Source organism: Vigna umbellata, chromosome 5 (genome assembly GCF_029865625.1).
Source record: "Vigna umbellata cultivar VRB3 chromosome 5, Vumbellata_1.0, whole genome shotgun sequence".
Lineage (NCBI taxonomy): Eukaryota > Viridiplantae > Streptophyta > Magnoliopsida > Fabales > Fabaceae > Vigna > Vigna umbellata.
Window position 1 is genome coordinate 31,180,842 of NC_142169.1, and position 121,434 is coordinate 31,302,275.

At 31.8% G+C, this 121,434-nt stretch overlaps 13 protein-coding genes and 1 pseudogene across 27 annotated transcripts; 8 read left to right on the forward strand and 6 right to left on the reverse strand.

Annotated features, from left to right (window-relative positions):
• The first annotated feature begins 533 nt into the window (after positions 1-533).
• Positions 534-1,401, forward strand: LOC124824323 (RING-H2 finger protein ATL5-like). The gene has a single exon (XM_047296745.2). It carries the CDS (start codon positions 706-708, stop codon positions 1,240-1,242), a length of 537 nt encoding a protein of 178 aa, XP_047152701.2. The 5' UTR covers positions 534-705; the 3' UTR covers positions 1,243-1,401.
• Positions 1,402-2,380: 979 nt separating this feature from the next.
• Positions 2,381-11,654, forward strand: LOC124824330 (histone-lysine N-methyltransferase ATX3-like). Of its 3 annotated transcripts, none has more exons than XM_088091870.1 (23): positions 2,381-3,289; positions 3,643-3,698; positions 3,768-3,936; positions 4,866-4,973; positions 5,068-5,136; positions 5,248-5,316; positions 5,409-5,500; positions 5,606-5,698; positions 5,896-6,031; positions 6,293-6,365; positions 6,515-6,614; positions 6,716-6,840; positions 7,265-7,410; positions 7,915-8,019; positions 8,197-8,261; positions 8,351-8,564; positions 9,604-9,687; positions 9,815-9,868; positions 9,986-10,072; positions 10,166-10,252; positions 10,793-10,867; positions 11,039-11,139; positions 11,306-11,654. In XM_088091870.1, the coding sequence occupies exons 1-23, from the start codon at positions 2,573-2,575 to the stop codon at positions 11,394-11,396; spliced, it is 2,916 nt and encodes a 971-aa protein (XP_087947996.1). In that variant the 5' UTR covers positions 2,381-2,572; the 3' UTR covers positions 11,397-11,654. The 3 variants fall into 3 exon arrangements, with proteins under 3 accessions (XP_087947996.1, XP_047152709.2, XP_047152708.2); XM_047296753.2 differs by having other exon boundaries at positions 2,384-3,289; positions 9,607-9,687; positions 9,983-10,072; XM_047296752.2 differs by having other exon boundaries at positions 2,385-3,289; positions 9,983-10,072.
• Positions 11,655-12,583: 929 nt separating this feature from the next.
• On the forward strand, positions 12,584-13,482 carry LOC124824320 (uncharacterized). The gene has a single exon (XM_047296741.2). The coding sequence runs from the start codon at positions 12,644-12,646 to the stop codon at positions 13,223-13,225; it is 582 nt and encodes a 193-aa protein (XP_047152697.1). The 5' UTR covers positions 12,584-12,643; the 3' UTR covers positions 13,226-13,482.
• Positions 13,483-18,438: 4,956 nt separating this feature from the next.
• LOC124824324 (uncharacterized) lies at positions 18,439-19,410 on the forward strand. Its single transcript, XM_047296746.2, has one exon. The coding sequence runs from the start codon at positions 18,512-18,514 to the stop codon at positions 19,097-19,099; it is 588 nt and encodes a 195-aa protein (XP_047152702.2). The 5' UTR covers positions 18,439-18,511; the 3' UTR covers positions 19,100-19,410.
• Positions 19,411-25,507: 6,097 nt separating this feature from the next.
• Positions 25,508-27,621, reverse strand: LOC124824332 (putative pectinesterase/pectinesterase inhibitor 41). Its single transcript, XM_047296756.2, has 2 exons — positions 26,600-27,621; positions 25,508-26,428 (listed from the first exon to the last, which is right to left on the reverse strand). The coding sequence occupies exons 1-2, from the start codon at positions 27,594-27,596 to the stop codon at positions 25,740-25,742; spliced, it is 1,686 nt and encodes a 561-aa protein (XP_047152712.1). The 5' UTR covers positions 27,597-27,621; the 3' UTR covers positions 25,508-25,739.
• Positions 27,622-31,530: 3,909 nt separating this feature from the next.
• LOC124824322 (pectinesterase-like) lies at positions 31,531-33,514 on the reverse strand (annotated as a pseudogene). The gene is made up of 2 exons (XR_015786930.1): positions 32,480-33,514; positions 31,531-32,332 (listed from the first exon to the last, which is right to left on the reverse strand). The product of XR_015786930.1 is annotated as a pectinesterase-like (transcript).
• Positions 33,515-36,352: 2,838 nt separating this feature from the next.
• Positions 36,353-38,366, reverse strand: LOC124824333 (pectinesterase-like). The gene is made up of 2 exons (XM_047296757.2): positions 37,326-38,366; positions 36,353-37,163 (listed from the first exon to the last, which is right to left on the reverse strand). Exons 1-2 carry the CDS (start codon positions 38,320-38,322, stop codon positions 36,472-36,474), a joined length of 1,689 nt encoding a protein of 562 aa, XP_047152713.1. The 5' UTR covers positions 38,323-38,366; the 3' UTR covers positions 36,353-36,471.
• Positions 38,367-49,275: 10,909 nt separating this feature from the next.
• On the forward strand, positions 49,276-52,909 carry LOC148198129 (pectinesterase-like). Its single transcript, XM_088092143.1, has 3 exons — positions 49,276-50,253; positions 50,631-50,791; positions 51,874-52,909. The coding sequence occupies exons 1-3, from the start codon at positions 49,337-49,339 to the stop codon at positions 52,566-52,568; spliced, it is 1,773 nt and encodes a 590-aa protein (XP_087948269.1). The 5' UTR covers positions 49,276-49,336; the 3' UTR covers positions 52,569-52,909.
• Positions 52,910-62,058: 9,149 nt separating this feature from the next.
• LOC124842311 (endoglucanase 17-like) lies at positions 62,059-64,402 on the forward strand. The gene is made up of 8 exons (XM_088116069.1): positions 62,059-62,361; positions 62,468-62,674; positions 62,805-63,005; positions 63,103-63,195; positions 63,268-63,429; positions 63,518-63,623; positions 63,702-63,865; positions 63,946-64,402. The coding sequence occupies exons 1-8, from the start codon at positions 62,128-62,130 to the stop codon at positions 64,276-64,278; spliced, it is 1,500 nt and encodes a 499-aa protein (XP_087972195.1). The 5' UTR covers positions 62,059-62,127; the 3' UTR covers positions 64,279-64,402.
• A 4,393-nt stretch (positions 64,403-68,795) lies between these two features.
• Positions 68,796-77,483, reverse strand: LOC124842292 (sucrose synthase 2). Of its 10 annotated transcripts, XM_088116304.1 has the most exons (19): positions 77,256-77,483; positions 77,019-77,151; positions 76,194-76,345; positions 75,908-76,100; positions 75,583-75,701; positions 75,257-75,473; positions 75,048-75,143; positions 74,773-74,946; positions 74,542-74,658; positions 74,265-74,431; positions 73,843-74,067; positions 73,219-73,540; positions 72,753-73,136; positions 72,306-72,500; positions 70,786-71,192; positions 69,648-69,808; positions 69,375-69,480; positions 69,162-69,270; positions 68,796-69,028 (listed from the first exon to the last, which is right to left on the reverse strand). In XM_088116304.1, the coding sequence occupies exons 1-14, from the start codon at positions 77,360-77,362 to the stop codon at positions 72,462-72,464; spliced, it is 2,445 nt and encodes an 814-aa protein (XP_087972430.1). In that variant the 5' UTR covers positions 77,363-77,483; the 3' UTR covers positions 68,796-69,028; positions 69,162-69,270; positions 69,375-69,480; positions 69,648-69,808; positions 70,786-71,192; positions 72,306-72,461. The 10 variants fall into 10 exon arrangements, with proteins under 10 accessions (XP_087972430.1, XP_087972426.1, XP_087972422.1 ...); XM_088116300.1 differs by lacking the exons at positions 75,048-75,143; positions 75,257-75,473; positions 75,583-75,701; ... (2 more) ...; positions 77,019-77,151; positions 77,256-77,483 and having other exon boundaries at positions 69,648-69,777; positions 70,786-70,908; positions 71,074-71,192; positions 74,773-74,955; XM_088116296.1 differs by lacking the exons at positions 75,048-75,143; positions 75,257-75,473; positions 75,583-75,701; ... (2 more) ...; positions 77,019-77,151; positions 77,256-77,483 and having other exon boundaries at positions 70,786-70,908; positions 71,074-71,192; positions 74,773-74,955.
• Positions 77,484-92,586: 15,103 nt separating this feature from the next.
• RSH1 (RELA/SPOT homolog 1) lies at positions 92,587-100,580 on the forward strand. 2 transcript variants are annotated; one of them, XR_015786893.1, is made up of 24 exons: positions 92,587-92,808; positions 93,016-93,209; positions 93,417-93,596; positions 93,709-93,774; positions 93,900-93,992; positions 94,085-94,216; positions 94,345-94,446; positions 94,529-94,606; positions 95,630-95,701; positions 95,892-95,999; positions 96,159-96,256; positions 96,451-96,511; positions 96,610-96,672; positions 96,758-96,814; positions 96,921-97,022; positions 97,174-97,332; positions 97,522-97,653; positions 97,789-97,875; positions 97,970-98,041; positions 98,632-98,718; positions 98,789-99,233; positions 99,465-99,554; positions 99,635-99,696; positions 99,816-99,884. XR_015786893.1 is itself a non-coding variant. In XM_047318722.2 (24 exons), the coding sequence occupies exons 1-24, from the start codon at positions 92,784-92,786 to the stop codon at positions 100,093-100,095; spliced, it is 2,649 nt and encodes an 882-aa protein (XP_047174678.1). In that variant the 5' UTR covers positions 92,592-92,783; the 3' UTR covers positions 100,096-100,580. The 2 variants fall into 2 exon arrangements, 1 of the variants encoding a protein (XP_047174678.1); XM_047318722.2 differs by lacking the exon at positions 99,465-99,554 and adding an exon at positions 99,991-100,580 and having other exon boundaries at positions 92,592-92,808.
• Positions 100,581-101,171: 591 nt separating this feature from the next.
• On the reverse strand, positions 101,172-102,561 carry LOC124842107 (uncharacterized). Its single transcript, XM_047318527.2, has 3 exons — positions 102,148-102,561; positions 101,988-102,018; positions 101,172-101,911 (listed from the first exon to the last, which is right to left on the reverse strand). The coding sequence occupies exons 1-3, from the start codon at positions 102,543-102,545 to the stop codon at positions 101,255-101,257; spliced, it is 1,086 nt and encodes a 361-aa protein (XP_047174483.2). The 5' UTR covers positions 102,546-102,561; the 3' UTR covers positions 101,172-101,254.
• A 5,417-nt stretch (positions 102,562-107,978) lies between these two features.
• LOC124842262 (large ribosomal subunit protein eL19y-like) lies at positions 107,979-110,194 on the forward strand. Its single transcript, XM_047318712.2, has 5 exons — positions 107,979-108,137; positions 108,412-108,534; positions 109,320-109,633; positions 109,775-109,839; positions 109,922-110,194. Exons 1-5 carry the CDS (start codon positions 108,026-108,028, stop codon positions 109,944-109,946), a joined length of 639 nt encoding a protein of 212 aa, XP_047174668.1. The 5' UTR covers positions 107,979-108,025; the 3' UTR covers positions 109,947-110,194.
• A 1,746-nt stretch (positions 110,195-111,940) lies between these two features.
• On the reverse strand, positions 111,941-116,496 carry LOC124842242 (ethylene response sensor 1-like). 2 transcript variants are annotated; one of them, XM_047318688.2, is made up of 6 exons: positions 116,173-116,496; positions 114,861-115,789; positions 113,324-113,692; positions 112,943-113,209; positions 112,518-112,645; positions 111,941-112,381 (listed from the first exon to the last, which is right to left on the reverse strand). In XM_047318688.2, the coding sequence occupies exons 2-6, from the start codon at positions 115,767-115,769 to the stop codon at positions 112,144-112,146; spliced, it is 1,911 nt and encodes a 636-aa protein (XP_047174644.1). In that variant the 5' UTR covers positions 115,770-115,789; positions 116,173-116,496; the 3' UTR covers positions 111,941-112,143. The 2 variants fall into 2 exon arrangements, with proteins under 2 accessions (XP_047174644.1, XP_047174652.1); XM_047318696.2 differs by lacking the exon at positions 116,173-116,496 and adding an exon at positions 116,049-116,138.
• Between the last annotated feature and the right edge of the window lie 4,938 nt (positions 116,497-121,434).

Sequence of the window (121,434 nt, forward strand, 5' to 3'; positions counted from 1 at the left end):
TTTTGGGTCTAAGATTTACATTAAAGAAACATTTTGCTCTTGTATGTAACTTAAGATTTTGAATGTAGCTCTAAAAAATAACAATGAACAATTGGGTTGATAATTGTAAAGATATTTTAATTTTAGGGTCCAATTTAAAAAAAATTAAATAGTAAGTTCTCAATTTTTTTCACACTTGTGATACAAAGCACCATAAAAATGATGAGAGAAAAGGAGATAATTTCTAACAAATTGTTTTGAATGTTGTAAATTGTTGATAAAATCATGAAACATTTTTTTTTAGGTTTTGAATTTTAATTATTAATTTTAATCCAGTAATATTAATTTGATTTTGATAAAAATAAAATAGGAATTAATACTTTTAATTTTTCATTATTAAATTAGAATGTAGTATTATTTTATTATTGATATAAATAAAGATATATTAAGTAATATTCTTTAGATTAATCAGTTAATATATTATCTTTTATTTTCATTTTTTAATCAACGTCCTGTATATACATGTTTAAGTCATGGAAAATCATCATCCTGAACCATCTGTTTAGTTTGTGTGTGTCACTGATTTTTTTTCTTCTACAATATTGACCAATGAAGAGTGGTTGCAGGCAGTCGAAGATATCGATCTGATCCAAATATAAAATAAAAATCCTTCTTTTTACAGACACAGTTTCAGACATATCAGAGACTTCACTCTTCTTCTCAATCATGACTATGGAGCCAGACATTGAATCCGAACACGCATATAACTGCAAGGTTATGGTGGGCACTGCCATTCTCGTCTTCCTTCTCATAATCCTCATCATTCTCCTCAACGCCTACATCCGCTTCTGCCGCCGTCGCCGCCGTGTTCTCTTGTTCCGTTCCCTTCCCACTTTTTCCTTCTCCGCCTCCGTGCACCGCTCTCTCCAGGAATGTGCCGTGTGCCTGTCGGAGTTCGCCGAGGGTGATAAAGTTCGCACACTTCCCAACTGTAAGCATGGTTTCCACACCCACTGCATCGACGCGTGGTTTGCCTCTCACTCCACGTGTCCTCTGTGCCGAACACCGGCCCAACCGGCCAAGGGTTGCTCCGATAATGAACCCGGTTTGGTTCCAGTTTCCGGAGCAGAAGAGGGTTGTTCTTCGTCTTTGGGTCCCCCAATTGCGTGTCCGAGAAAGACGTTGGATGTAGTGATAGAGGTGGGAGATGTGGAAAGAGGTTTGAATCCTGCAAGGAAGATGATGGATTCAGATGTTCATTGAAGTGGTTTTTGTAACGCATTAAGCTAGTCAATGCTATGGTTTATCATAATCTAATCCCTCAAATTGGTTTTAACATGTGAATCTAAAATCACTGAAATTCCAAATCTCAGTTGAATTTGGTTAGTAATGCACATTTAGACCATAGTAATTTTCTATTATTTTACCTTTGCGTGTAGTTTATTAAAAGCAAAAAGAAAAAATGTATTAATTTTTGTGAGTCAAGTAAGTAATCTATAATAGATTTTGATAGAAAGTATTTTGTAAACTAAAAGTTGTTCGTTTTTTTTTTTAACATGTTATATAAGTTATGAAACCTTTAAAATAATATGTATTTTTTAATAACATTCAAAATATATTCGAAAATGTGTTCTTGATGTTTCTCTGTTGAAAAGCCATTGAAAATAATTCAATAAAGAAACTTTCAAAGCAATTCTTCTGTACATGCATTATAAATCTGTAATTTTTAGATAATATGTTTTAATAATAATTATAATAAGGTTTAATAATATTTTCTTTCTTTATTTTCATTCATTTTTGTTCAATATACAATTTATTTTCTTAAATATTTAATATGATCTTAATTTTTATAATTTATATTTAATTTATTCCTTTTATCAAATAGTAATCATATAATTAATAATTAGATATAATTAGTAATTAGATGAGAAATTTTTAGTTTTTTTAATTCTTTTTAATTCTCATAAACTACACAGTGGATATGATTAAGTAAAACTAGTAATACTTTGAAACTACGTACCAATTATCTTAACAAATAATTTTGCAGTTTTCATTTGTATAAGGTATGCTATACTTATTTTGAATTCAAAGTTGTAACATTATTTATCAATTAGTTTTAGTTTTAACCTGATTGTAAATTTTAAGTCCTTTATAATACTAACTATATTTTAATAAAACTCATTTTCCCGTAGTTAATATTTTAAAAAATAGTTAATTTCTGATTATTCACTGCCGAGGAATCTTTTGTATACAACTGAAAAAACTATAGCATCTGTAACCCTCAAATGTTGGCGCCATCACGCAATCAAGAAATTTAAGAATTCGCGCCTTTTCTCAATTTTGCAAATTTCTGTGTTCAAATGTCACAAAACCACCGCCAGCCATGATCTCTGCATCTAAATTTCTTCATAGAATCAAATCAAATAAATATGAATATATTTTAACAGAAACCTTTTTGTAGCAATACATGAATAATCTTTGCTGCTTTATTAGGTTTCTTTCTACACAGATCTATATTTTGGGTGTGTTATAGACAATCACAGCCAGAGCTTCCCCTTTCTTATTCAAAGGCGTGCATTTTAGGATTCTTAAGATGATCATTAAGCGGAGCATGAAAACTGAAATTCCAAAACGATTCAAGTCAGAAAAACGAGGGGATTCCGAGATTCATAAGGAGAGGAGAACAAATGGGTTTTTTTCTGCTGAAGGAGTCTCTGGATCCAGTGAGGCGCCGTCCAATTCAAATTCCGTGGACTCCAATGGCACAATTGGAGACCTGCCCCCGCAACCAGAAGAAGGGATTCGTGCCATTCAAGCCCAGTCTTCCAGAGGTCGCACCAAGAAGCTTCCTTGCAGGTTCAGTGATTCTGTTCTTTACGAACGATTAGGGTCTGATAACGGGAATGGGAATGTTTTACAAGACGTTGCTGCCATGAGTAGTGAGCGGGATTCTCCTTGTTTTCCATGTTCTGCTGTGCTAAGAGATTCCGAGTACTCCGTCAAGACTGTTAGAAAGACGGTTATTGGAGGTCGTTCTGTGTTTGTTAAAGAGAAGATTGATGCTGTGCCTGGACTAAGTACCCACGTTGAACGTGTGAATGGAAGTGTCAAAAGGAAGAGGGATGCTTGCAGATTGGATGATTTTTGTTTGGGTGATATAGTTTGGGCAAAGTGTGGGAAGACCCATCCTGCTTGGCCTGCTGTAGTCATTGATCCTTTCTTTCGAGCTCCCAAATCCGTCATAAACTGCTGTGTCCCTTCTGCACTTTGTGTTATGTTTTTTGGTTACTCCAAAAACGGGAATCGGAGGGTAAGGGTTTGATTTCTATTTAGAAAAAAAAAACTTTTTTTGTTTTGAAAGGAAACTGAACAGGTTGCTTAGACAATTCAAGGAAATATTGAATAAGATGAAAAAAATATTATCTTGGAGTTTTTCTTATTTTTGGATTTTAAAACGTATATTCTGGAATTTGTTTTAAGAACATGTTTTGGTTGAGAAATTGAATGTTGAGTTATGTAGAATTGTTTTAGGTTTTTATTACAACTTAAAAATGAGAAAGGAATCAAATATGCACTAATTTAGTAGTTGCGTATGTTCATAGACTTGAGTTTTTGGTTGTGTTTTTAGTGTTTAAATATTTCTAAGAGAATTATGATGGGCAGGACTATGCCTGGGTGAAGCAGGGGATGATATTCCCCTTCTGGGAATTCATGGACAGGTGCGTATCTGCTGCAGTTGTTTCCGCAATAATGTTTTGTATTTACTTACTAAAATTGCCTTTGTTCAGGTTCCAGGGGCAGATCAAACTGTACAAAAATAAAGCAAGTGATTTTCACAAGGCAATGGAAGAGGCAATGTTGGCCGAAGATGGCATTTTGGACTTACACTTGGAAGCTGATCAAAATTTGGTGGCTGCGGATTCCCCGGTTGACCACCGTCATTCCTATAAAGATCAGGTAGTTTTATCTCACTTTGTTTTTGCGTATGATCATGCTTAGACTAATGACGAGAGCATCTGTAAGCTTCATTTAGCTTAAGAACGAGGTCTAGTGATGTCGTGAACTTGCAATATAGATTACAAAAGCTGCACTGTATAGCTGATTTTCGTCTTACTTGGAAGGACTAAGGAGTGCGTAATGATATTCACGCTATAGCCTCTAATGTAGTCACTCCCTACTTCAAGAGTTCAAATTAACATCCTAGAATTTGAATGAGTATTGTTTCAGTGGCCCAAAATGTAAAAGCAAATGGGACTGATAGTATTATGAATTTTCAATGGTATCGGTTACACCAAAGTTAAAAGATTTTTAGCCCAGCATGTGAAGTGAAAGCAATCGTGCAGTTTTCTTGAAATGTTTTCTTGTTGTCTTTTCATAGGATATAGCATAGGCATAGCCGTATAGGCGTGGCTGACTGAGTTTTAGTTTGTTCAAATCTCTCACGTAGACTTCAGAAACATGCCTTTGATATAATGACATATGCATAATGTTGTAGAATTATGTCACAAACGATATTTCGTATACATTCCTGGTTACAAAATCAAAAAATGGAAAGTTTAACATTTAAGGTTATCTCATTATAGTTTTCAATAAAACCTTTTTCTATTTTTTGATTCATTTACCTATCGCCCTATAGCTAAATCGTATACATTATCATGGTTTTGGAAACTGATCCATATAATTAAATATATTTGTGTAAACTCGGGATCAGTTGGCCGGTTTAGGTAAATTTGTTTCCTTCCTTATTTGCCGAAAACCTTTTTTAAGCCTTTGATCTCTTTTCATATATCCGTACGTGAGTGAGTGTGGATAATTTAGTCAATTAATCTTTTAAATCTTAGAGTCTGGTTAATTCTAGATTTTTTTCCGGTGAATAAATTATGTAGGGTACACTATCTTGTGCTGGCTGTGGTTTGGTGTTGCCATGCAAAAACATAAAGAAGATTAAGGATTCAAGTTGTGCTCCTCAGCACTATTGCAAGCCCTGTGTAAAGGTTCTGCGATGACTCTGCGTATATGTCTTTCATTTCTTGACAGGATAAATTTGTTGCTGACATTTGATTACTCCATTGGATTCTGTTATCGCAGTTAATAAAATCGAAACAATATTGTGGGATTTGCAAAAAGATTTGGCATCATTCAGACGGTGGAAATTGGGTAAGATTGTCTACTTACTTAATGTATCTATTATTAGATTTTATTTATTTATTTCAACAAAAAAAATTAATATTTTGAGATGTGGTGGTCTGGGGGGCTAATTTCTGACAGGTATGTTGTGATGGTTGTAATGTTTGGGTGCATGCTGAGTGTGACAAAATTTCCAGTAAACTTTTCAAGGTATCGTGTGGTGACAGTTTTCATTTTTGTCCTGCTTGTTTTATTTCATTTGATAAAAAAAGTATAAGAGACTGATTAGTTTCTTAATGCAGGATCTGGAAAATATGGATTATTATTGCCCCGATTGCAAGGGAAAATTTAATTGTAAATTATCAACATCTCATGCACAGAAGTCAAAAAAGATGTACGTAGAAATTATTTATTCCTTCCTCTACTCATTCTTTTAAGGACATCGGACATATTGATTTTGATTTTATCTGTGAATCTTATGTGATATTTTTCGACGTAGATCAATGGAGGATAGCCAAAAACTTGTATTACCTGAAAATATTGCTGTGGTATGCAATGGCCTGGAAGGAATCTATATTCCAAAGCTTCATTTGTAAGTCTCCAACACTTTATCTTTAATTTTTGTATTAGGAAGATGAAACTGTGTTCTAGATTTATTAGCCTACCTGAATAGGTTCACAAGCAAACCTATGTCCGATCTGGGAACAAGTGAACACTTGTGGTGATTAAACCTATTATGTCATTCAAGTAGAAATTGATATAGTTTCTTTTTATTACATTTTCTTGCAGGGTTATGTGCAATTGCGGCTTGTGTAGTTCTAGGAAGTATACACTTACTGAATGGGAAAGACATGCAGGTTGCAAAGCCAAAAAATGGAAACATAGCGTGAAAGTAGAAAGCACAATGCAACCGCTAATAAAATGGGTTTGTGCCAGTTCTTGTCATACTAGATTCATGGCAATACTCTCTGGTGAATTATGTGTTGTTGTTATTTATTTATTAATTTTTTTGTATTCACGTTTATGAAAAATATTACTCAGATTACTTCACTGCTGTCTAGTGTCTACATCTTTCTATTTCAAACATCTCCCAATTTTCACTTACGCAGCTATTGTTATGTAATATGTGTATATCATGCCTTCATTTTTCCATATAATGTGTTTATACCAATAATATTTACTTCAGATCAGTAACCACAAGGCCCCAACGGGAATTCCCCCGCAGTTAGATCAGCAGCAAATTCTGTCCTTTTTACAAGGTGAATTTCTATTTCATATAAACCTTTACATATTGAAGCCTCAATTTCTCTTATGCGATCATGTGCTATGACACGTGGAAGTCATATATCTTGTTGAATATATCTTGGAAAGGGAGAGATTAATTTTCCTTTTACCTTATTTTTTTCAGAGAAGTACGAGCCAGTTTATGCAAAATGGACAACAGAAAGATGTGCCATTTGCAGATGGGTCGAAGATTGGGAATATAACAAAATTATCATCTGTAACAGGTGTTGTCATCATTGTTCATGTTATGATGGATCTGAAAAAGTTTCATTTCTAACTTACTGGATGAACCGTCAATTATGTTATGTGCATGTTTATTGTGCAGGTGCCAAATGGCTGTCCACCAAGAATGCTACGGGGCAAATAATGTTCAAGACTTTACTTCCTGGGTTTGTAGAGTTTGTGAAACTCCTGATGTTGAGAGAGAGTGTTGCCTCTGCCCAGTAAAAGGTACGTTATTCACACCGAGTATTTTTTGTTGTCTGACATTGTTGCATATGCTGATGATCCTATTACTTCACTCTACGACAGTAGCAACTGATGGATCGAATGCACTATTTTCACCAAGAAATGGACTAGTTTTCACGTATACCAAGAATGGCTTGATTTTGTTTGATATTTAATCTCTACACCAATTTATGAATGCTATTAATTATTCCCTTTTTTACAAATTTTAGGAGAATTCTCTTTGGGAAAATCTGATAAAATTTGAACGATAAGGAGAATCCTCCTATAAGCTTCATGCAGTAGATATGATTACATCTAAAGTCTTAGAACTGTCCACTTTCCATTTGAATGATTGTTTTTCCCTCATTATTTTTGGCCACGATCAATTGCTAATCTGCTTTTACTATACGGGGAAAATGATTTGCAGGTGGGGCTCTGAAACCAACTGATGTTGAGATGTTGTGGGTTCATGTCACATGCGCTTGGTTTCAGCCTGAAGTTCTTTTCCAAAATCATGAGGCAATGGAACCGGCCACTGGAATCCTCAAGATTCCTCGTAATTCCTTTTCGAAGGTATGGCATTGGACTGAAATGTCTATGTTCATTCTAAAGTGGTTTCAGCTAGAAGCCTACAATATTCTTTCTAGCAGCACCTTCAAAACTTTGTGATTCTTTTGATATCCATGCAGATAATACAAAAAAAATTACAATCGTACACATTTTTTATTTTGATGATGTCTTACTGAACATAAATGTTCTTTAAAATTGTTCTTTACAATCGTACAATCTCACCAAAGAAATCGTTCTTTAAAATATTACTTTTACAAACACTTCCTACTCAACATAAATATACACTAATAATACATAAATAGCCTGATCATACATCGTCTAATCTTCTACCTTCAATTCAATGCAAATACAAGCACTCCTCCCCATGATTTTATTCATATTGATTGGTAACATAGTGGTTGGGTTGTTATTTAACATTTTGTTTCTCCCTTTTCTTGTTGGGTTTGGGCGTCCTATACTTACAGATTAGTTTCATTGTTTCACGTTTCCTGTCTATTTTGATGGCAGACTTGCGTGATCTGTAAACAAAGCCACGGTTCCTGTATAAGTTGTTGCAAATGTGCTACACATTTTCATGTGACGTGCGCGTCAAGAATGGGATATATCATGGAAGTAAGTTTAATGGTCCCTCTGAATATGAACAAACCAAAGTTCTAAAATTGTTTGTGGTTTTCTTCTTAACTTGCTTCATCAATCTTTCCGTAATAAATAAGGTTCCAGGGATGTTAGCATTTAATTGTATGATGATTGCCACTGCTGGGGAAATATTGATATTGTTTGAATTTACAGTTGCATTCGACAGAAAAGAATGGGACAACAACAACGAAGATGCTAATATACTGTGCAAATCACAGGTTTGAGCTCTGGTCACTAAAGTACAATGGCTTGTTTTCCGTGATTTTTTTTTTGAGAATGTTCATATATAAGAAAAATATCATTTTAGGGTCCCAAACCCAGATTCAGGACTGGTTGTACATACACCCATGGAGGTATTCTCACCGACAGTTTCGCTTCAAAATCACCCGAGGTGCTTCAGGGGATCAAGTCTGGCTTCGACAAAGAATGTAGAACTTCTTGAACCTTCAAACTCTGAAATTCATGAGATTGATCCACTCTCCGCTGCCCGAATTCGTGTGTACGAAAGGTCTTCCAATAAGGTAATTTAGAACATTTTATTGTGGCCGTAAAATTATGAGATTTTATAGCCTTTTGTTTTATGGTCATAGTCTCTTACTGTATTTCAGCTGCATCCAAAACTAAAATACTAAAATCTGGATTTGGGGTAAAGGATGTTATTTGGGATTTTTACATTTAATAACTTGGGTTAAATATGTTTTTAGTCCCTAAACTATTGACAGTTTCTGGTTTTCGTCCCTCTTCCAAAGTAAGGTACAATTTAGTCCTCAATCTTTAAAAAACGTTCGTTTTAGTCGAAAAAACGAACGTTTTGAGGACTAAAACGAGGACTAAAAACAAAATTTTGAGGACTAAAACGAACGTTTTTCTAAAGAATGAGGACCAAATTGTACCTTACTTTGGAAGAGGGACGAAAACCAGAAATGGTCAATAGTTTAGGGACTAAAAACATATTTAACCCTAATAACTTTATAAGAAAAAACACATGCATTATGTATATTTGTATTTTTTTTATGATAATAAAAAATAATAAAATATTTAGTATTATTATTATAATTATAAAATTAAATATAAATAATTATAATTTTATTTATTTTGTAGGTAATTTTTTAATTAAATTAATTAAAAAATGGTTAAATTTAAAAAATATTGAAAAAAAAGTTAAATTTAAATAAATTATCACTTAAAAAGTAATATTAATAAAATAATTATTTTATTTTAAAAAATATTTGAAAGATAAAATTGAATACGAAAAGGAAGAATTTCATTAAACATAGGTATAAAAGTAAGTTATATTTTAAATTGCAATTTCTAATTAAAGGAAATCGTATTTGAGAACACAAATTTTAATTAAAAAATTGAGATTTTATGATAATTTTTTTTAAATAATAAACATATTTTTTGAAATATTTATTCTTACAAAAGTATTTTAAAATTCAACCTATATATATACCCTTTAATATTTTTGAAATCTATCCGTTAAAAAATATATATATTTTTTTAAATTATTCCGTACATTATCTAATCTCTTTTGTTTCGTCTCATTCAATTTATTGCCAGAAGAATGCTGCGCCTGCAATTCACTTGCTTGGGGGGCCAAAGCTTCACTCTTTAGGTGAAATAACTCAATTGAATGGTATTAAGGTAATACTTTTTTTGGTGTTTGACCTCTGCTTTTGAAATGGGTAACAAGTCTTTTTGAGTTGTGACTGCGATTCTTTTCCCGTTTGGTAGATTTTTTTTCCTGAGTTATATCTTTGTTCTGTGACAGGATGATCAAGCTCTTGAATTTTCTTCTCTTAAGGAACGTCTTCATCATTTACGGGTTAGTTAGTCTCTCCATTTGGTCAAATTAAAACTTAACTTTTATTTTCAAATTAGCGATCTGTTTGGTTTTCTTGCCTGGTTATATTCAACCTTTAATGTTTTGGGGTTCCAGAAGACAGAAAGCCAAAGAGTTTGCTTAGGAAAATCAGGAATTCATGGATGGGGCCTCTTTGCTCGTAGAGATTTACAAGAAGGAGAAATGGTAACTATGTTAATTTAAGATGAATTGTAGGATAAGTATTACCCTAGTTTCCTTGAAGCACAAAATGGACTTGTTTTTTATGCGTGTCTGCAGGTTGTTGAATATCGTGGTGAGCAGGTACGACGTAGTATTGCAGACCTAAGGGAAGCAAAGTATCGTTCAGAAGGCAAAGATTGTTACGTGAGTATCTTGTTTTTTTATTTCGGTATTGCACATTACACCCAACACTTTCAGTATGCTACCTTATTCTGATAAAATAATGAGATTTCATTGATTGGTAACTCAAATTTTATGTGCTTTTGGCTTGCTGTTTGCTTCACAGTGAAAAATGATAAATTAATTGTTTTTTTCCCAACTTTTTATTGAGTTTTTATACAGAAGTTCTATAAATATTGAGATTTATCAAAATTTGATTTTAGATAAATAGTCCTTTTTATTCTCATTAATTCTACTTGGGTCTTAAATATTAAGGTTAGGCAGTTCCATTTTTCATGTCTGCGAATTGCTCCACCCTCCCTTTCCAAGATAGTCAATCTGCCAAAGCTAAACTTTTTAGTTGGGGACATGGGGAATTGTGACTTGAACTTTGGTGCTCTACCTATTCTATCATGTTCCATTTGTACCTCTAGTTCATGTTCAGATTTCTACAGCAGATGTTTAGTGTTAACGTTGGGATTCATTGTACTGCGATCTAAATGCCAAATGATATAAACTATGCAGTTGTTCAAGATTAGTGATGAAGTGATGATTGACGCAACGGATAAGGGCAATATTGCACGTATAATAAACCATTCTGTAAGTCATTCTGACGAATCTTGTCTTTGGACTCTGGTTTTGCGCCGAAGGTAGAACTGATTTCATGTACTTTGGTTGCTCTATGGCGCTAAAAAAATGTGGGAGATGTTGGTGTTCAATGATGAATTATTTGTTAATGATTTTTTTTTGAATCAACCTGTTCTGTTACAGTGCATGCCAAACTGCTTTGCTAGGATTATGTGCTTGAGTGATGAGGAGAATCGGATTGTGCTTATTGCGAAGACCAATGTTTCGGCTGGTGAAGAACTAACGTACGGTTTGTTGTGTTTGTATATTTTTAACGTTTGTGCATTTAAGGAATCATGCATATTGAACTGAACGTGACAAACATCATATATAATAATATAATAATGTCTTACTTTTAGGAATGAAGATGCTATTTAGCTTAACATTTTTTGTCTTTAAATGTTGCAACAGGTATAATTACTTGTTCGATGTAGATGAGCCAGATGAACTGAAGGTTCCCTGTCTCTGTAAAGCCCCTAATTGTAGGGAATTTATGAACTAGGTTCCCTGTCTCTGTTCTACATTGTTTCCAGGCCTACAAGTTTTCCAACCATGTGGAAATATTTGTTGATTCTTCAACTTTTAGGCTTTTTCATAAGTTAATTAATTTGTATACCATTGGATTTCAATTTATAGAATAAAGGAAAATTTGCTTACAATGAATTTACTGTAATGACATATGTTCCATAATATTTTTCGCCTGTACTTTTTTCGGTACTACAGGTATTTTTTTATTCACATCTATTGTTCAAACACTTAATTTTAAGAGCTTAACTATATGATGACTTACTATGTAAACTCTTATAATCAATTGAAAATCACCTTAGATTAATGGTATCTAATTTGAATTGGCCATCTCAGTTATTGTATTGACTGGTTTGAATGGGAGGGAGTGAATTTTTGAATGGTATAAATTGGTACAGAACAATTATAAAGTATTATATGATGAAGAAAATTATCCATAACACCCGTAAAAAGAAATTGCTAAATGTATATCTCGATGCCAAACACCTAAAAAACAATAAACATGTCCAGCAATTTAGTCCGAAAGAGAAATTTATGTTTCAGAATATAGTTTTCAAAAGAAGATACTTTTTTAACAATTTTTTTGACAACTTATTAACTTATTTGTTATTGGTTTGTTTTAAATATTTTTTTAAAACTAAATTCAAATGAATTAATAGAATAATGAGATGTTACCGTTTTTAAAAAATTGTTATGAAAAAATTATTAAAATAGTTTTCTTTTTAATATCCACCGTTAGCAGTAGAAAGATAAAATGTCATAATTAATAGAAGTAACTTGATTCAAATATACTAATATTATTATTATTTTGTTTATATGCATTAAGGTTATATTAGAAACTTGGAAGGAGGAGGAATTTGTTCCTACTTTGACCAAACCAATTATGGCGAGAGATAGAATTTGCAAGCGGTGTAAATGCAGTTTCAGAAATGGATTGAAGCCAAAAAGAGAGAAAAAACAGGAACAAAATAAATCAGAAACACAAAAACACGTACCTAGGTTTGGCTGTTAGTACTTTGGGTAGACCTATGATGTTGTGGTAAAATTAGCATTGAAAATGAAAAACCCTAATTAAGTGTGAAAAATTGGATGGACAGGAGTGTTACTCTCCCACTATATAAATTCTCTCCTAGGTCCAGTGATAACTCGTCTTGGTGTAAAAGCATAAAACACCAAGCCGAGAATAAAAGAAAAAAAACCTCTGACCGTGATTTCTGAATAAAAATGGATCACTCTGCAAAACTCCTGTGGGTGTTGGGTCTATGCGTGGCTGTAATGGCACAGCAGGCAACTGCACTGGACCTATTGAAAGTAAACCTTATTGGCGGAAAGGAAACACCAACAGGAAAGACTCTGATCAACAAGGTATGTTCAGCGTCCCCAACCAAAGACCTCTGCGTTCAGGTCCTCTCTTCTGATGCACTAAGCACCACCGCAAACCTCAAAGAATTGGCAATCATTTCCCTCAGGGTTGCTGCCAGAAACGCTTCTGGCATCCTCGCCGACACCAAAGTTCTCATCGATGACGACGAACTTGACCCTGATGTCCAACAAGGTTTGGCTGATTGCAAGGAGAACATCTTGGACGCAGAAAGCCAGCTGGAGGACACCATTGCTGCCTTGATGATCAATTCTGATGGTGACGCTCAGCTTTGGCTCAAGGCTGCCTTGGCTGCCATCGACACCTGTGATGCTTCCATCCCCGGAGACGACGACATTCTCTCCGTTGAGAGCGCCGTCTTCCGCAAGCTCTGCAACATCGCCAACCTCGTCATCAAGCAACTCGCTAATCCAACCAAATCTTAAAAACCTTCGGCTTTGTGAACCCATACATGTATCATTTTGTGTATTACTCTTTTCCTCATCCGGTGTTTGTCATTTTTAAACTCAGCAACTGCTCTCCAAGTCTTTTTCTTTCTGTCTTTTGTAATGTGAGAAAATGAAGGTTGCTGTGTTTCAGAAGTTACACAAACAACGCGATGATATGTGGTGCATGCAGGCTGATTTTCCGTGTGAATCTTTCATTTGGTTATTTTAAAAATTTTGGTTGAGAATTATTAAGATATATGGATTTATATAATTTCCTCGTTCTTATTTTTTCAATTTTGTGAAGAATGGCACACTATGATATCATTCTATTAGTAGTTGGCCTTAGGATGACACCTACGTTAATTTGACATGATTTTTATAATAAGAAAGTAAAAAATAATGAGAACGGTAGAAGTGTGTAAAAATATAATCTATTTTTCAATAATAAAGATGTTCGTACTAAATGACAGAAAGAAGGATAAGAGGAATCATATGCAATTTTTCAATAAAGATAAAAAGGAGGCTCTCAAGGATATCGCTATACACTGTTTTAGCTCTTAATAGAATAAGTAATATATTATATATTTTTATGAATTTGTCTATAAGAACCTATTGGAGAAGAAATAAATATTCACGAGCAGTTAAAACAAGACGCATGTTATGAATTGTTTGGATGAGTTTCTTCCTCTCTTTAAGAAAAAAATAGAATCAATTTTTTCACAAACTAAAATTAGTACACACACATATATAATTTACATTTTTTTTATATTTTGAAGCTCATGTATAAACTAATACTTAATAGAGAAGTTAGTTTTTTTTTTAATTTTTTTGTAAAAATATCAAACATTTCACAATTAATGAGAATGACATAATATAGTCTGTATAATAAATAATCACAAATTATTATTTTGAATTCACTTTTAATCTTTTCATTTCATAATTAAATTATTTTCACTATAAAATAGAAATATTTATTTAGAAGAAGACACAAAATTATAATGTATAAACAATAACAAACTGTTCAGTATGATAGTATAGCTAGAGCTGTCAAAACGGGTAACCCGGCTCATCACGGATTGGTCACTTAGTGAGTCAACCCAACCCGACTCACTTATTAGCGAGCTGAAAAAATTCGAACCCGGTCCAACTCATGGACTCATTTAATTATAAGTTTTTTTTAAAATAAAAAAACTACAATTTTTTTAATCCAAATCTAAATAAACGACGTTACACTAAAATATGTTAAACTCCAAAGACAATTCAAAATAAATAAAAAAGTATCATACAATCCAAACGTAATCCAAAAACATGGTGAACAAATAAGTTGTTAATATTGATAATTTTTTGTATCATTTTTTCATTTATAATATTAGAGTCTTAAATAGATAAATTTATAATATTTTTCTCTTGAAACATCTTCTTTTTTTATCACCATCTACAATACAATAAAAAAATATTAACTAATAATATTGAAACACAAAATAATAAATAATTAAATTAAATTAGGTGGGTTGGTGAACCAACTCAGCTCACTACTGGTTCAACCCGGTGAGCCGGGTTCTAAGTAAGCCGGGTTGAAAACTAGCCCACATAAAAAAATTACATTTTTTTCAAACCCAACCCGGCTCAAATCCGTTGTGAGATGAGTTGGCTCGCGGGTTATAACTCAGTTTGACAGCACTAGCTTAAAAGATATATTACTGTCATATTGAGAGTCCTCATAAAGTTTTAAATCCAACTTTAAATAATAATGGTGGTAACATCATTTGGGAAATACTAAAATCTAGAACTTTAAAATGATTATTTTCTTATTAGACAGATTTATCATAAATACTTTTGATGAATAATAAAAACAAAAAAAAACTATGAAAAAAAATTGTGAATTAATTTCTTGTAGTAGTTGACCCGTTGCCAATGGATTTAGAAATGCTTAAATTGACATTTTTTTTACAGCATGTGTCAAATGTTTTTGAGATTGGAATTGACCTATGGTTATTTTACTTAGATGATGTAGTTACAAAATTTACCGTAAATCGTGTAATTAAAAAAGATATTTTTTTCTGAATAATATATATCTAATATCATTTAGGTTTAACACATCATTTAGTCTCTATTTTTAGGGGTTTGGTTCTCATGTTGGGTGGTGGCACGAGAACGAAGGTGAGATGCGAAGGTGATGGAGGTGCAACAGAAGGGAGAAGACACTTTGGTGGTAGCGTGTGATGCATTGGAGAGGACGGCTGCCAGCAAGGATGACGGTATTGGATGGTGCGACGGCTAGGGTTTCTTGGAGAGAAATTAGGGTTTGTCTGGAGATGGTGATGATGACGTGGCATAATTTTTTTTTAATTAAAAAATCATTTAAGTCTACCTATTAAAGTGTGCCACGTGCTTATGAGATGTCACGCCGTTATGTTTTTAAACAAAATATGAGTCTTACTGAAATTTTTTAAAAGGTATAATTACTTTGAACCAAACCTCTAAAAGTAGAGACCAAATGATATATTAAACCTATCGTTTACTAATACAAAAATTCTATATACCTCCTCACTTTGATGTTGCATTATATCATTCATCAAGTTAGATATACAATTTTTAAGTTGTTCTACATATAATATTAATCATTCTTATTGTTGAAATGTAAAATAAAAAGTTGACTCATAATACTCTTTTGGATAGAATGGTAAACAAAATTTATCTACAATTTTTCTAAATTATTTATATGTCTTCAAAAACTTAATTCTTTTACCAATTTCAAGTTTCACTCATGAATTCCATGAAAACTAAGAATACATTTGAATTTTTTTAATAGGATACACCCACGATATCCTGATATTTTGACTTTTGAGAAATAATACTAATGATTCTTATAAATCATAATCCATTTTATGTTGACTTTAGGTATTCATTAGAAAATATTAACAAAAGTTAAATATATAATATATTTTTGGCTTATATAATTAAGTTTTGAGTCTTAATAAATTTTAAAAATTTCAAATTAGTTTTTAATAAATTTTTATGATTTATTATGTCAATCAAATCTGTCTCATTAAATTTTTCTGTTAACTAATTAACTAAGTGGCTTTTTATGTTAACTATAGGTAATAATCCTAGAGATGTGACACTTTATAGAATCGTCTTTTTGTAATTTTATAGTTTTATAGTTTTATAGTTTTATAGTTTTATAGTTTTATAGTTTTATAGTTTTATAGTTTTATAGTTTTATAGTTTTATAGTTTTATAGTTTTATAGTTTTATAGTTTTATAGTTTTATAGTTTTATAGTTTTATAGTTTTATAGTTTTATAGTTTTATAGTTTTATAGTTTTATAGTTTTATAGTTTTATAGTTTTATAGTTTTATAGTTTTATAGTTTTATAGTTTTATAGTTTTATAGTTTTATAGTTTTATAGTTTTATAGTTTTATAGTTTTATAGTTTTATAGTTTTATAGTTTTATAGTTTTATAGTTTTATAGTTTTATAGTTTTATAGTTTTATAGTTTTATAGTTTTATAGTTTTATAGTTTTATAGTTTTATAGTTTTATAGTTTTATAGTTTTATAGTTTATAGTTTTATAGTTTTATAGTTTTATAGTTTTATAGTTTTATAGTTTTATAGTTTATAGTTTTATAGTTTTATAGTTTTATAGTTTTATAGTTTTATAGTTTTATAGTTTTATAGTTTTATAGTTTTATAGTTTTATAGTTTTATAGTTTTATAGTTTTATAGTTTTATAGTTTTATAGTTTTATAGTTTTATAGTTTTATAGTTTTATAGTTTTATAGTTTTATAGTTTTATAGTTTTATAGTTTTATAGTTTTATAGTTTTATAGTTTTATAGTTTTATAGTTTTATAGTTTTATAGTTTTATAGTTTTATAGTTTTATAGTTTTATAGTTTTATAGTTTTATAGTTTTATAGTTTTATAGTTTTATAGTTTTATAGTTTTATAGTTTTATAGTTTTATAGTTTTATAGTTTTATAGTTTTATAGTTTTATAGTTTTATAGTTTTATAGTTTTATAGTTTTATAGTTTTATAGTTTTATAGTTTTATAGTTTTATAGTTTTATAGTTTTATAGTTTTATAGTTTTATAGTTTTATAGTTTTATAGTTTTATAGTTTTATAGTTTTATAGTTTTATAGTTTTATAGTTTTATAGTTTTATAGTTTTATAGTTTTATAGTTTTATAGTTTTATAGTTTTATAGTTTTATAGTTTTATAGTTTTATAGTTTTATAGTTTTATAGTTTTATAGTTTTATAGTTTTATAGTTTTATAGTTTTATAGTTTTATAGTTTTATAGTTTTATAGTTTTATAGTTTTATAGTTTTATAGTTTTATAGTTTTATAATTTTATAATTTTATAATTTATAATTTCATACTTTTTTAATTTTATATTTGTATTTTATAATTTTATAGTTTTATAATTTTATAATTTTAGTTTTTCAAGTTTTTAATTTTATAAATTTATAGTTTTATAATTTTGTAATTTTATAATTTTATAACTTTGTAATTTGTAATTTTATAATTTATAATTTATAATTTTATTTTTCTAATTTTATTAAGTTGTAACTTTATAATTTTATAATTTTATAATTTTATAATTTAGTATTATATAATTTTATAGTTTTTTCATTTTATAATTTTATAAAGTTAGATAAAATACTTTATTTATGTTAAAGAAGAAAAATGCCTTATGACATAAGAATGAAAGACAACCGGACATTTATATTGTTGAGAAGAATTAAGTAAAATATATTTTAATTGTTTTTTTTTCAATACAAAGTTATGAGAGTTTCAATATAAAATTAAGAAAAAAAATGAGTATGCCACATCCTGAAAATAAGAGAATTTAAATTTCATTGTAAGAGAGAAAAATATAATATTATATATATCTTGAATAATGTGTTCTGTTAATGTGAAGAAAGTAATCTCATTCCAAGTTTGTTTTAAGTTTAGAAAATGTTGAACGAATAAAACCAATAATGAGACATAGAATTTAGATTTAACCGGTGTTAAATGTCATTGATTAAAGCAAGAGAAAAAAATTTAACTCAAAAATACTAAATATGTATGATACTATGCTAAACTTAAGCATTGAAAACAATAATCCTTAATTAGGTGTGAAAATTCAATGGACAGGAGTGCTACTCTCCAACTATAAATCCCTCCCCTAGGGCTCAAGGATTCCTCATCCTGGCGTGCAACATAGTACAACGAACATAGTACAAGGAACCGAGAAGAGAAGATAAGCTTTGTCTTTGGTTTCAAATACAAAAGATGGAACTTTTTGCAAAACTCTTCTCGACGTTGGTTCTGTGCGTAGTTGTAATGGCACACCAGGTAGTTGCACTAAACTTATTGAATGAAAATCTAATTATCGGCAAGCAAACAGTACCCACAGGAAAGATTCTAATCAATAAGGTATGCACAAAGTCCCAAACCAGAGACCTCTGCATTGAGGTCCTCTCATCGGATCCAGTAATTAGCCCTACTGCTAATCTCAAAGACTTGGCAATCCTTTCCCTTAGGGTTGCTGCTACAAACGCTTCCGGCATTCTCAGCGATGCCAAAATTCTCATTGATGACGTCAACCTAGACCCTGATGTCCAACAAGGTTTGGCTGATTGCAAGGAGAACATTTTGGATGCAGAGAGCCAGCTAGAGGACACCATTGCCTCCTTGATGATTGGTTTGGAATCTGAAGCACAACGTTGGCTCAAAGCTGCCTTGGCTGCCATCGACACTTGCGATGCCTCTATCCCCGGAGATGATGACATTCTCTCTGTTGAGAGCACAGTCTTCCGCAAGCTCTGCAACATTGCCATCACCGTCACCAAGCTCTTCGTTAATTCAAATAGGTTATAAAATCCTTCGGCATTGTGGATCCATCCATATTTTGCTGTGTGTATCTTTTCTTCATCGTGTCCTTGTCGATCTCAATTCCATCATTATATGATTATATTCCTACTGCACTGTTGTCCGAGGTTTTTATTTATCTTGTTTTCTGTTAAGTCAGAAAATAAGGACTCGGACAAATATAAGTAGTGGTTTAGAAATTACATAAATTATGTAATAAATTATGTAATGATAGGTCCTTCATTCAATTTTTCTTTGGAAGATCTTGATTGACAATTAATTAGATAAGGGTACAACCCTCTTCTTTTATATTATATAATCATCTTTCTATCAATTTTTGCTTCAAAAATTTAAATTATATTTTTGTTAATTGTTTTATTGTAATAATTTGATATCTTTCTCATTCCTTTTATGTATCAGTAAAGAGATTATGCTATTGGAAAAATACCCATATACTATATTAATTCACTCTAAAAAAATTATTCACCTAAGCAAATTATATATTAGTTCTTATAATAACTAATATGGCATATTTTTTAGGTGGGGATATTACATCAATTATTATAATAATGGATATTATATATTTCATTAAAACTACAGATAACATCAATTCTTGTAATAATTAATGTAGTATGTCTTTCATGTGAAAGATACCATATCAGTTTTTTCAAAAATTGATATTATATGTGAGTTTTTTTGTAATGAAACTTCAATTTTTAGACAAATTCAATTTGTAATTAATCAAAAAAATCTAGCCAGACAGGAAAACAATATATAATGATATACCAACACATATTAAAAAATAAATAAACTAACACTTCAATAAATTAAAACATAATAGTATTCATTTATTAATTCAAACCACATCACTATTAAAAAAAATATATTTAGATACAAACAATTTTTTATTATAACAAGCTACAAATAATTCATCATAACAAGTTTCATGATAACTTGTTATGACGAAAAATTGTTTATAATACATATATATATATATATATATATATATATATATATATATATATATATATATATATATATATATTTTGGTGTGATTTGAATTAATACATGTACATCATTATGTTTTAATTCATTGAAGTATTAGTTGATCTTACTTTTAAACAAGTTTTAGTATGTATCGTTATATATATTGTTTTAGCCCACTTTTTTCAGTTCTTTTTTTAATTATGTCAATGTCTAATGAATTTTTGTCTCCTAATATTTAAAATATAACAGAATAACATATGAAACCTTCGTAAGTAATTTGTATAATTGATTTAATACATTTTTCCAATAGAATATACCAACAAAGATTATGATCCACATGTTATGCATGATATAATAACTATATTTGTAACTTCTGCTTTATCTTAATTTATTTGAAAACTACAACAAGAAGATTTTAATAGTTTTCACGAAGTATTAAAAAAAATTATTATATATTCACAATACATATATACTTTTATTTTTCCTCTTATTTATATGAAAATTTATTATGTGCTTCCTTTATAAGATATTATTTCCTATATCATCAATTAGCTAAGTTGGTTATAATAATTACATTTATTTTTAATTTTCCGTTTTGATATATTAATTGATTTTGACGTTGTCTCATAATCCCAAACCTTAAAAAATTAGACTAAAAGTAACTACTATGAATACAGTTTAACTTTAATAATTATCGCTTTGACTAAATTCATATATTTATTAAAATAGTGAATTTAATATATTACATAATTGAGAAATTTTCGAAGATATAAATTTTAATATGCAATAATTTTGAAGTTAACAAAAAATTATTTAATCCATGAATTTATGTAAATATTTTGATAAATTTAAAATTTAGTTATTAATTTTTGAAAATTTCCGTAGTACAGTAAAGTTACCTTCGAATTTAAAGTTACCAGAAAAGTGACCAGCGTTTTTCTAATTTGCAGGAAAAGTTACATGCGAATTTTAACTTTAAAATAAAATATTTGTGAAAATTTTATGCGAATATTGAAACTCAAATAAACTCGATTTAGAAGATGACATTTTTAAAAGTGACGGTGGTTTAAATTCAGATACTCAATTATTTTAATATTAAAAGTTTTAATATAAATAATTTTGTTATGAATTTTTTTTTATTTTAAAACAGATAATCTTTCTATAAATCACTTTTTTATAGTTTTTTTATTCTTTTTAGAAATTCTCTGCTCATCTAATTGAAGTATTGAGACTATAGGGTTAATCCTTATGACGAGCTTTTCAATTTTGACCTATCAGTTTCTCTATTTAAGTAAGTTGAGTTTTAACCCATTTGTTTAGTGCTTTTATATATATATATATGTTACATGTGAGTCGTGCTCAAGTTTATGTCTTTTGAGTCATCAGTTTGAGTTTTTGCTGATTAGTGGTTCTAACATGTATGGAATAATTATTGAAATCTATGATAGTGGATGGTGTGCCATGTTGAAATTGGTGATTTGGTTTTGTGAATTCTTGTTATAAACAACTTGTTGAGTTATAATTGGCTTTTGATGATATGTGGATGATAGACTTTTTGTTTTAGATTGGTCATTTGGCTGATGAACTTTAGTTCAGTAATAGGTTTTAGAGCTAGTTGGAAATTTGTTTAGAATTAGTGGGTTGACAGGTGAGCTTTAGAGGGGATTGCTTATTGAGTGAGCTTGATGTTAGGAGTTTATATTTGTTTCATCTAAGACTTACTTAGCTTCTTATTTTGTTGAATTTGGCCTTTGATATGCTAAGTTGTTGTTTAGGGCTGTGGTGGTTGTTGGTTTGATCTGATGGACTGAGTCATAGGTCAATTGAGCAAATTGGTATTCAATCTGATGTTTAAACATGTTTTCAAATCAATTTTAGTGTTAAGAATACCAATTTGGTCATTTGGATAGGTCTTAAGTGCAACCAAATCAAGATTCAAAGTTGTTGGTTTTTGGTGTGGTGTTAAGAGCAAAAAAGTTAGAGATCATTAGACTCCCAGGCGCTGAGTGACACTTTTGGTAGCTGAGCGCTACCCAAGCGAGTGAATATTTTCTGGGTGCTGAGTGACGTTTGGTGGCATTGAGCGCTACTATTTTCCTACAGGTATGGACCTTTCTTTCTTTAATTCTCTAGGCAGATGACAAGAAGTCTTATTCATAGTCTGATTCATTGACCATAGATGGTAGACAGATTAACCTTGTGTGATAGCTTAGACAAGTTGGTTCATCACTACAAGTGCAGAACTCGCCAGACATCAATACATGTATCTAGATGAATAAGTCTAGAATGAATGATTGTATATCTTAAAATTGATTGAATTTCTTATATTATGTGCTTACTTCTATAAAAATGTTATATGATTTTTTTGATACATTAGTTTATCCTTGTTTCTTGTCTATTTTGTGTGTATTCTCTTTTGCAATAATTACTTGGTATGAACCGAAGATATTGTCTCTATAGGTTAGGTACTAAACGGTGATACCACGAAAGTTTTAAATAAGATAATCATATCTTTTGTAAAACTCTAATATTATACTTTTTAGTTTCAATGTGATAAAACTTATAAAAATATAAAATCTTTATATATATATATATATATATATATATATATATATATATATATATATATATATCACATAATATCAATAATATATAATTATTAAAAGAGACAATAAAAAAATAAAAAAATAACATATAACTGTAATAATATTATATATTATCTTTGAATTATTTATTTTTTTATTGTCTCTTTTAATAATTATATATTATTGATATTATGTGATATATATATATATATATATATATATATATATATATATATATATATATATATATATATATAAAGGGAGGAATGAATTATTTACGTATTTATGTTTAATGAAAAAATTGAGATGAAATGTGTTATTTGTGATTTTGTACGTCGGATCCTAGAAAATTGTCTGTAATAGAAAAAAAAAAATCTACATATTAGTGTGATATCATTGCACAACAGGTATATACAACTTTAATCACCGCCGGATAGTGTAAGTTATTTCCAAGACGTAGTTTTCTATAACTTTTTTATTTAAAGAAAATGTAAAAGCAAGGCGTCAGCGTTGTTTGGTCAAAAGAAATCGTCCACACGGCAACCAAAGAAGGATATCTTCTATTTCCTCTTCTCTGTAGTACGAAAAGCTTCCTTTAGGTAACGAGTGACAGTGATATATAATTAAAATTATTTAGGCTTTTTATTTAGTGATATGGGGAAGATGATTTGAATGGATTTGAGTAGATTTGAAGGTAATTTTTTTGTTATTTTTTTGAGTGGGTTTGTGGACAATTGAGAGTGAATTTGAAAGTAAAGTTTGTGAGAATTAGTGTAGGATTTGATTGATGTGACAGATTTAAAAAATTAGTTTAATTGATAGAAATTAAAGATTACCAAAATGCCCTTAATTATTAAAGTAATATAAAATGATAATTGTTAATGTTATATTTAATTGTAAAAATGTTTATATAGAGTAAAAAATTAAAAATAATGATTAAAATTAATTTTTAAAAAGTAAAAAAATTATAATTTAGTAAAATAAATTTATTTTTAAACGTATTATTTGTTTGTAATAATCACATTATAAAGTTATATATATATATATATATATATATATATATATATATGTATATATATATATTTATTTAATGGATGTAATTTTATTTATTTATAAATTTTGATAATTATGAGATAATTTGAATTTGAATTATACTTTATTAATTAATATGTTTATAAGAATCCATTTATTTATTATTATACAACGTTAGATGTGAATTTATTTTAGTGATTAGGCTGAGGCACATGAATATATTTCAATTACATTTGATGGCTATTAACTTGGGACTCTTGGCCTTTCGAAAATCTTCAACTATGTAGAAGACTTTATCATTCGCACGTTTCCCCTCCCTACGTCCTTCAGATCCTCCGCGACGACACTGTTAGACGAGGTAGAGAAAGTTGGGCTCGGGCGAGACGAAGCATGCCACAACGTGGTTTTCATGGCGTGCTTCAACTCCTACGACGGCTTGAAGAACCAGTTCCCGATGCTGGTGAAGTGGGTGGGATTGTGAGGTGAGAAGCTTCACACGGATCTCAGGAGCGAGATAAGGCGGGTGGTGAAGGAGGATGGTGGGGTCACTATGGGGACATTGGAGAAGATGAGTCAGGTAAAATCGGTGGTTTACGAGATATGAGAATAGAGCCTCTGGTACCCTATCAATACGGGAGAGCGAGAGAGGACTTGGTGATGCAGAGCCACGACGCCTGAAATCAGATACAAGTTTAATGTAACCGAATACAGCTCCGCGTTCTTCTTCTTCATGCGCTGTAACCGAAAACAGGTGAAGATGTAACCGAATAAGCTTCCCTGTTCATCGTCTTCTCCAACTTCAAACACTCCAAAAATCTTCATCAATGACTTCCTTCTTCATCTTCCAGCAACCTCATCTTCTTCATCTACCACTGACCCTGCAACCTAGCCTGAGCTTTCTCTTCTTTCTCCTCTTCCAATGCGAGCTTTCTTCAACTCGTGAATGCACAATGAAAGTTGTGTATTTTAAAAATATGCAGTGCAATTGGATAGTTATTTTAAACGTATATTCATCTGGAATTAGTTTTAACCACAGGGGGCATTTCAGACAAAATGTATTTCATCCCTCCAAATCGCTTTACATTTGCGGGTGACTGAACAGTAGAACAATCCCACAATTTTCTTCAATTTGATCCATGCAATTCACTTCAAGTAAACACATAAAATTTTAAAATCATCGCTCGCTAATCTACGTCAACAATAAATTAGCGTAAGAGAACACAACATTATTATTTGTTTGTTTTTCTCTTCGCACCATATCATATTTATTTTTCTGAATATTAGCTAGAAATATGACATATCCTATTTTGATACGACTTAATTATAAAGAAATTATGTCAAATTTAACATAATTTTGACTTATTAAAATAAAGTGGTATTAAATGATACGACTTTAATTTAAATTACAATATAATTAAATATATCAAACTAACATCATTTTAATTATATATATATATATATATATATATATATATATATATATATATATAACGCATACTATTTTATTTTATATTACAATATACCAAAGTTACACTAAGTTATTACGATTTTAATTAAAATTAAAAAAAATACAACACACGAAAATGATATCAAATTAGGACTACTTATAATTTTTGTAAATTTTTTAAAATTTACACTATTTTAATAAATTTGAAAAAGAATTATACCTGTTTGGTGCTTTTGCCTGTTTACCAATCTTTATCTATTTTTGAAGGAATTTTTATATTAATCTTTATTGAACAAATGTCATGCATAAAGTACATTCTATTTTTTTTGGTAAGCATCGCAGAAGTCAAAATCAGCGGTTGATGGGTGCAGGAAAGAGTCACAATCTGATTAAGTACTAAATAATTGAGAATGAGACAGAATACAATATTTGGTTTATAATTCTAAATCACAGTAACTTTCAATGAAACAATATGCTTTGAACACTTGGAAGGGGTATTAGTAGATTAGAGTACAGGCAGTGGCCAGCTTATTTTTTTAAGGATACAACAAATACCAAAAGAAAAAGAACAAAGTGAATGTGTGAGTCAGTAGATGTTCTATATCAGGTTATCGGTGTACGACACTCCTGTCTGGGGTAACCAATCATCACCAAGCAAAAAATTCGACACTGTAAAATTAGCTGCATCAGTGGCATTAATCACGTGATAACCAGACCACGTCACTCTATTGCTGGTGTTAGACCCTGGTCCACTGTTGCTGTACTCTGCGTAATACAAAGTGCTTAATGCAAAATCACCGTCCCATGCACGCCAGCCTGCACCGTTGATCAAATCATCCATAAAAGTTTGCATATAAACAGTTCTAGAATATTCCTTCCATGGCCTTCCCAAATACGTTGAAACACCCCTGCTAGCAGCTAAATCGTCAGCTGCTCTAATGCTACAGTTGTGGATAGAAATTCCAGTGTCTTGGTTTGGATCTGTTCTTCCTTGTGCAGTGATGGCGTTGAATTGACCCTGCATGGGGAGACGAGGATACATGTTGCAACTTTGCAATACCACCTTAGCGTTTCCGAATATGAAATCTACGGTGCCGTAGATGTCGCATTCCCTGTAGAATTGCCTCAGCGAATGAACGTACAACGTGTCTTGGTATCCCTCGAAGCTGCAGCTGTAAAACGTAGACAAATCTGCTCCGTTTCGAAGGGCCACCGCTTGGTGCTTCACGGCTCCGGCGGTGTTGCGAATGGTCATATTCACACCCACGAATCCTTGCCCTACCACAGCTGCATCATTGGTGAAAAAATTATCAGATTCAGGTTCTTTGGAAAATTATTCTCTTTGGATAATTTTTAGAAGCATATTAAAATGAGTTTTGTTTGTGGGGATTAATTATAATATCCAATTTCTCACATCATAACTAAAGTAAGTAATTGAAGATTTATTATTATTATTACCTAATGTCGCGGAGCTGAAGGTTGTCCAGCCATCAACTACACTACGATTGCCGGTGATGATTGTCTTGTTGATACCATCGCCGACCATCATCAAGTAGGTCTTCTTCTTATCAATGGACACAATTTCGTCATACACACCAGCGGTGACATAGATAAGGAAGTATCCATCGGTAGAGGCAGATTTGTTAGGAGCGGCAGCAATGGCATCACTGATGGTGGTGAAGTTCCCGCTTCCATCTTGGCTAACCGTGACGATATCTCTCACCACAACATCCTGACCCACCGAGGCCTGAAGTAGCTTCCTCCTACTCACAGACTCAAAGATCGCACGGGTTGTGCTGGACATCTTAAGCGGCAAACGCCCGTTTCGGAACCCTTGTTGTTTCTTGGTAGGGTGCATCGTGTTGACTTTGGATCTGGGAACCCAACCCTTATTGAAGAGGGCAAGCGAGACACTGTAGAGTTTGGTGTCGTTGGAAAGAGGGAGTATGAGACCGTTTCTGACGCTCCAAGCGGAAGCAGTGTCTTTGAGACCGTCCAAGCATGTTTGCTGGTTGGTCAGAATGGCGCTGAGTAAGGTTTGGATGTCGTCGGCTTGAAAACTAGGGAGAAATCTCGTTGTCTTGTTGACGGTTTGGAAGGAACTGGAAAGGAAATCGAAGTTGAGTTCCCCGAGAGTACGACAATCTTGAAGCGCACGGATTGCGGTGGCGGAAAGAGAAGAACGACGGTGGAGGTATTTATCGACGAGGCTCAAGAACTTTCGAGCCTGCGATAGTGATTTTTTGACGGAGAAGCGGCCATAGTCGTAAACGTTGCCGTTTTGGGGAGGGAGAACGGATTTGCAGTAAGATGGGTCTGGGGTGGATTGGCATGCGGTTCCAGGGGAGACAGGAGTTGCAGGATTTGAAACGGTGTCGGCGGAAACTATTACGGTGTGAAATAAAGGTAAGAGAAAGAGAAAGAATGAGAGAGAATAAGAAAGCTTGGAAGCCATATTGAGTAGTAGTAGTAGTAAGATATTGTTTTGGTACTTGGAAACTCCGTTTGGCTCAATGAATTTATAGGTGGAGAGGAGCAACTTTTTTAACGAGACAGAGACCTCTGATTATGGGTTTAATTGTTTACTTTAATTTTTATTTTTTTGCATGTTTTTACTGCAGCCGAAGGTTGACCTATCAACTAAAGAGATATATTAATGGCATAGTCACAAGTCAACAATTGAAGACTTTGTCAATTGCATCAAATTACATTGGACACGCATCTTGGAAATTGTAACTATTGGATTTGCCACTAGGATTTGCTTAATAAATTTATGTATTTATGAAGTGTGCAGTAGGTGGTGATTAATTAATTAGGGACACTACCGAATCATTTGTCCTGTTCTACTTAGACGGATATAAATGTTACAGTACTTGTAACACATGCAACTCACTGGGATGAATAAAGATTTCTACATGATGGAGTAATTCATAAATAATTAAGGAAGCACTTTTTTATAATATATTTTTTATTAAATATCGTGTTTTATATCTGTCGTTGAATAATTTAATCTGTTCTCTGTTTCATAAATCTTATGCAAAATCTTACCGCATTAAGGAGAATATGTTAACCAAAACACTATTACCTCCAACCGCGAAAAATGTGTTATGATAACAATATTCACTACAAAAATTAATTTAAATACACTAAAAATACTTTTATAATAATTATCACTACCACACCTAAGATAATTTTTAATTGATTCACAATATAGTAAAGTTATATCGCACATTAAGGATAGATATTAATTAAACTCATACTAAGTATATAATTCTGTAAAGAATGGCATTTGAGAATGAATATTAAAATACAAAATATAACAATGGACATTTGCCAAACCATTAGCGCTTAAACAATCTAAACAAGAATGGGGGTAAAGGTTTCATTTCAAAAAAGAATGTTTACATTCTTCTTAATGTCAGCTGTCTTCTAGAATTCATAGGGTATAATTACCCAGTGAGGATAATACATTCAATGTTAAACTATACAAGAATTTAACGTGATTCGTTACACAATGTGTTTACATCCAAAACTATACTAAATATTTATAGTATGTTTCAAAATTTACAAAAGATTATTGATAAAAACTCACAAGTTGTATTTGCAGATTCTCAAATATGTATATGTGTGGCACCGGATGGTTTGATTTCGAAGAAACTTCAGTTTGCCTCAGAATTTTGCAGAGCTTCGCAAGCAACATTTATTTGTTAGCGTAAATTTTTCCTTTTATGTGTTTGTAAATGTAACACAAAAGACATTACGAGGAGAATCAAAAGTAAGAAGTGTTAGGAATCAAACATGAGTCAAGTCTACCTTAGATAGAAATGAGAAAATTATATAAAAATAAAAGACTCATTGGCATGAAAAACACCACAGTATTTTTGTGTGTTGAAAAGTGGAAGCCAGCGGATACTGAGAACGAAAAGCAATTAAGGGCTGAAAGCCCAAAGAAAAGGTTTGGTAAAAGAGATGCCTAACTGTTTGAAATTAAAAGATGGCAGACAGGAAAAAAGAATAATGGAAACATGAAAAAGGCAAATTTGACTTTGATTGAACACAGAGACAGAAAGTCATAACTGCTGATTCTGCAAACTAATGAACTGGAATAATTTTTAACAAATACGCATCAAACATGAATCATGGTTAAGTAAATGTGTATAGAAATTAAGACGATCGATACATGTTGGAGTAAACATTAGAGATAATGGAGAGCTAAAATGTAGCGTACGTCGTAGACTTGGTTGATTTTGTTTTTGTATTTTTTATAGGGTGATTGAATGGTGACAATAGTTGGAATATGGAAAGTTAGGAAGTTTGACCTTGATTGTTAACGCGGAAACTCTGGTCTTGACATTTTTATATAGATATGCTACATGTTTATGGCGGTGAAGGGCCCACACGTTGCAGAAATTATTCAGTAAACAATATCTGCCAAATTGGGCAAGCTGGGATCAATAGAGAAGAAGAGTCCAAAGTCGAACGGTTAAGGATTCACTACACTATAGACTATTCTATATATATATATATACTACAAAACTCCTTTGAAAAAATAGACACACCCTGCCCCTGCTCCCACCTTTTCCTTTTCAAAAATAATGCAACGCGGAATCTCAATAATTAAACTCCTCTGTTACTTCCTCTGCAAAACCATAGTAGTGCTAACACTTCTAACAATCCACATGACAATTAATAATTAAATAATTATATTATACCGTATGAGTGCTATGTCAGAGACAGACTCAACGGTCAATTATATGCAGATGAAATAAATTAAGCTGATCACTATCGAATGACTGAGAAGTCGGACTAAATATGTAATGGAAGAATTATTTTTGAATATAATTAGACTATAATTAGATTATCATGAAGTCAAATTTTATAAATTTAATTATAACGTAAGAAGACTTATGATTTTATATTTATTGTGCTATTAATACTTGAAATGTCAAATTTTTACTGACATCAAAATATCTTCTATAATTCATCAACATAGTATATAAATGACAAAAAATGAACAATAGTGTGTAAATGAACATTTAAATTCTTTTGTAAGCCATACAACAATAACTAATTGACCTCGACTCCACGTCTATGATACTTATTAGTTATTTAATTACTTGAAAATATTATGTTGTATAATCTTTAATATAATCTTATATTTCATTCTAATATAAAATAATTTATATTTATATTAATGAGTAGATGTTGCTTCAACTAGATCGAAAATTCTCAAAATGTTAATTATTCTGATTTATGATAAGTTTGGTGTTTTTTATAAATTGTGAGCTTGCCAAAGTCAAAATCAGTCACTACAAAACTATTCTTATGTACAGTAGTTGAAAAACTCGAGCAAGTTGTTTGTATCAAAATCGAATCCAAGTCAAAGGAAGCACGTTATATTTACATGGAAGCTACTAATTATATAAATTAGTTTTAAAAATATATATTATATTTTAAAAATGACACACTGTATAACAATTTGTAATAAACTATCAAGAGTATAAAAGATATACATTTAAAAAACACAAATGTAACTTGAGTAGAATGATAATACATTAAACATTAGATAGTTTAATTATAAGTTTCATTTTAGTTCGTCTCTTTTTATGGGATACACCGTCTTTTTAAAACGTGGAAGATCTACGTTTTATGGTAGAAAGCTATGGGATGTGAAAGAAGCCCCCAACACTATTCTCACACGAACCCAATTCGTAAGGCCCAATAGCGGAAACACGGTCTACAATGGGTTCAATACGGAAGCTGCTTTCTGCACCCTCTTACTTTCCTTTTGCTGCAATCTGACATTCTTTTATTATTTTGGACTGGTGAATCAAAAGCATATTCCATATTAACCATTCCGTTGGATAAAATGTGTGATTTTTTAAACACAAGAAGCAACTGTTCTTCAATTTGCACCATGCAAAAATGAGTTCCTTATTTTCAATCTTTTTTTTTTCTTTTGCAATGTCATGCCAACCATTAAGCTTTTGTCTTTTGACAAAAATATTCTTTCTGAAAAACTAAATTTTGAAGCAAATATTTATAAAAAGTCTAACGTAAGACTGCTAAAAATTTAATGTTGATATGTTGAAATACATTATAGAAACTGCTTTTTTCAGTGAGCTTAATTTAGTTAGTTTTCATTTTTTTTATTTAAATAGTTTAGTATCCTTTATTATGATTAAGTAACTCGATAATGAAAACCTACATATTTAATGTAACATTTTGGTTATTTCTTATGTTTATTGTTTTTAAATAATAATAGCTTTTAATAAATGGAAGAATTTAATGAATAAGTTATGATGTGAAAATATCCAACAAATAAAATAAGTTGATATACACCAATAAAAACAAGACAACCCAAATTAAAGTTAAAGATGAGACTTGTATAATTCATTGATTCATTCATTACCACATTAATGTGGCTAAATCGAAAAGGAACAGAACATTCAACATGATCTATGACAAGTATATGAATCCAAGTAAAGTTTGCAACTACAATTACAAAGATGTCTGGTACGGAATGCTGGTTCGAGGCACCCAATCATCTCCATCCAAGAAGCTAGAGACAGTAAAATTGACTGCATCAGTGGCATCGATAACATGAAACCCAGACCAGTTTACTCGGTTTGCAGTGTTTGAACCAGGACCCGTGTTATCATATTCAGCGTAGTACAATGTGCTGAGAGCGAAATTCCCATTCCATTCATGCCAACCAGCAGGAGCTATCAAACTATCCATGAAAGACTGTATATAAACAGTTCTTGAGTACTCCTTCCATGGCCTTCCAAGGTATGTTTCCACAGTACCAACCGTTGGAGCCAAATCCTGTGCTGCTTTTATAGTGGCATTTTGTATGGAAATGCCGGTGTTTTGATTTGGATCAGTTCGACCTTGTGCAGTGATGGCATTGAATTGTCCACTCAACGGAAGGCGGGGATACATATTGCAGTTTTGCAAAACAACAGCTGCGTTTCCAAATATGAAGTCAACTGTGCCATATATGTCACATTCTCGATAAAACTGTCTCAGGGAATGGGTGTATAAAGTGTCTTGATACCCATTCAAAACTACAGCTATAGAAGGAGGACATATCTGCTCCATTTCTTACTGCAACTGCTTGGTGCTTGCTTGGCCCCGCAGTGTTGCGGAATGTTATGTTCACACCTACGAATCCTTGTCCTACCACAGCTGAAAAAGGTCACCAACAAATTATCATGTTAGAGGGTGATTTCAATGACTAATTAACAAGAATATTTGAAGTTCAGATATATATTCACGTTCATGAAAAAAGATCGCGCGTTAGTTATCTTTATTTAGGATGTTAATTATGCTTACCAAATGTGGCTGAGTTGAATGTTGTAAAGCCATCAACAACATTGTGATCGCCAGTTATAATTGTTCGGTTGATTCCATCTCCAATTAACATCAAGAACTTCTTGTTTTTTGCTATAGATACATACTCTTGATATATACCCTCACTGATGATAATAATGAAGTAGCCATCCGTAACAGCTGTGTTATTTGGTGCAGCAGCTATGGCATCGTTTATGGTGGTAAAGTTTCCACTTCCATCTTTACTAACCACCACAATATCACTCACCAGAACGCTTTCGCTGTCATCCGATGTTTGTAGCAGTTTTCTCCCTTGACCTTTCGCAGAATCATAAATCGCACGAACTTTGTTTGACATCTTCAAGGGTAAACGATCATTCTGGATGGCTCCATGGGGTTTCCATATTCTGTTCTCAGGAACCCAAGCCTTGGTGAACAAATAAAGTGAGACACTGTTAAGCTTCATATCATCCAAGAGTTGGGAAAAAAGATCATTCTTCACTCTTGGATCTGAAGCTGAGGTTTGAAGACCATCTAAACAAGTTTGGTGATTTGTCAAAACAGCACTAAGCAATGTGTGAACATCGTCTGCTTGAGAGGTGGGAAGAACATCCTTAGCTTTATCGACAGTGTCAATTGTCGTTGATAAGTATTCAAAGTTTAGTTCAGAAAGTGATTGGCAATCTTGAAGAGCAAGGATTGTTGGTTGGGAGAGAGAGGAGGGATTTTGAAGATATGAGTACATCGCGTTCAAGAACTTACGAGACTGGGACAGGGATTTTCGAACAGAAAATTGACAATAGTCATATATGCTACCATTTTGATTAGCAAGAACAAATTTGCAGTAAGAAGGGTCCAAGGTTGAGTGGCATAGGGTTTCTGGTGGAACAACTGCATGGCTATTATCAGCTATGGAAATCGACGTGAAGAAGGATAGCAGAAGGGACACAAAGAGTGTGAGAGCGTACAAGCTGTTAAAAGCCATAGCCATTGGTATTTTTGGATGGAAGAATAACATAAGATTTTTTTGTAGCTTGAAGATTGTTTAGAAGATGTGATCAAAGCATACATAGTTGGGTTCTTATATAGGACTGGGTGACGAATTTGTGTCCTTAAAATTATCAGGGATATTAATGTGGTGATCAATGCAGGGAATAAGGGAAGTCAACTTTAAGGAATTTTCGTTTTCCTACTTTGTGCTGATGTCGTGGCGACCATTAACATAGTCAACAACTCTAAATCAAACTGCAATGTATATCAGAAATGTTTTGATTAAGAATTTAGGACGAACATTCATTAGGTTTAAAGCATCATGCATGTATGCAAATATTGATAGGAATATTAGGTGTATTTCTTTAAATTGGTCGGAAGATTTGTTTGGTAATGGACTTATCAGATAACGAATTGGATATGATTTTAAGGTTGTGAATGGTGGGGTTGGTTCCCAGCAATCACAAGACACGGGAACGCAAAACATAAGAATAACTAAACTAAAGTGGATTGTTTGACGAATATCAGACAAGATTGTGTTGTGCTGCCGTTATATCCCACGGAAAGTCAATTTCTGGTGATGCTCCTAAAATGTTGAAAATAGAATAATGTTTGAGAGATTCTCAGGAATGTATATGGTCAGATAATTTCCGCATGCGACAGAGCCATGTATATGCTTAATATATAACGTGATAATCACATCTCTTTGTGCGTGTGTGTGTGTGTATATATATATATATATATATATATATATATATATATATATATATATATATATATATATATATATATATATATATATATATATATATATATATATATATATATATATATATATATATATATATATATATATTTTTTTTTTATTTATTTATTTATTTATTTATTTTCTCATTTGTGTCCACCAACCAACCCCTGGACCTAATTATTTTACTTTTAGAAGATGACTCAAGGAAGAGTAATAAATAGATAAATTTGAGGAGATAAAGAGAAAAAAAAAATGCGAGGAAGCAAATACCTAGTTATCCAGCAAATCTGCTCCCTGGAATAATCTAAAATCACCTGAAGCAAACACATATCCATGTGTTTAAACAGTAAATAAGCGGAAGTAATCAGTGTTAGTAGTAACTCGTGAATTTATCTCATGGTGAACGATAATGTATCATCGATCAAAATTCGATTCTAAGAAAAAAAATTGAGCTAAATAGTGAACCCCGTCACATATATATGCATAAAAAAGTTTAAAGAATTTAAATTACATATAAGCGTAGCTGTCAAAATGAGTCAATCCACCGATCAATCTGGTCCACCACGGATTCGAGCTGAGTTATGTTTGAAAAAATTGTATTTTCTTTTATGCGGAATAGATTTTAACTCGGCTTATTTAAACCTAGCTCATACGAGTTGAATTCATGGTGGGCTAGGTTGGCCCACCAACCCACCTACCTAATTTTATTTTATTAAAATTTAATTTTCATTTTATAAAAAAATATTTATTATTATTTTTTTCTTGAAAAAAATTATTTAAGTTCCTTTTGAATTATAGAAAGTTTGTAATTTTTTTTTATTTAAAAAAAATTGTAATTAAGTGAGCCACGGAGCCAATCTGTTTATCCACCAACAACCCGTGATGGGTTGGATCGAGTTAGAATTTTTTTAGTTCACTAATAAATGAGTCGGGTTGGGTTGACTCACTAAGTGACCAACCTATGGTGGGCCGGGTCAGGTCGGGCCGAGTGGTCCGTTTTGACAGTATAAGCTTTTGAATAAGAGTCATTAGCGTTTACGTTAAATTATACTGAGTTTAGATTATTTAAAATAATTTAGCTAGTTCGTATGCTAATGACTTTGGTTTAATCGAAATACATAAATCTATAAAACCATGTTTAATATAAGGTTGTTTACTTAAATGTTTCTCTTGTTACCGAAAAAGAAAAGTAAAGAAAGAACATATTGATAAATGATGTATTTAGAGAATTCCAAATCACATATAGATTTTTTTAGAAAAAAATATCTATAAAAAAAATAAGCATAAAATTACATCCAAAAGAGTTAGTATAAACCAACCCCAAAATATCTACCCTGAACTTATTAATATTTCAAAATATTCCTTCAAATATATATCTTTGAGATTGATGGATTTTCAAAAGTGTCTTCACAACAATCAATAATCATATAAACTTTTCTTTTAAGTGATTAAGATATCAGTCATATTGTCACTCTAAGTAAGTACCGTCATATATGATACTTAATGGTCGCTTAAACAAGGTTCAAGACACTTCATTTGAATATACCTTCTTAAAACTGACAATACATTTCTCTAACATTAAAAATTATAAAATGATAGAGGATTATCGTTGTTCCCAGCAGTTACATATAATACTTAATTAAGTGTTACTAATATTTTCTTTACTCTATTTAAAAAATATTCAATTTATTTTTTTTGTTATTTTTTTATACTATTAGTGATATTAAAAATATTGTATAACTTTTAGGACAGGTTTTTAAATTCTAGTTGAGTTTTGGGTTATATTGAAAACATCTATAAACAAGTGACTCTTGGACACGATTCATGAATTGAAAGCAAAACATCTATAAGCAAGTTAATATGCATCTGTAAATGGAAAGCAAAACCTCTGTAAACAAATTAATAATAAAATTTGTATTCATTTATATATTATAAATTTATCTTATCTAAATATTATTAATTTATCTTATCAATCTCACAAAAGCTTTTGTAAAATAAAATTTACGTCATTCTATATACTATAAAATCGTTTTATTTTTAGTCTGACTATAAAATAATTTTTTTTTTAAAATAATTAATATATAAGTCACTTAAAATGTATGTTAATTTGCGTAAATAACAACGAATGAATCCACAACTTTACAATGGAGTACATTTTACTTATTTATAAATACAACAGAGAAACGAATATTGCATCAGACATACAAAGCAACTTTGCTCTTATTACACGTAACTAGCTCGCAACTTGAATGTTTGATTATATCAATCCACTCCTATATGGAACGCCAGTTATAGGAAGCCAACTATCCCCGTCCAAGAAGTTAGCCACAGTAAAGTTAACCGCATCGGTAACATTGATAACATGGTAACCAGACCACGTTACACGGTTTTGGGTGCTTGAACCAGGTCCTGTGTTATTGTACTCTGCATAGTATAAGGTGGTTAGGGCAAAATCTCCACTCCATTCATGCCATCCAGCAGGATTTATCAAACTATCCATGAAAGACTGCATATAAACTGTTCTTGAGTACTCTTTCCATGGTCTCCCAAGATATGTTTTCACGCTCCCAACTACAGGAGCCAAATCAGCAGCAGCTTTTATAGTAGCGTTCTGAATGGAAGTGCCTGTATTTTGATTTGGGTCTGTTCTGCCTTGGGCAGTGATGGCATTGAATTGTCCACTCAAGGGAAGGCGTGGATACATGTTACATGTTTGGAAAACAACAGCAGCATTTCCAAATATGAAGTCAACGGTACCGTAGATGTCACATTCCCGGTAAAACTGTCTAAGGGAATGCGTGTACAAGGTGTCTTGATACCCCTCAAAGCTGCAGCTGTAAAAAGTTGACAAATCAGCTCCGTTTCTCACTGCAACCGCTTGGTGCTTGCTTGGCCCAGCAGTGTTTCGGAATGTCATGTTAACAGCTACAAACCCTTGTGCTACCACAGCTACAATTGCGCACGAAATTTCAAGTTATATGTCAAAAGAGAGATAAATTTGCTATATTGCTATATTAGCATGTTTGGTTAGATAGTTTTCTTTTCAAAAAGTTCTATTAAAAAATTAAAACGACAACGTTAGGAAGATATGTGTATATTTAATTTGCTAACCAAATGTTGCTGAGTTGAATGTTGTGAAGTTATCGACAACGTTGTGATCACCGGTGATAATCGTTTGGTTGATCCCTTCTCCAACCATCATCAAGTACTTTTTGTTTTTGGCTATGGATACATACTCTTGGTACACACCTCCGGTGACTAAAATTAAAAAGTAACCATCACTAGCAGCAGAGTTATTTGGCGCAGCCGCTATAGCACCGTTGATGGTAGTGAAGTTCCCGCTTCCGTCCTGACTAACAACCACAATATCACTGACCAGTACACTGTCGCTGCTATCTTGAAGCAGTTTTCTGCCGTGACCTCTAGCAGAATCATAGATGGCACGTACACGGTTAGACATCCTCAATGGTAAACGACCGTTGCGGAAACCCAAGTGTCTTCCATTGGGTTGCCATGATGTTGAGATTTTCTTCTCAGGCACCCAACCCTTGATGAACAAATCAAGGGAAACACTGTGAAGCTTCTTGTCATCAGAGAGTGATGAGAGAAGTTCACTCTTCACTCTTTCATCGGAAGCTGTGGTCTGTAAACCTTCTAAACAAGTTTCTTGGTTTGTCAAAGCAGCACTAAGCATGGTTTGCTGGTCTTCAGCTTGAGTGGTGGGAAGATCATCGCTGGCTTTATCAACATGGTCGAGTGCGTTTGATAAGTATTCAAAGTTTTGTTCAGCGAGGAATTGACAGTCTTCAAGGGCGCGAGTTGTGGGAAGAGACAAAGAGGATCTGTCTCGGAGGAATGAGTTTACTAGGTTTAAGAATTTGCGGGACTGGGACAAGGACTTTCGGACAGAAATTCGACCATAGTCAAAGATTGTGCCGTTTTGATTAGCAAGCAGGGTTTTGCAGTAGGAAGCATATACGGTGGATTTGCATATGGTTTCTGGTGGAACAACATCACGTTTATTATTAGAAGCTATGGAAATCGGTGACAAGGAGGATAACACAAGAGAAACACAGAGCGTAAGGAGGGACAAGTTCTTAAAAGCCATTGGGCTTTTGAAAGAAGGAAACTTGAGGAGAGCTTGTAGGTATAAGAATGTGTCGGAATGAAATTCATGCTGTTGGGGGCTCTTATATGTAGGCCAAGACGAAGATCAACTTGATCTTATAAAATTGTTGGTCCTAAATCGGAATCTTAGATTAGAATGAAAGCACCACACGAATAAAAAATGTCATCAATTGAGGACTTTTCGTTTTCGTAGCTACTTGATGTTGATGTGGCTGCCATAAACTCAATGAACTCGCTACCAACTCGGGATCATGAAATATTTTCCAAATTGTTGAGTAGAAATTCATTGAACTAGCTATAATCGTACATGAATGCAATAAAAATGGTGGTTTTATTCGTATATATCCTAAAATGAAAAGAAGAACTTATAATTTAGTTCTTGAAGTCAATACCATTAATCAATTGATATGATTCTTAACATCACAAAACAAAAATATTTAGTTATTAAAATTAGTATTATCTGGTACTAAAGAAGAAAAAATGGTAAGAAAAAAGAATAGTATTATCAATTTTTTCATCCTAATCCAACGTCTCATTCTTTTCAATGGTCTAATTTTTAAAAATAGATAGTTTTACTCGACAAGTAATATTTGATATAATATGGTATTATATTTATAATATTATTATAAATATTATACCAAATTAAAATTATAATTTTAATATATAATATTCTTTTTAAATATTAAAATCAAATTAAGTTATCATGATAGTTTTGGTTAGCTCACGCAGATCAATCCAGTAAAAAAAAAAGAGTTAAGAGAGCGTTTTTAATTTAAAAGTCCAAACTAATCGATAATTCGATTTACAACTTGATCAAAGTTTATACAATTCGACAAGATTTAAAATAGTCAAGCAAGAGAGTTTTAGTTTTTTTTTTCAATCTAGAATTAATCTGACAAACTATCATTAATGCATTTTCATATTAGACTTTCGATTAGAGAAGAAAAAAATAAATAAAGAGGCAAACCAATCTGAATAGGCCAAATTGAAATATAAAGTTCATTTTGTTTTCAATTGATAAGCTAGGCTCATCTAACCTATTTTTAAGGAATCAATGTCAAACAAGCTTAAACATGCCAAAATAACCCCTTTAAGACACCTACTTATAACATCGAATATTATTTTATTTTATCAACTTTGAGGGTGGTTCCGAACTATATGACACGTAAACACGAAAAACAAGTCACGTACAAACATCGCTTGTTTGACCAACATCAGTGTATTGACAAAATTAACAAGGTAGGATGTTAATTAGCAACAACAAAATAACTAAAAAAATAGTGATGAATAATGTTGATGATAATAATAAAATAATAAAAATATTTTATATGATATTCTGATTGATGTATTATTTTAGTTTACAATTATTAGTGTTTTTGAAAAGAGCTTATTAACAATTTCTTAAATTATACCTTTACATAAAATTAAGAAAATAGCATTATCATTAAAATATTTATGTTTTCAAGATTACTATTAATGAGGTATTCAAATCATAATAATCTTCAGAGAACTGCTAACGTCTGTATAGCTCGTGATCAACGTCTGATATGGAAAACCCTAAATAAATATACTTTACGTTCTAATTACCTTTTCCTCTTTTTCGTAGTATCTTCCATCAACAGCCAAATCTAATTCTTTCAAGACATTGAAATTGTGGATGTCTATATCTAAGTTCAAATAAAAATAAAGTTAAACAATTTCATTTTAAACTATTGATGTAAATATATAGTTGAGTACATGAATTAATCAAACAATTCGGATAGAGTTACTTCATCCAAATTCAAAACATTATAGAAATAAACATAATTAATTCATAAGCAATCTTTTCCAGCAAACCTCTTTCATGTACTTGACCAATTAAACCTTAACTATAACAGATATTTAAGAAATCAAGCTATTTATTGACTTTATTGGACAATTACTTTTATTTGCTGGAAATTATATTGGACATATCTAGTTAATGTTTATATTTATTTATTTATTTATAAATCACATACTTGACAAAACTATGCATGCAACATCTTATATTGTGGAGAGAATTAGAACAAGAGCACGATGAATTAGATATGCAACTTTTATTTATAAAAGTTTTGTTGATTTATGTATGCATATTATCGTCTTGTTAAAATCAAGTGGTTATCTGATTGTTTGAATGGTACAGTTTGACAACATGATTTGTTAGAATAATTCATGTGAGATAGGTGGAATAGAAAAATGATGTACTGACCATTTTCTTGTCACGAAAACAAGATGATAATGTAGAAAGAGCAAGTTGATAAAAAATAAAAAATCTAAAACTTAAAATGCGTTATAATTATCTTACTTGCTCCTAGCTTAAATATTTCTTCGAAAGGGATAAAGCTTTAAAAATTGCGTATTCCTCTCAAAAGACTCTACACGTGCAGCTGTCATTTCAGACTTAATTTGCCATTGCAAATTACAGAAAGTCCATGCTGCATTGTTCCATCCATGGAAAAAAACTTTTGCTTCCAGACTTAGATCTAACATTTTCGCAAGCTGTTAAATTTAAAGTATTAAAATCAATAGTGTAAATGTAGTTAAGCAATTAATATGCCCAAAAGAAAAAGTAGGTCTGAGCAAACAAAAGTCGCCCAATCTGAAAATATTCAAAGTAAATTTGGAAATATGACTTCATTGGGTTAGGACAATACTGGATAAATAAAGTTGATAGAATAGAAAATAACAGTTGGAGGAATGTTTGGTATTCTCGTAGTGATTGAGTGGTTGAGCGAGAAGATTTTGATAAACAACTTCTAATCTTAATTTTTTTATAAAAAAAAAGAAGAACTATATCTACCTTAAAAAAGAAAACATAAAAATCCATGAGAATAAAACATATATCGAAGACAAACAATAAATTATAGGTTTAATTGCTTCTTTTGTCCCCAGTTTGGTTGAATTGTGTCAAATTCATCCTCATTTTTAAAAAAGTTTCATTGTCATCCTCACGTGGTGTAAAAGTTTCATTGTCGTCCTCACGTGGTGTAAAAGTGTCAATTGAATCCAAACATAGAAAAAATTTGTGTCAAAGTAGTCATTTTTCCTATATATCTGTGTCTTCCTTTCATACAATCAAGTACAGATATTCATTTTACCTTATCCAATTTAAGGCTTTTCATAACTCCAGAGAAGTGACATATGAAAGGAAGACACAGAGATATAGGAAAAATGACTACTTTGACACAAATTTTTTCTATGTTTGGATTCAATTGACACTTTTATACCACGTGAGGACGACAATGAAACTTTTTTAAAAATGAGGATGAATTTGACACAATTCAACCAAACTGGGGACAAAGGAAGCAATTAAACCTAAATTATAATAAACATATATAATAAGTATTTATGACACTTATTATATATCTCTCTTTCATGTCTTTACCTCCATGTTCTCGTTTGATTTTTTGGATCTTCAATGCTTCAACAGCTACTATTTATTTTTCAAAAGAAAGTAAGAGTTGAACTTATTACAACTTTTGCATTCTTTAAGAGATAAATTCTGCCTTGACCCTTTATTTTCGTGTTAATGGCTTAAAAAATAAACTTGACTTTGTGTGAAAGTACGAGGAAGTTGTGCTGAGCAACTTGAGATTAAACACCTCTTCACAAGTTGAAAGCTAAGGTCGTTTTGTAATAAATATAGTGTTATATACCCAAGGCGTTGAAGAGAATTAAAGTGTACCTATCTAGAGTTTACCTTAAAATCAAAATAAGCAGAAAGAGGTTACAGCGCACAGTTCACTGATCTGCCTCTCAACTCAATTTACATATATATACGTACTCTTCATGTGCACGTATATTATTCATGCATTAGCTAACTTTCACGAACACTGCCACTTGGGTTTAACTATTGCCTGTAGCTAACAGCCAAGATAAACTCGGTTTTAGTGTTAATATAATGTGAACTTCTTATATTATTAATTACTTTTATAGTTTACACCTGGGACAATGACGCGTTTATTCTTTTAAGGGCTGCTAATAATATATTTTGAATAAACATAACTTAACAAAGGGATTTGGCTGAATAATATCCAGCCTGTAGCACGCTGAAAATTTTCTAAGCCGGTGCTTTTTTAAAACATTCTAACACATCTCTACCACGATATATCCTCTCTACGTGCAATAAATATATATATAATCAGAATTCAAAAACTTAATTATCGACCGTTCGTCTCCATCATACTTATTATCATTCGGTCTTATTTGTGTTTTTGCCTTCCACCACTCGGTTCCATTTTCTATCGCTCAATTTCATTTTTCACCACTCGGTTTCATCTTCCACCACTCGGTTCTTCATTACCATTCGATTCCATCTTCCACCACTCGGTTCTTCATTCTATTGCTCGGTTTTCGAACCTTCATCCTAATTACCATTGCTTCTCTGATCAATTACTTATTGTTATGTGTAACTGTTTATTGTTTTTTGTTATTCTCTTTTCCTCTGTATAAATAGGCACTAGCGTCTATCTCTTTGTAACGTTTTGTTTCACATTAATCAGAAATACATTTCTTCTCAAGGCGCTTTCTTTGTTCTCTTTCTCTTTTGATCTCAGTTTGTAAGTTTGCTTTCTTTTTTCTGCCATAATACACAACAACTTTGTTTGCAATTTTTCTCGTGAATATATATATATATATATATATATATATATATATATATATATAGGTTTAATATCTAATTTGGTCTCTCGGTTTGTAGGGTCTGTTCAAAGTTGTCCTTCCTTTTTTTAAAAGTTCATTAACATCATACTTTTCGCAAAAACGGTGCACGTTAGTCCTTCCTTTTTGCTTACGGCGTTAAAAAGACTAACGGCAGACCTGGCCCCTGGCAAAAAGTTGATGACTTGTACATTTGTTGATGTCGTGGCACGATGAGGTCATTTGATGAATTAATTTTTTAGAATAAAAGTAAATGATGTGGAAATTTTGTAACAGAGGGTTAAAAGAAATTGTTGATTCGTTCGATGAGCAAAGTTGTTGTTCCCAAATTTAAAAACAAAGGATTAGGGTTGTTGATGATTTGTGCTGCAATGAGCAAAGTTGTTGTTCCCAAATTTAAAAGCAAAGGGTTAGGGTTGTTAGTGATTCGTGCTGCAGTGAGCAAAGTTGTTGTTCCCAAATTTAAAAGCGAAGGGTTAGGGTTAAGAATGACTTCTTCACAAAGTTGTTATTCTTCTTCGAAGACATGGGGCAAAGGATTTTTGGATTCCTTACATGGTGTTGGTTCAAGGGGAGTGGGATAATCCTATTTGCCATTGTGGTGATATTGTTGTAACGAAATTTGCTAGAACTACAAGGAATGTTGGGAGGCAATTTTGGGATTTTATGTGTTGTTTTTGTAAAGGATGATTATCAGTTTCTGCTATAATTAAAATGAACAATCTGGGTTCATGTATAAAAGTTCGTTTTGGTCCCCCCAATGGTTTAAAAATGTTAAATGTGATCTTCCTTTTATTTAAAAATTGTGCAATGTGCTCCCTAACGTATATGATTATCATACATATTAAGGATAATTGGCAGAATATACTATCAGATATATGTTTATGTTGAACAGATACAGAAGATGATAGTTTATGCCATTGAGGAAGCTGTCATAGACCTAAAAGTTTTACTAAAGTTTTCATGACTAGTTGAAGGCTGCTTTCGTACTTTTTCCTTGTTTGTTGATACTCTAGATGATACATGCGAGATTCTTTGTTTAATGGATGTCTTTATTCTTAAATAGTAAAATCCTCTTAGGATGCTTGCAGCAGCATAAAAAGGAGGAGAATTCCTTTTTCCTCACGATTTGCAAGTACGAGAAAAACCTTCATTCAATCTCAATTTCCTTTTTCCTCAACCTCAATTACACAACCTGTAAAGAAAACCCTAAAATCCCAAATCAGAAAACTCCTAATTTGCAAAAACCTAAATCGCAACATCACTCCACCATATTCGTTTTCTACACCTCGAGACAACCTTGTAATTCATCATGAGAAGCACCTATAAATAGGGATTATCCCACCTCCCCTCGAAGCACACCACCATGTGAGGAAGAATAAGTTTTCTCACTTCAAGGACGAATCAACAACAACCCTAACCTTTTGCTTTTAACCAATTAATTTAATAACATTTCTACACACCTTGCCAAGTCATTCCAACTCAGCATGCCACGTAAACAATAATTGTACAAGTCATCAACTTTTTGCCAAGAGAGCAAGTCTGCCGTTAGCCTTTTTTAACGTCGTAAGTAAAAAGGACTAACGTGCATCGTTTTTACAAAATATAGGATATTAGTGAACACTCAATTTATATTATGTTACTAATAGATGAGAACACTCAGTTTATATATATTATGTTACTAATAGATGAGAACACTCAGTTTATAATCCAGAGGGTAGCCCAAAAATCTGACTCTCAAAACACATTATATATAGATAAGATGCGTTGCATCTCCCATATAAGATACATAGCACGTTTCTCCTATGCAAATTTTAATTGATTTATATTATTCTAAGATTTTAGCATCCTCTTCTACTGAAAAATTATATATTATTTAATCCCAGAGTATGGTTCAAATATAAATTATCTTGCTCACAACTTAATAATGATTTGTTATATACTTTTAACATTTAAAACTATTACTGCAAAAAGATTCACCTGTCAAGAAAATATTGGATAAAAACTAACCTCATGATCCTGAATTAAATAGTAGTTTCTCATTGTAACCTTTTACATAATTCAGTCAATAGTCAACAACAAGAAGTCAGTTATCAGAAATGTAAAGGTTAATTTGTTTTTTTATCAGCTACCGTAAAGGTTAATTTATTAGGCAGGAGGGGAGTTTCTTAACACACACACATATCATAGATCTTTTAATAAATAAATAAAAAGTCTTAGGTGTCTCCAACATTTACGATTTGAACGTTTATAAGGGATCCAGCATTAAAATCGAAAAACTCTAATATTAAAAAAAATTATATTGAGTCGCTCGTTTAAGAGATTAATAGTTGTGTGATATTTTAGGTTTTTAGGCACTTTTGTTCTCTCTTTTTTTTTCAGCAAAAAAAAAAAACATAGTTTGGACAGGATACGAAGAATAGCCCAACTCATACATTAAATTCTCAAACAATGTATATTTAATGGATGCAAAGTGTGTGGCACCTTACCATGTCCTTCATAGAGGGACAAGAGAAGTTAGAACAGCATAAACAAATGTCTGAATATAGAAGAACTTCAGAGGAAGATTGAATATCTCACAATAATTGTAGCATCATAATTTAGATCGTGGGCACCGAAATTTTTAATGTGGAAAACTTAATAATCTGATTGTTTAGACAAAAACACAAGCATAATCAAATAATCTGAAGTGGAATTTCGAAATTTAATTTCACCATTTATATTTGTATTGTTAAAGGTAAGATTATTTCATAAATAAAGCATGAAATGTATAAAAAAGCCACTCAAAATCCATTTCCTTTTTCATTTCAGTTTTTTTTTTATTGGACAATAATCTCCTAGTTTCACAGTGTATTATATTTGATATTGTGCACAGCAAAGTACACTGGCAATAAATCCATAAAAAATATTTAATATCTAACTTCTTACATTTAAAAAATTCCGTTTAATACTGGACTTATTATAAATAATACGAAATGTGTATATTGTCTTAGGTTTTTTTCACATATAAGATCATTGGAACATTCTTTTAATAATGTTTTTTGTCACAATACGAAAATGAGACTTTTCGAATTAAGGACGAATTGATAAATTTAAGTAACAATTTATAATAAATTTGATTGATAGACTGATTTATTATTTTACAATATTATATTTATTATTTATTCTATTATCACAAATAAATTCTTAAATATTAATAAAAACTGACAACATAATTAATTATATTTTCTGCTGAAAAATATAATCGATTATGTTGAAGAATAACCTACTGTGTTTCCGTTTATGCGTAATTCTTTACTATTATGCAAAAAGAATTACTATATATTTGTTTTTGCGATGATTATAAATTTTGATTTTATGTGTTTTTTCCTCTTTATCTTTTCATTCATTAATTCCTTTTATCACATTTGTTGGAAGAAGAATCATATTTATTTTCTTATGTTTTTTTTCTATATCGTTTGAAAATTAACATAGAAAATATGGATTAAAAAAAGCCTAATATGAAGATTTTGTATATAAATAAAATAACCGATACTGAAAATTTACTGTCCAACCAATGAAGGGAATCAAGTAATCTTATTTTATTAATTAAGTGTTATATATTTTACAAAGCATACTTCTAAATTATTTTAAATTTATTAAAAACTATAAAATATGAAAATAAATAATTAAATAGAAAGGTTGATTGACTATAATTTTTAATGAAATTTAATGAATGATAAGTAAATTACAATTTTTATTTTTTTAATAAGTTATAATTCAAAATAATGTCTATATAAGTCTTTTAACAAAATGAAACGTTAAATACATTATTACAAGCATAATTTTATAATAATTAATTATTATTAAGTGGAAACGGATATTATTAAACTTGTCTCCCCTATTAATCACATTTAAAAGTTTCCTGTTACTGTTAGCTGAGGATAATTATGTCCTGTCGCTGTGCCCTGCAAGGTTGGTAATTAGTTGTACCAAATGGGTTGAAGCATAAACATAACTTGGGAACACATTTTGTGGGTTGTTTAACCAATCTAAGTTAATTTGCTTTTAAAATTATGTTTTTTTTAAAAAAAAATTGTGAATATGAAAGACAATTTTCATCAGAATTAAATATAATTAGTTACACACTTAATTTCAAAACAAAACACGACTTAATCTTGAAGGTATTTTTAAAAAAAAATTGATTCAAAAACGTAATTTCAAAAACCAATGAACCATATTAGTAAAAAATCCCTTTTGTGTGTAGTTTTAGGAAATGTAAATCTCGTCTATTTATAATAAAATTAATTTAAATATCTCATCAAACGAAAATTCTTAAAATTTTATGTTTATTTTAATGGTTAAGAAAATAGTTATTATTCGTCATATGAATTAATTTAGAAACAAATATATTAAAATTAAATTTGTTTTGTTACAAGATAATTTAAAATCCATGATTTATTTATGACAATGAGAAAACATTGATTTTTCTATTTTAGTCTAACTTGATATACTCCATAATAGTTCTGAAATAGAATGCTTAAAATGATTTGATAAATTTAGTTTGCAAAGATTTTAAAGTAATGTAAGACGAATTTATCCTAACGTGTATAATTTTTTCATTGAAACTGTTTATTAGTTTAAAATAATTAATGAACTTATTTAATTTTGATTTTCGTGTAATACGTAACAAAGAAGTTTTTAGTAAAACATTACTATATGATATGTGATACGTCGAAAAGTATATGTCAATATTGTAGATTCTTGAAATTGATTATATAAGACTTCGAATTTTGGAAGAAAAAACATTTACGATTTAAAATATGTTATTATAAGGTGACGGAGAAGGGTTGTGGATTTGGAAATGGAGAAACTCATAGTGGCGACGCCAATTTGTCGGCAACGATGACTTTAATCACGTTAGTGTGACACAAATAACATTGGCACGACAAGAGTGATATAAAAGAAGAAGGAAAATGTTATTTGGACAACAAAAGTTTGACACAATTTTGACAACGGCGACGTGGCAGCTGTGCATTGGCTCAGTGAATTGAAAACAAACCAGAAAAAACCCAAAATACCCCTCACCCCGGTTCACTGAGCCAATGCACAGCTGCCACGTCGCCGTTGTCAAAATTGTGTCAAACTTTTGTTGTCCAAATAACATTTTCCAAAGAAGAAACGACCCTCAGAAAAGAAGAAAGTGAGAGCGAAAAGCCTATTGATGTGGTTTAAAACCTATATCAATTATTATACTACCCACTTACAAAGCATCGTTCAATATGGCTATGTTATCATCCAAGTTCAATGATATTTTTTTTTATATTATAACTAAATAATAACAGATATAAAAATTTAATAATTATAAATTAACTTTGGTGTTTCTTTCTTTATCGATTATTACATAATCAATAGAAAATGACGTGGTCGAGAGCTTTTTTTTTTAAGTATCGAACAAAAACATAACATATATATTGATTAAATTTAGGGAACAAATTGAAACAGACGAAGAAATGAAAATTAATAAAAGTGAATTTTTTTACCAAAATGGTGTAGTACAAAATTTACCTTAATGGGCAATTTTTAAAAAAGCTTAATTATCGTAAAATGCATATAACATAATCATTTAATATATTACGATTTTCTTCAATTACAAAAATCTAATTTATATGTGTTCTACCACGATAATCAATTACAAAAATGTCTGTAAGGATTAAAACAATATGATAATCGATTACTTGTAATCCATTATAATTGTGCGTTTAAGAAAAAATATTCTGGTAATCAATTACGTTTATATTGTAGTTGATTACAGTCATGATTATGAAAATTAGAAATCGTTTTATCCTTATACAACTTTCAATTAAAATTAATATCGTTAACACCTTTCGTTATTTCAACTTCAAAGTCGTCCAAAGTCCCATGACTTTTATATTGACCATTTGATTGAACTAAAACCATATGTAAGAGACACGATTTCTTCGTTCCCTCGACGACTTGAGTAGTTTTAGTTGTATAAACTTTTTAAAATTTGACAATTTTTAGTTTTGTAAATTTGTACGATTTCTATAAAATAAAAGTTGAAGTTGTAGGATTTTTATTTACCCTGAAATTTATTTTAAACATACTCGTTTTAGTAATTTGTGTATAAAAGTGCATCATTTTGGTAGAAAAACCAACAAAAATAAATTTCAAAAGAGAAAGTAATTTGCATGAACTGAAACATGCTCGAGCAAACTAAGGTAAACAACAATTTGAATGTGGCTGTGTGAGTAAGAGAAATTAAATTACAAACAGTGAGTGAGATCTAAAGAGAAGCAAGTCCCACTAATTCATTAATGCCAGCAACCACCCACCCTATTTATCCACAGAATTTCTACCACCCCACTTCACACATGCCAGAGATCCACTGCTATCACTTTCTTTCTTTCGTGTTCTTCTTTATCAGTAGAAAAATGATACCTCACATACCCTGCATTCTCTCTGCGGTTCATGTTATACTCCTTTTTTCATCAACCCAATTCAGCATCACCGCAGAAGCAACGAGAGCCCTGGAACAAACCCAACTCCATTTCCAGGTAGCAAACTCCACATGCGAGGGAACACTCTACCCGGACCTCTGCGTCTCAACCCTTACCTCTTTCCCAGATCTCACCTCAAAAACTGTACCACAAATGATATGTTCTGTCGTGAACCACACCATATACGAGGTCACATTGTCCTCCTCCAACTGCAGCGGTCTCCGAAAGAAGCTCCCGAGTCTCAACAAACTCGAACAGCGAGCTCTCGACGACTGCCTCGACCTCTTCGACGAAACCGTGGAGGAGCTCAAAACCACCGTGGCGGATCTCTCCCAAAGCACAATAGGGTCGAAGCGTTACCACGACTCGCAGACTCTCTTAAGCGGTGCCATGACCAACCTCTACACGTGTCTGGATGGCTTTGCGTACAGCAAAGGGCATGTGAGGGAGAAGATTGAAGAGGGGCTGTTGAAGATTTCGCATCTCGTAAGCAACTCGTTGGCCATGCTGAAGAAAGTGCCCGAAAAGAAGAAACAGTCGAAGAACGAGATTTTTCCCGAATATGGAAAGATGAAAGACGGGTTCCCGTCGTGGGTTACCCCTAAAGACCGGAAGTTGCTTCAAGCTCCGGTGAATGAAACGAAGTTCGACCTTGTTGTGGCCCAAGATGGCAGTGGCAACTTCACCACTATAGGTGAAGCAGTGGCTGCAGCTCCAAACTCCAGTGCGACCAGGCAAGTATACTACCACCTTATCCATCACGTTATCACCTCATTCATCGGTACTATGTTTTTCTTTTCTTTGTTTTTTTTTTTGGTAATTGCAACTTGTTAAACAAACTCTTTAATATTTTTATATAGAATCACAAGAAAAATTAAACTAGAAGAAAGATTCACCAAATCTTGTAATGTATGACAGATGATCTGGTAATAGCGATAGGATATTAAATGATGCATTGAATGCATTTTCAGAATAAAAGTAAAAAGCCGTAAAATAAATAGTTTGTGTAATATTAATATTAAACTGGTATGATATAATCGAAAACCATAGCCATTATGTGGCTTTAAATTGTTTGACGTTTTATGAAGTGGTAAATTTTTGAAATGTGTAGATTTGTGATACACATAAAAGCTGGGGCATACTTCGAGAACGTGGAGGTAATAAGGAGGAAGACCAATCTGATGTGGGTCGGAGATGGAATTGGAAAGACTGTTGTGAAGGCAAGCAGGAACGTCGTTGATGGCTGGACTACTTTCCAATCTGCCACTGTCGGTGCGTTTTACTCAAACCTTTCCTAATTTCCTTATACTGCTGTTCCTCATAGAAAGTTGATTGGTATCCATTCTTTAAGGATAACATAAAATAAACATCAAAACAAAAAGTCCAACAACTAATTTGTCTGAATTAATGTTCACTCAATAAAAAGGCAATAATAATAGCAGAAGAAAAAACAGAGACAAAAATATCATTCCTTACATTATTTGAATTATTACTAGTATATAGTAGTAAAGGTAAAACAAACATTCGAATATCACAATCACATTATCACAATAAAGCGGGAAGCACTTAGACCTTTACCTGTATTTTCAGATGCTCTACATAGTAACCTAACCTATGTTCGAATATCACAATCACGGGCTGGTGTCGGTTCTCTGACAAGTATGCTGATAAGAATTACTACTATCGGAACCTGCGCTTTGTCATTTTCTATATCTTTTTCATTTCTGGAAAGCAAATTAGATTTGAACACGAACAACTAGAATTAATTAACTACTTCTTTCAAGCCTACCAATTCAATTCATATATTAAAGCTCGTAACATATCAATTGTTTTTTTTTTTCCTGCGATTAACTAATTAATATCAAGCTTATTTTATTACAAACAAAATTGAAAGGTATATTTAGCGAGGAAAATTTCTTTTGCAACACTAGTAATTGAGTAACAATTATTTTGTTGGCTGTTAATTACATGTAAATTATTATATAAGTAATGTCATTTTTTCTCTTGATAATTGACTTAAGATCTAAGTTCATGAAGAAGAATTAACATGTGAATAATTTGGTATATATATATTTCTTTAAAATTGAAAATTGATGGATTTATAGGATGGACAGCACAAAAAGGAGTTAGAGATATATTGCATAAGAACTTTGTCTTGTATATATTGTAAAACCAAAAATAACGTGTCCTTCATGATAAGGCACCTTGGCCTACATATATTTCTTTTATATTTTATGACAGCTGCCGACAACACTAACTATAAACACTTACCTCAGCTTTTTAAATTATCCTTTCGGAAAACATAATGAATGAAGCTAATTGTTATGTATGGAACTGATGTTTGTGGCGTTCAGCTGTGGTTGGAGACGGATTCATAGCAAAGGGTATAACCTTTGAGAACTCAGCTGGGCCCAGCAAACACCAAGCTGTGGCTCTAAGAAGCGGGGCTGATTTCTCAGCCTTCTACCAGTGCAGCTTTGTTGCCTACCAAGACACGCTCTATGTCCACTCTCTGCGTCAATTCTACCGCGAATGCGACGTTTATGGAACCGTGGACTTCATCTTTGGTAATGCAGCAGCGGTGCTCCAGAACTGCAACTTGTACGCAAGAAAGCCTAATCCAAACCAGAGGAACCTGTTCACCGCACAAGGCAGAGAAGACCCTAACCAAAACACCGGCATTTCCATCATAAACTGCAAGGTTGCAGCAGCTGCTGATTTGATCCCTGTGAAATCTGAGTTCAGGAATTACCTGGGTCGTCCCTGGAAGATGTATTCGAGGACTGTTTTTCTGAATTCATTGATGGAGGATCTGATAGACCCTGCAGGGTGGTTGGAATGGAATGGGACGTTTGCATTGGATACTTTGTATTATGGAGAGTACAACAATAGAGGTCCTGGTGCAAATACAAGTGGCAGAGTTACGTGGCCTGGTTATAGAGTCATCACCAACTCCACTGAGGCAAGCCAGTTCACAGTTGCAAATTTCATTCAAGGCAATGAATGGCTGAACTCTTATGGCATTCCATTCTTCTCTGGCTTGACTTGAATAAGTGCATGCTCTTATTCCATGAAGTATCACTTTTTTGGTCTTTGCTATTTCTGGTGCCACTTAGCAATCAAGTAAAAAGAAATAAATGTTCTCATTGGAGACCTCACCACTAGGAAGGTTAGGGACATACTTCAAGATGTGGAGGACCTAAGAGCAAAGAAGCTCTTGAATAAGTTTTATCTATATTATTTGAATACTTTGAATACAAACCTATGCTTCAATGAGAAAATATCAAAGTGCAGAATTGTATGGTCTAAGTAGAAGAGAACTAATTCTCACTTTGTCGTAATTTTTAAGTAATTAAGTTGTTTAAATAATGATTAAATCCTTTATAAAAATGGTAAACCGAATTATATGTTGGATTAATCAATTAATGGGTTTTAATTTAGTTTTATTTCAAGTTGTAATTAAAGTTCAATTTACAACTTTTGAAAAACCAAAATAATACATAATTAAATATTTTTTGAATGATTTTTAGTTGCCATTATAATCAATAATTAAGTAATGAGATCATGGTTATCAAACTCTAAGGAGTTACCGCGTAAACTCTTACGTTTCTAGACATGGCTTCCGAGTTAATTCGGAAGTAAACTCGTTTTCTACGTAAACTCGATAGAATCGACTGTAAAATCAGTGGGATCATATAAAATCGTAAGTTTGGAGCGATTATGGGAACTTGAAAGTTATATATTTAATGAAATATATCAAAATTAATAGCAATAATAATATTTATTTTATGAATAATATAACTATAAATTTTATTTATTTAAAGTTATATAATTTTGTAGACTAATTTGAAGTAAGATATTATTTATATAAAAAATTTTCATCTAAAATAAACTCTTACGAGTTTACGAGTCGAGTTTACTCAACTCTCACTAATTTACGTAAAGTCTCGAATTTGATAACCTTGAATAAGATCATTATTAGTTTACTGCTGAATTTGTTTACATTATATTATCATAGATTATATACTTTCTTATATTAATTCTTAAAATGACTATATATCAAAATTTGAGATACAGTAATACGAAGAAATAATATAAAAATTGAATAAGAGTAGGATTAATTAGTTATGTGTTTATATTATTTACAATTTTGTCATAAAATTGAATAAGAAATTTTTGTCAGAAAAAACTATATCGATAAGATTTGTAATTTTTGTAAGAGAAAATTGTATGCTCAATAATTTTTACTAAATTTATGTTGTGCTTTTATTTTTGTGCTTAAGGGTGAGTTGTTAACAGTAATGATGTAGAAGTTATCAACTATGGGTGATGAGAGCTGGTGATGGAAAAAGATTGTCGCTCACAAGTGTTTCATTATTAGAGGGTTTTATTTGTAATTTTTGTCAAAGCAATTAAACAAAATAGTTTGCAATTTTGGTAAAAGAATTGCACGTGAAAGTTTTCAATTTTTGTCAAGAAAAATTATATAAAAACTTTTACTTTTTATAAAAAATTGTATAAAAGTTTGTAATTTTTGTTAAAAAAGTTACATATTAAATAATAATAATTTTTTATTGAGTATTCATGACGAAGATATTAAAGTACCGATCTATAAATATGTTTATTTTTGTTTCTCCTATTTTTATAAGTGCATTCCGACTAGAAAAGAAGTATTTTTTTTTACGTAATTTATGGATGGGATATATGAGAATCACTCCATATAATTATGTGTGCATGGTGGAACAAATTTAGGAAAGAGTTGATATTTTTTGGTTACAGTAGAGAGAAATTTCTAATGACTACCAAATTAGTCAATACAATTAAATATGAGCAACCTCGGAACTAAACTCAAAATCAAGTATCTGTAGATTAGATGAGAACAACAAGGTGGTTGTTTTGTTTAGTGAATAGTGAAAATTTATAAATAAATAAATAACCAAATAGGTTGGTTATGCGACATTTTTTAATTATTTATTTTCCTTGAATTTAAAGTTTCAACGGAATTATTAAATGTTTTAATTTAATTTTAAATTACATGCTCCCAATAAATATTTAATATCTATAGATACAATATTGTAGAATAATCAAGTTGATCTGATTAAAACATTTCACGTAACAAAGGTCGAGAACCGAAGTGAAGAAAAAGAAATAATTGGGTTAAAAGCCTCTATCAGCCCACACTTTAAAGTCCAAATTGACATTAGGAGGCAAATGAATAGAATAAGGTTGTTTCTTCATGCATCCCATCAAATTTCTTTCAACACCTCTTCCAGAATTTTTGATCCAGAATGAAGAAATGACCATAGAATAAGTGGTTCATTTAATATTGTCTAGACATCACGGGATACAAATGGTGCAGAGTTATTAGCAATTGGTACGTATAATCACATACCCTTTGCTTGAAGCACGCGGAATGCCACGAAATTGTGTTAGTTTCACATATGGTATTCATGAAATATTTATGTGTTGTGATAGATCTCTCTTTTGTGGTTATGGAAACCCTGAGTACTGTTGAAGATATAATTTAGATTTAAATTATTGTTGCACTTAATTAGGAATAAGTTTTAAATATTTAAAGTTGTTTTCTGTTTTAAGTTGTTTTCTGTTTTTATATTATTTCCTATTTTAAATATAAGCATTTAATATTGCTTATAAAATATGGACATCTGAGAAGAAAAAATGAATGAAAGGATTGTATTTTATTTCCAGTGAATTGTTTAACATGGTATCAGATGTTTTCTAATTCCGGGAATATTTATCTTCATCTCCGCACGGTTTCCAATCCCTAAATTTCTCATTTCACCATGGCCAACCCATCTTCCAATATTATCATTCAGCAAGATAATTCTTCTTTTCCCATCACTGTTATTCTTGATGACTCAAACTACCCCCTTTGGTCCCAGTTAATGGACATGCGTATTGGTGCTCGAAACAAATCGGGGTATCTCACTGGGGCAACTGCGAAACCCTCCATTGATGACCCAACCTATGATAACTGGATTACTGAGAATAAACGGGTGAAAAGTTGGCTTATTGATTCCATGAGTCCCCCGTTGATGCAGCGGTTTATCCGCCTTGAATCTGCCCATCAAATTTGGGATGCAGCTCTCCGCACATTCTACGATGGATCCGATGAAACTTGCCTCTTCGAACTGAACCAACGATCTTTCTCCACCAAACAACATGGTCGTCCCCTCTCTACTTATTATAACGAACTACTCTCCATATTTCAAGAAATTGATCATCGTATGTCTTCTTCTGAAACCACCGTGAATGGCGTAGTCCAGATGCATTCTTCCATGGCTCGTCTACGTGTCCACATCTTTCTTAGCGGCTTGGATTCTGATTTTGACCAAGTTCGTGGAGAGATTCTTCGTAAAGACCCAAAATTGGATCTTGAGAGCACATATGCCTATGTCCGTCGTGAACATCAACAACGTATCACTATGGGTCGTCCTGCTCCTACCTCGGATTCCTCCGCTCTACTATCTCAAGTTCCTCATTCTTCTGCTGCCAATTATCCTCCTAAACACCGCAAGGATAGTTCCTCTGCGAAACCCTTGTTATGTTCTCATTGTGGTGATTCTGGTCACTCCAAGAATCGTTGCTACGAAATCATCGGCTATCCAACATGGTGGGACTTCACCAAACGTCCTCGCAGAAAAATCTCCTCCAAAGCCCTCAATTCTTCTTCTGATGGTGACTCATCTCCCTCTCCTCAAGCTAATGTTGTGTATGAAGGTATTCTAGGTAAAACTCTTGCTTTCTCTACTCACTCTAGGAATTCTACTTGGATAATTGATACTGGCGCATCAGATCATATGATTCATGATGCTTCTATGTTACAACATTGTTTCCCATGCAGTAAGTCCACCATAACCACTGCTAATGGTGGTTCTGCCTCCATTACTGGTCAGGGTACCATTACTCTATCAAAAACTCTCACTCTTCATTCAGTTCTTGTCGTTCCTTCTCTTGATTTCAATCTTTTATCTGTTAGTCAACTTACATCACAACTTAACTGCAGTGTGATTTTTTGGCCCACATTTTGTGTTTTTCAGGACGTCCAGACCAAGGTGATTCTTGGCTATGGTGTTAGACGTGGTAATCTTTACTTCTTAGATGTCTCTGAGGGTGGTACTGACTTGCATTGCAGAGCATCTGCTACTAACACTCCAGATTCTTCTCATTCTGCTACTTGGCTTTGGCATAAAAGACTCGGACACCTTTCCTTTGGTTATCTTCAAAAATTGTTTCCCCATTTATTTTCAAATTGTCATTCCTCTAAATTTCAATGTTCTACTTGTGAAATGGCTAAAAGCCATCGCATTCCCTTTTACCCCAGTATGAATAAAAGTTGTATTCCCTTTCAAGTCATTCATTCTGACATTTGGGGCCCGGCTAAAGTCCCTTCGTTTTCTCATTCTTATTATTATGTCTCCTTTATTGATGAGTGTACTAGAATGATGTGGGTTTTTTTGCTTAAACATAAAAATGACGTCTTCCATGTTTTTCAAAAATTTCACCGTATGGTTCAAACACAATTTAATACTTCCATACAAATTTTTCAATCTGATAATGGCCTCGAATATAAGAATGGATCCTTTTCTGAATTCTTCACCTCTAATGGAATCAAACATCAAACTTCTTGTACATATACACCTCAACAAAATGGACTTGCTGAGAGAAAAAACAGACAATTGTTGGAGGTTGTACGGGCTTCATTATTTGGCATGAATGTCCCTTCCCATTATTGGGGTGAGGCTGTCCTCTCTGCGGCCTATCTTATAAATCGAACTCCTTCTAGTGTTTTAGGTTTTCTCACCCCTCAAAAAAAGCTTGAAACTTTCTTTTCTATTCCACATGTCATGAATCTTGAACCTCGAGTTTTTGGTTGCACTGCCTATGTTCATGTTCCAAAAAAATTACGTGGTAAACTTGATCCTTGTGCTAAAAAATGTATCTTTGTCGGCTATTCTGACGTCCAAAAAGGATATCGTTGCTTTGACCCTCAAACTCACAAAATGCATGTAACACTTGAAGTATCCTTTAGGGAGTCTGAACCTTTCTATTCAGGGGGAGTCACCTCTTCTTCTTCTCAGGGGGAGATTCGTCATATTGGAGAAGAAGAATTATGCTTACCTTTACCTGTGACTCCTACTCCAACATCTTCTCTTATTATGGAGAGTCCACCAAATCAAAATCCTTCTCCTGAAGTCTCCACCGGTCTTCCAGGTACAGATCTTCTCAATGCAAGTCATTCTTCACAAAATGAGGCACCAAGTCTACCTTACATACCAGAATCACCTGATGTGGACAGTTCTGAAACACATCCCGAACCTACTATTGAGGTAACTTCTGTCCCTATTGAAAACTCTTTCATCCCAACTTCTTCTAACACTCACAATACACAAACCAGAAGATCAGAACGACAAAATAAAGGTATACCAAAATCAGTTTATGAACCAGATCCGAGAGTGAAAGTAAAATACCCTATTAGCAATTATGTATCATCTCATAGATTATCTGAATCATATGCTCTAACGGTTGATCAATTATCCACTGTATCTATTCCTAACAGTGTGCAGGAAGCATTAGAAGATCCTAGATGGAAGCAAGCAATGAACATCGAGATGGAAGCACTTCAGAAAAATGAAACTTGGAAACTAACTTCTTTACCAAGTGGAAAAAAGACAATTGGGTGCAAATGGGTATACACTGTGAAGTTAAAAGCAGATGGAAGTATTGATAAATACAAGGCAAGACTCGTGGCAAAGGGATACACACAAAAATATGGGGTAGACTATCAAGATACGTTTGCTCCAGTGGCTAAACTCAACACAATCCGAATTCTAATTTCCATAGCAGCTAATAGAGATTGGCCCCTGAAACAATTTGATGTAAAGAATGCCTTCTTGAATGGTGATTTAGAAGAGGAGGTCTACATGGAGGTTCCACCGGGAGTACAACTACCCCCTTCAAAAGAAAGTGTAGTCTGCAAATTAAAAAAGGCTTTATATGGCCTTAAACAATCACCCAGGGCATGGTTTGGAAGACTCACGTTAGCAATGAAGAAGTTTGGGTATAAACAAAGTAATTCAGACCATACCTTGTTTATAAAGCATAACAAAGGAAAAGTGGCCATACTTATTGTCTATGTAGATGATATGGTGTTAACAGGAGATGATGTGGAAGAAATGAAATTACTTGAGAAGAAATTGGCTGCTGAATTTGAAATGAAGGATCTTGGACAACTAAAATACTTTCTTGGCATAGAAATTGCAAGATCCGAAAAAGGTATTTTTCTATCTCAAAGAAAATATATTCTAGACCTTCTATCTGAGACTGGAATGTTGGCTTGCAAGCCAGCCGATACTCCAATTGAAGTGAATCATTCTCTTGCTGTATATTCAGACCAGATTGAGACGGATAAGCATAGATACCAGAGGTTAGTAGGAAAGTTAATTTATTTGTCTCACACTAGACCTGACATTGCGTATTCTGTGAGCATTGTATGTAGGTTCATGCATTCTCCTAGTGAAGAACATATGACAGCAGTATATCGTATCCTTAGATACCTCAAAGGTTCACCAGGGAAAGGTTTATTATTTTCAAAAAATGATAGAGCCTGCATAGAAGGATACACAGATTCAGATTGGGCTGGAGATAAAACTACAAGGCAATCAACTTCAGGGTATTTTACCTTTGTAGAAGGCAACTTAGTCACATGGAGAAGCAAGAAGCAAAAGGTAGTTGCAAGGTCTAGTGCTGAAGCTGAATTTAGAGGTATGGCATATGGCATTTGTGAATTACTATGGATTAGAAGCGTACTAGCTGATTTGGGAATCAAGTATGAAACACCGATGAATCTTTTCTGTGACAACAAGGCTGCGGTAGAGATTGCACATAACCCGGTTCAACATGATAGAACCAAACATGTTGAAGTGGATAGACATTTTATTAAGGAAAAGCTAGATAATCAAGTAATTCAAACTCCACATGTTCGGTCTGAAGATCAACTTGCTGATATATTAACAAAGGCTGTTTCAGGAAAGGTGTTTGAAGAAGTCATTAACAAGTTAGGCATGATTGATATTCATGCACCAACTTGAGGGGGAGTGTTGAAGATATAATTTAGATTTAAATTATTGTTGCACTTAATTAGGAATAAGTTTTAAATATTTAAAGTTGTTTTCTGTTTTAAGTTGTTTTCTGTTTTTATATTATTTCCTATTTTAAATATAAGCATTTAATATTGCTTATAAAATATGGACATCTGAGAAGAAAAAATGAATGAAAGGATTGTATTTTATTTCCAGTGAATTGTTTAACAAGTACCTTTTGAATCAATTACATGCTAATAATTTTTTATAACAATTCTTTTTTATATTAAATTATGTGTCATTTTATTGATATATTTAAATTTATTTTTAAAAAAAATATTCAAAATACATCAATCATAAACCAACTCGACGTTATAAAAAATTATTAAAAAGAATTGTTAAAAAAATTTCCTTTCTTTTGTGTCTTCTTCGTTTTCCTGTCTTCATTAGTTTGGTGACATACGCTTAAAGGAATTTTTGTAGGGATGAAAAAACAAAAAAAAACCATTGTTCTGAATATGAGATTGGTTCATTCTTTCCGTAACATAAGAAACTGTTTGTTCCCAACATTGATCACTCTCACCTCGTGGTCTACATAATTACATACATCACTATTTAGAAGGCATTTAAAATGTTATTCATCACAAGACGGAGCCACCTTCTAGAGTGTTTGCTTTTCTGTCATGTCGATTTTTCTATGCTCTTTTTTCTGCCTTAATTGTTATGTATTTTTATCTTAAATTAAATTTATCTTATGTTGAGTTGAGTTGACATGTACACCAAACACTTCAAATATTAATCAAAATCCTATTACATAGGAGATATCATTCTTTTTTTTTTTTTTAATATATCTGAGACAAATTTGTTCGGATAACAAATCAGAAAAATATTATTAATCATGGGTTAAGTTATGTGAATTCATAATTACTTAAAAAACAACGCTATAAGAACATCACACAACTTCTTTTGAAAAAGTGAAGTCTGTAGAAGTAATGATAACTTCACTTTTTCATACATTTATATCATACTCACAATTTTGTTTTTAGAATTATCACGAATCCATACAACTTAGTCTATGATCAATCATATTTTTTTAACTTGTCCATTTGTAATATTTGGAGAAATTGTTCCATGTAAAAAGAAACTCATTTTTTAGACAGTAATAGCGGCAGGAGTTGCATAACTTGTAGCAGTTCGTGCATGCATGACTGAAATTGTATCAACGATACAAAACATATAAGGCAGAATGAGGATGGTAACAATTGGAATTATATGTGTGAGGGATCATACTTATCCCTATATATAAGTTCCATATCTGTTATGTATGGGCCTTTGTGAAAATGGTTTTTGGAGAACTTCAAGTGATACTTCTTCTCCATGCTCTGTTCATCACCTTTCTCCGACAGTTTTTCTTGTTCGAGCACCGTGTCCTTGTTTTTATTGCATTTCTTCACTCAAAAAAATACAAATTTAAATAAAAGTTAATACCTTTGTTTTACTGCTGAAGAACAATGGACTACAAAAACAAGAATTAAGTTGTGAATCAAATATAAAATAAACTCCACAATTTGATTCATTTTATTTTCTAAAAACATAATCTTTTTTATTTTTAAAAACTCTGTTAAAAATGAATAACCATTTTAAATATTTTGTTTATTTATAAAACGTAAAAGATTAAAATAGTATTATAAAGAACATGAGTACCTTTTGACAAAATAACGTCCTGGCATAATGGAAAGGTTAGTTTCTGTAGGTCTGCATGGACAGGAATCAAGTGGTCAAGAGATGGAACCAAACAATGTCAGTATGTTTTAGCACCATTGATGTGTATGTATGACTTGATTCTCTGATTATCACTACAAAAGTAATCTGTAGTAAATAATGTCTATGACAATCTATACCCAGGAAGAGGGATCTTTAAGATAATGGGATACTGTTTATACAAAAAGCATGTGTATTCATTGATGTGAAGACATTAGTTTTTCATGGAAAAGAATATCTACAAGTAGCTAGCCCAGCTAATAATTTGCATCAGAAACCTGCTGATCAGTGATGTTTCCTATTTGTTCAATAACACCAAACAGCAGTTTATGCCTACAATTTGACAGAGATTCATACTTTACTTACAAGTTCTAAAGAAAAATAGGCACTAGTTCAGGAGAAAATTGAAGATATATGATTATTTTTTATGAAATAACCATTGCCTGATGAATGTTCCCACTAGTTTCTATTTTCATTTAACATCAGTTTCCTAAAATAGGCCTTTGATAACTCTTTTGATAATAAACTTGTATTGTGGGTTTGCTGTAGTGGTGGTGCTAGTTAGCTACCTTAGGTTTTCAGTTTAGGATGTGGACCTAATTATTGTTGTATTGTAACCAAGCAAACAAGGACGTTGCTGAGGAAGCTTTTGGCTTTTATAAATAGATACAAGAGGAGCAAGAGATACTTGCAGTTTGTTGTTGGTTGGGTTGGCTCTGCTCATTTTACTTTGGGCAGTTCAATATGACTTTTTCTCTCTTTTCTTGTCTCCTTTTCCTTCTTTCTGTCTTTTCCACCCTTTCTCACTCCCTCACTCCCCATTCCCACCACCACCCTCACTCTGCCACACACAACTACAGAGATGCTCTCACAAAATCCATCCTTTTTTTCGAGGGTCAGAGGTCAGGGAAGCTCCCTTCTAACCAGAGGGTGTCTTGGAGGAGGGACTCTGCTCTATCTGATGGCTCCGCCATGAATGTATCATACTATCAACACCAGAGTTTTACCCTTTATCTCAGTTCCATTTTTTTTTTGTTCTTTCGCTTGTGCATTTTTCTTATTTCGGGTTAAATGTGCAATGCAGGTTGATTTGGTTGGAGGGTACTACGATGCTGGGGATAATGTCAAGTTTGGTTTTCCCATGGCCTTCACCACCACCATGCTTTCTTGGAGTGTTATTGAGTTTGGTGGGGTGATGAAAGGTGAGTTGCAGAATGCCAGAGAGGCCATTCGTTGGGGCACGGATTATCTTCTTAAAGCTACTGCACATCCAGACACCATTTATGTCCAGGTTAGTCTTCTCTTCTCTTCTCTTCATAATGGTTGCTTTTATTTGTCAACTTTTGTCATGTTGCGCCAAAATGCTTATGACTACGGAGAAAGCAAGGGAAGTACGGTTATTGGGTGTGGTTTTTTTGCAGGTGGGAGATGCTGAGAAGGACCACGCTTGTTGGGAGAGACCTGAGGACATGGACACCCCAAGAAGTGTTTTTAAAGTAGATAAAAACAACCCTGGTTCGGATGTGGCTGCAGAAACTGCTGCGGCTCTTGCAGCCGCTTCTCTGGCTTTCAAGAAAACTGACCCAGCCTATTCCAAAACTTTGGTTAGGAGGGCTATTCGTGTATGTGATTCATTTGCACGAAAACCACACTTTGATTGCAACGTAGTTCTCTAAAGTAATACTGAAAATGTGATGTTGTGCTTGTTTATGAATATAGGTTTTCCAGTTTGCTGACAAATACAGGGGATCCTACAGCAATGGCTTGAAGTCCGTTGTGTGCCCCTTTTATTGCTCCTACTCTGGTTATCAGGTAAACAAATTTCTATTGCATTTCTGTGTAAAGTAAGAACAGTTCCTGAATGATGCCTTGGAAATACGTTAGGATGAGCTGTTGTGGGGAGCTACTTGGCTTCACAAGGCTACCAAGAACCCAATGTACCTAAACTACATTAAAGCGAATGGACAGACCCTTGGGGCTGCAGATTCTGACAATACCTTTGGATGGGATAACAAGCATGTTGGAGCAAGGATACTGCTTTCCAAGGTCCAAAATCAAAATCAATCCCTCTTCTTTTGAAAGGGTGGTAACAACAATAATGGTTTCCAACTCATGTTTGTGTTCTTGGTTTTAGGAATTTCTTGTTCGAAAGGTGCAATCCCTGCATGACTATAAGGGGCATGCAGACAATTTTATCTGTTCTGTTATCCCCGGTTCCTCCTCTTCTCGATTCACCCCAGGTAAGGTTCTTTTCTTTTCCTTTTTCCTTTTTCTTTTCTTTTTCTTACTCAACTATCGTATGACCATTGTTAACACAGGTGGACTTCTGTTCAAGATGGGTGATAGCAATATGCAGTATGTGACTTCCACCTCCTTTATACTCTTAGCTTATGCTAAGTATTTAACCAAAGCCCATGTGGTTGTGAACTGCGGTGGAACCACAGTGACTCCAAAGAGACTGCGTGCCATAGCCAAAAAACAGGTACAGAGAATAGACCCATCAGAATATTGATTATTGTTCTATGAAAATATCGATCTTCATTTATTATTTTTTATTTCAAGGTGGATTACCTGTTAGGAGAGAACCCCTTGAAGATGTCATACATGGTGGGGTATGGGCCACGGTTTCCGCGAAGGATACACCACAGGGGCTCATCGCTGCCGTCCATTGGTGTTCACCCTGGCAAGATCCAATGCTCGGCAGGGTTCAGTGTGATGAATTCAGAATCACCCAATCCCAACACTCTAGTGGGTGCCGTTGTTGGAGGACCAGATCTGAATGATCGGTTCCCTGATGAACGGTCAGATTACGAGCAATCAGAACCTGCTACTTATATCAACGCACCTCTTGTGGGATCACTTGCTTATCTCGCACACTCTTCTGGCCAACTCTAGGGAACAGTGTCTGCAACTTGTGTTTGCACCTTTTGTTTTAATTAAATATTAGTGTGACCAGTTTAAGTGTTAAATCCACTTTGTTAAGTGTTGATTTTAATGGAAGAAGGTTTATGTTTATATATATACTTTGTGAAGATTTAATAACTGAAAAAAGTATAAAGTAATTTGGGGTTGGGAATGTGTGAGAGAATGTATAATAACGATGATTAATCCTTGAAAGTTGGAAGTAATGAATTGTTAATAAAGAGTGAAAGAGTGTCAGAGGATATAAATAAAATATAATAAGGAATGGGAAATGCTCGAGTAATGCACGTTATACAAAAAATTAGTGAGTAATAATTTTGATTTGAATATTCTACTGGCTTGCACATAACGAGCTTTGACCGTTGAAAGCCATATAGAGAAATGTGGATGAAAGGGTCTGAAAAAGCTTGTAAAGATGGACATGTGAAGTGTAAGAAGTAAAAAGTAATGAGTGGTGGGAAGTGAGAGAGGATCATACATAAGATTGAAACACGTTCCTCCACTCCGACTTACATAAATGTTCAAACAGATACATTATTTCTTCCTATGTAAATTATAAGAAGGATAATAATATTTTTAAAAACATTTTTTTTACAACATTTTAATATTATTTATTTATTATTATTATATAAAATTACTTCATAATCAATAATAATAATTATAAATATCAAGATGGATTAATCACATGTAAATTATGTTAAAATATTATATAAAAAATGTTGTCAAAATATCATTATCTTTTGTAAGGATGTTATTGGTCATGGGCTTGTATGTTTCTTTGTTTACCTTTGTTTAATTTATTGGTTGTTTCTTTTCCCTATAATTCGATGAAGTCGTGTGTTTCAAAATAAAGTACTTTTTTTATTAGAAGAACAAGTTGTTTATATAAAAGTTCCTACTTACATTTAGATTTTAAAAATCTATATAATTACAGATATTGAAGATAAGAAGCATGCTAAGCATATGCGTGGTTTTAGTATAACATGTAGGAGACGTGCATTTAATAAGTCAAAACATATATCTTCTGGTGAAGTGAGAAACATCACCTTTCTCCTTTCCGGCTTCCAACAAAATCTCATCTTTCTTTCTTTAAATTCAATATTTGTGGTTGATGTATCTCTTCCAATTCCATTACTCTCATTGCTTAAAATATGTTCTTAAGAGTTCGAGACATCATGTCAAGACTTTTCAAAGTTCTTCAAACAAAAATATATTTCTTTAAGATCGGAAGATGCATATGCACAAACACTCCGAGAAATTAGTTGAATATGTCATATAACAATTAATGCTATAATAATTAACTTAAGTTATTTATTTCGATAATTATACTATTTATAGAGTAATTATGATTCTTACCTATATGGATTTAGTGGGCGTAATTAGTCATTCATTTATCTTATGAACCAATTGTTTAATTTAGATTCTACTAAATTAAGAAGTAATATGTTATTAGCTTTGTTAGTCCAAAAGTTAGTCGGATAGACCGGCTTATGGCTAGATAGTGATGGTCATACAAGCTGACTGTGATCAAATAAAAATAATTAAATAGATTGACTTATGACCAGGTAGAAGTAGCTAGACAGTCGACTTGTGGTCGGGTAGATCACTATTAGCTTCAATAAGCAGAATATAGTAATGGTAGGAGGCACACACTCTTTGGTAAGCAACACCTAGTTATAAACAAGCGACACACAATCCTGGTTAGACATAATCCTTAGCAGGTGATACATGACACTCAACGAACAACACATAACTTTTGATAGGTAGTTCTCGACCATTGACATGCGACATATGACCCTTAGTAAACAATGTTTAACTTTCAGTAAGTAGCTTCTGACTCTCAACATACAACATATGACTTTTAGTAGACAACGCTTAACCTTTAAGAGATAACATTAGACTATCATACGACATATGACAAACAATATTTAACCTTGGATAGAGTCCTTGACATTTTATACACTAAACTATCCTAAGAAGACATCAATATTGATAAAATAAAAAATATCCAATCATATACCATACACACACACACACACACACATATATATATATATATATATATATATATATATATATATATATATATATATATATATATATATATATATATATATATTCAATTATTAAAAATAAAATTATAATGTATGAAAATTTCCGAACTCGAGACTAAAAAAAACTTTTTCATATGCTTAATTAAAAAAATTAGTCTAGAAACTTGCAAAATTACAAACTATTTAGAGCTTTTATTCTTTAGAAAATAATTTTATATAAAATTTACTTTAAAAATTAATTCAAATTTACATTAATTTTGTTGTACTGTTTATGTTTAAAACTTACATAAAAATTTAACTAAAAGTTTTCTTTTTCTTTAGAAGATAATTTGCACACACGCACACTCTAATTTTAACTTTTATTTTTCTTCTTTTTCTCTATTTTAAAAGTACTTATACTGAAGTTGTTAAAACAATTCTAACTTTATTGCATGAAAGTATTTTTAACTGTCTTTTTTTTTAACGAGTTATCTTAAAAGTTTTCTCTCCAGTCAAATTATTTTTTAAAAAAATATCTCCTATATCTTTCTATCTACAGTTTTTAGTATATTTAATTATAACTTTTTTAAGATTTTAACTTCAAAATATCAAACAGAATGCCTTATGAAAACAAAATTATAATTATAAAAATAAATATAAATAATTGTTATAGTAAAAAATATTTTTTATTTATTTTATAGATATTTTTTATTGTAAATAGTTATTTTAATTTTAAAAAATTATTAAGTTAAAAAAAATGATCAAATAAAAAACAGTTAAATTTTTAAAAAATGATGAAAATTAATAAGATATTCATTTAAACTTTAAAAAACATTACTTACTAAAGGTAAAATAAAAAAATGACATGTGTACACTTAATTCCCTGTTATCACTACAAAAAAGTCTAATTTTATCGGGGTTTTATTTTACGTTACCGGTGGTTTTAATCCCGTCTAAATATATTACCCGTGGTTTCGAAAACCCATAGGAAAAGCATAATTACCGACGATTTTCTAAAAAACCGTTACTATTTTTGGGGTTTTCAAAACCGTTGGTATTTGCAGGGTTTTCACAAAACTACCGGTAATTACTAGGGACTTTCACAAAACCACCAATAATTATCAGGGGTTTCCAAAACTGCCGGTACTTACAGAGATTTTTGCAAAACCACCGACACTTGCAGAGTTTTTTCAATACCGGGAATGAAATTATTTTTTTATATTCCAAATATTATCTGATTTTCATAAAAAAAATTGTTTTAATAATAAAAGACACAATTAAATAATTTGAAAATAAAATTAAATATTATTGTATAAAATATATCTAAACATTGTTAAATACAATTAATTATTGAACATAAAGTAACATTATTCAACCATACAAATTAAAAAAAAAATTCAAGAATAATTGCTAAAATTGTTCAATCTTTTAGGTTGGCCAATAGCTCCTAATTATTAGATATTAAACATTACTTCAAGAGTCCAAAACAAATGCACAAGTTTTCCAAACATTCCATTTTCTTTGCTTACAACTCTTTCGCTTTCCTGAAAAATAACACAATTGATAGTCTTCAACATTTAAACAATAAAATGCAAGAAAACAATATTTAATTGAAGTTCTATTCCAATTCCAAAACAAACTATTACTTCATAATAAGATAGTATGACAAAAAAATAGCATAAACTTATTACTGTTTCAAACCTCTAATGCATTCACTTCCAATATTGGCTAGTTTTATGAACCAGATTACCCTTGTTATTCAATTTTAATTTTAAAAATAATAATTTTAATACATTACGTCAATATTATTGTATTTTTTTCTTTCAATTCAAACAATTTAAAGGATATATGATACCTAGTATAATAACTAGCCATCCACCTTTGACAATCTGAATCACAGAATATTATCTGAATGTATGCTAGCTGGAGATAAAGGGTGGGTTTCAGAGCTATAATTTAACTTTGCTTTTTAAGGTGCTTCTTACACTGAGATTATATGACCATTAAATTAAATAATTTTATAACCCAACCATTTAATTTCAATTCTCACCAATTCATCAATTATAATCCCTTTTAACAAACGTATGCAATTTACACGATCAAATACATTCCCAGCCACCATGCTTGAGCTAAATTACAACATCCACAGTCTATTATTCAGCAACATAAAACAGGGTTATACGGGTGGAGCGGCACGCATTGAAGTAGTGAGTGGTGTCGTGGTAGACAAATGTCATACGGGATTTGTTTGGTACATCTTGTCTTTCATGAGTGTCCAATTAAAAGATTATCTAACCATATACCTCAATATTAAAAAAAATATATGATAAAACGTGAAATATTTAATGTTGAAATAGTCATACAATTCAGTAACAAAACATGTATTAAAAGAAGTTATGTTTCTTAAGAGTAAACGTAAATCCCTAAAGAAGTTATCGTTATAAAAAATGTTACAAGTTAAACATTTAAATCGGATATTTTATAAGAAAAAAATTAATTACAGATAATTTTTTTATTGACTACATCAAATTCGTTGATAATTATCCATAAAGCTCAACAGTATACATAATTTTAGTTCACCTATTCATTTTGCACAGCCTCTTCCTTGGGAACATAGTTGGGAATTGATCACCTATTCATTTTGCTAAGTGTATCCTAAACACATCTATCCTTGTCATGTGTCTGTTTGCCTGTTGCACAAAGTAAAGCAATGTTAAACTTTTCATAAAAGTTTACAAGTGAAAAAGAAAACTGCAGCCTGACATATCAGCATCTAAATGTTGTAATTTGTACTCTAATACTGCAATCAAATATTTGATCTACCTCAACAACAAAGCTTGCCCATAGTTTGTTCTTCTTTCTTTCCATCTTGGCTTTCAATATATTCAATCCAAAACCCCGAATTATGTCAATGATGGGCAGGGAATATACCCTGCACATCACAAAGCATCCGCAACAAAGTAATGCCAATGACTTAATTTTGTATAAGTAATCCAAATGATAGATATGTAAAACATACACTGAATTCTATCTTACCATTATGAGCATTACGAAGATATCTGAAGAACTTCCATGTGCTGCTACTGTCACAACTTTCCCATTTTCTTTAACAACCTTCAATGTTCTATCAATCTCACTCTGCCTTGATTTTAGAATCAATCATACACAAATTTTCAATAATGTTATTATAGAAAATCTGATACAAATGCAATCATTTGTACAATATTACTTTTGGTCTATCTGTATATTGTTGCAGCATATTAATTATACACGACAAAAATATATAGGTTCAGAGTTTCAATATCTCACCTACTGTATCGTACACTACATCAAATTTTTCTTCCAGCTCTTCAAGCAGCCCCTTTGTATAATCAATGGCTAAGTCTGCTCCCAAGTTCCTTAACAAGTCCAATTTCCCAGTACTGGCTGTGGCTGCAACCTTTGATGCCCCAAAAAACGTGATTCGTTAGCTGCATCGTCAAACACATACACAACAAATCATTTGGCATGTTCTGAATTGATTTATGTTGATAATGAGAAAATTTTCAATTCTAGAAGGAATTTAAGAGTGTTCCATAAACACATTATCTTAAAGACAGTGCTGCAATAAAAACATTATTTAATGACAGTGCTGTTAGTTCTCTTACTTATACATACTTGTAAATCTTATTTAGAAAAACCTTATTCTTGAATCAATCTTAAAAGTGTTGAGTCGGTACTCATCACATTCGAATCTCTTGATTATATATATCTGTTGATTACATATATTGTTTCGTGTCCCACTTCATATGCCCATGTAATGCCACAGTTTTTGCTATCCGTCACACCACTGTTTTAGAACCACTTTCTGAGTTATCTAAGAAGTGAAAGCTATGACCATAACCACCCCTTGGAAACCTCACTATATTTGTTTGAATCTGATCTGTTACTGGTCGCTAGATGCAAACTAATATGAATGGAGATGAAGTACAGATGCATTGATTTAAACAAGTCTACAATATTAAGATAAGACTAGAAATGCAATGCAAGATTTAAAACTAAATTGAAATCTCAAAATCACGAGTTATAACCAAGGTTGGTAGCAACTAGCGTGACAGCCTAGAGTGTAAACTGTGACTTCAGATTATATTCGCTAAGATAATCTAACTAATATCTACTGATGCAAACATAACCAATGCAATGTAAGTTGTTCCTAAACACAACCATTTTCATGTGAGTAAACATGTGCATGCATGTAGGTAAATTATTGGAAGTACAGGGGAGCGCTTAGTTAGGTGCTTAGATGGGTAGTGAAAAAGGACCAATAATAAAATGAATCTTTATAAGAAAACAAAGTACAAAAAGCAGAGCCAACAATTGTGCGTTATTGATGGAATCTTCCACAAAGCTTGTTTAAGTCAAGTACTAAACCAGCGGAGCAGAGAAAATGTGCAGTGTCGTGTATTACCTTTCCAAATCAACACCATTTAAAGCCTTTATGTTGGTCTCGCTTATGCTTTATCAGATTCTTTCACTATTCACAAGTCATGGATCTAAAGCCTCCCTCTGGTATAAATGAGTTGTGTTACCTCTGCATTGAAAACGAAGACAATAAGAGTTCTCCAAATTTCATTGTCTTCACAGTGATTATTGCAGTCATTGTTATCCAAAACAACACCACAGTGATGGTAGGTAATAAGCAGAAGAAGTCTTCTTCCAGTTTCTTCTCTATTTTCAACGTCTTCTCAAGTATAACCTGGAAGTGTTGGACCACCTGGGAAGCAGTGCTACTTATATTAGATGCAGCAGAAGCATTCCTCCTAAGCTTTGGAGGATTGGAACTTTCAGCAGCACTGCTTTGTTGACGCACAATTCCTTCAAAAGAAAGTACGAATCAAAATCAATGATGCAATAGTTATATATATTAAGGAACCAAAAAAATCAGACATTCGCTTCAAAGTTATATTGACCTTTTCAAAGACTACGAAAATAGAAGCAAATAAGTCAAGAAAACATCACTATGAACTAAAAAGTACATAAATATAAAATGAAGCTAGCAAGTTGCAATCTCATCATGTCAAGAATGACAAAGAACTGAGCAAGGTGAACTCCTGGTATCTTTCGGGAACATCTAAATTTATTCTACAACAGCGAAAATAAATATAAAGTAAGAAAGAATATTTGTAAATTCTAGCGGAGGCAGTAGTGTCGGAGATTAGCTTCGCCGCATCACTCTCTCCCTCAGCACGGATAATCAAGGCCTGTCACTCCTGCTTGGCCTTCATCACAACGAACTTGGACTGCTCAGCCTCCTGCTGCGCCACCTGCTTCTGCTCCACCGCTTGTGAGAACTCGCTGCCGAGGAGAGGTGCGATTTTTCTATCATACAACCTACAGAAAATCACAAGCTCCTCAAAATCGCCATTGGAGAGCTCCTAAAAAACGTCGAGGTTGGTGAGCTTTGGGTTTTCAAAATTAGGGATTTGGAGGAGGAGAGACAAGAGAATTAGAAATTGGAAAGTGTCGAAGGAGTTGAAGACAGAGAAGTCGAGAAGAAGGTGAAGATAGAAACGACCAGAAGACGGAAGCGCGGCGTTGGGTGCCAAATATTTTAGAAAGTACTGGAGGCGCGATTTGAGCGCCAAATATTTTGGATATTTCACTTAAACACGGTTTTGTATTGAAACCACCCATAATTAGGAAAGGTTTCAGGAAACCAACCCCTACTATATTGCTTTATTTTTGTAGTGTATAGATACTGTATTTGTGAAATAATGTTAATAGTATTTCCTTTTGTAAAGAAATCAAACAATATAGTTCATGGTAAAAAAAGTGTCATTTTCAAACTTCAAAATTGAGGGTCATTTAACATGTAATCTCATCACAAGTTCTAAGATAAATAATGCTTTATTTTTACTTATCAGTGAGATCACAATCCAGGCCTTGATCACAATCAAGAAACATTCAAATTCAACAACCAGTACTCACCACCTCTCACATAATCTAACTTAACATAGACAAGTCTTCCATGAAACTCCTCTAGGTCGCATCACATCACGACATCTGAGAGCACCAGAACCAAACTTTTATTTGCTTAGATTATTATTATTGTGTCTTCTGTCAAGCCTCGCTAAAAGCATCCAATTAACTTGCATCATCTTTTGCTAGGGGCACAGATTTTGCCTGCAAAAAAAAAAACAAATGTAATGCTACAAATAAGAAGCCACAGGGCAAACCTCTTCATGACAACTAAGAATGCATGTAAGTAAGATCACTATGATCCGACCAATCTCCACATGAAATGTAACTATATGTTAATAACTCAGTTGTAATTTGAAAATTTCGATTGAGTCCTGAAATGATGGTTCGGATATTTGTCATAACCATGCAATGATGAAGTTTGTAATCGTACATGAACAATTTCATGTGACTCACCAAATCACGGAACTTGAGGATATAGAACATCTCAAGATATCGTCGAGTTTCACGCCTCTCCAATTTGGAAACGTATTTCCAGAAACTGTAAACTCCCGCCAAGGTCAAGAGCCTTTCGGAATAAATCTTCCAAGTGTAGCTTTCATAAATTCTTTTAAGACCACCATCAGATATTTTCTTCCAATGGCTTGGGTCAGTCTTGCAGATTTGGAAGAATTCAACCAATAGCTCTGAAGCTTGATCCGGGTGATAAGGATCAATGTGAAATCCTGATATACCATGCTCGATGATCTCAGCTGGACCACCATTGCTAGTAGCAAATGTTGGGAGTCCACAGGTCATGGCTTCCACAACTGTGAGCCCGAAAGCTTCATAGAATGCAGGCTGAAGCAATGCAGTAGTAGTTACAAGGAAATCCTGAGCGATTAAATCAAATGGGAAAGAGATATCAGTATAATTATAAAACCTGAACGAAAGCGCCTTGTGTGTCTGCTATGTAGCGATACAGCTCCCCGTTACGTGCCCTATTTGTTTGGGCAGCAATCCAACGAAAATCACCATTTAAGTTGTACTCTTTGATGAGACTGTGCATCTTCTCAATTTCTGCAATTTCTTCTCTGTCGCTGGACTTCTTTACATCTATGTAACCAGCTACTACAACAAGGTTTACCAGCTCCCTCAATTTGCTGCTCTTACCAAACAATTCAACCAATCCTGTCATGTTCTTCACTCTGTCTAGCCTTGCCATGGAGAAAATTATGGGCTTTGACTTGTCTTTCAGTGTTCCACTGTCGCATAGAGACAAAGATAAACTCATTAGCTGTGCACATAACGCCAAAATACGTCTTAACAGTAATTACAAACAGCTCTAAGTATTATATCCCTTATCAGGAATAAGTGAGTGGAAACAAGGGATCAATACTGAAGAATACTTGAGTTTTTGCACGATGCATAACAGACAACTAGGTCAATTTTTATTTATATTGATCCTTCATGGATGGTAAAGGCAGAACTATTAAATTAATCATAAGATCAACTACACATGGAGATACAGAATGATGCAAAAGTTTCGCAACTGAAATAGACTCACATGTAGTCATCAGTCTGTGTTGGATCATACAGTAGCTGTTCAATGGAACCGTGCAGGGATGTAAGCCTGTTCTGCTTTTCAGAGTAGGGAAAATATATTGACATATCTGCTCCGGGAGAAACAATATTGAACTTGGGATCAAAAACATCAATGCCGTGGACAACCCTGTACAGCCCAGGAAGAGTAAAACCAGTGTGGCTCTCATACTGTCCAACTGTATTTTTCCTGTAAGTACAAGTTAAAGAAAATGAAATGAGTGGCATCAGCATACCGAAAACCAAAACATATATAAAGATTACAACGAAAAAACTTCAAATGTCCTGAGATGCCTAGAGAGATGCTTAAGCAAAATAGTAACTATCCCACATGCCTCTGAAAGAGGTTTCCAAGACAAAAGAAATGACTAGGTATATTATACTTACGTTCCTGCAATCTCTTGGTAGGTGCTGGTGATGATAAAATCAGCGTTATTCATGGCTATTAAATCAGCAGTGAACTGGCATGAAAAGTGATATTTGTCATCAAATTTCTTCCAGTATATATCTGAATCCGGATATTTTGTCTTCTCAAGTGCATGGGCGATGGTGCACTACACATGGTAACATCCAAATCAATTTAAGGTGGACTGTCGGCAGTAGATAACATCAGATGTCACGTTTCGAAAGGCAAAGTAAGATAAGAAAAAAGAGGGACAATAACCTGTGTAACTCCCATTTTATAAGCCAATAAAGATGCAACAAGATTCCCATCACTGTAGTTTCCAATGATGAAGTCAGGATAACCTTGTAACTCAGCAGCAATTTCACTGGCAACGTCCTGTTGACATACTCAGCCATCAATATTAAATGGAAATGATAACAAATCTAAATTACGCTAAGAAATTGCTTAAATCCTAATAATGATTCATGGGCAAGTGAACAATTCAATTACCTCTGAATAAGTCTCTAGATAAGGCCACACATCAAACCTTGAAATCCATTTACGGAGAGTTCCTGACTCTGATCTGAATGGAACTCGCAAAATATGTGTGTGCTCGGTACCACTGACTCTTTCTAGTCGTTGATTGCAAGTTGTCCCCTTTGCATCGGGTATTAGCCTGGTAACCTGCAAAATAGTAGAGAATTGAACTTGATTTGAACTCAAAAAACGATCAAATACAAAAGCTTTATCGATATGAAAAGCCAGACCCAAAGAGTTACACTTACAATCAGAATTCTAGGAGTGAAATCTAGTCCTTGTTTCTTAATCCGAAGGAGCATCTCATTCTCAAGGGCACGCACTTGATCTAGTATATAAACAACCTGCATATAAAACCTTCAATGTAAGATAAAAGGATGGAAACAACTAAGGGAAACAAAAAGAGGAGGCATTAAAACAACTATTCTTTTCAGTATATGACAAATGAGATAGATACCTGCCCACCAGTGTCAGGCAAACCCAAGACATTGGCTTGTCCGAAGAAGCCATGAGGAGACAATATAACAACATTGAATACCATTGGCACTCTGCCAAGAAAAGTCTCTAGGGTAGAAGGATCAGGAGCCTGAAGAATATCCAGTAGCAGATGCATCGTTTCCAATACTCTTTCAGCAGTATCACCCCATCCTCTCTCAAAACCCATTCCTTGTAACCTACATTCAGAACCAATCAAAGGAAAAAAAAAGTTAAAATAAAAAAGTCCCACAAAATTCTCCCAGCACTCTGTTGCAAAATTAAAACACGTAAACCTCGTAAGCTTACACGTATTCAAACTCTGAATAAGGTGTATCACGTGGAATCTTATTAAGATAATCCTCAGTCTTGGCCAGAGCAGTCTGGAGTTTGGAAATGTTCTGTATTCTGTCATTCAACATCAGAGCCTGTGACATGGACAACAAGGGAGAGAATTACTGATTCCTCGTACTAAAACAAAGAATATAAATAAGACATTGAGTACTCATAAGTCAGTTTAAGAGCATATATGTCATTCAGAGAGAAGTGCATAAGTTTCATTGTTGAAACTATAGCTGCTGTCACGTAACATAATCACATTATCGAAGTTCATAACATAACACAACATGCTTACATGGCCCTTATACTTGTGAGCTCGGAGGAAATCAAGCAAGGGGTCCAAGGAGTCTTTGTTGCGGAACATAATTGATGAAAGGTGGCGATTGAGAAATTGGACACCATTGCCAATGGATGATGAACGGGTTGGACGAGGGAATGAGGCATTAAATGGCTCAAAATCAAGTTCCAGTACAAAATTGTCATTATTCCTAAAGCACAATAAACAGAAACAGTCACCAATTTCAGAAACAGTCCAGGGTCAGAGTTTATTTCTTCAATGAAAACTACGCAGTATTTCTTACTTTCCATCCACAAGTTCTTCCTTAAAGCTCAGATATTCAGCAACGCTTAATTGCTCCACGCTCAGTTCAGAGACATTAACACGGACATATTCCCAAACACCAGGTCTTGGACGAACTCCTATTGCCACAAAAGGAGGCAAAACTATGGCTTCCTGTCACAAAAATTATGCTACCCATTTTAATTCCATATGTTAAATCTTCCAACGTGATTGCGAAATAACTTTTCCGAATACGACAGTTTCAATCGTTAACAGTACCAACAACAGTACTGCGTGACACTGATAATGACAATAAACTGGTATTCATTTTCCTAACAATGGTCAACCACGAACCTCAGTTGCATGCACACTTGAAATTCCATCATATTAAATTCCAATTTAATGCTTTGTTTTGAATATAATATATACATACATATATATATATATATATATATATATATATATATATATATGGAAATGTGCAGTATTAAGTCCTTATCGGTTGGGATGTAAATCAAGGTCCCAAACACTTTGTATTTATTTGAATTTATTTAAAATTTCAATCCATCTTTTCAGAAACTGAGAAGAAATTCCAAAAATAAAGAGAGATTATCACGTAAGTTTTTAAATAAATTATTCATCTCACACGTAATAAATTATTCAATTATTTTCTAAAAAAAAGTATCTATCATCAGACCACGTGTAGCTCACTGGTTAAACTCGAGAAACATCCTTTAGTGGGGTTCCGTACCAAAATTTTATGAAACCTCAACAACTACTTAAAAAAAATCATAATATTTATTAAATAATATTTCATCTAAATCAAAGTTACGATAAAGTAAATTACCTGTGCTGCCCTGATAATTTCACCGAAGGGGCCATTTTTAAGATCCAGCTTTGCTTGATCGTCCCCAGGAATGTTGTCAAGTTCATCAATTAAGTTATGAGGTTGCAAAATCCCTTTCCCCTGAGCCACATACCTTAAAAAACAACATGCAAAGACAAGCATTCATAGAAATGAGACATAACATAGAAAACATGTTAATTATTTAAAAAAAAAAAGTAGGGTTGATAAACTAAGAACCTGGAGAGAAGAGAAATGAGTTCGTTACGATGAGCAGAGAGAGTGTCTTCAACGCGATCTCTGATACTGGGAAGCCTACCAAGCTTTGGTTTTGGCTGAGTAGACATGCCGAACAATCTTGTTATGTATAGATGTCAGTTAAAGCGGATTTGGAGCTTCCAATTGCAGTGAGAAAAAGCAGCAGAGTTAATGAAGAAAGTTGTGAGAGTTGTGTTGTGGATCATCAGAGCTGAGTTCGTTTATATAGTGAAGAGAAAAGCAACAAGAAAGGTATACGTGTCCATCATTCACTATTTTCCTCTAAGCTAAATGTATTTATAGTTTTTGTAATAATTTTAGTATTTTGTATGGTTAGATTAGTAACCACTGTTTCTTATACTTCTTCTTCTCACCTTTCTTCTAGAGATATGTTAGGTCAAGCTTAACTTAATTACCCGTAAATCATCTGACTTTTTTCAGTTAAAAATTACTATAAATTTAAAATTAGTAGAGAAATTACTTTACACTTTGAAATGTACAGATTTTTTAAGAAAAGAACTAGAACATCCGTGTAGATGTTTTAGAGACGTTTTGACTCTGTGCCTTGTTTCAAGTTATTTTAATCATTTTAAAATATTTTTTCACTTTTTTCAACAAAAATTAATTCCCTTGAGTGAGAGTTTGTGTTTTAAGGGTGTTTTGATTTTTTTTTTTAATATTATTTTTCACAGTTTTTTAAAGTGATAAAATAAAACAAAAGGATACTGACTATTTTTTATATTCTATAATTATAACTTAAAAACATATTTAAAAATACTTAATTTATTAAAAGTATAATGTTTTACTTTATTCTGGTCAATTAATATTAAAATTAAAATCTAAAGATAATGTATATTACATTAGAAATTGAGATAATTATTGTCTAATCTGATTATTAGACAATATTACATTAAAATATTAATTCGGTCATATTTTTTAACAGGCTAAAATATTAACACATTTTACTGAATACGCTAGTTTGATAGCAAGAAAAAGAAGTAGCTAAACAATAGATATGAGAATAGATTTTGATACAACTTTAAGTCAGCATTGTAAAAAAAAGTCATATTAGAATAAAGTTAGTGTTAGTTTTTATACTTAATTTTAATTATATTTTCATTTGAGTGGGTATTTTCTCACTTTTTTTAATTCTATATAATAATGTGGATAAATTTTTATTTATTAAAAAATATAATTAATAATAGATAAATAGTCAGGTAAGCATAGTTAATATTCATTGTTTTAAGTATAATTAATAAATATTTTTAATAAAAAAAAATTAATTTCATCAGCTTTGTTATGTTTATTTAAAGTGAGTATTTTACTTGTTTAAATTTAAAATTTTTAATAGTTTTCTAATTGCTTACTAAAGTTAATTCTTTTATATATAGATATATGTGATCATTATTAAATATTACTCACGTATTCAATTAATTAAACTATTAATTGAATTCAAATAAAATTAATAAAATTAAAATTTATGTATTAAGATTATTTTTTTTCTTTATTTCAGTGACATAAAATATATATCAATATATTTATTCGGTAATCCGTAATAATTAATGAATAAGTAGTCAGTTTATTACAATAAATATTATCATATTTTATTTTCAGTACAATGAACAAAATTATAATCTTAATACAGAAATGTTAATATCACTAATTTTATTTAAATACCATAAATATATTTAAATCATTATTTATTTTTTTCAGACGAGGGATAATTTTGAGTTTAACTAATGTATAAACTGCAACCAATAATCTAAATACATGAGTTAGCTTGTGCTTTAACGTGTAATTTTATTTTTTGATAAAAAAATTATGTCTAGAAACATAAACATGCGTAAGATAAATTATAAATGTGTTAAACAAGGTATTATTTATAAGTGTACGTACTGGTAATTGAAATTGTATACTTTCTCTAAAATATATTTCTCCATAGATTTTGAATATTCATTAAATAGAGACATATACGCATTGGGTCATCAACCTACTCCAATACACAATAATGAATATCTTCTTACTATAAATTTATAAATTCTTTAACCTTATGTTTTGTGTTAGCATCATGAATAAACAAATAAACCATTTAAAAATAAAAATAAAATGCACCACATCTTATCCTAAACTTTTATAAAATAATAAAACCTTGTGCTTGTGCCTCTAATGCACTGACTAATAATTGTCTAAGGAATCACTGATTTGGTAAGTGGCTCCCACCAAAAAAAATCACTTGTTTCGGTCTTCATTATGCAATTATTTATTATATTGTTACTATTTACTTTGACGTGGTTGTGTCTGGTATATGCACCATGATCTTGTGCTTGTTTCTGGTATATGCACCATGATCTTATCCATTTAGTATATGCCCATGGTTCTCTTCATCATATCATTCTGTGTGCCATAATTCAACCACCTACTACAGTTTTTGTAAAGTAACTTAGAACTCAGAATATTTTATTTCAAGAAACACTTTAAATCAATACGTGGCCGAGGCAAATTTTGGATTGTGTTTTTTATGATATCTTATGTAAAAAAATATGATGAATCGCTTTGAAAAAATGATTTCAACCTTCAATGATGATAACTTTTTTCGGGTGAAATTTTAACTTAGTTAAGAGAATGATATAAATTATTTTAGTTACTATATTATTATTTGAAGTAATTAAATTGCATTCTTTATATTTTAAAAAGGGATGTTTTATATACTATACATACTTTCTTTATATTTTAAATGTTATTTCATATTTATACTTTGTTTCTTTTTTTCATCCCACGTCTAAATAATTTTCTTAATCTAATTCTCTTCTCCCTCCTTTTCTTTTCATTCCCTGCTTTCTTTCTTATCATGAGATAAAATATAAAAGAAACAAAATGATCCATCTACGTCTAATTAATTTGGGACACCTATGTTACAAACCTTATCCATTCAATATTTTGTTATTATATATATTTTGAACAAGTGGCCTTTGATTAGACATTTCTTTATTTTGTTTTTCCCTAAAATTGTAGTTTCTGAACAGATGTTCAAAAAGTCCATTTTCTAGAAAAACATGTGTAAATCTCACTCGTGACCTCCTATATGCCTAAAAGAAAAAGGTAAGGCATGACACCGAACCCTAAACCAAATACGACAACCTGCACATGATCACAAAAATTGAATAATAGGTCATTTTGTATGAAAGTTTCATAAGCCTTTTATGGTTAAAATTAACGTGGTGTATTGTTTTAGTAGCACATGAACATGTGTAATTTTCATATGAAGGTGGTGTGTGAGTTAATTGAGTAGACAGTAGCAAATGATGGATACCAAAGCGAAGATGTCACACTAGGTTTAGTCTTGTCATTGTAAGAGTGTAGCGAAAAAGATCTATAAAGTCACCAAATTCAGTTTAGAAAATAGCCTAAGAATATCTAATTAAAGTAATGCAAACACTGACAAACTGAAGCCATTTATCTTGTTGATATTCTTAATAGTATCACCAGCTAAGTAAATATGAACTCAATTTTATTTCAGAAAAGAATAATGTTTCACCTATTTATTTATTTGGGCTTCATCATAAATTTCAACATGTTTTTATTAAGTGTATTAAACTTAAGTTTCACTTAACAACCCAATGTATCATTAATAAAAACAATATCACATAATAAATAAACAAACAACTAATACTATTACCATCATCCAAAATAAAATATAACTATAATATCAAAATATTTATAAAGATTAACTAAGAAAATATTACATTAAGAAAATATTATATTAATCGAGACAAAATAAATTTTTATATATAACAAAATCATCCAAAAAACTATAGAGGACTATCCTCGTATACATTACATCAACGGCTATATTGTTAATAACAACACAAAAGAAAAAGGTAAATTAATGTGTTTTTCATAAAATAAACATAAAATTATCATCACACATTATATTCATTCAATAAAATAAACATACAAGACTCAATTATCTGGATCCATGTATTGATATCAAACTATAGTGAGTTATGCACTTGTGGTAGTGGACCAACTCGTCCATCTAAGCTACCACACACAAAATTAGTCCGTCAACCATATTTGGTCAAGGTATAGCCCCTAAACTATGACCTCTTGTACCTCTCACTACACACCTCACCCTTCTTTTGAGATAAGATGGTTATTAGAGTGACAAAATAACTTTCAATGCTTAATCTATATATCAATACATACCAACTATTCTCAAATGAACATCACAAACCAATCATCATTTTAACATTTACAAAGTCACACATTAAACACATCAAAATAAAACATAAGAAAATAGAGTTAGATATTATTAATCTCACAAATATTTATTTGCTCAACAAATAGTGTCTAAAAGATAGCTCGTCCAGCTACCAGATAGCTCCTCCAACGAGATTATCATTAGAACTCACAGACTTAAATTCTCCCAAAGTCACTTAGCTAGACTTGTCTCGCCTAGTCATTATCAAGTTAGTGAACTCTCTAACTTTGGTTTTGCTAATGAGATTTGTCTCGTCTAGCGACTACCAAGTCAGTAGCTCTCTGACGTTGACTTTGCCTAGTAAGTATATTCTCGACCTATCAAGTCAGTGAGCTTTGACTTTGGTTTCATCCAATAAGTATATTCTCGCCCAACAACCACTAAGTTAGTACCTCTCTCACTTCGACTTCGCTTAGTGAGTATATTATCGCCCAATGAGTTTGCATAATTTTTCAAAACATAATTTTGAAGATTTATGTCATTTCATCCCTACAATTCAATCCAAGAACAATCACAAGTGCCAAAACACACCAACTATAAAATTTTACACTACTTAATGACTTAATTCATCTCATTTGTAATACCAACCAAATAGCATGCCAAATTTCAAAATATAATTCATATAAGCCAAATTATATCCTAACTCAACTCCACATACCATATTTCATCATATAACTCAATCAAACAAAGCAAACATCGTAGAAGCATACAATTATCAATTACAAGGTATCTATTAGTTAATAACAATGCAATTAGTTTTCCTTACCTCAAAGACAACACAAATTGTTCACAAACCCTAAAAACACCTCCAAACACACAAAAATTACTATTTTTCCCTTATGAACAACACAAACACAATCAGAATACACCATTAGGACTATTGATAAACAAATACTAGAAAAGAAAAATCAAACCCTACATGCGAGGAAAAAAGGGTCTCATGTGGATGAAGAACAAACATATCCAAAAAAGGGACAAAAAACCAATTTACTTTATCGAAGAAACTGATCGAAGAAAAAGTGAATAGCTCGTCGTAAGGATCATCCTAAAAGTCTCCGATCTTCAAATAGATGAAAAGACGATGAGAAAACTTAGAGGAAGGGAGAGAGCTCTAAAAGAAATGCGTTTAGAGAGATTATGTGATTTTAAGATGATGAAACTCGTTTATAAAAATTTTATTTATACTTTAAACTTTTTTGGACTCGTATTAATGAAAATAACAGTTGTGAAAGTTGAGAAAAGTTCATGTTTAGAGAATCGGCAATGATTGAACTTATGAGACATATAATTTATCCTATCATGCTCTATACACCAGAAAGTACATATTATAACTATAACTCTTGAGAGATGTGAACGATTGAGTAATAGGAGGTGAAAGGTTTTAGGATGCTACCAACTCTGTAAAAGTTGTGTATGTGGTTATTGGTATGAATAAGATATTACAACTTTTATATTTGAATATTAATTATATGGTTTGTGAAAATTGTGTAGTAAACTTCAGAGTATATAATATGTTTTTATTTTATTTAAAACTTACAAGTTTTAAAGTACTCTAACTTACGTGATTGTTTGTTGTGTTGTGGTTTGCTATTAATAATATGTTATAGTACAAATGGGATAATAGCGAAACAATAGGATTGTTGACCGTTTTCATAGTAATGGTTATTTAGACATATATAATTTTGTATTGTTTAGATCTTCTAATTAATAAAATATTATTTATCTTTGAAATTATTTTGTTTTTCTCGAATTTGTATATAGATTTATATACTTATGTTGATTTATGTTATTTTATAATTATGTAATACTACTTTAAATTAATAAATTGAATCCTATTAAATTCGAGTATTAAAAAATATTTTATTATATTTATATATTATGATATAAATACTATATAACTCTTTTTTATAAATATATAATATTGCAATAAATTTAAAACATGAACATTAACATCAATTATATAATGGAATGACTCTCATTTCACCACGTCATTTATATGTTAAAAATTTGGTAATGTTTCTCTACTACGAATTTAAATGCATAAACCAAGTTTAAAATATCACATTTCCTTTTCTTTTTTCTGACATACATATATCTATATAAATGAAATAGTAAATAATATTTAAATTATTAATTTTTCACTAAATTTGATTTTAATCAATTTACGATTACATATTTATAAACATGAATAAAGTTAGATTTGTTAAATTATATGTTCACGCACACCTCTCATCTATAGGTGATACAATAAACATATGATGATATTTAAATAATTAATTTTGATTTTATTAATTTTGAAATTTCAAATCATAAATTAAATCAAATATTTTTTAAAATAAATCCAAATCAATCATCAGGTCTTCTTGAATTTTAATTCATTATCAGTTTTAATCCAAATCAATCCTCAAGTCTTGAATTTTAATTAATTACACGTTTTTAGATTAATTTTTCGTTTTTAGTTTAGTTTTCACTTATTCTTATGAACAGATTTGATTCTAAATAGTCTGATAATAAGAAATGAAATGAAATGTGCTAAATCAATAATTTAAATCTTATCATTTTAAAATTATAATGCAAAGTATCTATACCAGTTATATTTAGAATTAATTTATTTAAATTAAGAAAAACAATAAATACATAGTAAAAAATATAAAGTAAAGTTGTTCATATTAATATTTTGTTTGTATCAATATATAAAAATTTTAAATACGAGGAAACAGGGAAAAAGTAAAAAAATTAATATAAAATAAGAAATTAGCACGACCATTAAATTTTTCATTAAAGACCTTTATGTGAAAATTATAATAATTAATTATAATTTCAAATAGTCAATTATATAGTAAATATTTATTGTGTGATTAATTATGTTTTCAATTAAATTAATTATTAATATATATATATATATATATATATATATATATATATATATATATATAGTTTTTAATAATTATGTAATTAGTTTTTAAAATAAGTTAAAAATAAACAAATAAAATAATATATTAATAATAGACAAAACATTTATCTATTTATTCAGTTTTACTTATTAATGCAACATCTTTATTTGCTTTTATTTTTGTACTTTTTCATTTTTTATTAGCTCAACAAAAATATAAAGTAAAATATATACATTATGTTATTAGTATTATTAAATAACAATATATATTAATTTAATAATTGAAAATGCAACCTTTCAAGTGATCAAATAGTAAAATTATTCATATAAACTAATTCTTGTCAAATTGATCTTGTTATACTTTCCATTCCAATCTCCTTATTCAGGGGTATTCAAATGTATTGCTATTTTCCTTACATGTTTTCATACACTCAAACTACAATCATAAGTAAAACATAAAGTGAATTTGATTTGTAAGAAAATTATGGTTGAAGTTTCACTAGGTTTCAGAATTTGAATTATAAACACTGGATCCATTATTCTTGATAAATAATTACCTTTTAATAAACAATTATTTCAACAACCTTCTTAAAAATATTTTTTTTTCTAAAATAAACTCACATGTATGACGAATATTGGGCCTAAATGGGCTGCTCCCAGTTTCAATAGGTCATGTGGTTCTTTATCTTTACTCTTGACACTTCCTGTACCTCCATAATTTAATTAGCATCTCATACATTTGAAAATTTCAATTTTACCCTTTAGTTTAAGGTTTTCAATAAGTTTCATAATGTACAATTCAGAAATATTCTCGAATGGATAATTCAAAAAATATAAAATAAAATATATGTTCTATATTATACAGTACTATATGTATTTTTAATGGAAAAAAAAGGTGAAGAATGAGAGAGAGGAATGGTGGTGGAAGAAGAAGGTAATGATTGAAGGAAAGGGCTGCACTGTTGGATGAAGAAGAAGGGGTGAGTGAGAAGATGAAGGAAAAAAGATAAGGACAAATGGATTATTTCACAATTTTGTGGGGGTGCAGGTTAAAATGTATGGAGGTACAGGAAGAACAAACTGTCTTAAGCCTTATTTTGCTAAGTTCATTTCTAATGCGTTTAAAGATTTTTTAATTGATTAAATTATTATACTAGGTTAATATCTAAAAACTAAATTGTTTATACTTAAAATTGATTAAACTAAATTGGATTGTACCTTATAAGATTGGAAAGTATATTTTAAAATAATATGTTTTATTGCTAATAATTCAAATAATTTAAAGAGCTTAAGCAATTCAAAACAATTTAATTTACTTTAATTCACTAAAATTGCAATCTAATTTAATATACATAATCTAGGGAAGAAGTTAGTGTTAGATATGTCTGCTCGAGATATAATTGTACTTACTTTAATAGGAATAAAATATTAATAAGTTGTATATTAAAGTAAGATTTATAGTCAACAAATCTTCGGTCATGGTCTTTGTCATTGCGAGTATTTTGATTTGTACTTTACGTCCTTGAACATTCATTCTTAATATGCAATAATTTTGTGTATTGAAGAAGAGAGTAAATTTAATAACTCGAAATACAAAACATGTGTAATATTTGCATCGTTTTATCCCTTGCAAAGAGCAAACATGCGAAGATTTATTTGACCCACAAAATCCCATTCTTTATACGTTGTATGATAAAAAGTTGAATAAAGTCAACAAAATAAACCACATTTAATGAAGATTATCAATACTATTGAAAGTTTGAGAAAAAAAAATTACATCTATTACTTGATACACTTTTCTATTAACAAGATGTCAAAGAAATAAATCTTGGTGACAAATCCTCCAATACAAAGTGTTATCTCTCGTTGATGACATATATTTTGTACGAATATTTATAATTTTATTATACATTTAAAATACCTATATGATTTATTTTTAGTTTTTAAATCATTTTATGTTAGTAACAATAAATTGGATTCAAAGTATTATCTTTTTTATTAATTTTATATTTTAAGATAATCTAGCATTCTTTGCTGTTTTTGGCCATGACAATAAATTCCTTTTCCCTCATCTTCTTTCATTTGCAATTTTTGTTCCTCGTTATGGATAACTATTTTTTTGTGATCAATTCATGAATATAGCAAGAATTGAGTTTGTTGTTTTTCTTTTTAATTTTGGATTTGCACTTTGTCATAATAATTTGCATTTTTTTAGAAATCAAAATAAGATCAATAGACTTCTATTTTGATAATTAGAAACATATTAGATCAATGATATTTTGATTTGATTCATATTATTGTTTTAATTGATCAATTAAATCTTTTAATAGTTCAAATTTGTATATAAATATTTAGAAAATTATGATAAAAGAAATTGTATCAATCTTGAGAGTGAACTATAACATTTCTTTTTTTCTATTTTTGTTTTTCCAAATAGTTATGTTTTCAATTTCTATTTTATATTTTCAATACTCAAATCTCCAAATTTAATCTATACGAAAAAATATTAAAAATTAAATACAATACGTGTTTTCTAAAAATCAACCTAAATTGTGTTTTATATTACAAATTTTAAAGAAAACTTAAATATTTTATTTCAAAACAACACCTGTATTTTATAATATATCAAGATTCTCTATTCTATATTTTAAAACTTAATGAATAACACGTATGTCTATTCTAGTTTAAAAAAACTATATGATATTTCTAAAAAATAAACAAATATGTGTAAAAAAAAATAGCATTGAATAAGAGTTTTTTCAAATAACAAGTGTATGTATAATGAATATCATTTTGTGAAACCAAATCTCATTTATACCACATGATCACTAAATTTATATGGCAGCATACCTTAGTTAAAGAACGAACAATCATAAACTCAATATTAATGTGTTTAACAACTATTTTTCTTTCTTTAATATATTACTTACTTATTAAATATTTAATATCAAAGTGTTCTCTTTTATTTTCAGTCTTGTTATTCTTTGTCATTACCAACTATTGTAATAGAGTTGTCACAATACAATTTCAATACTCAGAAATAGAACCACATCTCTAAGCTTAAATATAAAACTTATAAAACACACATCTTGCAAAATAAACTAAATTATACTTATCATCATAATTTAATACTAAAACTAAGTTTGACCAATACATACATTAGTGAATTTTGTAAACTAAAATTTTGATTAATTATACTCATTTTATAATCTCGTGATAAAGGTATTAAACTATGTTACCAACCAACCATAATAATTTTTTTCTTGCGGATAAATTTTATTATATTATATAAGAATAGTTATAATTAATGCTTCATATGAAATTATAAAATTTAACCTATGATATTAATATGTCAAAGATATTGTGACTATTAAGTAATTAATTATATTCACCACTTAATGTTAAAATATTTATGTTATAAATATTTGCGTTATAAATATTTGCGTTAACATTTTTCATAATTGGAAACGGATGAAAAAACAAAATATATATATATATATATATTTTATATTCAGTTTAAAAATATACTTATATCATACTCAAAATAAATAAAAAGTGAATGATAAATCATGAGATTAATGTTCACATGTTACACTAATAATATTGAACTTAGATTCTTATAACTCTAAACTCTACAAAATTTTTATAGGTAAAAAATAACTCAATCTTTTATCAAGATTTATATATTGTTTAATAATTTTTTTTAATCTTTATATTCATATATAACTATTTATATCAAAGTAGTTATGTTAGTTAGTATTGCTCCTTAGGAGCAATAACGAGTCAGTTAGGATTTGTAGTTAATTAGAATTTGAAGATTTTACTTATTTTGGTTCTTTCCCTCATATTTGTAGGAATCCTATATAAACTAAGGTTCCTCTTTTCACTCTTGTAACAAACGAAAATCATAAACATAGAGAATATATGAGTTTTGTAGTGTTTACTTACCTTTTATGGGCTTCCTCTACTTTCACACTCCTTCACCTAGTTATTGCCGCCATGGGTGCTTCGTTTGCCCTAGCTTTCTTTGCTTGAGCTTTTTCTCTTGTAAATTTCTCTTGCTACCATTTCTAATATGGTATCTAAGCAGGTCTATTGCCTACTCTAGCTTGTTGTGCCAAAGTTCTTTGAATCCTAGTGTCTAACCCATCTTTCTTTCGTTCTTGGCATTATGGAGCACATGGACTAATCCATCAACCCTTCCAGCCCCTTCTACTTGCATCCTTGAGAGAATATAGGCCTTGCTCTCATCTCTCAAGTTCTAAATGAAACCAATTATGCCTCTTGGAGCAAAAACATGAGAATAACCCTTTTCTCCAAGAACAAGATAAAATTCATAGATGGGAGAATGAAGAAACTCCAAATAAGTGACCCCTTATTCGATGCTTGGGAAAGATGTAACATGATGGTCCTATCTTGGATTATCAAGATTCTTTCCTCACAATTTGCAGAAAGTGTTATATGTGGTGGAGATGCTAAATAACTATGGGATGAACTGAAAGAAAGGTTATCAAAAGGTGATTACTTCAAGATATTTGACTTACTTCAAGACATTCACTCCATCAAGTAGGGAGAAAGAAGTGTAATTCAGTTCTTTACTAATTTAAGGATCCTATGGAAGAATTGGAGTCTCTTAAACCCATACCATGTTGTACCTGTGATGTCCCTTGCAGTTGTGACTTGTCTAAAATTTTTCTCAAATACAAAGAAGTGAAACATGTTGTTTGTTTCTTAAAGGGCCTAAATTACACTTATAACACTGTAAGAACACAAATCTTATTGATGGAGCATCTTCCTAGTATCAATTGTGTCTTCTCCCTCATCATGCAACAAGAAAGGCAAGAAAAACAAGATTCTGGCCTCACCAATCAGAACACTAAAACCAAAGTTCTGGCCAACATAGCTGACAAGTAAAACCACTGGAAAACATAACAGACCTAGAAGTCTCATGGACGTGGTTATGGATCTCATAGTCAAGGAAGAGGGAGAGGAAGAAATCCCAACTATGAGAAACAATGCTCCTATTGTAATAAGATGAATCACATTGTGGATGAGTGCTACTCTAAACATGGTTATCCACCATGGTACAAGAAGAGTGACAACAACAACAATCAGAAAGAAACTCATTCAGGGTAAGGCCCATGGCCAACAAAACACCTTTATAAATATTAATTTAATCATATTTTGACTTCACTTATTTGCATTAACTATAATCTCTTATCAGAGTACTAACTTAAGTATTGAAGGATCTCTTGTAGGCACCCTACCACTCCATAGAGGATAAAGGAGACTTAGAGGATGAATACCACAAAGTAAGAGTTTGTGGAGTAGAAAGAAGATTTTGTAGAGTACTTTTGACTCTGTATGAACAATTGTCATAAATGTATAAATTATTTGTATAAATAATTTGGTGTATTCTTCCTAAGGAGGAATAGTACAATTTGACAAGTGATGCAATTGTTAGGGACACTCCTTGAAGTTGTCCTTAGACTCTATTAGATTCTCAGACCTATATAGAGAACGAGGTTTAGGTGGTGAACAATGTAAGAGATTCTTATAGTTGGTATAGGAATAATGGATTCCTTTTCAATTAAGCTATAATGAATTAACCTCGCAGAGAAGTCAATGAATTGTAAATTTTGGGTTAGTCATAAGTTATCAAATTTCAAAATGTGGAAAATTTGATGGAAAGTTATGGATGCACAACTTCTAGTGTCAAAACAATTACATAAATCCAGATATAGAATCTAGTGATGTATTCAGTCTTGTGTTAGTGAGAATATGTTAAGATATGATCATGTGATGTGATAAAAATTGAATGTTTAATTATAAAATTTAAATTGTAATATGATTGAGTTTGACTATTCTTATTTGTGTTGTGTATTTATTTTTTTTGTAAAGATAACTATTTTAGCGTGACTAGATAAGGTTACAAATTCAAATAAATAAAATAAACAAATGTAATTAATTTTATAAAAGTGGATCATGTTATTATCTATTTAAAATGAATGTAAGTTAATATGAAATATTATTGTTATAGTCTCATTATATTTTGAAAAACTACATAAATATGGAATGTAATCTTAAATTCTCGAATATTAAAAACTACAGTATTATTATTGATATATTATAATGTACATTGTATTCTTCTTGACAGATGAAGTTTGTCTCTTTAATCATTTTGGAAGTACTAGAAAAGTTATATATTTTTATTTTCTCATATTATTACACTACATATTATATGATAATTAATTAAATGTGATTGAAAAAAGAATCATTTCATCAAGGATTTATAATTATTTTAAATAAAAAATGAGATAACCTCTGGAAAAAAAATTCACCCTCATATAAATTGATTTGTATGAAGTTTTTTTCCAACTCCTTGCCAATACTTCTTTATTTGCAGAATAATATAATTTGTATAACAACTCAAAACAATATATATATATATATATATATATATATATATATATATATATGATACTAACTTCAGTTACCTCACCAGTATGACACAACTTCCTATAATGTCATGGGTAGAAAATGTTTTGGACCCGGAAAAAAAATTAATTTCCCTAGTTTATATTAATCTTTTAAACATTTATGAATACTTTACTTTCAACTTTATTGTTTAAAATGTTTTGTAACATTGTATATCTTATTCAAAACTTAAGAAATTTTACTTTCGAAAAACACCTTACGATAATAAAATGTAATGGGTATTACTAATAATATTTTACAAGTAACATTTGAAAAGAAAATGATTCTTTCATATAATTTAATATATTGAATGCATTGTTAATTTATTCTTTTAACATTTTTTTTAGAATTTGATTTAAAAAAAAGCAACACCATTAATATCATGTCTTAAAAAAGTGTAAAACATTTTAGTTCATCTCAACTCTTTTTAATTAAAAAAAATGTTTTTATGTCATAAAATCAATTGAATAGACAGGAGAAATAAATTAATCTATTATACATAGAAAATATTCAATACAAAATATTTCATGATTAACATTTTCATTGTAAAAATAGTCTTTACTAATTAATTATAAAATATATATATATATATATATATATATATATATATATATATATATATATATATATATATATATATATATATATATATATATATATACACACACACACGTTATTCTAACAGTAGAAATACAATACTCTGACTATTTTACTTATGGAAATAATTATAAATATTGAAAATAATTAAAAAATATTTTAAGGGTAAATTATTTATATCTATATATAAAACCAATTTCTTTTAATGTTCATATTTATTTTTCAATTTTATTTTTTAAATATTTTTTAAAATTAAAATAAATATTTTATTAATTTCACTATTTAACTTACTGTTTCTTTAAATTTTAATTATTTTTTAAACTTAACTATTAAAATTTGCATACAAAATAAAAAAAAACAATTTAGAATAAAATTATAAAAATAATTTATATTTAATTTTATAAGTATAATAATACCAATCATAATAATTTTATTAGTTATATTATCATATAAAAAATGAACCGTATTTTCATTAGTGATCAATACAATTAAATAAGTAAAGGAATAAGAAAAAACAACTATATATGTAAAAAGATTGTGAATAACATTATGTCATGAGTTTTCTTTCTAAAGATATTGAGACCTACTAATGTTAATTATATTATATTAGTGCTACGAATTTATTCCGGTATAAATAATTTTATTTTTCGAGGCGTAACATAGCTTTCTATAGGACTCGAAACTGACTCCGACAAATCTTAGGACCATCAATTATTATACACAGACAAGATTTAGTACTTCAAGAATCAACCATGTGTGGATAGGTTGAATAAAAGTTTAATAAAATCCCATTAACTATAGGCATAATGTAACTCATACAAATATTAAATCATGAAATTATGTGCATGTAAAATTATCATTAATGCCATTAAATACTTATTAATGTTTTGTGCATGATCAATATCTCTATGTATTTTGTTTGTTAGTTTGTTTTAGTTTTTTTTTGCTGTAAAACCCAATGAACTTAATTAATTATTGATTTATTCCCTTTTAATACAATAGAATATTAAATGTAAAAAAGAGACAGAGAAAAATATCTTTACGATATTGTGTGGCCTGTGCTAAACTCGATATCCCCTGGAAGCTGTGTTTGTTATCGCTCACACTTCTTTCGTCTCTCCCATTCTTTCATTTCTTATTTTCACAACACAATCACTCTCAGTCTCCAATTCCAATTCCCTCTCAATCCAAACCTCAATGACCCTTTCTTTCGCTACTTGCTTCCGATTCCGCACACTTTTGGGATTCAAGATTCAATGAGATTGCTCTCTTTTAATAAAACATGGCCTCTGCATCCTCCATGTCAGGTAAGTCTACTGAACCTGGGTTTAAACCTTCTTCTCCCAAATTCTTTCCACTCTGTTGATGCGTTTATTCTCTGTACCAATTCGCGGGTTTTAGATTCTTTAATTCTACTGAATGTGCCTATTAGCGCTTGGTTCATAAGCTCTTGTTTCTTTTGAGTGGAAGAGTTTTGCGAGTGTCGTTTTCTGAGTGAAGGTGTGGTGCTGCAGTTTCTTTAGAATGCGTGAATGCCTGCAAGCTGTGGAGAGGGGACGGAAGCGGAAAATTCGACTGTAGTCTTCTTTCCTGCGCATGGAAAGCTCCGAGGGTTCTCACTGGCTTTCTTGCGAGCACTGCTCATCCTCTTCACCAGTGTTCGGACTTGTACAAGGGACGTAATGGACGAAGGAACCGGTATAATTTTGTAAGTTTTTATGTTTCCCTTGGCCTTTCCAAGTTTGAGTGCTTTCAATTTTTTAATTGAATTAGAGATGCTGGTTTTTGGTATGAGAATGATTGATGGGTAATTTTCCTTCTTTTTTGACCTCTGTTGCATTCTGTGAGTCAGTATGGTTAGAAGAGATGTTTAAATCACTAACTAGGTTATCTGTTAATCTTGCAAAATTGGCAGGGATGTGAAGCTTTTAGTGTAGGTGGTTCGTGTTCCGATGAACCACTTGATATTGTTCTTTTTGAAGGATTGTCTAGGTCAAACATGTCTCAAGTTGCTCCCAGAAGAGGGCAATTATGTTGTTCTTCAGCCTTCCCTTCCAACACCGCCACTGACTTTTCCCCAAAAAGTTTGTGGGAGGTACAGTCCTGAATTTTGCATAATCATTTCTGTTGTTGATTATAGTTCTGTGAATGAGGATAACCTCTTTGATAGTGGCTGAGTCATATTACCTATCACATGATTGCCTCAGGATCTTAAACCTGCTATTTCATACCTGTCTTCAAAAGAACTGGAGTTAGTCCACAATGCTTTTATGGTAAGTTGATTAGCTGGAGAAGCTAGCCGGGCATGCCCTTTGTGGCAAAATAATTTCTTCGACACAGTAGGATTTACTTAATGTATTTATTTTGTTTTGTTTCTTTTTGTTCCTGGTTGTTACAGTTGGCGTTTAAAGCTCATGATGGTCAGAAAAGACGCAGCGGTGAACCCTTCATCATTCACCCTGTTGAGGTTGCACGTATTCTTGGAGAACTTGTGAGTAATGAAGAAATGTTTACTCTGCAAAATTTACATACTAAATGTGTTTAACAAAACAATTTTATTTATGGATCCAACCATTTGTCCAGGAACTTGATTGGGAATCAATTGCTGCCGGATTACTTCATGATACAGTTGAGGATACAAATGTTGTTACTTTTGAGAGGATAGAGGAGGAGTTTGGTGCTACCGTGCGCCACATTGTGGAAGGAGAGACCAAGGTACTTGTTATTCTTGAATCTTGATTGAAAAACGTTGATGGAAATCTAAAGTCTCCAATAGCTATAATGCCACATTCATAAATTTACCAAGTAAATTAAATGCACATAACATTCTAAATTCTAACTAGGTATCAAAACTTGGAAAGTTGAAGTATAAGAATGAAAATGATTCCGTTCAAGATGTGAAAGCAGAAGATCTTCGGCAAATGTTTCTAGCTATGACAGAGGAGGTGACCTAATATATTCTTGTCTGTTCCAAATGTGTTGTATATTGAAAGTGGTTTGGCAACTAATATATGTGTGTCATTTCAGGTTCGTGTTATAATTGTCAAATTAGCAGACAGGTTGCATAACATGCGTACACTATCGCATATGCCTCCACATAAACAGGTTAGGGCCACTGATTTGAAAGACTTTTTGTGCTCTGTTGGGAGGAAACTGTTATGACCATGCAGTGTTTTTTACTCTAAAACAATAATATAACATGAAAAGGGAATGGATGTTCTCACATAATTTTGTCGATCTCCCCTCTACATAACATTGAATAGGTGGGTCCCTATCAAAATTTGAGACTGTCTATAAAGAGATGCACACAATTTTCGATTGCCTTGTCATTTAAAAATCTAACTTGTAAAGATACATTCCCACCAATAGGACTTTGCAACAGTAAATTTAGGGACTTGGATAGAAATATTGTGTATTAGCAACGTGAACCGGACTATGAAACTGAGATTCATATATCCATCTTGTCAAATATTTGTTAATTATCAATGTCTTGAAACCAAAGATGAATTTCATTGTTATGAAGAATTATTTTTGTCGAGTGGCCTTTACTGCATTCCATTATTGTCTTGAAACTAAAGATGAATTTCATTGTTATGAATAATTATCTTTTTTGGGTGGCCTTTGCTTCATTCCATTATTGTCATTGATTTTCCTAAAAACATGACATAATGTGAATGGTACTAAAAATGCCCAAAGCTTACATGTTATAGCGATATCACCACTGTTTGGTTTTGACTGGTTCTCATCATAGGATATTATAATAACACTAATAGGATATTATAATAATACTAACACGCGGGCTTGGGGACGGTGGTTATGTCAAGTCCTCCCCACAAGTCTGTAGTTGCAGGTAGACCTTTACCTGGATCCACTTCTACCTAAGAAAGTACAGTGTTTTCAACTTACACTGTTTTACCTTTTATTGATGTATACATGTATGGTTACAAAAAGACGCAAGGCACTTACCTTGAACCCCAACCTTAAAGCGGGGTACATACAAAAGAAATAATAATAAAATAACATTACATTTCAACAGGTTTATAGTAATTCTGTTGTTTATTTAATCTTGTTATATGCGTAGAAATCCTAGATTCTAAATTGTTTCTAACTTGAATACATTGTGCACAGGCTAGCATTGCAATGGAGACATTGCAGGTATTTGCTCCTTTAGCGAAGTTGCTTGGGATGTATCAAATTAAGGTATCCTATGATTACCTAATCTCTACGAACTAGCATTCATGTTTTTTTTCATGTAATGCTACGAGTCTGCATGTTTAGAGTAGAACTGAGAATCAAAATTCTTAAGTTAATTATAATAAACCAATATTTCGTCCCATGAGGGAAATTCTGATATATTATGATTCATAGCTATTCTTGTTTGATGATACAGTCAGAACTAGAAAACCTGTCATTTATGTACACAAATGCGGAAGACTATGCTAAGGTGAAGAGAAGAGTAGCAGAGCTATACAAAGAACATGAGAAAGAACTTCTGGAGGTAATGCTACTCTATCTTAAATTGGTGTTTGAAGAGACAAGTTGAAAAATTATAACTGCTTTTTTCATATTTCTATATTTCCATTTATTGAACCTTTTCTTCCAGGTGATTGTATCATTATAGTCCATTGATTAAGCTTATTTGTTCTTTCTGTGATAGGCAAACAAAATATTTATGAAGAAAATCCAAGATGATCAATTATTAGACCTTCTAACTGTTAAAACAGAAGTCCGTGCTGTCTGTAAAGAGCCTTACAGGTTAAGCCACAAATCTCAATGTCAATGCTTCCGTTTTGTTTATTCAACTGTTTATGATGGTTGACGTATCTGACATCATGTACATTTTAAATGTCTAGTTTTTCTATTCTGTTCTTCTATAATCATTATGCATCTTTTGCTTATAATTTGAGGTATCTGGCTATTCATTTAGAAATATTGTTTTTTGTTTGCAGTATCTATAAGGCAGTTCTCAAATCAAAAAGTTCAATCAGTGAGATTAACCAAATTGCACAGGTTTGCTTTCTTTTATGCCCTGGATTACTTAATGTTATAAAGATTTGGATAAACTTTCAAGTTTGTTTGTTGAAAACCAACTTTTTTGTTGTAACCAGCTTCGTATTGTTATTAAACCAAAGCCATGCATTGGGGTTGGGCCTTTGTGCAATCCACAACAGGTAACTACTTATCATGGTCTCAATTACGACTGCTACACTTCCCTTTTTTGGTATATGAAAAGCCTTTTCTCTCATTTTTCTGCAGATTTGCTATCATGTTCTGGGGTTGATCCATGGAATCTGGACCCCTATTCCTAGATCTGTACGTATGATACTTTTTATTTGATTTGAGAATAGAAAGTGTTAGATTTTAGAGAAATATATTTTCATTGCTTTGTGACTGGTGAAAAACATTTGATTTGTTCTAGGTGAAGGATTATATCGCAACCCCGAAACCAAATGGCTACCAAAGTCTCCATACCACTGTGATTCCATTTTTGTACGAAAGCATGTTTAGGCTAGAAGTCCAGGTTTTGTTTCCTGCATTTTCTAAATTTTACTTTCTCACGATCCATTTTCACTAACTAATTTTTATAATAGGTGTTCAGATTAGAACTTCGTCTGGATAGGCTAGAAGAAGTTTACAATAAAAGTTTCTTATTAGTGTCTTACTTCTTACAGATTAGAACAGAAGAAATGGATTTGATAGCTGAGAGAGGCATTGCTGCGCATTATAGTGGGAGAGAATTTGTCACTGGCTTGGTTGGAAGTGCTACACCAAGTGGTAAAAGCTCAAGAGGGAAGACAGTTTGTCTTAACAACGCCAACATTGCTCTTAGAGTATGTTATCTGGCCCTGAGAGTATGATAAAAATAATCTTTTAAATTTTAAAGAGAGATTTTGGTGTAGCCTTTACCCAATTTTGATTCCATTTGGTTGTTAGCCTAATGGTAAACTTTGGCTTTGAAATTGCTACAAAAATAAATTCTTGATGCTGATCTCATGAATGAAGTATTTCCATTCCTACAGATTGGCTGGCTGAATGCAATTAGAGAGTGGCAAGAAGAGTTTGTTGGCAACATGAGTTCTAGGGAATTTGTGGACACTATTACAAGAGATCTTCTGGGTAGTCGTGTCTTTGTGTTCACGCCAAGGGGAGAGGTAAGGATGGACTATGTAATGTATTATATGACTAATTCCCCCCACACCCACCCCAAAAATCAATTAGACAATTAGAAACTTGTATCTGAAAACTAGCTTCGGTTTCTTGATAATATTTTGTCACACTATATGCAGATTAAGAATCTTCCTCAGGGTGCTAGTGTCATTGATTATGCTTATATGATACACACTGAAATAGGAAACAAGATGGTAGCTGCGAAGGTATAACTCTCCACATTTGCATTCTTAAATCACGTTAGTCATAGTAGAGATGTGTGTTGTTGAAATATTAGAGGTGCATTTGGTGTCAATGCAGGTCAATGGAAATCTTGTTTCTCCCACACATGTACTTGCAAATGCAGAAGTTGTGGAGATAATCACATATAATGTCAGTATTGCTCAACTCATCCTAAGTTTTTTTTTTGATACATTTGATGTAATTGGAAACTGGTTCTGTTTTAAGTATATGTGCAAATATAAATTTACTTTGCAATGTTAGACTTAGGAAGATATGCTGTTATTTTAATTGAATTATATGATTCACTCTCTATGCTCTAAGTGTGTGCTATCTGTTAGTTTTTGCATCGAATAGTACATGTTTTCACTAATTTTATTTGTTAGAATACCTTGCTAGTATATAGAATATCTTGGCATATCATAATATATTTGTAATATCTTAGACTATCTATAGAATCTATTATGAAACAATTATTCTCTGAAGTTGTTAAAAATATTATGTTTCCTTATGATTCTCAAATCATTGAGGAAGCAATTACGACTAGTAGTCTTGTTGCATTATGTTTCTCCTTCAATTTAATTTGTATATTTCTTCCATGACAAAGACAAATTGTTTCCACACTTTTTACACTGTTATTTAAGGAAAATGTTTTGTTAATACAACATAAATGGTTAGTCACAATTATCGTATATATTTGTTTTTCCGTTCATTAGAGCTCAAAATATTAACTGTGCTCGCAGGCACTTTCCAGCAAATCTGCCTTTCAGAGGCATAAACAGTGGTTGCAACATGCTAAAACTCGGAGTGCGAGACACAAAATAATGAAGGTAAGATTTCGTATGAAGGCTTAACCTTGACAATTTGTGTTTTAAATAAACATTTTATATTTTTGTGTAGTTTCTAAGGGAACAAGCTGCACGCTCTGCTTCTGATATCACTACTGAAGCAGTCAATGACTTCGTTACTGACTCTGAGGGGGATAGCGAATCTGAAGAACTATCAAAAGGTTCCAAATATCCGTGGGGTAAAACGTTTGTGAATGGAGAGGAAATATCAACGTCAACAAGAAATGAGACTGTCCTCCAAAGTAAGAATGGAAGTGTTTGGATCCCCAAGGTCAACGGAAAACATAATAAGCATGTGCAGCGTGAAAGTTTCAACGGAAAAGGGGAGACGTTACTGCAGGGAAACCTTGTTGCAAAGATGATTCAAGTTAACATTCCAAGATATAAGGAGGTCCTGCCAGGTTTAGAAAGTTGGCAAGCACAGAAAATTGCTTCCTGGCACAATATGGAAGGGCACTCCATCCAGTGGTTATCTGTAGTATGTATAGACCGAAGAGGTAAGCTTGCTCTTCTGAATAATAATTAAATCTTCTCTTGCTTGGATGTGCAAAATGCAAATTAATACTGTTGATAAGGATATGTTATGCAAAAATCGGGGTAATCATAATAATACACTGTCAACATAAAATGTTAATCGAAACTTTTTACTGATTATCCGTGCCGGTAAAATGGATGCTTTAGACCTTGTGGCCTATGAACATTGTGGTGACAGCATTTTTCGGATCTAGGTGAAACGCATTGGGTCAGAATTTGGCATAGAGATGGGGGATGGTACAATGGAGAAATGAATATTTAGTACTGTTCCATTAAATGCTATGGTTGATGACTCATATCTCTGACACATTAAACAAGCGTTATTTTTCCATCTCGATTGTAACCTGTTGAACATTTATTTCAGGCATGATGGCTGAGGTCACTACAGTATTGTCCACTGCAGGCATAGCCATATGTTCTTGTGTGGTGAGTGGTTAAACCAAAATCCAAGCAATTATGCAATACTCAAATAAGACGTCTCGACATGATATTAGTATGGTTCAACTTTTGGCATGTCTTTAACACTTTACTTATCAAATGAGCAGGCTGAGATTGATGGAGGAAGGGGAATGGCTGTTATGGTATTTCACGTTGAAGGAAATTTAGAAAATTTGGTACAGTATAATGCCTGAAAACAGTCATTGTGATTGATACTTAATCTAGATGATCTTTGTTCATCAAATGTGTACTGTCATCTTACACAAATAAATTGTTTTTCAGGTCAGTGCTTGCTCTAAAGTAGATCTGATATTGGGTGTTTTGGGATGGTCTACTGGTTGCAGCTGGCCGAGCTTAGTGGAAGACCGTGGCGTTCTCGAATGCTAGTTGATTCGATTGCATTGCCTCTTGACGTCTACTACAGTTTGTCCAACGATTAGAGACCCAGACCAGGGAATTAAGTTTTGTCCACAGCAACGTAGGAATTTATGTAGCTAAATTTTGTCTATAGTTCCCATATATTTATTCGAACTTACTAACCCAATAATCCGGCAGCAGCCTATTGAGTCAAAAACTCGAAACTCTAGGCACTGTATATAGAAAAGAGTGATAGGATAAAGGAGTATACCATGTAAATTACTTGTGCAGAAACTAAGCATTTACCCAAGGAGATTGCTAGGGTGTCTGTCGGTACAAAATGTCACTTCTCCTGGCCGGAAGACTTCCCATTCTACTTAATTTGGGGAAAAACTGGCTAATAATCGGTATTCGTGATATGCAAGATCAGTAAACGCATTATGTTTTCTTTTAAAAAAACCACCTTTGCAATTTATGTAAACAATTTGACTTTTTAGTGTTTTAATTTATTGGTATATGGGTTCTCCAAATAGATTTATTCCACTAAAATCGTTAATAACCTTTTTTAGTGCACTTTGTTGACAGTTGGAATAAGTAAGAATTCATAACATTACTATTTAAGCTAAGTTAACTTAAAATAGAGTTACAAAGTTTCATAAATTTTAGATAGATATTATTATTAATGTAAATTTTGGCTTAGATATATTTCCACTAAAATGTTAGTAACCTTTTGTGGTACACTGTCGTTAGTAGAAATTCATCAGGATATATGAAATTATGATTAAAGCTAAGTAAATTATGATTAAAGTGAGCCCTATTAATTTTCATAAATTTTGAATAGAGATTAATTTCGGCATATTAATGGTGTATATTTTTGCACAGATAATTAATTATATGGCAATTTTTTAAACATTTATCGCAAGACCGATTTATGATTAATGAATGTAAGAAAAACTCTAATTAAGTAAACAATAAAAGTTGTATTAAAAATCATGTTATACAATCTTTTCTCCATATATCTTAACTCATAACAATGTAGTTTTCCAAACTCATTAAGAAGATAGTATATATGATTACCTTTTGTTTTTATAAAAAAAATGGTTAAATTTTAGGAAACCTATATTGGTGGGACTCATTAAAATTATACTTTAAGATGATTTAATGGGAAAATGTCTACCATTTTGATCCTCTAAATTCGCCTCACTACCGAATGACCCTCGTCATCTAGTACATAAAATGACTCCTGTGGACGATAGGTGAGTAGAACCAACAGCATCAGCAGAGCTAGCAACAGCAAGGGAAAAACCCAGGTTAATGCTTGATTATTCGGAACCATTAAGTTCAGATTTTGGTCTAAATCTGTTTGGTGTGCCATTGTCACCTCCTCCTCGTAGTCGGAGCTATCCACATCAGAGAGAGAGCAGAGATGTCTGTCTCCCTTGAATTTTTGCTTTGCATGTTGTACCAGCTCTGAGGGCCAAACTTGCTCCTCCTTGTAGTCCAGGGAGGTGGTCCCTGTTTCTTTTGAGGTATCCTCTGACCCAGACTCTGAAACTTCATCCGATATCATCTCATCCTCCTCCTCCTCCTCCTCGTCCTCGGTTTCAGTTTCTGTTTCTGAGGATGTTAGATCGTCTTGAGGTATTTCATCCTTTTGATCCGGCTCTTGTTCTTGCCCACTGGGTCTGTTAAACAATGACACGATGCATTCTTCCGCAACCCCACTTCCGTTGGACGAAGCCGCACTTTGTGGGGGCGAAGAGTCAGAAAACACAATTTCCTGAGGTTGAAAGCAGGTTGGGCTCTCCTGATCACCATTTCTGGGTCTAAGCTCACTTTTCTCGTCCTGAAAATATATCCAAGTTTTTCTGACAATTGAAACTCAAGCATTCACAAACATAAAGAAATAAAGGATTAATTACTTGGTCGATGCTCGTATTGGATGTCCAATAGCTGCAAGCAGTAACATACAAACACTAGTTAACGAAGCATTGGAATCAGACAATAAAAAAAGACAGAAACATTATAAGCAAGGAAGTGCGTGCTCCTAATAAATAAATGGTATATGTTCACGTAGCATACCATGTGGCATCTCCATTTCCGATTGATGAGTTCTTAACGAGAGAGGTGAGACTTCGGGTGGTGTCATGATCGTCTTCAGTCTTACATTCATGTTCATCCAACAGCAATTGTTGGGGCTTCGATTTTGTCTGTTGATCATGGGTGGCCTTTGCCTTTTGCTTGTTGCTGGCGAAAGATGCAACTGCCATGAAACCTGCAATGGCCAAAGCTCCACCGAATACAAAAAGACCCGCAATCCCTCCTTCGCCGCCAATAAATAAGGCATTCGTTGGAAGGACTTTGTTCCTTCCTTGCTTGTTTGTGATGACGCTCCTTTTGCCCTCCATGGATATCTGTGTATCTTTGTTTCTTAATATTTCCTTTTTGCTTGTTGAAAGTGAGACACTAGGCCAAGGCATGGAGTTGTATGTTGTAAATAAAGGAGATTGAGAGCGAGAGAAACATGTTACTTGGCATGTTCTCAGGTGAAGATATCCGTGAATTCAAGCCAGCGTTGCACGTGTTTGCTTATCGACCATGATTATTAACACTCCGCAGTTATAGCTTCATCCACTAGAACTTGTCCACTATTCAAATAAAACTACTTAATCATGCCTAATCTGCACTACACAGATCCCTGAATAACTCATGCCTCTCTTACCCTACTTTTTCTACCTCGCACCCGTTATTTTAATTGAAAAAAATCTGTTTTTTTACATTACTTTCACTTTTTCAGATATTTTTATTATTAAAAATAATTAACTTGTAAAGAAAAAGAGAGATTGAATGGTAAAATAACATTGAAACCATATATGAGCAGCGGTGATTATTAACATGTATGGTAAATAAAAATTAGAACAGTAAATATTTTGAAAATTTGTACTTTAAATAATGTTAAATGACACTTATATTTTTTTTTTCTAATTTTAAAATAAACATTATTTTCTTTTAGAATTTTAATAATTTCTTTAAGTATTTAAAATATTCGTTTTATTTTATATTAGTAAATGATAACCAAGTGAATACAAGTCAGACACAATTTTATTTAAAAATATTATACTATAACCAAAATTATTATTATATTTTGTTATTATTAAAACATTGGTTTCTTAGGTATGATGTAGCATAATAATTAAGACTCTGCCTTACTATAAAATATGTTTATATACTAACATGTCGGAGGGAGATGAGAAATTCATCAGATTTTGTAGTTCATTTTCTAGTTAGTTACCTCAAACAACAAATTTGTTATTTTGCTTCATTATTTATAATCATAGTTATAATTGTTTCTCATATAAGTGGTATAATAAAATGAGTACTCATCGTGACAAACCCTTAAACATTTATTTTAATAATAAAACACAAACAAACCTTTAATTTGAATATGACTAATTACATTGAATTGTACATACTTCATAAGTTATTTGATCAGACAAAGTAATGCTAGCATAATTTGGAGGTAGTGATTTTAACGTTTACATGTGAATATCATTACGTGAATCCAAGTATAGTATCACAAATTATAATTTATATTAGGTTAAATATGTTTTTAGTCCCTTAACTATCACGCGATTTTATTTTTCGTCCCTCTTTCAAATTTTGATACACTTTGATCATTCTCCTTAAGAAAATTATAATGTTTCGTCCTTCAAAACTAACAGCGTTAAAAATAAATTGAAGTGGCAAACGGTGATGTGCCACGTAGATAATGAAAATCTGCAAAGTTTCCTACTTTTGAATTAAAACTCATAATAGGGGAAAGATTGGAATGAGATTTGGAATGGTCGAACGAAGTATGCAACAGTTTATCAGCAGCACTGACTGAGCTCCGATCGGCAGCAGCGACGGTGGAGGGTTTGAGCGCGTGGACCTGTGTGCCCTTATAAGCGCCCATGATTTTCACGCTACGAATGGAGTTGAAGATGTTCTGCCGTGTCTTCCATTTTTCAATGGTGGAGCTTTCGGAGTCGAGAACAATTGAAGCTATAAAGAGAACAAAATGGGGTTCGCGAATATTTATTTATTTAAATTTAAAACAAAAATAAAAATAATAAATGGAGGGTCTCTCTATTTTTTAGGCACAGAAATTCCAGGGTTTGTTCCTCTGTGCTTTATTTTTCTCTTTATTTTTGAAAAAATAAGAGGTGATAAGGGTGGTGGTGGGTACGCGTGATTCATCTTTGGCTTCTTTGACATGGAGCAGGTATATGACTGATGAAATGGGGAAAGATTGGAATCAAAAATTGCTACAGAGGGGCACGCGTGATTCATCTTCGTCTTCCCTTAACATCGCAACACCAATTCCTCTTCGACCTGCACCCAGAAAAATTAAACAAATTCTCCCAATTTGATTCCAAATCCCTTTTCGGTAAAAACAAAGTTAAGAGAAGAAGGGAAATTGTAGCGATTGGACGACGAACTGCTCTAGATGAAGAAGGAGAATATGAACAAAAGGATGATTCGGTCTTGGAGGGTACAAGTGAATCACAACAACCAATGCATACAAAACGTGGTGGCACTGTTTCAGAATCGTCTATGCCACAATAGCGAATATGTTGCCACACTTCATAATAATAACTCAAAATTAAAAGTAAAAATAAAAGAAAATTATTGTAATCATCTTTGTTCCCACAAAACTGGTTCTTGATTTTTGAGGTTCTTTCCTCTGGCTCCATTGTGCATTCCGAAACACCCCTTCGCCTTCTTCCCTCACCACCCGTCACTCACTGCCCCCTCTAATGCTTCGCAGCCAAAACCCACAAATCGCCCAACTCCTTTCTCTCCGGCCCTGTCGGCCAGCACCACTACCAACCTTGCCAAGTCTTTATGTGGCACCCTTTGAGCTCTGTTTCGGTTCCTCGCAAGTGGGGTCTTCTGTGCCGGTCATTGAACTCGTTTTGCAGAGTGAGATGGTGAAATGGAGCGTACATGGGAGGAACTCCATGGTGAGAGTGAGCGATGAGGTGTTTAGGGTTCTTTGATGGAGGTGTGAACCCAAGAAATTCCATTGTGATCGGAGGGTATCAATTGGAAGATGTGATAGTTCAGTTTGACTTGTCCACTTCCATAGTGGGATTTAGTTCTTCACTTCTCACCAAACAAAATAGTAATAAACTGTAACCATTCTCTCTAATTGGCGTTGCGGAGGAGGTTGGTGTTGGTGAAGATGGTGAGATAGAAGACTAGGGCGGCGGGGAAAAATTTCTTTGCGATGGAGATGTTAAAGGGGTCATGATCAAGAATCCCTAACTTCCCCAGGACATAGGCGTCGGGTGCTGCATAACCCACCACCACCCCACTCACTAGAAACTTCCCCGTGAAGAAATTAGAGAGAGTTGACTCCGTGTCAGAAAAAAGAAAATATGATTTGGCACACCGTTAGCCACCTCAGCTGATTTTTAACGCCGTTGGTTTTGGAGGACGAAAAGTTATAGTTTCCTTAAGGAAAAAGATCAAAAGTGTACCAAAGTTTGAAAGAGGGACGAAAAATAAAATCGCTTGATATTTAAGGGACTAAAAACATATTTAACCCAAGAATGTTTCTATGGGTAAAATAAGATGTAAATTTTTAGTAAGTCTCAAAATATTTTTTGTATATTAAGAACAATAAAAAGAAGAGAGAAAGAGGGGGAAAAGAAAGAGGAGAAAGAAAATGAGGTGGTGGTGACATAGCGACAACCATGGTGTAGTGGCGACTCCTTGATGATGGTGGCCGAAGGTGAAGGAAGGGAAGGTGGTGACAATGAAGGGAGAGAATGGGGAAGAGGATAGAGAAAGAATAATAAGAAAAAGAAAAAGAACAAAAACATGCATGAGAGGGGAAGAAGAACATCAAATTGTGACATTTAGCAATAATCAAAATCTGTCGATAATTACAAACAAATATTTACCAACGAATTTGAAATTGTAAGATCCAACGAATTGCGAAATCTGTCAGTAAAATTTATCACGATCATTTTATTAATAGATTATATCCATCAATAATATACATTTTTCTTGTAGTTGGTGGAGTATTTGGGATAAGAGTTAAAGTGACCACATAGTATGAACAATGAAATATTGAAATGATTCATTGTAATGACATTTAAGGACTATGCAATGTAAGTGTGAGATTTTGTATTATTATAAAAGAAAATGAGTGATTTCATGTGATTATAAAAGGGAGTGAAAATTTTTAACAAGTGACAAAAGAGAAGGTTTAAACGAGTGAAAGAGTCGCGATTTTTAATAAATAAGAAAACTTTTAAGTATAACTATTGACATATATTATTTATTAAAAAAACACTTAATTCAATTATTAATTTGGTTGTAAAAATCAACACTTTCATCTAGTCTGAAATCAAATTCATTGCTAAGATAATATTTTTCTTTAATTGCCAATTCGATAGTTGAAAACAACACTTTTATTTTAATAACCATTGATTTAGTGACAAAAAATTTAACTACTAAAACTTTTGGTTGTTATTTCATTCCCTAATGAAATTAATGTTGTTAAGAATTTATTTTGTTATTATTTTAGTAGCTAAATAATGATATATTTGGTAGCTTTCAATTACAAATCATAACTTACTTATTTTAATTGCTAAATGACTTATTTTGTGTAATGATGCCTTTAAAGTTGGTTAAGTTGTATACCATGTTCACCGTGAGTGCAAGAGAATCTATCTTATTATGAAATGTTTGAGTTATATAAGTAATTGATAATGAAGTCGTTATAACTTGGTTTACTTACAAATGAAATAAATTTTATCGAATTCTAACACAATTGTTTAGTTACAATCGAATTCAAAACAATTAATTGCTATACTCGTGCATTAAAAAGATTCCTCATATAATTTCCACTTAATTTAATTTAAATAATAATTTTATATATTAGTATGTTTTTGATACTCTAGAACATCATTTCTTTTCATCTTTAAATTATTATTTTTTATTTTTAATCTTTTAATTTTGTGAAATGATATTTTTCAATTTGGACCACAATTAAAACATTAGATGCGAAGAGTGATTTATTTCACATTTGTTACATAAATGTAATTAAGTGACATGTTTTTTTAATTTTTTTATGAAAGCTTAAACATACTTTTAGTCCTCCATAGTTAGAATATTTTTTTCTTTTGGTCTTCTAATTTTATATTTTCATTTGTTCAGTAATTTGATTTTGGCAAATGTTGCTTTGAGTATATGAAGTTAAATAACATTTGTAATATTCCCTTTATTATAGATTTAAATTCTCATTCACATTATTTAAATATCTCATAACATCAACCTTTTTTAATCCACTCTTATATTTTAAAATTTCAGTCAAAGGTACAGGAACTTTATCTAACACCGTTATTTACCACATTATCAATGTTACTAATGTAGTCTAATCCAATAATTAAAAACAATATTATGAGAAATAATAGAACTAAAAATAACTTTGTTTTTTAATTGAAAGACAAAAAAGTAATGGTATAGGATTAATATTCAAGCCTTTCCATAAAGTTTAAAAAAATCACATTACTCAATTAAATCTGAATGTAAAAAATTGTTGAGTAAATAATCATTTATCACATCATGTTATTAATGTTTTCTAAGGTTAAAAATAGTATTTCGCAAGATTTGAAGACTAAAAATATTTTTTAAATGATGATTCCAAACAACTAAAAACATATTTAAATAATTTTATTATTATAATTAAACTTAAAACTATACTTTTTTTTTATTTTAATTTAATTTTAAACGAACCAAAAACCAACCCAACATAAATTTTTGGTATTGGGCCATTGAGACTCAGAAAGTGAAACGGGCCTTGAAAAGTAGTCCATGTCACACAAACCCAACCTAACAAGTATATTATTATTGCATGGGCACTTCACCCAAACCCTAGGGTTGTAAGGTGCTTTCTCTTCACAAGATGGTTTCGCTGAAACTGCAGAAGCGCCTCGCCGCAAGCGTTCTCAAGTGCGGCAGAGGAAAGGTTTGGCTTGACCCCAATGAAGTCAACGAAATCTCCATGGCCAATTCTCGTACGCACTCCCTCTCTCCCGCTTTTTTTCTCACTGTTAATACTTTTGTTTTAGTTTTTATAGGATCTGAACCTGTTCGGGGTTTTGATCGTTTCCGTGAATATATGTGGATGCTAACTCGACCTATTTCACGAGTAGATTGCAAATCCTATTTCACTAGTGTTACAGTCGAATGTTGTTGTTTTTTCTAATCATTGCATAGCTTTTGGGGGATCCAAATGCCTTATTCGAGGTTCTGTGTATTTTTTAAACACTTTGGACTCTTGATTTTCAGGCCAAAACATAAGGAAGCTGGTTAAGGATGGGTTTATTATCAGGAAACCCACCAAGATTCACTCTCGCTCACGCGCCCGTCGGATGAAGGAGGCCAAGAGAAAAGGACGTCACTCTGGATATGGTATTTTTAGTCGCATCCCTAATTGCCCTTATGTGAAGTCCATTCACTTTCATGGAATGGGGATCTAATCGTTGTTAGATAATTTGTTTTTTCTTATTCTCAATTTGTTAATTCTTTACAGTGTATGTAAATTAATCTCATGAAGTAACCCCTTGAAGAAATGGTTTAGAGTTTTATAAGTAGCTTATGATATGTCAATAAGCTTTTTCCTGAAATAAGCTCTGCACTAAAACTAGTAAAAGAAATATTGCAACTTGTACAATAATAGGTCAACCTTCTTTTCTTTCGATTAAAAAACCAGTATGCATAATTAGGTTCCGGTTTCCTGCATAATATTTACTTATTGCTTAAGGCTTTAATTTAGTTATTTATGCAATCGGTCTTTGTGTATTGCAATCTTATTTTTAATTTTTAGTGTCCCAGACTTCATTGGTATTTATCATGAAATTGCGGTGATATTGTGAATATTTTACCGAGTTCTTTTCCATTTTGGAAAAATATGTTGTTAAATGGTTGTATGGCAGAATAGTGTGGTGGGTTTCTTTTTTCTTACTGCCATGCGTCGTATGTGAAGGCGGTTCAGCAATGATGGCACCATAAGCCACAATTGCACGTTTGTATGGCATAATTTTGGCTGTCTGTCATTTTCTATTGAAAACACTTATGATAATTGGGTTTATCAGTGTGAATTATTTTGCTAAATATCAAGTTTATATGAAAACTTTTATGGGTGAGACAGCGAGGAAATATTGGGATTACTTATATTGTTTCCTGAATAATACCAGGTAAGCGTAAGGGTACAAGGGAGGCAAGGCTTCCCACTAAAATCCTTTGGATGAGGAGAATGCGTGTGCTCAGACGCTTGCTTCGCAAGTACAGGGAATCTAAGAAGATTGACAAGCACATGTACCATGACATGTACATGAAGGTTAAGGGTAATGTTTTCAAGAACAAGAGGGTTTTGATGGAGAGCATACACAAGTCCAAAGCTGAGAAGGCGAGAGAGAAAACCTTGTCTGATCAGTTTGAGGCCAAACGTGCCAAGAACAAGGCCAGCAGGGAAAGGAAAATTGCCCGGAGGGAGGAGCGATTGGCCCAAGTGAGTTTCATTCTGTATTGAGTAGATATTACCCGTGACAAGTGATTGATGCACTTCTGGATTTAATGCATTCAAAAATTATTTTTGCTGAAATTGGAATTATAGAATTTGATCATTGGCCCTTACTCTTGTACAATGTAGGGTCCAGGAGAAAGGTCATCAGCTGCGCCCAGTGCTCCTGCTGCTACAGCATCACAGCCTGCCCAGTGAGTCTTCTAATTTATGCTTGTCCTATGTTTACACCCTTTGGGTTTTATGTGTTGTCTAATTGAACATCTTTCCTTGCAGAGCACAAAAGAAATCCAAGAAGTGAGCCACATATTCTGATATTGGCTCGCAGAATTTTTGGGGCTGCCGTTCTCAGTTATTTTTCTAAAGTAGTTTTGACAAGTATTGTTGAATTTCTGTGGTGGTTTAGACCTTCTTTAGTTTTTATTTAAGTATATGAAATCATAACATTGTGCTCTTTCTCCATTGTGTTTTGGCTATTTTTGTATGGATATCGTTAATGTTTCGGATGATACTTGTGTTAATTCTTTTATAGCCATGATGTTCTTTGAATCGCCCAGTCCCGATCAAATTTGTTTTATTTTGCCGCTTAAACAATTCAACTACAAAACCAAGCTCGGCTACATGTAAATTATCTCCGTCTTGTCGACTAAGGAACTAGAGAATTAGTTGTTTTAAACTAGTGAAACATTCGTATTGCGTCTGCTCCGATTAGCCCTATACGTATCATCTTAATGTTTCTTGATGATATGTATATACCCTAGGAGATTATGTTAGATTTTACAGAATTACGTTGATGTATATTGTTTGTAATGTTTATTTAATCGTAAATGAGGAAATGATTGGTGAGATTAGTGCTATGTAAAATGTACGGGTAGAAAAAAGTAAGATATTTTATAATTTTGGAAAAATCATGTATGGATAATAAAGCAATTTCCTGTTAATATTTTGTTTATTAAGGAGTTTTTGTGAAAAGAATGTAAAATATTTTTAGTATTTTCTGTTTTTCATTTTTTAGATATTCTCATATATATATATATATATATATATATATATATATATATATATATATATATATATATATATATATATATATATATAATTTTATTTTCAAATATACTTATTTAATATAAAACAGCATATTTTTCTATTCTAAGATTAACGTACCTACTTTTATTTAATATAAAACAGCAAAGTTTGTATTTTATTATTAACGTACATTAATAAAAAGAATGTTTAGTAAGATAAAATATTAGTTTTCTAATTTAAACTAAATGGCTTATTTAATATACTGACCTTTCATGTATATGTGACCTATATAGGAGATGTTAAATTAATATTTGAAATTTGAAAGTATCAATTATTTGAAATAAAATTTTAAAACATAAAACATTAAAAGATTATAATATATAAAAAAGATAGTAAAGTTTTACTTATATGAAATACTGCTTATATATGTATATTAACCTTAAAAATCAAAATATATAGAAAGGGTATAATATCAGGATGGTGCTGAAAGCACATCAAGTATCAATGGTAAAATCGCATTATTGAAACACTTTAATTCAAGACATACCCTTAACTTTCGTTTGGTAAAATGAAAAGAAAAGAAATATGTGGATACAAATAAAAAAACGAGAATAGCAGATAAATAGAGGAAACAAATGTGTTTAATGACAGATAGAAAGAAAAACAGGTGAAAAAAATATGAATAATGTGAAAATAAAAATTGGATTTCATAACTTTAAATTTATTCTTTTTTTTAATCAATCAACCTTATCAGTTAATTAAATACATAAAAGAAGCTAAAGAGTCTTTGTTTCCACCTCTAAATTTGTATTATGGTGAAAGATATTCATTAATTCACATGTCATTGAAATAAATGAATAAAGAAATCTGAAATACTTGGTCTTAATTAAGGTTTGATTATTGTGATTTCGGTAAAAATGAATATTAATTATTAAATGTAATAGTGCATAAAATTGATTCTCTATGCGTAAAGATATTATTCATCGTTTTAGCTTTCATCCATCTATAAAGCCAACTTAACGCGTTTCTGCAGTGAGAATCTTTTTTACCTGAACGGTGCTTATGCTTTGATATACAAATAAGAAAAGCTTGCCATAGTAAAAGTGGAACCGACCATTTTCCTTTCAAATATTAAGCTCCAATCTAAAAATTCTATACCAAAGCTTTTCTTGGTATGTCCACTTATATAATGCTTTTTTCATAATCTAGTTAAAGTTCAACACAAACGACGGACGGAAAATCTAACGAACCAAGTAACATGGTGAGAGATGGAGAACTGATACCGATACTGCCACTTTTATTAAGACAAATGCCACTAAGGCAATATCTGAACTCTGTTCCACTGTATTGTATTCTAATTAATACGGCAGGAGTTCGGATGAAAACTGTTTGTTAGACATAGTAATCCTAATCTACATGCAAAATGAAACTAGGTTTACTACATCTTGTAGACCGCATTGCTGTCTTGGATATTAGAAACTTCTTTGATTGCGCCGAGTAGAAAAACCACTGTCGTCTTCATCTTTGATGAATGGTTTAAATCTGGCGAGGCCACCACTTCCACTATATGCTTGGCTTCTGTTTGTAGCTTGATGATCTGACGGATCTGGATTGCCAGAAATCCCAAGTTTGACAATAAATGTAGCTGTGCTTCCTTTTCCAGGGCCCTCGCTCTCAATCCATATGTGACCTCCCATGAGGTTTACAAATCTGAATCAATTTTGTGGAGGAGTCAGACTTAATAGAGGAAAGACAACTATTATTTACGCTTACTGTAATAAAATCCATTTAGCATATTGAGAATTGACAGACTGCAGCAAATTCAAAATACTATGTTTCCCCCTACCTTTTACAAATTGCAAGCCCAAGACCTGCACCACTGCTAGGTCGGGCAGGTCCACTCCGAGACTGAGCAAACTTGGTAAAGAGATGAGGAATATCTTGTGGGGGAATCCCACATCCAGAGTCCTTAACCTAAACAAATGATGATGCTTGTGTTAATAATAATAACACCATAGAAAAAGCAAATTTAAATTAACTACTAACAGTTGCTAAATTGACAACAATGACAACAAAAATGTCTTTGGATTAATTCCAAGGCTTTGTATCTCGGAATATCCGTATGGATGATCTGGATGTCTCAATCATTTAGATAACCTAAGAATACAATCACATCACTATATGAATGTAAAGCACGTGGGATTTTACTAAAAGTTATATCTCAAAATTTAAGAAAATTAAGGCTGAGATCTTGAATGGCACAATCATAACCTGGACTCGAATGTAGAAATGACCATCACTTGATGTTGGATAAAACTCTGGAGGTCGCCAATCTTGTAAAGATTCTGGTTTTGCTACAGATGCTCTTATAGAAACATAACCCTCCTTAGTGAATTTGACAGCATTACCCACCACATTCAGAAGTGTTTGTGTTAGCCGCTTTTCATCTCCAATGGCATGCGTAGGCAGATCAGGAGCCAAAATTAAAGTAATAGGTAATTTTTTCACAGATGCTATTGGCTTTATCAGTTCAACAATCTGCATTTAAGATTAAAAACAAGACAATACAAAAATTCAGTACACGGTAAAAGACAGGAGAATTATGTTATTGCTATTTCAGAACAATGAAGCATAAAAACTTATAGCAACTACCTCTCCCAAAACACCATGAAGGTTGAATTTTCCCATTTCCAATTCGAGGCTACCATCCTCAAGTCGAGAAAGATCTAGAACATCATTAATGAGTGTTGCTAAAACATTACTACTCTTCAACACTGTCTCTATCATAACCCTCTGCTCCGGAGTCAGTTCAGTTTCCAAGAGAAGTGACGACAGTGCTATGATTGCATGCATTGGTGTCCTCATTTCATGATTCATGACAGCAAGAAAATCATTGCGAGCATGGATTGCCATTTCTGCCTCTCTACGAGCCAAATCTAAAGCAACATTCTGCTCCATGAGTAGATCACGGGCTCGCATAGACTCCTCCAAAATAGCAGCATGAGAAAGGGCAACTGCTACCTGTTTGGAAACTAAAAATGAATTCAACAAGTAGAGGAATAGACACTGACCGTAAATATTTTGAAAAGTCCTAACACAGCCATGTTGCTCCATTTGACAGGAGGCATATAAAGAAAAAAAATTCCACCATGACACCAGAAAGTGCAAGCAATATTTTGAAATGGAAATTTCCACAAAAACAAATTCCAAACATCATACAAACATAGTGATCTAATTTAGTAAGAAAACAATATTCCAAGAAAGCATAAAACTAAATGAACCGTTTCGCTTGTAATTAATAGAGCTATTCATACTATGAGGCATACATAGAAGTAGGGAATGAGGAATATCCTACACAATGAACAACTGATTATATTTAAGCTAGAAAGAAATACATCAGATTAGCTCAATCTCTTCTGCCAATATATAGATCAAATGTCTGCTATAGATCAAATGTCTGCTTTCACCTTTACTGGATATCCAAGAGAGGTTTTGCTACTATCCCGCAACAACTAGGTATATACCCAAAGAAACCTTTAAGATGACTTGGATCATGCTCCCTCCGAGTTAGCTTTTGCTGGAGTTAGTCCCTGTCCATTCTCAATTTGAATATAGTATCAAGTCTATCCTATTCCTAATACCAGAGACATGATGAGATTTGTGTATTGACTACACGGTGGAGGTTGAATTAAATAGAGAAGCTATCAATACAAATATCACAGACGTTCTAACTGTTTTAATCACCAAGTGAAAAGCAAAAACAAAATACCGCAATTAAAAATATTTTTATTACTATAATTACATCATTTCGACCATGCTTCCACCTTTGCTAAATTTTATGGTTGAGTTTACCAAACATTTACTATTTTTTTTCATTCCAAAGTGGTTGAGGAAAACCAGAAAACCTCAAATCACCATTGTTTAAGTCAATGCCAAATGACCAATGGTTAATGACCATTTTCCCATTCTCTTGAATATTCCACACTCCAGAACAAGTTCCATATAACAGTAAGAACAGAACTTCCAAGTGCCAATGACAATTGATATGACTGTCTAAGCAAACAAACAAGGAGTAAAGGAAAACACAGTAATGGGAGTAAGGTATGGGGAACATACAATCAAAAGCAAGAACGACACGACAAGAAATGACAACCAGTGTGATAAAGGAAATTTCAAATGAATCCAATACCTGATCTGCAACCACATCAACAAGTTCCAACTCATGGTCTCGCCATTTTCTAACACTGTCAGTAGGAAGGATGAGAACCATGATTGCATAGTTTTTCGCTGATATATCGGGCCAATCATTAATTTGAAAATTGGATAAATTTAGAAGAGGCACCCGAACAGCAACAACTTCAGGCGGCACATATCTTCCCACAAGAGGTCTGATCCGGGCCAGTGGACAGGTGGGCGGTATCCGCATAGCTCGAGGGCTGTTGAAAACTTCATTGACAATAGGATTGTTCGTTTGCACTGTAGAGCCAACTTGAACATGGTAGGTTAAAGTATGGGACAGTTGCAGATTCAGACCATTTCTAGAAGGCATCCATAATGCACATTCCTCCAAGCCCAAAGTCCTCCCCAGCTCCACAAGAGTAGTCTTTAAAATTGTATGCCTGTCGAGTGTGCTCCTAATTTCATGAGTCAACATTCTAACATGCCTTCCAGTCTCTTCCTGAGTAAGAATAAGTCCCATCTCCCTGTCAAGCTCTTCAGCCTTGTTCTTGAGGAACAATTCACGCGTCTTGACACTCAACAGATCAGGAATGATGTGCACAAGCATCAGAGCCGTCGCGCAAGACACGATAGCACAAGACACTTTGGCAATCGTCATAACCACAGCAACAGCTTTGGAGTGCGGAGAGAATGTCCACAGGTTTATGAAATGAGTTGCTCCACAGAGGACAATAAAAGCACCAAACTGCATAAGCACCCATCTATACGGAAAGAAAGCAGACTTCTGCACAAAGTAGATAAGCTCCACCGGAATCGAAAAATACGCAAGAGCAATCAGAACATCCGAGATATACTGATACTTGACAAGAAGTTCATCCGGCGGATACTGCGTATCTATACAATCACAGGACTCCATCATCTATTCCCGAATGAACGGATCTGTAATAAAAGGATTAAAAAATATCATTCTATTGTATTCTAAAGTATCACAAACTAGTATTCATACTTCAAAATCAACGTCAACAAGTGAAGAGCATGAATTACACGGATGAATAAACCCTAAAACACGAGCTGAGAACCGAACCAAATACTAAAAAAAAACTTCGACATGTTTCAAAATATATTAGTGAAATCAAACAATCACTGAAATCGTGATAAAATCTAGCGGAAAAAAAATAACGGAGTATTAAATCCATACGGGATAACGGTCAAAATAAATCTGAACAGTGAATTAAACAAGGCTTAGAGTGCTGTGGAAACAGTGTGGAGAAATAAGGAGGAATGGATCGAATGATCGAGAGAGAGTGAAGCGATTCTTATACCAAAGGAAGATGAAACGGACAAGTGGATCAGGCGGTGGAAGCGGTGGAAGCGGTGGAAGCGGTGGAAGCAGTCATTTGGCTTGGCCAAGAGCGAAGAAGACAAAGGAAAGACAGAAGGAGTGAGTAGGGTGGTGTTTGTGAGTAAGTTAAAAAGCCTGACATGAAATCAGGCACTCATTGAATTCATTAACCTTAACCCTTCTCACGGACAAGCATGGCAAACTCTCCCTACTCCGACTCGGGCGTGCCGTGCCCTTTTTTCCATGCTTCTCTCATTTTTACTTTTCGCTTTACACACGTGCCACATCATTTTCGGATTGGCTGTCACCTTATTGTATCTTTTTTCTTTCTTTCTTTCTTTCTTTCTCATTTCTGGTAATATTTTCAAAAAGTTAATACGACTTGCTTTCTGTTTAGAGGTTAGGATTTTTTGTGCAAGGAAGTGAGAATTCATTGGACGGTGCTGGGCCCACTGCCCTTCACTTTTCTTTGTACGTGTAAAATTGAAGTTGGATTCACCGTTCGTAAAATATTGAACCGCAAATACAGGATTTCTGAATTCCATCATTCAACTTTCTTTGAACTTGGTCCACTATGTGGATGTGTGTTAACTTTTGCTTCCAGTGTTGACAAATTGCTGTGAAATCCAGCGCATCCGGTCCAAATTCCCAATTGCATTCTTTGTTTATCAAAACCGACGGCTGCGCATCATCCAAATCAGTTTTTAATTAATCATAAATGCTTCACTAAACCACTAATTCCTCCCATAATTAACTTTTCACTCACATTTATGATATATCTAAGTAACCGTAAAAGAATCAATAATATGTATTTGTTCTTAATCAAATTATATTTATTTCAGATAAAGTCCATTACAGTTGTCATATAGGTTAAGATATATCTTAAAATAAAGTTTAGAAAAGGATGAAAAGTTTACCACAGACTAAGAATTATAATTTCGTATTTGATGGGAATGAAAAAAAAAAGATATTGAAACTAAAATCGGTATTTGTTCGTTTTAGATACATTAAAAATATGTTTCACCTTTTTTTCCTTCTAAACGTATATATTCACTTTTAACGTTCTTAAACGAACTAATATTTAATTTGTACTCAACACGAAAACACAAAAGGTTATATCGGTCTTGTTTTTATATTATATGGGTTGAATGATAGTTTTTTTTCTTATTATTTGAAAGTGATTTTTTTTAAGTTAATCTTTGAATGATAATAATAAATAAATCCTTGAAAGTACATTCCATTTCTTATTTCTATCTTTAGTTTTCAATACATTTTTCATATTAGTATTAAAATTCAGATTTATCATGTAAAGGTAAAATTGGAGAGCACTTTCTCATATATATTTTTATAGCATTTTACTCTTACAGATAAGGAATTAAATAAAAATAATTATCAATTACGACTAAATTAAGAAAATTATAATTATACAATATTTTGTATGATTATATAAACACATAATTTAGTTAATTAAATATTTTCATCTCAACACACGTGTTGTATAACACACAAGTTTCAAAGTTTTAAACTCACTGCTTCCTCAAAGATGGAATATTGACACATAAATACATGGTCTTGCACATTCAAAAATACATACTCCTGCTGATCTTAAACATTTATATGATAACACTTAAATTACAGTGAGTAGTGTATATAATCATTATTCTTTGAATGATATGATATTATATAGCTAAATTTTTGCATAAATAATTATACAATTTCATAACTTATTTTAACTAAACTATTCTAAAATGAGTTATGGTACAATTAACATTAAACTGGATGATCCAAATGATTATGCATGTCACAAAAATAATTATAATAACAATTTTAAGACTGAACAATTATGACCTACAAATTGAGCGTTATAGAACGATTATATCTAATACTGATTAATTTTCGATAAAATATGATTATTATTAATTGAGTCATATCATCACTAATAATAATAGCTTTGTCCTCTAAGTTATTTTATCTTGATTATTCATTTTTAAAAAAAAAATGGTATCTCATTTAGATATAATTTAAAAAATGGTATCTCATTTAAAAAAAAATTGCTGGATTAATGAAGTGAAAATACCACATTTGGTTTATTAACGGGTTAATCATTTAGCCAACTCATTGACCATACGAAACATATAGTAAAACAAGTATTGATATTTGTTTTTAGTTTTTAGTAAGAAGAAAAAGTAAAATATTTTTAGTCTAAAAACTTCAATTTCATTAGTTTATTTGAACTTTGTTAATGATTTAGGTAATTGACAAAGCACTACTGTAAAAAAAACACTTTTTATAATAGTATATTGTACTAATTCTAATTCACTATATATAAAAACTGACATTTTGACAATTTTGTAAATAATCCTATATAAAGTGGTACCAATAACTCGCATAAAGTGTTTTTTATATCAATTAGACTCATGATTGATGTAGAAAATAGTCTGGTGAAAATTTGTAATAAATTAGAAAGACTTTCAGTTAAAATTATAAATGCCATAGAAATTGAAGTTGACCAAGGGATTAAACCCTGACTCCTTTCGCACAAGTTGTGATTTCCACTATGCAACATCCAAGACATGTTCGCTTCGAGACATATCTCCCTCGTCTATCAGACAAAGGTTTCTCCCTTATTAGGCTCAAGCCAAACACATCATGTAACATCCAAATATTTACAATGTAAATAATATATTATGTATAATATTTCCATTCAAAAAAAGTTATATTATGTATAATATTTTAAAAAATGTTATCTTATATATTTGTAACACACTTTTCATGTTAACTATATTTAAGTTTTTTATTTAAATATTTTTATAAGTAAATTGATAAATTAGGGAAAAGAGTTTTGAAAAAAAAATTATGATTTTGAGTTGTCAACTAGTTTTTATTCTTAAACTCTTTCAGTAAAATTGTGATCACAATCTCATGAATCATTGGATTAACTTGTAATTTTTGCAGAATATTATTGAAATATAGTTCTCCATGATCAGATTATATATTATTTATGATTGAATATTATGATTATACATTATAGAACATTAAAACGCAATTCACTTTCAGGGATTTTACCGTTTTATTTTTTGCTTTCTAAATTTAAATTTCAAATAAAGAATAATTTTCACTCCCTCAAATTCATCATTAATTTGTTTAAATTAAACCTTATTTCGTTCAAACTCCACTTTAAGAAAAAAAAACTTTTTAACCTTGTAAATAGTTATTATCGGATAGTGTTTTATATAATTCCGAATTTTCCATGCTGATACCTAAAAGTTTTTCGAAATTGTGTAGAGTTCTACATGGGAGTTGCTCCCTCCACCACCACCAACCACTCCCTGCACCTCTCCATACCTAATTTGCCCTTCTATAAAACGGATGTCAACATCCGTTTCACCTTCAACGGATGTCAACATCCGTTTCACCTTCAACGGATGTTGACATCGGTTAACGGATGTGCCACATCCGTTTAATAAATTTTTAAAAAGTATTTTATTTATTATTTAAATAATAATATATACATTAAATTAATAATAATTATTTTATTAAATAAAATAAAATTAATTTATAAATAATTAAGTAATGATTTAAAAAAAATTAAATAATATTTATATATTAATTTAAAATATAATAAATTAAAAAAAAATTAAAAAAAAAAATTCAACGGATGTGGCATATCCGTTGAAGAATTTTTTCTTCAACGAACGGATGTTGACATCCGTTGAAGAAAAGAGGTGGAGATGTAGAATATTTTAAAATATAAAGGATAGTTTTAAAATTTTAGAAAAATGTAGTGGTACATGGAGTAAAAGTGGGGTGGTGTAGGGAGCAACACCCGTTCTACATTATGATGTGATTTTCTCTCAATGCAAGTCCATCAAAATTGGGAGTGGCCCATTTCTGGGTTGAATTCAACTAAAAGTAATTTATATACATATGCTTCACTCTCACTGTGAAACCAATCTTATTTAAAGTGAAAAAAATATTTAAACAATATAAAGAGAACAAAAATATAAAGATAAAAGGCATTTGAATCTATTTAAACAATATTTTCATAAACATTTACAAAAGAAGTAAGTGATATAAATTTATTCTATACGTAAATTAAAATCTATTTTAAGTAAAGTTAAAATATATTTTTTTCTATAAGTTAATTTATATAATTCATAAAGCTATTTAAAAGTTTTTTTTTTTCAATGTGAAAATATCTAGGAGGCTATGCATTGTACTGACAGATTTATAAAGACGCACATGTACGTGTGGGAGTGTAGTTGGCTGACTTGGTTAGGCTAATCATGCACTTGTTTTAAATTTATAACTTTAAGCAAAAGAGAACAATAAATCTATCATAACAACTTATTTGCTCTTTTACCATTTCTTTTTATTATTTCGATTAAAAATATTTTATAGTTTTTTTTTTCTGAAATATAATTTGTATACTACTTATATAGTTACTTATTTTGCAAAACTATTTTTCTTTTATTCTTAGCGTCTTATCTGTATCTAGACGAAGAAGAGGGTAATGCTGAAATAGAAAAAAAAAAGTAGTGAGATAATGATAATAATAAATATACTATTTTCATAAAAACATAAAACAGATATATTGGTGATATACATCTAAAAGAATCTGAGCCGTTTTAAAACATATTTGATAAAATGTTTTGCAAGTTGAAAATTACCCTTTTGAGTACTGCGAGGCTGCGACATAGCCACCGCAGATTTCGTGATCTGCTTCCAACTACGAACTCCTCAACCAGTTTTCTCGATTCAATTATCACGTCAACCTAACCCTTTTGCTTTACATTCATACAAGCATTTGAGTAGGGAAAAAAATAACTACAAATTAAATTGTACAAATATATTACCAAAGTTGATGGAGTTAACCAAGTGGTTTTTTCAATTGTAAATTTAATTATTTTAAAAATTAACTCAACTTTTTTATTTTTAAAAATATTTTTTGTTTTCCCTCTAACTTTTAGCTAAAAATACTCGCATTGAAGTTTTGATCCTTTCAAAATTAGTTTAAGAATATATTTATTCTGTAACAACTTGAAAAAGTAATTGTTGGCACGACATTAGTGAATAATAGTAACCATATTGAGAGTAATGATGATAATAATAATAATATAATAACGACAATAAAAATAACAATTAAACTTTTTAATTGTGACATTGATGATAAAAGTTTTAAAAATATTAATTCTAACAACAACAAACAATATCGATGATAATAAACTTTTAATTGTGCTGA

Excerpts from the sequence above, each read along its gene's own strand:
- LOC124824323 (XM_047296745.2), top strand. The coding sequence starts at position 706 with ATGACTATGGAGCCAGACATTGAATCCGAACACGCATATAACTGCAAG.
- LOC124824330 (XM_047296752.2), top strand. The coding sequence starts at position 2,573 with ATGATCATTAAGCGGAGCATGAAAACTGAAATTCCAAAACGATTCAAG. Across the intron at positions 9,688-9,814 it reads CTCAATTGAATGGTATTAAG|GATGATCAAGCTCTTGAATT; the intron begins GTAATACTTTTT and ends GTTCTGTGACAG. Across the intron at positions 10,253-10,792 it reads CAGAAGGCAAAGATTGTTAC|TTGTTCAAGATTAGTGATGA; the intron begins GTGAGTATCTTG and ends TAAACTATGCAG.
- LOC124824320 (XM_047296741.2), top strand. The coding sequence starts at position 12,644 with ATGGATCACTCTGCAAAACTCCTGTGGGTGTTGGGTCTATGCGTGGCT.
- LOC124824324 (XM_047296746.2), top strand. The coding sequence starts at position 18,512 with ATGGAACTTTTTGCAAAACTCTTCTCGACGTTGGTTCTGTGCGTAGTT.
- LOC124824332 (XM_047296756.2), bottom strand. The coding sequence starts at position 27,596 with ATGGCTTCCAAGCTTTCTTATTCTCTCTCATTCTTTCTCTTTCTCTTA. Across the intron at positions 26,429-26,599 it reads CTTCAGCTCCGCGACATTAG|CTGTGGTAGGGCAAGGATTC; the intron begins GTAATAATAATA and ends CCAATGATGCAG.
- LOC124824333 (XM_047296757.2), bottom strand. The coding sequence starts at position 38,322 with ATGGCTTTTAAGAACTTGTCCCTCCTTACGCTCTGTGTTTCTCTTGTG. Across the intron at positions 37,164-37,325 it reads ATTCAACTCAGCAACATTTG|CTGTGGTAGCACAAGGGTTT; the intron begins GTTAGCAAATTA and ends GCGCAATTGTAG.
- LOC148198129 (XM_088092143.1), top strand. The coding sequence starts at position 49,337 with ATGCCAGCAACCACCCACCCTATTTATCCACAGAATTTCTACCACCCC. Across the intron at positions 50,254-50,630 it reads CCAAACTCCAGTGCGACCAG|ATTTGTGATACACATAAAAG; the intron begins GCAAGTATACTA and ends TGAAATGTGTAG. Across the intron at positions 50,792-51,873 it reads TTTCCAATCTGCCACTGTCG|CTGTGGTTGGAGACGGATTC; the intron begins GTGCGTTTTACT and ends TGTGGCGTTCAG.
- LOC124842311 (XM_088116069.1), top strand. The coding sequence starts at position 62,128 with ATGACTTTTTCTCTCTTTTCTTGTCTCCTTTTCCTTCTTTCTGTCTTT. Across the intron at positions 62,675-62,804 it reads CAGACACCATTTATGTCCAG|GTGGGAGATGCTGAGAAGGA; the intron begins GTTAGTCTTCTC and ends GTTTTTTTGCAG. Across the intron at positions 63,196-63,267 it reads GCTCCTACTCTGGTTATCAG|GATGAGCTGTTGTGGGGAGC; the intron begins GTAAACAAATTT and ends GAAATACGTTAG.
- LOC124842292 (XM_088116304.1), bottom strand. The coding sequence starts at position 77,362 with ATGTCTACTCAGCCAAAACCAAAGCTTGGTAGGCTTCCCAGTATCAGA. Across the intron at positions 75,702-75,907 it reads CTCACAAGTATAAGGGCCAT|GCTCTGATGTTGAATGACAG; the intron begins GTAAGCATGTTG and ends TCCATGTCACAG. Across the intron at positions 73,541-73,842 it reads ACACAGACTGATGACTACAT|TGGAACACTGAAAGACAAGT; the intron begins GTGAGTCTATTT and ends TCTATGCGACAG.
- RSH1 (XM_047318722.2), top strand. The coding sequence starts at position 92,784 with ATGGCCTCTGCATCCTCCATGTCAG. Across the intron at positions 98,719-98,788 it reads CGAGACACAAAATAATGAAG|TTTCTAAGGGAACAAGCTGC; the intron begins GTAAGATTTCGT and ends ATTTTTGTGTAG. Across the intron at positions 99,234-99,634 it reads AGTATGTATAGACCGAAGAG|GCATGATGGCTGAGGTCACT; the intron begins GTAAGCTTGCTC and ends CATTTATTTCAG.
- LOC124842107 (XM_047318527.2), bottom strand. The coding sequence starts at position 102,545 with ATGCCTTGGCCTAGTGTCTCACTTTCAACAAGCAAAAAGGAAATATTA. Across the intron at positions 102,019-102,147 it reads GGAAATGGAGATGCCACATG|CTATTGGACATCCAATACGA; the intron begins GTATGCTACGTG and ends TACTGCTTGCAG. Across the intron at positions 101,912-101,987 it reads CCAATACGAGCATCGACCAA|GACGAGAAAAGTGAGCTTAG; the intron begins GTAATTAATCCT and ends ATATATTTTCAG.
- LOC124842262 (XM_047318712.2), top strand. The coding sequence starts at position 108,026 with ATGGTTTCGCTGAAACTGCAGAAGCGCCTCGCCGCAAGCGTTCTCAAG. Across the intron at positions 108,138-108,411 it reads AATCTCCATGGCCAATTCTC|GCCAAAACATAAGGAAGCTG; the intron begins GTACGCACTCCC and ends CTTGATTTTCAG. Across the intron at positions 109,840-109,921 it reads ACAGCATCACAGCCTGCCCA|AGCACAAAAGAAATCCAAGA; the intron begins GTGAGTCTTCTA and ends CTTTCCTTGCAG.
- LOC124842242 (XM_047318688.2), bottom strand. The coding sequence starts at position 115,769 with ATGATGGAGTCCTGTGATTGTATAGATACGCAGTATCCGCCGGATGAA. Across the intron at positions 113,210-113,323 it reads TTCATGGTGTTTTGGGAGAG|ATTGTTGAACTGATAAAGCC; the intron begins GTAGTTGCTATA and ends TCTTAAATGCAG. Across the intron at positions 112,646-112,942 it reads ATTTCTACATTCGAGTCCAG|GTTAAGGACTCTGGATGTGG; the intron begins GTTATGATTGTG and ends TCATTTGTTTAG.